The following is a 137,242-nucleotide window of genomic DNA, read 5'->3' on the forward strand; positions in this document are numbered from 1 at the left end:
TGTTGCTACCCATTTCACATCTCAGGTGAAGTTAATCATGATATAGCGAAATCTGTGATATTTGATATTGCAAAATCTATTGCTATTGACCTCACTTTGAGCCCTAAAGAACATATTTCAAATTAAGAGTGACAAAAAAGAGAAAATCTAGGAAAGCCATATACCTGAGTTACAATTCCTCTGTGTTACAATTTCTTAGCTCGTCTCTCTGTCTCTCTCTCTCTCTCTCTCACTCACTCACTCACTCACTCACTCACTCACTCACTCACTCACTCACTCACTCACTCACTCACTCACTCACTCACTCACTCACTCACTCACTCACTCACTCACTCACTCACTCATCACTCACTCACTCATTCATTCACTCACTCACTCACTCACTCACTCACTCACTCATTCATTCACTCACTCACTCACTCACTCAGTTCAAAGTCTGTTCCAAAGAAGCTGGTACAGTACTTTGGACCATACTCTCATTGGTTGCTTGTGTGGAGGTGTGGTCAGGCTCATCAAAACATTGTATGTCTGTGCATATTTTACAGTACGCCTGTAATTCTGCATTCTGTAATAATGAGTGGTTATGTTCAAAAGCCTAGCTGTATGCTAATTTTATGCATATTATCTATCTGTGTTAACTTATACATAGCCTACTCATCTAACCTCTGGTCTCAATAGAGCTGCATAGTATGTTGAATTGAATCCTCATTCAAACTGTCATGTTCCATTGATTAACAGCAGGGGCATCCATCCTCTCCCCTTTGCCCTCTCTCCCCATGCTTCTCTTGTGATGTCACAACAAGGATAGCCTGGCACCAGCTTTGTTCCAGAGCATGTCTCTATTTTCACAAAGATTTCATCAGTGACACTCAATGATTAACAAATATACTGAAATGGACGTGGCAGATACCAATATTATAATTGTAATTTGTCATGAACTGACCTACCACTTTTTATCCTCCTGGACCAGCTGTTCAAGCCTATATGGTACCTGCAGGCCTCCTTACTTCCCCTGCACCACTAATAACAGGATTCCCCTCGTTACACTCAACAAATTGCCCTGGTGGATCGGTGGTCAATTAAACCAGCATCTATTGGTTGTAAGTGAGAAGGGGAGGACACAGTGTGTGTTGTGTTGGAGAGAGGGAGCTTAGGGATGGGTAGAGGCAAAGAATTGTTGTTGCACCCTCAAAGTTCACATCACCTCGTCATCTGCATTAATCTTAGCCTCGTCTCCTATGTTTTTCTCAGCTTCTTCTATGTCTCCTATGTTTTTCTCAGCTTCTTCTATGTCTCCTATGAAAAACATGTACTATGTACGGCTACCCCACTGTCCAAAAGTCCCTCTTTCTAGTTGTAAAGGGCTGACCGGTTGCCAGTTGAAGGCTGGGAAAATGTCAACACCAGATCATTTGAGTGCACATTTCAGGATTTCAAAATTTCTTTCCAACCAGTCATATCATACTGAATACAGAAAGACATTCGGTCTCTGGTTGCATAATCACTTTATTTTTGCAACACTTTTGAAATATATTGTATACTAAGTTTCAGTACCATGTACCTGTCTATTAGCAGAACATTTGGGCAAAATAATTTTTGAGAATATGACAGTTTTACCAAAAGCAGTAATTAGGTGCAATATGTTTGTTTGGAATGTGGTCCTTCAGTTTGGCTAGTAACCTCCTTTTTTTTAAGTTCAGTATTTCCTTGGGAGTCCATTGGGTCTGTAGCGGTTGGGGTCCCCTCCATTACGTCCCCAGCGGTTAGCCTCCTGGTCAGCTGCTGAGTCCTCGTGTCCTCGACCACTGGAACCCTGAACCCTCTCCCGGCCATCACTGAGAGAGGAGAAATATTACATTAGTAACTCGCCAACCACAGTAAACCAATAATGGTATAATTGTCTTTCTGACCAGACACTTTTTTTTTAACAAAGAGTGGCATAAAGAACTAATTAGAGAAAGGAGAAAGTTTTTATGAGATAATTTGATGACCAACTGAACCACATTATAAGCATCTCACAGATATTTGAGAATCACCCACCTGATGACTGTTGCTGCCCACCTGCCCCCTGGTCCTCTCCTGGCAGCATCATAGTTGCCCCGAGCGTGAAAGTACTTGTCTGAGTTTTTCCAGTTGGCGTCCTTCATGTCGTCATATGCACGCCACATGTCTTTAGCACCTGCAGGGTCAGGAGGACACAGATGTCGAGTTTGACACTTTCAAGGAACTTTACAACTTTTCAAACCACTAGCCTCAAGAAATAACAATGACTTTAAAGGAGTCCTCAAATACAGTACATGTTGCTCTTGAATGATTTGTTACTCTTGAATGATTTGTCGCTCTTGATAGATTTGTTGCTATTGGTTTCTGTATCTATTTCTGTCAACAATGAAGAAACAATGATTAAAGTGTATAAACGGACCTTGAACAGCTTCACCAGGGAAGTGGTACCACTGAGCTTGAGCCCCCACAATAAGGGTCAGAACAAGTCCAGCTAGAAGCAGCTTCATACTTGCAGATGCGACAAACTGAAGGAAACATGAGGGTGAGAGAGCATAGGCTACTTTATGAATTGCTAACATATTTACAGATAATTTATTCAACTTAAACTCTGACTGCCTCATATAACAGAGTTATCACTTACCTTCTAGCTCCTTAGTTAGTTAGTCAGTCAGGCAGTTTGAACTCCCTTGTGTTTCGTGTTGGTTTGTGGTCTGCAGCTTGTTCTTATATTCCACTCAGACCAGGGAGGAGTTCTGTTTTTCCAAAAGCTGGAATTCCCTAACTTCGTCCTCCCAAGCTATTACGATCAGAAGTGTATGTCCGGGAACACAAGATGAGAAATTTCCAGGTCATGACAAGATGAATTAGAGGACCTGCTCTGAAGCCTTGGGCAATACGTAGGATACTCCTCAATTGTGTAACTAGGCCTACAGCTTAAAAAAACAAGGCATCAAAATGTGATGTGTCTGCATTAATAAGACTAATGGGGGCAATGCAGTTTGTTTTTCTGCTTTTAATGTCGTAATTGTCATGATGGATGAGGTTCCAAAAGTTTGCCTCTCACCTAATATGAGAGAATGATTCCTTATGATATGATTCATTATAGACTACTATAGTAGGGTAGAATACAGGTATTTAATAGACATAGACATGAAAGGCAATTTGCATGTGTAACGTTCGTCTGGTGGTGTATGAACGGACCAAGGCGCAGCGGGTGATGAATACATAACGATTTATTTCAAAACAGACGAAACACTGACAAAACACTAGAACAAACTACAAAACAATAAACGAAGGCAACAGACCTGAAACAAACAAACTTACATATAGACGAAGGACGCAAGAACAGGAACAGACTACCTAAACGAACGAAACGAAACAGTCCCATGTGGATTACACAGTCACAGGAACAATCACCCACAAACAAACAGTGAGAACAACCTACCTTAATATGACTCTCAATCAGAGGAAACGTCAAACACCTGCCTCTAATTGAGAGCCATACCAGGCAACCCAAAACCAACATAGAAACAGAAAACATAGACTGCCCACCCAAAACTCACGCCCTGACCAATAAACACATACCAAACAACAGAAAACAGGTCAGGAACGTGACAGCATGTCCACAACTTACGGGTTACACAATTACTGCTCCCCCTCACACCTATGCTGCTGTTCATTGATTATTGATTGCCATTACCATTAGTATCTATCTTTTTATCCTACTACTGGTCACTATTACTCTTGTTTACAAATCAAATCAAAATGTATTGGTCGCATACACATATTTAGCAGATGTTTTGCGAGTGTAGCAATATCTAACAATTTACAACAATACACACAGATCTAAAAGTAAAAGAATGGAATTAAGAAATATATAAATATTACAAGCAATGTCAGAGACCGAAGTATATATATATATATATATATATAATTTTCATGTCCACATTTTATGGATTGCACCTTTATCTTACAGGTTACACAATTACTGCTCGCCCTCACACCTAAGCTGCTGTTCATTGATTATTGATTTCCATTACCATTAGTATCTATTTACAGTTGAAGACGGAAGTTTACAACACTTAGGTTGGAGTCATTAAAACTCGTTTTTCAACCACTCCACAAATGTCTTGTTAAAACAAACAATTGTTTTGACAAGTTGGTTAGGACATCATTTTTCCAACAATTGTTTACAGACAGATTATTTCACTTATAATTCACTGTATCACAATTCCAGTGAGTCAGAAGTTTACATACGCTAAGTTGACTGTGCCTTTTAAACAGCTTGGAAAATTCCAGAAAATGATGTCATGGCTTTAGAAGCTTCTGATAGGCTAATTGACATCATTTGAGTCAATTGGAGGTGTACCTGTGGATGTATTTCAAGGCCTACCTTCAAACTCAGCGCCTCTTTGCTTGACATCATGGGAAAATCAAAAGAAATTAGCCAAGACCTCAGAAAACAAATTGTAGACCTCCACAAGTCTGGTACATCCTTGGAGCAATTTCCAAATGCCTGAAGGTACCACGTTCATCTGTACAAACAATAGTACACAAGTATACACACCGTGGGACCACGCAGCCGTCATACCGCTCAGGAAGGAGACGCTTTTCTGTCTCCTAGAGATGAATGTACTTTGTGCGAAAACTGCAAATCAATCCCAGAACAACAGTAAAGGACCTTGTGAAGATGCTGGAGGAAACAGGTACAATAATATCTACATCCACAGTAAAACGAGTCCTATATCGACCTAACCTGAAAGGCCGCTCAGCAAGAAGAAGCCACTGCTCCAAAACCATAAAAAGCCAGACTCCGGTTTGCAACTGCACATGGGGACAAAGATCGTACTTTTTGGAGAAATGTCCTCTGGTCTGATGAAACAAAATAGAACTGTTTGGCCTTAATGACCATCGTTATGTTTGGAGGTAAAAGGGGAAGGTTTGCAAGCCCGAAGAACACCATCCCAAACGTGAAGCACAGGGACACAGGACAACAAAGTCAAGGTATTGGAGTGGCCATCACAAAGCCCTGACCTCATTCCTATAGACATTTTGTGGGCAGAACTGAAAAGCATGCGCGAGCAAGGAGGCCTACAAACCTGGCTCAGTTACACCAGCTCTGTCAGGACGAATGGGCCCAAAATTCAGCCAACTTATTGTGGGAAGCTTGTGGAAGGCTACCCGAAATGTTTGACCCAAGTTAAACAATTTAAAGGCAATGCTACCAAATACTAATTGAGTGTATGTAAACTTCTGACCCACTGGGAATGTGATGAAATAAATAAAAGTGTAAATAAATCATTCTCTCTACTATTATTCTGACATTTCACATTCTTAAAATAAAGTGGTGATCCTAACTGACCTAAGACAGGGAATTTTTACTAGGATTAAATGTCAGGAATTGTGGAAAAACTGAGTTTAAATGTATTTGGCTAAGGTGTATGTAAACTTCCGACTTCAACATTATTCATCCTGCTACTGGTCACTATTACTCTTGTTTACAAATAAAATCTATTTTTATTGGTCGCATACACATATTTAGCAGATGTTATTGCGGGTGTAGCGAAATGCTTGTGTTAATAGCTCCAGCAGTGCAGTAATATCTAACAATTCACAACAATACACACAGATCTAAAAGTAAAGAATGGAATTAAGAAATATATAATGTTACGACACGCAATGAGTCCAAAGTGTAAATATATATATATATATATGTGTGATGGGATGTATAGACATTTTGAACGGTATGTGGATAGAATATTTGTATATCTGTAGAATACAGATGTTCTGAAAGAGCTGCAAAATCTGTATCCTTACAAATCAGATGGGCTAGAAAATCTGGACCCTCTCTTTCTAAAATTATCAGCCGAAAATGTTGCAACCCCTATTACTAGCCTGTTCAACCTCTCTTTCGTATCGTCTGAGATCCCCAAAGATTGGAAAGCTGCCGCGGTCATCCCCCTCTTCAAAGGGGGAGACACTCTAGACCTAAACTGTTATAAACCTATATCCATCCTGCCCTGCCTTTCTAAAATCTTCGAAAGCCAAGTTAACAAACAGATCACCGACCATTTCAAATCCCACCGTACCTTCGCCACTATGCAATCTGGTTTCTGAGCTGGTCATGGGTGCACCTCAGCCACGCTCAACGTCCTAAAACAATATCATAACCGCCATCGATAAAAGACAGTACTGTGCAGCCGTCTTCATCGACCTGGCCAAGGCTTTTGACTCTGTCAATCACCGCATTCTTATCGGCAGATTCAATAGCCTTGGTTTCTCAAATGACTGCCTCGCCTGGTTCACCAACTACTTCTCAGATAGAGTTCAGTGTGTCCAATTGGAGGGCCTGTTGTCCGGACCTCTGGCAGTCTCTATGGGGGTGCCACAGGGTTCAATTCTCGGGCCGACTCTTTTCTCTGTATACATCAATGATGTCGCTCTTGCTGCTGTTGATTCTCTGATCCACCTCTACGCAGACGACACCATTCTGTATACATCTGGCCCTTCTTTGGACACTGTGATAACAAACCTACAAACGAGCTTCAATGCCATACAACGCTCCTTCCGTGGCTTCCAACTGCTTTCAAATGCTAGTAAAACTAAATGCATGCTCTTCAACCGATCGCTGTCCGCACCTGCCCGCCCGACTAGCATCACTAGTCTGGACGGCTCTGACTTAGAATATGTGGACAACTACAAATACCTAGGTGTCGGGTTAGACTGTAAACTCTCCTTCCAGACTCACATTAAGCATCTCCAATCCAAAATTAAATCTAGAATTGGCTTACTATTTCGCAACAAAGCCTCCTTCATTCATGCTGCCAAACATACCCTCGTAAAACTGACTATCCCACCGATCCTTGACTACGCGATGTCATTTACAAAATAGCCTCCAACACTCTACTCAGCAAATTGGATGTAGTCTATCACAGTGCCATCCTTTTTGTCACCAAAGCCCCATATACTACCCACCACTGCGACCTGTATGCTCTCGTTGGCTGGCCCTCGCTACATATTCGTCGCCAAACCCACTGGCTCCAGGTCATCTATAAGACTTTGCTAGGTAAAGCCCTGCCTTAGCACACTGGTCACCATAGCAACACCCACCCGTAGCACACGCTCCAGCAAGTATGTTTCACTGTTCATTCCCAAAGCCAAGACTTATTTTGGCCGCCTTTCCTTCCAGTTTCTGCTGCCAATGACTGTAACGAATTGCAAAAATCACTGAAGCTGGAGACTTATATCTCCCTCTCTAACTTTAAGCATCAGCTGTCAGAGCAGCTTACTGATCACTGTACCTGTACACAGCCAATCTGTAAATAGCACACCCAACTATCTCATCCCCATATTGTTATTTATCTTTTTGCTCTTTTGAACCCCAGTATCTCTACTTGCACATCATCATCTGCACATCTATCACTCCAGTGTTAATGCTAAATTGTAAATATTTTGCCTCTGTGGCCTATTTATTGCCTTACCTCCCTAATCTTCTACATTTGCTCACACTGTACATAGATTTTTATTTTCTGTTATTGACTGTACGTTTGTTTATGTGTAACTCTGTGTTGTTGTTTGTGTTGCACTGCTTTGCTTTATCTTGGCCAGGTCGCAGTTGTAAATGAGAACTTGTTCTCAACTGGCTTACCTGGTTAAATAAAGGTGAAATAAAATAAATAAAATAAAAAATACATGGGATAGAATAGTATATATACAGCAATAGTTTAATTGGATGGCATTGACTAGACTACAGTATATACTGTACATATGGCAAAGATTCAATAACAAAGACCAGGGAGGTTTCCAATGACTCACAAAGAAGGCATTAGAAAACCTAGTGAGCTTTTATGGGGCATACTGCAACAACAACAAAAATGATATGGATAGTTTAAAGTACATACGCCTCTTAGCATCTCGTGAGGCCTACCCGTTTCTGGATATAACCCATGTCTGGCATCTTGAGAATGGCTAACTAACACTGCCTCTTCTAGTCAGCAACAACACAACATCAGAAAAAAAGACTGATTTTAATGCTTTACTGTATCCTATTTAGCTTTAGTCCTCAATTGCAAATCATTGTATTTTGGTGGAAACCACTGTCTCAGGCACTGCTCCAGAATCTCCCATAGGTGTTCAATTGGGTTGAGATCTGGTCACTGAAATAGCCATGGCATATGGTTTACATAATTTTCATGCTCAGCCAACCAGATCAGTGACCACTCCTTCCCTGTGGACGGAGGCATTGTCATCCTGCGGGCCAAAGCCATGATAGCCAAAATAATGACCTGCCCAGCATTTTTATACATGACCCTAAGCATGATGGGACGTTAACTGCTTAATTAACTCAGGAACCCCACCTATGTGGAAGCACCTGCTTTCAAAATACTTTGTATCCCTCCTTTACTCAAGTGTTTCCTTTATTTTGGCAAATACCTGTACTTAAAACAGTACCTCCATGTAGTGTTACCAAATATTTGAATTTTGAAAGGTAACAAAAAAAAGATGTTTTTTTTTTTAAACTAGTTTTAAACTTTTATGGCCAGTGCTATCATGATGATATCATGTTGGTAGCATAATGACATGTCAGTATGGAGACAGCTGTTTTTATATTTGTTTTTATTTCTGTTTGTTTTGTACATCCGTATTAGTTTCTATTTAGATTAAGTTGTATGAAAATATATATATTTCATTTTTATATTATTTAGGTTCAGTTTTAGTGTTAAGAAGATAAAGCATTTGTGGGAGGCTAGAAGAAATATGGGTTGTAGAGTTTTTGTGTGTTTTTTGGGATGTCACAACTGGGGGGCAGTAATATATAAGGTGATGGGTCAGGTCATAGGTTAGCCCTTCTCATGACTCCAATTTTACATTGGTGTCACATATACTCCCTCTCTGGCCTCTAGGTCATCAGGCTGCTGAGTATCCCGCACACCTGTCACCATCGCCTCACGCACCTGCACCTCATGACACTCACCTGGACTCCATCACCTCCTTGATTATCTTCCCTATATCTGTCACTCCCCTTGGTTCTTTCCTCAGGTGTTATTGACGCTGTTTTCATGTTGGTGTGTTGCGTGGTCATTGTTCCTTTTATTTATTAAAACACTCATTCCTTGAACTTGCTTAATTAGTGTTTTAATAAATAAAAGGAACAATGACCACGCAACACACCAACATGAAAGGTTTCTGAAACTGTATTGCACGCAGTGATTATTAACAGTTACACAAAACATTGACCCCGCTGTTATTGTTAGGACACTGGGTATTCAGAGGAGCTAGCCAACAACACAGCTAACACAATCACTTCAAACCGTAGCCTAAAAAAGCCTATTCCTGCTCTTTTCCCACGATGCATCAAACACATTTGGTGTGTCGTCATACTGGTCTCTGGTCAAACTTGCTCGTGTGGAGCCACCTTCAATTTGCGCCTTTTTTCAAGACTGATTTTAATGTCATTGAGAAAACAGCGAAGTGTCAAAGCTATTTCAGAGGAAATTGCGCATCATTAGCTTGTTGTTATGGATGTATCCAAATAAATGTCACTAGAAAACAGCTTAAACAAACGCAAATGCAGCCAGTTTGCTTTTATTCTGGCTGCACTGTTTGATGTGACTGTAAGTTAGCTAGCTAGAAAGCAAGGGATAAGAATGTTGCCAGTCAGTATGGAAATGGAACATTTAGTACGAACGACTAGGTTTGTCCGTAGATACAGAAAAAAACAGAGTCGTGTCACTGGCAACCGAACCGATAGAACGAACGAGCAGCCGGCTTGGGGAGCAACCTTAGATTTATGTTGGGATATATCTCGTGAAGGATAAAATAGTAAGAATAATTTCATCAAAATGACATTTTTATTAAAATATGTTGAATATTGTAATGACCTGACTAGATCATAAAGGAACAATTGTCCAGACAGAGGATTGAGTTTACGAATTGACGGTTTATTAAACCAACTTTACACAGGCTACTGTTTGGCCGTAACCCACGCCAAATAAGTGAAAGATAACCACAAGCCAACCGTGACCTTCTCTTGTGAAGGCCAGACATAAGAGAGAGAACAAAGGCTAAACCTGGTCTTAACTTCCAATGCTCCATCCCCCTGCCCAACCCCCCTCCACTCTACTCCGCCAACCTCCAGGATGCCCGGCATCAGAACATTCCAGGCATTCCCGTGATTGGCAGATAGCAGGTTGATTGGCATGTCGGACCCCGCGAACACTGGGTACTAGTAAGTACAACACAACCACCTACTAGCCTAACACATAACACACAGCTGTCTGTGCGGGTCGCTACAATATGTTGGTAACCCGTTGAATAAAATTGATAATGCCCTCAAAGCTGGTGTTTAGAGGATATATTGGCACAGTTTGCCAGCCCTCGACTTCATCTTGGGCCTATCAACACCCGTTTCGAGAGCATTATCACTTAAATGAATACCTGCTCTTTCCGTGACAGACTGACCAGGTAAAATATATGATCCCTCATTGATGTCACTTGTTAAATCCACTTCAATCAGTGTAGATGAATAAGAGGAAACCGGTTAAACAAGTATTTTTAAGTCTTGAGACAATTGAAACAAGACAAAATATTTAAGTGCCATTGAACAGGGTATGGCAGAAGGTGCCAGCCACATCGTTTTGTGTCAAGAACTACAACTCTGCTGGTGGAAGGACGGCTCACAGTAATGGCTGGAATGCAGTCAATGGGAACAACATGTTTGGTACCATTCCATTTACTCCATTCCAGCCATTATTATGAGCCGTCCACCCCTCAGCAGTCTCCACTGGTGTACATAAACTAGATATCATTAGAATTCCTGTCTACTGATATGTCTGTTGGTGACATCAATATAAAAAAATACATTTTTACAAAATTATCAATAAAGTAATATGTCTATATGTCAAATCTGCAGGATACAAACATTCCATTCCAGCTAAATAATGGATATATAGCATTTTGCCACAAAACCTTTTTAATATACATCTCAAATCTTAATCTATAGCGAGGTTTCCATCCAATTTGCGGCAGATTTTCATGTGAATATTCTCAAATCCGCATGAATAAAATCTGAGCATTTTCCCACCAGATACGTGTTTCCATCAAATAAACTTTTTGCAGATAAAATTCTGTGTATGATAACGTAGTGCACATAAAAAACTTTCTCGGTTAAAAGTTCAATTGGTTTCCATCACATTTTCAACTGATGGTTTTGTTACAAAAAATATTGAGTTAATATAGCGAATGTGCCCACTCTGGTATTGGCACATGCACTCTAGCCAGCAGCTCGTAGATACAGTGCGAATATAGCCTACATCAGGGATGGGCAACTTAAATGATTGTGGGGGCCACAACAAATCAGAATGAGTTTATGGACATGAGAGCGAGATTATTTTTAATTGTCAAATGGCAGCCAAGCACTGGTTGTTAATTTTGTCACCAGAATAAGACCCTCAATATTTTTGGGAGAGGAGCATCAAGCTCATCACTTTGCAATTTAACCATGCTGTGAAGTTCATCATAGTTTATTTCATCTGTAGCCTAATAAACTGTATGCTTTCCAAAGTCGGAGAGGGAGGACCACACATTTCATCTTGTGACTGCAAGATTACTTTATTAAATCAATATTTGCACTTAAAAGCCTTTCCGCCACCATCTCTCGCATAATTCATTTTACAGACAAAAAGATCCAACCTTGTCTATTGTATTTAGTTTATTAAATATTTGGAAAGTTTATGAGAAATCTGGTGTTTCCATCAGGACGGTCGCGACATTTTTTATCCGACATTTACTGAATTTTCTAGTCTAAAATGCCTTCTCAGTTTATTTCATAGTACCAGTAGATGTTGTAATGTTCTACCATCAGATAATATGGATATAATTGATCAGAAAGGGCCTGTCAAAACCAGGAGGGAAGCAGTGGAAGAGTTAGAGTGAGAAGGAGAGTTTACCTGATGCAGTCTGTCACTCCGCCGTCCCCGACTTCCCCATGTCATGGTCTGAATTCTGGTCTTAATCACTGTAATACACATACTGTATCAATTGGCTTACAGGGTACACGGCAGGCATAATCAAATCACATTTTATTTGTCACATGCGCCGCATACAACAGGTAGACCTTACCATGAAATGCTTACTTACAAGCCCTTAACCAACAATGCAGTTTTAAGAAAAATAAGGGCCTTTCTATGACACTGACTGGTATATAGGTCCTGGATGGCAGGAAGCTTGGCCCCAGTGATGTACTGGGCCATACGCACTACCCTCTGTAGCCCCTTGCGATCGGAGGCCGAGCAGTTGCCATACCAGGCGGTGATGCAACCATTCAGGATGCTCTCGATGGTGCAGCTGTAGAACTTTTTGAGGATCTGAGGACCCATGCCAAATCTTTGGGGGAATAGGCATTGTCCTGCCCTCCTCACGACTGTCTTGGTGTGTTCATGGCTTCATGGCTACATGGCTACACTAAATGGCTACAGACGTGAGTGCTATGGGTCAGTAGTCATTTAGGCAGGTTACCTTAGTGTTCTTGGGAACAGGGACTATGGTGGTCTGCTTGAAACATGTAGGTATTACAGACTCGGCCAGGGACAGGTTGAAAATGTCAGTGAAGACACTTGCCAGTAGGTCAGCGCATGCTCGGAGTACACGTCCTGGTAATTCCTCTGGCCCTGCGGCCTTGTGAATGTTGACCTGTTTAAAGATTCGTCACTACAGACACGGGTTCAATCCCGGGCTGTATCAGAACTGGCCGTAATCAGGAGTCCCATAGGGTGGCGCACAATTGGTGCTGTTTCCTCCAACACATTGGTGCGGATGGCTTCCGGGTTAAGCGGGCGGGTGTTAAGAAGCACGGTTTGGTGGGTCATGTTTCGAAGGATGCATGACTTGACCTTCTCCTCCCTATCCCGTTGGGGAGTTGCAGCGATGAGACAAGATACAAATTGTGGAGAAAAAGGTGGTTCAACATTTTTTTTTAAAGTCTTACTCACATCGACTGCGGCGAGCGTGATCACACAGTCGTCTGGAACAGCTTAGCTCAGTGCGGATGTTGCCTGCATTCCATGGCTTCTGGTTGAGGTATGTACGTATGGTCACTGTGGGACAACGTCATTGATGCACTTATAGATGAAGCAGGTGACCGATGTGGTATACTCCTCAATGAAATCGGATGAGTCACGGAACATATACCAGTCTTTGCTAGCAAAATAGTCCTGTAGCTTAGCATCTGCGTCATCTGACTACCTCCATATTGAGTGAGTCACTGGTACTTCCTGCTTTAGTTTTTGTTTGTAAGCAGGAATCAGGAGGATATAATTATGGTCAGATTTGCCAAATGGAGGGCGAGGGAGAGCTTTGTAAACATCTTTGTGTTTGGAGTAAAGGTAGTCTAGAGTTTTTTTCCTCTCTTCTTGCACATGTAACAGGTAAAACAGATTTGAGTTTTTCTGCATTAAAGTCCTCGGCCACTAGGGGCACCGCCTCTGGATGAGCATTTTCTTGTTTGCTTATGGCTTTATAGAGATCGTTGAGTGCGGTCTTAGTGCCAGCATCGGTTTGTGGTGGTAAATAGACAGCTACGAAAAACATAGATGAACACTCTCTTGGTAAATAGTGTTGTCTACAGCTTATCAAGAGATACTCTATCTCAGGCAAGCAAAACCTCGAGACTTCCTTAATATTTGATTTTGCGCACCAGCTGTTATTGACAAATAGACACAGACCTCCACCCCTTGTCTTACCGGAGGCAGCTGTTCTGTCTTGCCGATGCACGGAAAAACCTTACAACTGTATACACACTCATACCTGTATACACACACACGACTGTCCTTACCATCCACAGGTAAGCTGCATTGCTGTACGGAGATGTCCTTACCGTCTCCCGGGTGAGCTGCATTGCTGTATGGGACCTCAACTCCACTGGGCCCCCAGGGGCCCCAACTGCAGCCTGGGACATCAGCTTCCTCTGAGCCTCTACATGTGTCATAACACACACAACATCATCAGTATCATCAGTGTGACATCATCAATCAGGGACAGAGAAGCAGGAATGCACCAGGAGAAGTTGACAAACAAAAATACATTTGAGGAGTCACAGGAACACAAGGAAGAGTCACAAATGTGGTCAAGCAATAAAATAACTATTGTACATTGATACAATAACAATGCTGGCTGTTACTGGTTCTAACTGATCAGATCTCTGTGATCTGTTTGTGTTTGTTTGGCTGACAAGACATTGGTTAGTCATGAAACCCTGACTGGGAACAAGGGAACATACAACCTCCTCTCTCCTTCTTCTACCCATTTCTCACCTATCCGCCCTGCATCCTGTAACTGGATCTTTAGCATCTCCATGGGAGTGGTGATGATGACCTGCACCAAGAGATGGAGAGATGGAGAGACAAAGAGATGGAGACACAGAGATGGAGAGACAGAGAGACAGAGAGATGGAGAGACAGAGATATGGAGAGACAGAGAGAGACAGAGAGATGGAGAGACAGAGAGACAGAGATGGAGAGACAGAGAGATGGAGAGGCAGAGAGATGGAGAGACAAAGAGATGGAGAGACAAAGAGACTGTTGAGCCACAAGATGGTAGTAGAAAGCTGTCTGAGGCTGATACCCAAACTGATCTTACCTGACATGTACCAGCACCACAACCCGCCAGCATCTCCCTCAGCAGGGTGAGCTTCTGACTGAGAGAGAGAACAAATGTCATAATCATTTTGGTTCAATGACTTTGCTAATTTCTCTGGATGGTCTGGTGCTATCTCAAGTGATTTACATACATTAAACAAAATGCATACAACATAAAACTCCCTGTTTCTATCCACAAAGGACATGACCATAAACATGCATTAAACAATAAACATACCATTAGTGATACACATAAAGAAACATACATAAACAAACACATACACACACTCACGGATTCACACAGTCTTAGAAACATGTTAATAATTCACCAGTTCACTAGCGCAGGTCACTCAATAATTTATCAGCCATGTTGTTGGACCCCATGGAAATGTTGAGGGACGCTAAAGATAGCCCAGGTATGTCATGCGGATAATGCTGCAGGGGCCTGTGGGATTGGTCCTATCAACCATGCTGTATGTTTACAAAATATTTATACTTCTAACGTATTACCACTAGATCCCAGCACATAGTGAAGATATTATTAAAATCCTATTTGTGATATGTATATCAAATCCAAACAAGAAGTTAGTTAAAGCTGATATAGTATACACTACATCTTTCAAGTACATCTATTCAAAGAGATCAGAGTGGGCAAGAGGTTGGTGTACCAGTCAGTTACGACTGGTGTATGATTGTATTTGACAGACAGGTGTTTGAAAGAGGCCTCTGAGCACTACTCACCCATCCTTGGACAGGTGCTGTCTAAAGAAGTCATTGGCAGCTAGTTTGATGGCCTTCTCTGGAGTGACCAGAGTCAGGTTCACAGCAGCACCTAATGGTCAAAGAAATATAGAGACACAGAGTCATAAACAAAGAACATGCTCAAACCTGTGTGCACACACACGCACGCATGAACACACACATACACACACACCACACACACGCACGCACACACACACACACACACACGCACGCACGCACGCACAAGCACACACACACACACACACATAATTTTGTTCTACCTCTGTACATGCCAAAGTACCCCTCTGATTGGATGGTCTTGATAAGGCAATCTGACCTGTGTAGTGAACACAAAGGATTACTGTGCAAAGACCTCAGAGAATCAACCAGAGGTAAGCAGATACTACAAGCAAACTGCAAGTTCGTTTTAGATTTTTTTTTTTTTTTTTGACTGGTTAAAAGAGTGTGTTTACCAGCTTTGTGCATACATGCTGGTGTAGAGACGGGAACCATTTTGCTGGTTCTGGAGACGGGTCTTGGCTAGGTCAATAGGAAATACACATGTCACACCAATCAGTCCAGCAATTCCCCCATTGATCAATTTGGCAGGTAAACTGAGAGGGAGAGAAAGAGAGAAGGGTGAGACGGGATCAAAAAGGTGACAATGACCAATCAATAACAAAAGTTAAAAACAAGAATGAGAGAGCGGGAAAATAGTGGAGGAATTAGTTCAAGACTCAAACTAGAACATCAATTAAAACATGTGATAAAATCCTCTCAGATTCTTCTGTTTCAATCAATATCCTTATCCGCACTTACCTGATCTGCTTGTCAGCCATCTGTCTGTATATCTGTAAACGTGATCTGCAAGGAAAACAATGGATTAGTGGACGATAGATGGAGAATACCTCAGTCAACCAACCAATGTTCAACCGTCAGTTTCAGTCAGTCAGTCAAGTAATTGGCCAGCTGTGGAGGAGAACTGGAAAAGAACAGAGTACAAATCCATATCAGAACAGTAGTCAGACACTCAGTTAAAGCTTTGAGAAACATCTGTGCATGGAACGTACTTGGCTTATCCCTGGGCATAGTAGCATTTACCTCAATGTTGTGTTGGCTGGCTACCTGAAATGAAGAGTGTTCATTCATTGAGCCATGCTTTCAGAAGAAGCTGATTGTACAGCCACCCTCCTTCTGGACCAATCACATCAATCCTTCCCCTCCACTCCTCCCTCAACCCTAATTCTATCCCCAACTCTTCTATTTCCTCTACTCCTACTCCTCCCAAATCTCTCCTGATTTGTGTGTGTGTATTGTATTTGAATGGAACAAGAGAAAGCAGAGAAAGAGAGAGGGAGATGGGACATCCAATACTGTGATTAGAAATATGGGTGTATATCTGTTTGAAGTCTAGTCTGTGAAGCTCACAGCACTCCTTCTCTTTTTGCAGGTTTGTAACAATATATCTTTGACCGAATATTTCGCTTTGTTGTCTTTATAAAAGGATCTACTGTGCTGTGCTGTGCTGTGTGTGTGTGTGTGTGTGTGTGTGTGTGTGTGTGTGTGTGTGTGTGTGTGTGTGTGTGTGTGTGTGTGTGTCTGTGTGTGTGTGTGTGTGTGTGTGTGTGTGTGTGTGTGTGTGTGTGTGTGTGTGTGTGTGTGTGTGTGTGGACCTTGGTCGTAGAATAGTACCTAAGAGAAGGCACAGGAGTGGTCTGTCTACTAAATGTCTGCTTTTCATTTATATGTACAGTATGAGCTCATGTATTTTTCACTGCCGGGAATGGATTACATGTGGTAATGGAGACACTTACCACATCTAGTTTGTTAATACATCATGAATAAATATTTCCACGTAACACTATACCCATTCCACCACCTATCTGCCTTGCACATTCAGATTTAAGTGTTATGATTGTTAGGTAAACCTGACTTAACATAATTCACCCCCGTTAACTACACATCATTGCTCACCCGGTGAACCTTCCACATAAATGTATACACAGATCGGGTATTCAATACATGATGCTTATGTTTTCCTTGCTGCATTTCAGGGCTCATCACATAGATGCTGAGTGCAACTGCTGAGGCTACTTATTTCCACTTGGTGAAGCTGAACCCTGTTGCTACCCATTTCACATCTCAGGTGAAGTTAATCATGATATAGCGAAATCTGTGATATTTGATATTGCAAAATCTATTGCTATTGACCTCACTTTGAGCCCTAAAGAACATATTTTCAAATTAAGAGTGACAAAAAAGAGAAAATCTAGGAAAGCCATATACCTGAGTTACAATTCCTCTGTGTTACAATTTCTTAGCTCGTCTCTCTGTCTCTCTCTCTCTCTCTCTCACTCACTCACTCACTCACTCACTCACTCACTCACTCACTCACTCACTCACTCACTCACTCACTCACTCACTCACTCACTCACTCACTCACTCACTCACTCACTCACTCACTCACTCACTCACTCACTCATTCATTCACTCACTCACTCACTCACTCACTCACTCACTCACTCATTCATTCACTCACTCACTCACTCACTCAGTTCAAAGTCTGTTCCAAAGAAGCTGGTACAGTACTTTGGACCATACTCTCATTGGTTGCTTGTGTGGAGGTGTGGTCAGGCTCATCAAAACATTGTATGTCTGTGCATATTTTACAGTACGCCTGTAATTCTGCATTCTGTAATAATGAGTGGTTATGTTCAAAAGCCTAGCTGTATGCTAATTTTATGCATATTATCTATCTGTGTTAACTTATACATAGCCTACTCATCTAACCTCTGGTCTCAATAGAGCTGCATAGTATGTTGAATTGAATCCTCATTCAAACTGTCATGTTCCATTGATTAACAGCAGGGGCATCCATCCTCTCCCCTTTGCCCTCTCTCCCCATGCTTCTCTTGTGATGTCACAACAAGGATAGCCTGGCACCAGCTTTGTTCCAGAGCATGTCTCTATTTTCACAAAGATTTCATCAGTGACACTCAATGATTAACAAATATACTGAAATGGACGTGGCAGATACCAATATTATAATTGTAATTTGTCATGAACTGACCTACCACTTTTTATCCTCCTGGACCAGCTGTTCAAGCCTATATGGTACCTGCAGGCCTCCTTACTTCCCCTGCACCACTAATAACAGGATTCCCCTCGTTACACTCAACAAATTGCCCTGGTGGATCGGTGGTCAATTAAACCAGCATCTATTGGTTGTAAGTGAGAAGGGGAGGACACAGTGTGTGTTGTGTTGGAGAGAGGGAGCTTAGGGATGGGTAGAGGCAAAGAATTGTTGTTGCACCCTCAAAGTTCACATCACCTCGTCATCTGCATTAATCTTAGCCTCGTCTCCTATGTTTTTCTCAGCTTCTTCTATGTCTCCTATGTTTTTCTCAGCTTCTTCTATGTCTCCTATGAAAAACATGTACTATGTACGGCTACCCCACTGTCCAAAAGTCCCTCTTTCTAGTTGTAAAGGGCTGACCGGTTGCCAGTTGAAGGCTGGGAAAATGTCAACACCAGATCATTTGAGTGCACATTTCAGGATTTCAAAATTTCTTTCCAACCAGTCATATCATACTGAATACAGAAAGACATTCGGTCTCTGGTTGCATAATCACTTTATTTTTGCAACACTTTTGAAATATATTGTATACTAAGTTTCAGTACCATGTACCTGTCTATTAGCAGAACATTTGGGCAAAATAATTTGAGAATATGACAGTTTTACCAAAAGCAGTAATTAGGTGCAATATGTTTGTTTGGAATGTGGTCCTTCAGTTTGGCTAGTAACCTCCTTTTTTTTAAGTTCAGTATTTCCTTGGGAGTCCATTGGGTCTGTAGCGGTTGGGGTCCCCTCCATTACGTCCCCAGCGGTTAGCCTCCTGGTCAGCTGCTGAGTCCTCGTGTCCTCGACCACTGGAACCCTGAACCCTCTCCCGGCCATCACTGAGAGAGGAGAAATATTACATTAGTAACTCGCCAACCACAGTAAACCAATAATGGTATAATTGTCTTTCTGACCAGACACTTTTTTTTAACAAAGAGTGGCATAAAGAACTAATTAGAGAAAGGAGAAAGTTTTTATGAGATAATTTGATGACCAACTGAACCACATTATAAGCATCTCACAGATATTTGAGAATCACCCACCTGATGACTGTTGCTGCCCACCTGCCCCCTGGTCCTCTCCTGGCAGCATCATAGTTGCCCCGAGCGTGAAAGTACTTGTCTGAGTTTTTCCAGTTGGCGTCCTTCATGTCGTCATATGCACGCCACATGTCTTTAGCACCTGCAGGGTCAGGAGGACACAGATGTCGAGTTTGACACTTTCAAGGAACTTTACAACTTTTCAAACCACTAGCCTCAAGAAATAACAATGACTTTAAAGGAGTCCTCAAATACAGTACATGTTGCTCTTGAATGATTTGTTACTCTTGAATGATTTGTCGCTCTTGATAGATTTGTTGCTATTGGTTTCTGTATCTATTTCTGTCAACAATGAAGAAACAATGATTAAAGTGTATAAACGGACCTTGAACAGCTTCACCAGGGAAGTGGTACCACTGAGCTTGAGCCCCCACAATAAGGGTCAGAACAAGTCCAGCTAGAAGCAGCTTCATACTTGCAGATGCGACAAACTGAAGGAAACATGAGGGTGAGAGAGCATAGGCTACTTTATGAATTGCTAACATATTTACAGATAATTTATTCAACTTAAACTCTGACTGCCTCATATAACAGAGTTATCACTTACCTTCTAGCTCCTTAGTTAGTTAGTCAGTCAGGCAGTTTGAACTCCCTTGTGTTTCGTGTTGGTTTGTGGTCTGCAGCTTGTTCTTATATTCCACTCAGACCAGGGAGGAGTTCTGTTTTTCCAAAAGCTGGAATTCCCTAACTTCGTCCTCCCAAGCTATTACGATCAGAAGTGTATGTCCGGGAACACAAGATGAGAAATTTCCAGGTCATGACAAGATGAATTAGAGGACCTGCTCTGAAGCCTTGGGCAATACGTAGGATACTCCTCAATTGTGTAACTAGGCCTACAGCTTAAAAAAACAAGGCATCAAAATGTGATGTGTCTGCATTAATAAGACTAATGGGGGCAATGCAGTTTGTTTTTCTGCTTTTAATGTCGTAATTGTCATGATGGATGAGGTTCCAAAAGTTTGCCTCTCACCTAATATGAGAGAATGATTCCTTATGATATGATTCATTATAGACTACTATAGTAGGGTAGAATACAGGTATTTAATAGACATAGACATGAAAGGCAATTTGCATGTGTAACGTTCGTCTGGTGGTGTATGAACGGACCAAGGCGCAGCGGGTGATGAATACATAACGATTTATTTCAAAACAGACGAAACACTGACAAAACACTAGAACAAACTACAAAACAATAAACGAAGGCAACAGACCTGAAACAAACAAACTTACATATAGACGAAGGACGCAAGAACAGGAACAGACTACCTAAACGAACGAAACGAAACAGTCCCATGTGGATTACACAGTCACAGGAACAATCACCCACAAACAAACAGTGAGAACAACCTACCTTAATATGACTCTCAATCAGAGGAAACGTCAAACACCTGCCTCTAATTGAGAGCCATACCAGGCAACCCAAAACCAACATAGAAACAGAAAACATAGACTGCCCACCCAAAACTCACGCCCTGACCAATAAACACATACCAAACAACAGAAAACAGGTCAGGAACGTGACAGCATGTCCACAACTTACGGGTTACACAATTACTGCTCCCCCTCACACCTATGCTGCTGTTCATTGATTATTGATTGCCATTACCATTAGTATCTATCTTTTTATCCTACTACTGGTCACTATTACTCTTGTTTACAAATCAAATCAAAATGTATTGGTCGCATACACATATTTAGCAGATGTTTTGCGAGTGTAGCAATATCTAACAATTTACAACAATACACACAGATCTAAAAGTAAAAGAATGGAATTAAGAAATATATAAATATTACAAGCAATGTCAGAGACCGAAGTATATATATATATATATATATATAATTTTCATGTCCACATTTTATGGATTGCACCTTTATCTTACAGGTTACACAATTACTGCTCGCCCTCACACCTAAGCTGCTGTTCATTGATTATTGATTTCCATTACCATTAGTATCTATTTACAGTTGAAGACGGAAGTTTACAACACTTAGGTTGGAGTCATTAAAACTCGTTTTTCAACCACTCCACAAATGTCTTGTTAAAACAAACAATTGTTTTGACAAGTTGGTTAGGACATCATTTTTCCAACAATTGTTTACAGACAGATTATTTCACTTATAATTCACTGTATCACAATTCCAGTGAGTCAGAAGTTTACATACGCTAAGTTGACTGTGCCTTTTAAACAGCTTGGAAAATTCCAGAAAATGATGTCATGGCTTTAGAAGCTTCTGATAGGCTAATTGACATCATTTGAGTCAATTGGAGGTGTACCTGTGGATGTATTTCAAGGCCTACCTTCAAACTCAGCGCCTCTTTGCTTGACATCATGGGAAAATCAAAAGAAATTAGCCAAGACCTCAGAAAACAAATTGTAGACCTCCACAAGTCTGGTACATCCTTGGGAGCAATTTCCAAATGCCTGAAGGTACCACGTTCATCTGTACAAACAATAGTACACAAGTATACACACCGTGGGACCACGCAGCCGTCATACCGCTCAGGAAGGAGACGCTTTCTGTCTCCTAGAGATGAATGTACTTTGTTGCGAAAACTGCAAATCAATCCCAGAACAACAGTAAAGGACCTTGTGAAGATGCTGGAGGAAACAGGTACAATAATATCTACATCCACAGTAAAACGAGTCCTATATCGACCTAACCTGAAAGGCCGCTCAGCAAGGAAGAAGCCACTGCTCCAAAACCATAAAAAAGCCAGACTCCGGTTTGCAACTGCACATGGGGACAAAGATCGTACTTTTTGGAGAAATGTCCTCTGGTCTGATGAAACAAAAATAGAACTGTTTGGCCTTAATGACCATCGTTATGTTTGGAGGTAAAAGGGGAAGGTTTGCAAGCCCGAAGAACACCATCCCAAACGTGAAGCACAGGGACACAGGACAACAAAGTCAAGGTATTGGAGTGGCCATCACAAAGCCCTGACCTCATTCCTATAGACATTTTGTGGGCAGAACTGAAAAAGCATGCGCGAGCAAGGAGGCCTACAAACCTGGCTCAGTTACACCAGCTCTGTCAGGACGAATGGGCCAAAATTCAGCCAACTTATTGTGGGAAGCTTGTGGAAGGCTACCCGAAATGTTTGACCCAAGTTAAACAATTTAAAGGCAATGCTACCAAATACTAATTGAGTGTATGTAAACTTCTGACCCACTGGGAATGTGATGAAATAAATAAAAGTGTAAATAAATCATTCTCTCTACTATTATTCTGACATTTCACATTCTTAAAATAAAGTGGTGATCCTAACTGACCTAAGACAGGGAATTTTTACTAGGATTAAATGTCAGGAATTGTGGAAAAACTGAGTTTAAATGTATTTGGCTAAGGTGTATGTAAACTTCCGACTTCAACATTATTCATCCTGCTACTGGTCACTATTACTCTTGTTTACAAATAAAATCTATTTTTATTGGTCGCATACACATATTTAGCAGATGTTATTGCGGGTGTAGCGAAATGCTTGTGTTAATAGCTCCAGCAGTGCAGTAATATCTAACAATTCACAACAATACACACAGATCTAAAAGTAAAAGAATGGAATTAAGAAATATATAAATGTTACGACACGCAATGAGTCCAAAGTGTAAATATATATATATATATATGTGTGATGGGATGTATAGACATTTTGAACGGTATGTGGATAGAATATTTTGTATATCTGTAGAATACAGATGTTCTGAAAGAGCTGCAAAATCTGTATCCTTACAAATCAGATGGGCTAGAAAATCTGGACCCTCTCTTTCTAAAATTATCAGCCGAAAATGTTGCAACCCCTATTACTAGCCTGTTCAACCTCTCTTTCGTATCGTCTGAGATCCCCAAAGATTGGAAAGCTGCCGCGGTCATCCCCCTCTTCAAAGGGGGAGACACTCTAGACCTAAACTGTTATAAACCTATATCCATCCTGCCCTGCCTTTCTAAAATCTTCGAAAGCCAAGTTAACAAACAGATCACCGACCATTTCAAATCCCACCGTACCTTCGCCACTATGCAATCTGGTTTCTGAGCTGGTCATGGGTGCACCTCAGCCACGCTCAACGTCCTAAACAATATCATAACCGCCATCGATAAAAGACAGTACTGTGCAGCCGTCTTCATCGACCTGGCCAAGGCTTTTGACTCTGTCAATCACCGCATTCTTATCGGCAGATTCAATAGCCTTGGTTTCTCAAATGACTGCCTCGCCTGGTTCACCAACTACTTCTCAGATAGAGTTCAGTGTGTCCAATTGGAGGGCCTGTTGTCCGGACCTCTGGCAGTCTCTATGGGGGTGCCACAGGGTTCAATTCTCGGGCCGACTCTTTTCTCTGTATACATCAATGATGTCGCTCTTGCTGCTGTTGATTCTCTGATCCACCTCTACGCAGACGACACCATTCTGTATACATCTGGCCCTTCTTTGGACACTGTGATAACAAACCTACAAACGAGCTTCAATGCCATACAACGCTCCTTCCGTGGCTTCCAACTGCTTTCAAATGCTAGTAAAACTAAATGCATGCTCTTCAACCGATCGCTGTCCGCACCTGCCCGCCCGACTAGCATCACTAGTCTGGACGGCTCTGACTTAGAATATGTGGACAACTACAAATACCTAGGTGTCGGGTTAGACTGTAAACTCTCCTTCCAGACTCACATTAAGCATCTCCAATCCAAAATTAAATCTAGAATTGGCTTACTATTTCGCAACAAAGCCTCCTTCATTCATGCTGCCAAACATACCCTCGTAAAACTGACTATCCCACCGATCCTTGACTACGCGATGTCATTTACAAAATAGCCTCCAACACTCTACTCAGCAAATTGGATGTAGTCTATCACAGTGCCATCCTTTTTGTCACCAAAGCCCCATATACTACCCACCACTGCGACCTGTATGCTCTCGTTGGCTGGCCCTCGCTACATATTCGTCGCCAAACCCACTGGCTCCAGGTCATCTATAAGACTTTGCTAGGTAAAGCCCTGCCTTAGCACACTGGTCACCATAGCAACACCCACCCGTAGCACACGCTCCAGCAAGTATGTTTCACTGTTCATTCCCAAAGCCAAGACTTATTTTGGCCGCCTTTCCTTCCAGTTTCTGCTGCCAATGACTGTAACGAATTGCAAAAATCACTGAAGCTGGAGACTTATATCTCCCTCTCTAACTTTAAGCATCAGCTGTCAGAGCAGCTTACTGATCACTGTACCTGTACACAGCCAATCTGTAAATAGCACACCCAACTATCTCATCCCCATATTGTTATTTATCTTTTTGCTCTTTTGAACCCCAGTATCTCTACTTGCACATCATCATCTGCACATCTATCACTCCAGTGTTAATGCTAAATTGTAAATATTTTGCCTCTGTGGCCTATTTATTGCCTTACCTCCCTAATCTTCTACATTTGCTCACACTGTACATAGATTTTTATTTTCTGTTATTGACTGTACGTTTGTTTATGTGTAACTCTGTGTTGTTGTTTGTGTTGCACTGCTTTGCTTTATCTTGGCCAGGTCGCAGTTGTAAATGAGAACTTGTTCTCAACTGGCTTACCTGGTTAAATAAAGGTGAAATAAAATAAATAAAATAAAAAATACATGGGATAGAATAGTATATATACAGCAATAGTTTAATTGGATGGCATTGACTAGACTACAGTATATACTGTACATATGGCAAAGATTCAATAACAAAGACCAGGGAGGTTTTCCAATGACTCACAAAGAAGGCATTAGAAAACCTAGTGAGCTTTTATGGGGCATACTGCAACAACAACAAAAATGATATGGATAGTTTAAAGTACATACGCCTCTTAGCATCTCGTGAGGCCTACCCGTTTCTGGATATAACCCATGTCTGGCATCTTGAGAATGGCTAACTAACACTGCCTCTTCTAGTCAGCAACAACACAACATCAGAAAAAAAGACTGATTTTAATGCTTTACTGTATCCTATTTAGCTTTAGTCCTCAATTGCAAATCATTGTATTTTGGTGGAAACCACTGTCTCAGGCACTGCTCCAGAATCTCCCATAGGTGTTCAATTGGGTTGAGATCTGGTCACTGAAATAGCCATGGCATATGGTTTACATAATTTTCATGCTCAGCCAACCAGATCAGTGACCACTCCTTCCCTGTGGACGGAGGCATTGTCATCCTGCGGGCCAAAGCCATGATAGCCAAAATAATGACCTGCCCAGCATTTTTATACATGACCCTAAGCATGATGGGACGTTAACTGCTTAATTAACTCAGGAACCCCACCTATGTGGAAGCACCTGCTTTCAAAATACTTTGTATCCCTCCTTTACTCAAGTGTTTCCTTTATTTTGGCAAATACCTGTACTTAAAACAGTACCTCCATGTAGTGTTACCAAATATTTGAATTTTGAAAGGTAACAAAAAAAAGATGTTTTTTTTTTTTAAACTAGTTTTAAACTTTTATGGCCAGTGCTATCATGATGATATCATGTTGGTAGCATAATGACATGTCAGTATGGAGACAGCTGTTTTTATATTTGTTTTTATTTCTGTTTGTTTTGTACATCCGTATTAGTTTCTATTTAGATTAAGTTGTATGAAAATATATATATTTCATTTTTATATTATTTAGGTTCAGTTTTAGTGTTAAGAAGATAAAGCATTTGTGGGAGGCTAGAAGAAATATGGGTTGTAGAGTTTTTGTGTGTTTTTTGGGATGTCACAACTGGGGGGCAGTAATATATAAGGTGATGGGTCAGGTCATAGGTTAGCCCTTCTCATGACTCCAATTTTACATTGGTGTCACATATACTCCCTCTCTGGCCTCTAGGTCATCAGGCTGCTGAGTATCCCGCACACCTGTCACCATCGCCTCACGCACCTGCACCTCATGACACTCACCTGGACTCCATCACCTCCTTGATTATCTTCCCTATATCTGTCACTCCCCTTGGTTCTTTCCTCAGGTGTTATTGACGCTGTTTTCATGTTGGTGTGTTGCGTGGTCATTGTTCCTTTTATTTATTAAAACACTCATTCCTTGAACTTGCTTAATTAGTGTTTTAATAAATAAAAGGAACAATGACCACGCAACACACCAACATGAAAGGTTTCTGAAACTGTATTGCACGCAGTGATTATTAACAGTTACACAAAACATTGACCCCGCTGTTATTGTTAGGACACTGGGTATTCAGAGGAGCTAGCCAACAACACAGCTAACACAATCACTTCAAACCGTAGCCTAAAAAAGCCTATTCCTGCTCTTTTCCCACGATGCATCAAACACATTTGGTGTGTCGTCATACTGGTCTCTGGTCAAACTTGCTCGTGTGGAGCCACCTTCAATTTGCGCCTTTTTTCAAGACTGATTTTAATGTCATTGAGAAAACAGCGAAGTGTCAAAGCTATTTCAGAGGAAATTGCGCATCATTAGCTTGTTGTTATGGATGTATCCAAATAAATGTCACTAGAAAACAGCTTAAACAAACGCAAATGCAGCCAGTTTGCTTTTATTCTGGCTGCACTGTTTGATGTGACTGTAAGTTAGCTAGCTAGAAAGCAAGGGATAAGAATGTTGCCAGTCAGTATGGAAATGGAACATTTAGTACGAACGACTAGGTTTGTCCGTAGATACAGAAAAAAACAGAGTCGTGTCACTGGCAACCGAACCGATAGAACGAACGAGCAGCCGGCTTGGGGAGCAACCTTAGATTTATGTTGGGATATATCTCGTGAAGGATAAAATAGTAAGAATAATTTCATCAAAATGACATTTTTATTAAAATATGTTGAATATTGTAATGACCTGACTAGATCATAAAGGAACAATTGTCCAGACAGAGGATTGAGTTTACGAATTGACGGTTTATTAAACCAACTTTACACAGGCTACTGTTTGGCCGTAACCCACGCCAAATAAGTGAAAGATAACCACAAGCCAACCGTGACCTTCTCTTGTGAAGGCCAGACATAAGAGAGAGAACAAAGGCTAAACCTGGTCTTAACTTCCAATGCTCCATCCCCCTGCCCAACCCCCCTCCACTCTACTCCGCCAACCTCCAGGATGCCCGGCATCAGAACATTCCAGGCATTCCCGTGATTGGCAGATAGCAGGTTGATTGGCATGTCGGACCCCGCGAACACTGGGTACTAGTAAGTACAACACAACCACCTACTAGCCTAACACATAACACACAGCTGTCTGTGCGGGTCGCTACAATATGTTGGTAACCCGTTGAATAAAATTGATAATGCCCTCAAAGCTGGTGTTTAGAGGATATATTGGCACAGTTTGCCAGCCCTCGACTTCATCTTGGGCCTATCAACACCCGTTTCGAGAGCATTATCACTTAAATGAATACCTGCTCTTTCCGTGACAGACTGACCAGGTAAAATATATGATCCCTCATTGATGTCACTTGTTAAATCCACTTCAATCAGTGTAGATGAATAAGAGGAAACCGGTTAAACAAGTATTTTTAAGTCTTGAGACAATTGAAACAAGACAAAATATTTAAGTGCCATTGAACAGGGTATGGCAGAAGGTGCCAGCCACATCGTTTTGTGTCAAGAACTACAACTCTGCTGGTGGAAGGACGGCTCACAGTAATGGCTGGAATGCAGTCAATGGGAACAACATGTTTGGTACCATTCCATTTACTCCATTCCAGCCATTATTATGAGCCGTCCACCCCTCAGCAGTCTCCACTGGTGTACATAAACTAGATATCATTAGAATTCCTGTCTACTGATATGTCTGTTGGTGACATCAATATAAAAAAATACATTTTTACAAAATTATCAATAAAGTAATATGTCTATATGTCAAATCTGCAGGATACAAACATTCCATTCCAGCTAAATAATGGATATATAGCATTTTGCCACAAAACCTTTTTAATATACATCTCAAATCTTAATCTATAGCGAGGTTTCCATCCAATTTGCGGCAGATTTTCATGTGAATATTCTCAAATCCGCATGAATAAAATCTGAGCATTTTCCCACCAGATACGTGTTTCCATCAAATAAACTTTTTGCAGATAAAATTCTGTGTATGATAACGTAGTGCACATAAAAAACTTTCTCGGTTAAAAGTTCAATTGGTTTCCATCACATTTTCAACTGATGGTTTTGTTACAAAAAATATTGAGTTAATATAGCGAATGTGCCCACTCTGGTATTGGCACATGCACTCTAGCCAGCAGCTCGTAGATACAGTGCGAATATAGCCTACATCAGGGATGGGCAACTTAAATGATTGTGGGGGCCACAACAAATCAGAATGAGTTTATGGACATGAGAGCGAGATTATTTTTAATTGTCAAATGGCAGCCAAGCACTGGTTGTTAATTTTGTCACCAGAATAAGACCCTCAATATTTTTGGGAGAGGAGCATCAAGCTCATCACTTTGCAATTTAACCATGCTGTGAAGTTCATCATAGTTTATTTCATCTGTAGCCTAATAAACTGTATGCTTTCCAAAGTCGGAGAGGGAGGACCACACATTTCATCTTGTGACTGCAAGATTACTTTATTAAATCAATATTTGCACTTAAAAGCCTTTCCGCCACCATCTCTCGCATAATTCATTTTACAGACAAAAAGATCCAACCTTGTCTATTGTATTTAGTTTATTAAATATTTGGAAAGTTTATGAGAAATCTGGTGTTTCCATCAGGACGGTCGCGACATTTTTTATCCGACATTTACTGAATTTTCTAGTCTAAAATGCCTTCTCAGTTTATTTCATAGTACCAGTAGATGTTGTAATGTTCTACCATCAGATAATATGGATATAATTGATCAGAAAGGGCCTGTCAAAACCAGGAGGGAAGCAGTGGAAGAGTTAGAGTGAGAAGGAGAGTTTACCTGATGCAGTCTGTCACTCCGCCGTCCCCGACTTCCCCATGTCATGGTCTGAATTCTGGTCTTAATCACTGTAATACACATACTGTATCAATTGGCTTACAGGGTACACGGCAGGCATAATCAAATCACATTTTATTTGTCACATGCGCCGCATACAACAGGTAGACCTTACCATGAAATGCTTACTTACAAGCCCTTAACCAACAATGCAGTTTTAAGAAAAATAAGGGCCTTTCTATGACACTGACTGGTATATAGGTCCTGGATGGCAGGAAGCTTGGCCCCAGTGATGTACTGGGCCATACGCACTACCCTCTGTAGCCCCTTGCGATCGGAGGCCGAGCAGTTGCCATACCAGGCGGTGATGCAACCATTCAGGATGCTCTCGATGGTGCAGCTGTAGAACTTTTTGAGGATCTGAGGACCCATGCCAAATCTTTGGGGGAATAGGCATTGTCCTGCCCTCCTCACGACTGTCTTGGTGTGTTCATGGCTTCATGGCTACATGGCTACACTAAATGGCTACAGACGTGAGTGCTATGGGTCAGTAGTCATTTAGGCAGGTTACCTTAGTGTTCTTGGGAACAGGGACTATGGTGGTCTGCTTGAAACATGTAGGTATTACAGACTCGGCCAGGGACAGGTTGAAAATGTCAGTGAAGACACTTGCCAGTAGGTCAGCGCATGCTCGGAGTACACGTCCTGGTAATTCCTCTGGCCCTGCGGCCTTGTGAATGTTGACCTGTTTAAAGATTCGTCACTACAGACACGGGTTCAATCCCGGGCTGTATCAGAACTGGCCGTAATCAGGAGTCCCATAGGGTGGCGCACAATTGGTGCTGTTTCCTCCAACACATTGGTGCGGATGGCTTCCGGGTTAAGCGGGCGGGTGTTAAGAAGCACGGTTTGGTGGGTCATGTTTCGAAGGATGCATGACTTGACCTTCTCCTCCCTATCCCGTTGGGGAGTTGCAGCGATGAGACAAGATACAAATTGTGGAGAAAAAGGTGGTTCAACATTTTTTTTTAAAGTCTTACTCACATCGACTGCGGCGAGCGTGATCACACAGTCGTCTGGAACAGCTTAGCTCAGTGCGGATGTTGCCTGCATTCCATGGCTTCTGGTTGAGGTATGTACGTATGGTCACTGTGGGACAACGTCATTGATGCACTTATAGATGAAGCAGGTGACCGATGTGGTATACTCCTCAATGAAATCGGATGAGTCACGGAACATATACCAGTCTTTGCTAGCAAAATAGTCCTGTAGCTTAGCATCTGCGTCATCTGACTACCTCCATATTGAGTGAGTCACTGGTACTTCCTGCTTTAGTTTTTGTTTGTAAGCAGGAATCAGGAGGATATAATTATGGTCAGATTTGCCAAATGGAGGGCGAGGGAGAGCTTTGTAAACATCTTTGTGTTTGGAGTAAAGGTAGTCTAGAGTTTTTTTCCTCTCTTCTTGCACATGTAACAGGTAAAACAGATTTGAGTTTTTCTGCATTAAAGTCCTCGGCCACTAGGGGCACCGCCTCTGGATGAGCATTTTCTTGTTTGCTTATGGCTTTATAGAGATCGTTGAGTGCGGTCTTAGTGCCAGCATCGGTTTGTGGTGGTAAATAGACAGCTACGAAAAACATAGATGAACACTCTCTTGGTAAATAGTGTTGTCTACAGCTTATCAAGAGATACTCTATCTCAGGCAAGCAAAACCTCGAGACTTCCTTAATATTTGATTTTGCGCACCAGCTGTTATTGACAAATAGACACAGACCTCCACCCCTTGTCTTACCGGAGGCAGCTGTTCTGTCTTGCCGATGCACGGAAAAACCTTACAACTGTATACACACTCATACCTGTATACACACACACGACTGTCCTTACCATCCACAGGTAAGCTGCATTGCTGTACGGAGATGTCCTTACCGTCTCCCGGGTGAGCTGCATTGCTGTATGGGACCTCAACTCCACTGGGCCCCCAGGGGCCCCAACTGCAGCCTGGGACATCAGCTTCCTCTGAGCCTCTACATGTGTCATAACACACACAACATCATCAGTATCATCAGTGTGACATCATCAATCAGGGACAGAGAAGCAGGAATGCACCAGGAGAAGTTGACAAACAAAAATACATTTGAGGAGTCACAGGAACACAAGGAAGAGTCACAAATGTGGTCAAGCAATAAAATAACTATTGTACATTGATACAATAACAATGCTGGCTGTTACTGGTTCTAACTGATCAGATCTCTGTGATCTGTTTGTGTTTGTTTGGCTGACAAGACATTGGTTAGTCATGAAACCCTGACTGGGAACAAGGGAACATACAACCTCCTCTCTCCTTCTTCTACCCATTTCTCACCTATCCGCCCTGCATCCTGTAACTGGATCTTTAGCATCTCCATGGGAGTGGTGATGATGACCTGCACCAAGAGATGGAGAGATGGAGAGACAAAGAGATGGAGACACAGAGATGGAGAGACAGAGAGACAGAGAGATGGAGAGACAGAGATATGGAGAGACAGAGAGAGACAGAGAGATGGAGAGACAGAGAGACAGAGATGGAGAGACAGAGAGATGGAGAGGCAGAGAGATGGAGAGACAAAGAGATGGAGAGACAAAGAGACTGTTGAGCCACAAGATGGTAGTAGAAAGCTGTCTGAGGCTGATACCCAAACTGATCTTACCTGACATGTACCAGCACCACAACCCGCCAGCATCTCCCTCAGCAGGGTGAGCTTCTGACTGAGAGAGAGAACAAATGTCATAATCATTTTGGTTCAATGACTTTGCTAATTTCTCTGGATGGTCTGGTGCTATCTCAAGTGATTTACATACATTAAACAAAATGCATACAACATAAAACTCCCTGTTTCTATCCACAAAGGACATGACCATAAACATGCATTAAACAATAAACATACCATTAGTGATACACATAAAGAAACATACATAAACAAACACATACACACACTCACGGATTCACACAGTCTTAGAAACATGTTAATAATTCACCAGTTCACTAGCGCAGGTCACTCAATAATTTATCAGCCATGTTGTTGGACCCCATGGAAATGTTGAGGGACGCTAAAGATAGCCCAGGTATGTCATGCGGATAATGCTGCAGGGGCCTGTGGGATTGGTCCTATCAACCATGCTGTATGTTTACAAAATATTTATACTTCTAACGTATTACCACTAGATCCCAGCACATAGTGAAGATATTATTAAAATCCTATTTGTGATATGTATATCAAATCCAAACAAGAAGTTAGTTAAAGCTGATATAGTATACACTACATCTTTCAAGTACATCTATTCAAAGAGATCAGAGTGGGCAAGAGGTTGGTGTACCAGTCAGTTACGACTGGTGTATGATTGTATTTGACAGACAGGTGTTTGAAAGAGGCCTCTGAGCACTACTCACCCATCCTTGGACAGGTGCTGTCTAAAGAAGTCATTGGCAGCTAGTTTGATGGCCTTCTCTGGAGTGACCAGAGTCAGGTTCACAGCAGCACCTAATGGTCAAAGAAATATAGAGACACAGAGTCATAAACAAAGAACATGCTCAAACCTGTGTGCACACACACGCACGCATGAACACACACATACACACACACCACACACACGCACGCACACACACACACACACACACGCACGCACGCACAAGCACACACACACACACACACATAATTTTGTTCTACCTCTGTACATGCCAAAGTACCCCTCTGATTGGATGGTCTTGATAAGGCAATCTGACCTGTGTAGTGAACACAAAGGATTACTGTGCAAAGACCTCAGAGAATCAACCAGAGGTAAGCAGATACTACAAGCAAACTGCAAGTTCGTTTTAGATTTTTTTTTTTTTTTTTGACTGGTTAAAAGAGTGTGTTTACCAGCTTTGTGCATACATGCTGGTGTAGAGACGGGAACCATTTTGCTGGTTCTGGAGACGGGTCTTGGCTAGGTCAATAGGAAATACACATGTCACACCAATCAGTCCAGCAATTCCCCCATTGATCAATTTGGCAGGTAAACTGAGAGGGAGAGAAAGAGAGAAGGGTGAGACGGGATCAAAAAGGTGACAATGACCAATCAATAACAAAAGTTAAAAACAAGAATGAGAGAGCGGGAAAATAGTGGAGGAATTAGTTCAAGACTCAAACTAGAACATCAATTAAAACATGTGATAAAATCCTCTCAGATTCTTCTGTTTCAATCAATATCCTTATCCGCACTTACCTGATCTGCTTGTCAGCCATCTGTCTGTATATCTGTAAACGTGATCTGCAAGGAAAACAATGGATTAGTGGACGATAGATGGAGAATACCTCAGTCAACCAACCAATGTTCAACCGTCAGTTTCAGTCAGTCAGTCAAGTAATTGGCCAGCTGTGGAGGAGAACTGGAAAAGAACAGAGTACAAATCCATATCAGAACAGTAGTCAGACACTCAGTTAAAGCTTTGAGAAACATCTGTGCATGGAACGTACTTGGCTTATCCCTGGGCATAGTAGCATTTACCTCAATGTTGTGTTGGCTGGCTACCTGAAATGAAGAGTGTTCATTCATTGAGCCATGCTTTCAGAAGAAGCTGATTGTACAGCCACCCTCCTTCTGGACCAATCACATCAATCCTTCCCCTCCACTCCTCCCTCAACCCTAATTCTATCCCCAACTCTTCTATTTCCTCTACTCCTACTCCTCCCAAATCTCTCCTGATTTGTGTGTGTGTATTGTATTTGAATGGAACAAGAGAAAGCAGAGAAAGAGAGAGGGAGATGGGACATCCAATACTGTGATTAGAAATATGGGTGTATATCTGTTTGAAGTCTAGTCTGTGAAGCTCACAGCACTCCTTCTCTTTTTGCAGGTTTGTAACAATATATCTTTGACCGAATATTTCGCTTTGTTGTCTTTATAAAAGGATCTACTGTGCTGTGCTGTGCTGTGTGTGTGTGTGTGTGTGTGTGTGTGTGTGTGTGTGTGTGTGTGTGTGTGTGTGTGTGTGTGTGTGTGTGTGTGTGTGTGTGTGTGTGTGTGTGTGTGTGTGTGTGTGTGTGTGTGTGTTGTGTGTGTGTGTGTGTGTGTGTGGACCTTGGTCGTAGAATAGTACCTAAGAGAAGGCACAGGAGTGGTCTGTCTACTAAATGTCTGCTTTTCATTTATATGTACAGTATGAGCTCATGTATTTTTCACTGCCGGGAATGGATTACATGTGGTAATGGAGACACTTACCACATCTAGTTTGTTAATACATCATGAATAAATATTTCCACGTAACACTATACCCATTCCACCACCTATCTGCCTTGCACATTCAGATTTAAGTGTTATGATTGTTAGGTAAACCTGACTTAACATAATTCACCCCCGTTAACTACACATCATTGCTCACCCGGTGAACCTTCCACATAAATGTATACACAGATCGGGTATTCAATACATGATGCTTATGTTTTCCTTGCTGCATTTCAGGGCTCATCACATAGATGCTGAGTGCAACTGCTGAGGCTACTTATTTCCACTTGGTGAAGCTGAACCCTGTTGCTACCCATTTCACATCTCAGGTGAAGTTAATCATGATATAGCGAAATCTGTGATATTTGATATTGCAAAATCTATTGCTATTGACCTCACTTTGAGCCCTAAAGAACATATTTTCAAATTAAGAGTGACAAAAAAGAGAAAATCTAGGAAAGCCATATACCTGAGTTACAATTCCTCTGTGTTACAATTTCTTAGCTCGTCTCTCTGTCTCTCTCTCTCTCTCTCTCACTCACTCACTCACTCACTCACTCACTCACTCACTCACTCACTCACTCACTCACTCACTCACTCACTCACTCACTCACTCACTCACTCACTCACTCACTCACTCACTCACTCACTCATTCATTCACTCACTCACTCACTCACTCACTCATTCATTCACTCACTCACTCACTCACTCAGTTCAAAGTCTGTTCCAAAGAAGCTGGTACAGTACTTTGGACCATACTCTCATTGGTTGCTTGTGTGGAGGTGTGGTCAGGCTCATCAAAACATTGTATGTCTGTGCATATTTTACAGTACGCCTGTAATTCTGCATTCTGTAATAATGAGTGGTTATGTTCAAAAGCCTAGCTGTATGCTAATTTTATGCATATTATCTATCTGTGTTAACTTATACATAGCCTACTCATCTAACCTCTGGTCTCAATAGAGCTGCATAGTATGTTGAATTGAATCCTCATTCAAACTGTCATGTTCCATTGATTAACAGCAGGGGCATCCATCCTCTCCCCTTTGCCCTCTCTCCCCATGCTTCTCTTGTGATGTCACAACAAGGATAGCCTGGCACCAGCTTTGTTCCAGAGCATGTCTCTATTTTCACAAAGATTTCATCAGTGACACTCAATGATTAACAAATATACTGAAATGGACGTGGCAGATACCAATATTATAATTGTAATTTGTCATGAACTGACCTACCACTTTTTATCCTCCTGGACCAGCTGTTCAAGCCTATATGGTACCTGCAGGCCTCCTTACTTCCCCTGCACCACTAATAACAGGATTCCCCTCGTTACACTCAACAAATTGCCCTGGTGGATCGGTGGTCAATTAAACCAGCATCTATTGGTTGTAAGTGAGAAGGGGAGGACACAGTGTGTGTTGTGTTGGAGAGAGGGAGCTTAGGGATGGGTAGAGGCAAAGAATTGTTGTTGCACCCTCAAAGTTCACATCACCTCGTCATCTGCATTAATCTTAGCCTCGTCTCCTATGTTTTTCTCAGCTTCTTCTATGTCTCCTATGTTTTTCTCAGCTTCTTCTATGTCTCCTATGAAAAACATGTACTATGTACGGCTACCCCACTGTCCAAAAGTCCCTCTTTCTAGTTGTAAAGGGCTGACCGGTTGCCAGTTGAAGGCTGGGAAAATGTCAACACCAGATCATTTGAGTGCACATTTCAGGATTTCAAAATTTCTTTCCAACCAGTCATATCATACTGAATACAGAAAGACATTCGGTCTCTGGTTGCATAATCACTTTATTTTTGCAACACTTTTGAAATATATTGTATACTAAGTTTCAGTACCATGTACCTGTCTATTAGCAGAACATTTGGGCAAAATAATTTTTGAGAATATGACAGTTTTACCAAAAGCAGTAATTAGGTGCAATATGTTTGTTTGGAATGTGGTCCTTCAGTTTGGCTAGTAACCTCCTTTTTTTTAAGTTCAGTATTTCCTTGGGAGTCCATTGGGTCTGTAGCGGTTGGGGTCCCCTCCATTACGTCCCCAGCGGTTAGCCTCCTGGTCAGCTGCTGAGTCCTCGTGTCCTCGACCACTGGAACCCTGAACCCTCTCCCGGCCATCACTGAGAGAGGAGAAATATTACATTAGTAACTCGCCAACCACAGTAAACCAATAATGGTATAATTGTCTTTCTGACCAGACACTTTTTTTTTAACAAAGAGTGGCATAAAGAACTAATTAGAGAAAGGAGAAAGTTTTTATGAGATAATTTGATGACCAACTGAACCACATTATAAGCATCTCACAGATATTTGAGAATCACCCACCTGATGACTGTTGCTGCCCACCTGCCCCCTGGTCCTCTCCTGGCAGCATCATAGTTGCCCCGAGCGTGAAAGTACTTGTCTGAGTTTTTCCAGTTGGCGTCCTTCATGTCGTCATATGCACGCCACATGTCTTTAGCACCTGCAGGGTCAGGAGGACACAGATGTCGAGTTTGACACTTTCAAGGAACTTTACAACTTTTCAAACCACTAGCCTCAAGAAATAACAATGACTTTAAAGGAGTCCTCAAATACAGTACATGTTGCTCTTGAATGATTTGTTACTCTTGAATGATTTGTCGCTCTTGATAGATTTGTTGCTATTGGTTTCTGTATCTATTTCTGTCAACAATGAAGAAACAATGATTAAAGTGTATAAACGGACCTTGAACAGCTTCACCAGGGAAGTGGTACCACTGAGCTTGAGCCCCCACAATAAGGGTCAGAACAAGTCCAGCTAGAAGCAGCTTCATACTTGCAGATGCGACAAACTGAAGGAAACATGAGGGTGAGAGAGCATAGGCTACTTTATGAATTGCTAACATATTTACAGATAATTTATTCAACTTAAACTCTGACTGCCTCATATAACAGAGTTATCACTTACCTTCTAGCTCCTTAGTTAGTTAGTCAGTCAGGCAGTTTGAACTCCCTTGTGTTTCGTGTTGGTTTGTGGTCTGCAGCTTGTTCTTATATTCCACTCAGACCAGGGAGGAGTTCTGTTTTTCCAAAAGCTGGAATTCCCTAACTTCGTCCTCCCAAGCTATTACGATCAGAAGTGTATGTCCGGGAACACAAGATGAGAAATTTCCAGGTCATGACAAGATGAATTAGAGGACCTGCTCTGAAGCCTTGGGCAATACGTAGGATACTCCTCAATTGTGTAACTAGGCCTACAGCTTAAAAAAACAAGGCATCAAAATGTGATGTGTCTGCATTAATAAGACTAATGGGGGCAATGCAGTTTGTTTTTCTGCTTTTAATGTCGTAATTGTCATGATGGATGAGGTTCCAAAAGTTTGCCTCTCACCTAATATGAGAGAATGATTCCTTATGATATGATTCATTATAGACTACTATAGTAGGGTAGAATACAGGTATTTAATAGACATAGACATGAAAGGCAATTTGCATGTGTAACGTTCGTCTGGTGGTGTATGAACGGACCAAGGCGCAGCGGGTGATGAATACATAACGATTTATTTCAAAACAGACGAAACACTGACAAAACACTAGAACAAACTACAAAACAATAAACGAAGGCAACAGACCTGAAACAAACAAACTTACATATAGACGAAGGACGCAAGAACAGGAACAGACTACCTAAACGAACGAAACGAAACAGTCCCATGTGGATTACACAGTCACAGGAACAATCACCCACAAACAAACAGTGAGAACAACCTACCTTAATATGACTCTCAATCAGAGGAAACGTCAAACACCTGCCTCTAATTGAGAGCCATACCAGGCAACCCAAAACCAACATAGAAACAGAAAACATAGACTGCCCACCCAAAACTCACGCCCTGACCAATAAACACATACCAAACAACAGAAAACAGGTCAGGAACGTGACAGCATGTCCACAACTTACGGGTTACACAATTACTGCTCCCCCTCACACCTATGCTGCTGTTCATTGATTATTGATTGCCATTACCATTAGTATCTATCTTTTTATCCTACTACTGGTCACTATTACTCTTGTTTACAAATCAAATCAAAATGTATTGGTCGCATACACATATTTAGCAGATGTTTTGCGAGTGTAGCAATATCTAACAATTTACAACAATACACACAGATCTAAAAGTAAAAGAATGGAATTAAGAAATATATAAATATTACAAGCAATGTCAGAGACCGAAGTATATATATATATATATATATATAATTTTCATGTCCACATTTTATGGATTGCACCTTTATCTTACAGGTTACACAATTACTGCTCGCCCTCACACCTAAGCTGCTGTTCATTGATTATTGATTTCCATTACCATTAGTATCTATTTACAGTTGAAGACGGAAGTTTACAACACTTAGGTTGGAGTCATTAAAACTCGTTTTTCAACCACTCCACAAATGTCTTGTTAAAACAAACAATTGTTTTGACAAGTTGGTTAGGACATCATTTTTCCAACAATTGTTTACAGACAGATTATTTCACTTATAATTCACTGTATCACAATTCCAGTGAGTCAGAAGTTTACATACGCTAAGTTGACTGTGCCTTTTAAACAGCTTGGAAAATTCCAGAAAATGATGTCATGGCTTTAGAAGCTTCTGATAGGCTAATTGACATCATTTGAGTCAATTGGAGGTGTACCTGTGGATGTATTTCAAGGCCTACCTTCAAACTCAGCGCCTCTTTGCTTGACATCATGGGAAAATCAAAAGAAATTAGCCAAGACCTCAGAAAACAAATTGTAGACCTCCACAAGTCTGGTACATCCTTGGGAGCAATTTCCAAATGCCTGAAGGTACCACGTTCATCTGTACAAACAATAGTACACAAGTATACACACCGTGGGACCACGCAGCCGTCATACCGCTCAGGAAGGAGACGCTTTCTGTCTCCTAGAGATGAATGTACTTTGTTGCGAAAACTGCAAATCAATCCCAGAACAACAGTAAAGGACCTTGTGAAGATGCTGGAGGAAACAGGTACAATAATATCTACATCCACAGTAAAACGAGTCCTATATCGACCTAACCTGAAAGGCCGCTCAGCAAGGAAGAAGCCACTGCTCCAAAACCATAAAAAAGCCAGACTCCGGTTTGCAACTGCACATGGGGACAAAGATCGTACTTTTTGGAGAAATGTCCTCTGGTCTGATGAAACAAAATAGAACTGTTTGGCCTTAATGACCATCGTTATGTTTGGAGGTAAAAGGGGAAGGTTTGCAAGCCCGAAGAACACCATCCCAAACGTGAAGCACAGGGACACAGGACAACAAAGTCAAGGTATTGGAGTGGCCATCACAAAGCCCTGACCTCATTCCTATAGACATTTTGTGGGCAGAACTGAAAAAGCATGCGCGAGCAAGGAGGCCTACAAACCTGGCTCAGTTACACCAGCTCTGTCAGGACGAATGGGCCAAAATTCAGCCAACTTATTGTGGGAAGCTTGTGGAAGGCTACCCGAAATGTTTGACCCAAGTTAAACAATTTAAAGGCAATGCTACCAAATACTAATTGAGTGTATGTAAACTTCTGACCCACTGGGAATGTGATGAAATAAATAAAAGTGTAAATAAATCATTCTCTCTACTATTATTCTGACATTTCACATTCTTAAAATAAAGTGGTGATCCTAACTGACCTAAGACAGGGAATTTTTACTAGGATTAAATGTCAGGAATTGTGGAAAAACTGAGTTTAAATGTATTTGGCTAAGGTGTATGTAAACTTCCGACTTCAACATTATTCATCCTGCTACTGGTCACTATTACTCTTGTTTACAAATAAAATCTATTTTTATTGGTCGCATACACATATTTAGCAGATGTTATTGCGGGTGTAGCGAAATGCTTGTGTTAATAGCTCCAGCAGTGCAGTAATATCTAACAATTCACAACAATACACACAGATCTAAAAGTAAAAGAATGGAATTAAGAAATATATAAATGTTACGACACGCAATGAGTCCAAAGTGTAAATATATATATATATATATGTGTGATGGGATGTATAGACATTTTGAACGGTATGTGGATAGAATATTTTGTATATCTGTAGAATACAGATGTTCTGAAAGAGCTGCAAAATCTGTATCCTTACAAATCAGATGGGCTAGAAAATCTGGACCCTCTCTTTCTAAAATTATCAGCCGAAAATGTTGCAACCCCTATTACTAGCCTGTTCAACCTCTCTTTCGTATCGTCTGAGATCCCCAAAGATTGGAAAGCTGCCGCGGTCATCCCCCTCTTCAAAGGGGGAGACACTCTAGACCTAAACTGTTATAAACCTATATCCATCCTGCCCTGCCTTTCTAAAATCTTCGAAAGCCAAGTTAACAAACAGATCACCGACCATTTCAAATCCCACCGTACCTTCGCCACTATGCAATCTGGTTTCTGAGCTGGTCATGGGTGCACCTCAGCCACGCTCAACGTCCTAAACAATATCATAACCGCCATCGATAAAAGACAGTACTGTGCAGCCGTCTTCATCGACCTGGCCAAGGCTTTTGACTCTGTCAATCACCGCATTCTTATCGGCAGATTCAATAGCCTTGGTTTCTCAAATGACTGCCTCGCCTGGTTCACCAACTACTTCTCAGATAGAGTTCAGTGTGTCCAATTGGAGGGCCTGTTGTCCGGACCTCTGGCAGTCTCTATGGGGGTGCCACAGGGTTCAATTCTCGGGCCGACTCTTTTCTCTGTATACATCAATGATGTCGCTCTTGCTGCTGTTGATTCTCTGATCCACCTCTACGCAGACGACACCATTCTGTATACATCTGGCCCTTCTTTGGACACTGTGATAACAAACCTACAAACGAGCTTCAATGCCATACAACGCTCCTTCCGTGGCTTCCAACTGCTTTCAAATGCTAGTAAAACTAAATGCATGCTCTTCAACCGATCGCTGTCCGCACCTGCCCGCCCGACTAGCATCACTAGTCTGGACGGCTCTGACTTAGAATATGTGGACAACTACAAATACCTAGGTGTCGGGTTAGACTGTAAACTCTCCTTCCAGACTCACATTAAGCATCTCCAATCCAAAATTAAATCTAGAATTGGCTTACTATTTCGCAACAAAGCCTCCTTCATTCATGCTGCCAAACATACCCTCGTAAAACTGACTATCCCACCGATCCTTGACTACGCGATGTCATTTACAAAATAGCCTCCAACACTCTACTCAGCAAATTGGATGTAGTCTATCACAGTGCCATCCTTTTTGTCACCAAAGCCCCATATACTACCCACCACTGCGACCTGTATGCTCTCGTTGGCTGGCCCTCGCTACATATTCGTCGCCAAACCCACTGGCTCCAGGTCATCTATAAGACTTTGCTAGGTAAAGCCCTGCCTTAGCACACTGGTCACCATAGCAACACCCACCCGTAGCACACGCTCCAGCAAGTATGTTTCACTGTTCATTCCCAAAGCCAAGACTTATTTTGGCCGCCTTTCCTTCCAGTTTCTGCTGCCAATGACTGTAACGAATTGCAAAAATCACTGAAGCTGGAGACTTATATCTCCCTCTCTAACTTTAAGCATCAGCTGTCAGAGCAGCTTACTGATCACTGTACCTGTACACAGCCAATCTGTAAATAGCACACCCAACTATCTCATCCCCATATTGTTATTTATCTTTTTGCTCTTTTGAACCCCAGTATCTCTACTTGCACATCATCATCTGCACATCTATCACTCCAGTGTTAATGCTAAATTGTAAATATTTTGCCTCTGTGGCCTATTTATTGCCTTACCTCCCTAATCTTCTACATTTGCTCACACTGTACATAGATTTTTATTTTCTGTTATTGACTGTACGTTTGTTTATGTGTAACTCTGTGTTGTTGTTTGTGTTGCACTGCTTTGCTTTATCTTGGCCAGGTCGCAGTTGTAAATGAGAACTTGTTCTCAACTGGCTTACCTGGTTAAATAAAGGTGAAATAAAATAAATAAAATAAAAAATACATGGGATAGAATAGTATATATACAGCAATAGTTTAATTGGATGGCATTGACTAGACTACAGTATATACTGTACATATGGCAAAGATTCAATAACAAAGACCAGGGAGGTTTTCCAATGACTCACAAAGAAGGCATTAGAAAACCTAGTGAGCTTTTATGGGGCATACTGCAACAACAACAAAAATGATATGGATAGTTTAAAGTACATACGCCTCTTAGCATCTCGTGAGGCCTACCCGTTTCTGGATATAACCCATGTCTGGCATCTTGAGAATGGCTAACTAACACTGCCTCTTCTAGTCAGCAACAACACAACATCAGAAAAAAAGACTGATTTTAATGCTTTACTGTATCCTATTTAGCTTTAGTCCTCAATTGCAAATCATTGTATTTTGGTGGAAACCACTGTCTCAGGCACTGCTCCAGAATCTCCCATAGGTGTTCAATTGGGTTGAGATCTGGTCACTGAAATAGCCATGGCATATGGTTTACATAATTTTCATGCTCAGCCAACCAGATCAGTGACCACTCCTTCCCTGTGGACGGAGGCATTGTCATCCTGCGGGCCAAAGCCATGATAGCCAAAATAATGACCTGCCCAGCATTTTTATACATGACCCTAAGCATGATGGGACGTTAACTGCTTAATTAACTCAGGAACCCCACCTATGTGGAAGCACCTGCTTTCAAAATACTTTGTATCCCTCCTTTACTCAAGTGTTTCCTTTATTTTGGCAAATACCTGTACTTAAAACAGTACCTCCATGTAGTGTTACCAAATATTTGAATTTTGAAAGGTAACAAAAAAAGATGTTTTTTTTTTTTAAACTAGTTTTAAACTTTTATGGCCAGTGCTATCATGATGATATCATGTTGGTAGCATAATGACATGTCAGTATGGAGACAGCTGTTTTTATATTTGTTTTTATTTCTGTTTGTTTTGTACATCCGTATTAGTTTCTATTTAGATTAAGTTGTATGAAAATATATATATTTCATTTTTATATTATTTAGGTTCAGTTTTAGTGTTAAGAAGATAAAGCATTTGTGGGAGGCTAGAAGAAATATGGGTTGTAGAGTTTTTGTGTGTTTTTTGGGATGTCACAACTGGGGGGCAGTAATATATAAGGTGATGGGTCAGGTCATAGGTTAGCCCTTCTCATGACTCCAATTTTACATTGGTGTCACATATACTCCCTCTCTGGCCTCTAGGTCATCAGGCTGCTGAGTATCCCGCACACCTGTCACCATCGCCTCACGCACCTGCACCTCATGACACTCACCTGGACTCCATCACCTCCTTGATTATCTTCCCTATATCTGTCACTCCCCTTGGTTCTTTCCTCAGGTGTTATTGACGCTGTTTTCATGTTGGTGTGTTGCGTGGTCATTGTTCCTTTTATTTATTAAAACACTCATTCCTTGAACTTGCTTAATTAGTGTTTTAATAAATAAAAGGAACAATGACCACGCAACACACCAACATGAAAGGTTTCTGAAACTGTATTGCACGCAGTGATTATTAACAGTTACACAAAACATTGACCCCGCTGTTATTGTTAGGACACTGGGTATTCAGAGGAGCTAGCCAACAACACAGCTAACACAATCACTTCAAACCGTAGCCTAAAAAAGCCTATTCCTGCTCTTTTCCCACGATGCATCAAACACATTTGGTGTGTCGTCATACTGGTCTCTGGTCAAACTTGCTCGTGTGGAGCCACCTTCAATTTGCGCCTTTTTTCAAGACTGATTTTAATGTCATTGAGAAAACAGCGAAGTGTCAAAGCTATTTCAGAGGAAATTGCGCATCATTAGCTTGTTGTTATGGATGTATCCAAATAAATGTCACTAGAAAACAGCTTAAACAAACGCAAATGCAGCCAGTTTGCTTTTATTCTGGCTGCACTGTTTGATGTGACTGTAAGTTAGCTAGCTAGAAAGCAAGGGATAAGAATGTTGCCAGTCAGTATGGAAATGGAACATTTAGTACGAACGACTAGGTTTGTCCGTAGATACAGAAAAAACAGAGTCGTGTCACTGGCAACCGAACCGATAGAACGAACGAGCAGCCGGCTTGGGAGCAACCTTAGATTTATGTTGGGATATATCTCGTGAAGGATAAAATAGTAAGAATAATTTCATCAAAATGACATTTTTATTAAAATATGTTGAATATTGTAATGACCTGACTAGATCATAAAGGAACAATTGTCCAGACAGAGGATTGAGTTTACGAATTGACGGTTTATTAAACCAACTTTACACAGGCTACTGTTTGGCCGTAACCCACGCCAAATAAGTGAAAGATAACCACAAGCCAACCGTGACCTTCTCTTGTGAAGGCCAGACATAAGAGAGAGAACAAAGGCTAAACCTGGTCTTAACTTCCAATGCTCCATCCCCCTGCCCAACCCCCCTCCACTCTACTCCGCCAACCTCCAGGATGCCCGGCATCAGAACATTCCAGGCATTCCCGTGATTGGCAGATAGCAGGTTGATTGGCATGTCGGACCCCGCGAACACTGGGTACTAGTAAGTACAACACAACCACCTACTAGCCTAACACATAACACACAGCTGTCTGTGCGGGTCGCTACAATATGTTGGTAACCCGTTGAATAAATTGATAATGCCCTCAAAGCTGGTGTTTAGAGGATATATTGGCACAGTTTGCCAGCCCTCGACTTCATCTTGGGCCTATCAACACCCGTTTCGAGAGCATTATCACTTAAATGAATACCTGCTCTTTCCGTGACAGACTGACCAGGTAAAATATATGATCCCTCATTGATGTCACTTGTTAAATCCACTTCAATCAGTGTAGATGAATAAGAGGAAACCGGTTAAACAAGTATTTTTAAGTCTTGAGACAATTGAAACAAGACAAAATATTTAAGTGCCATTGAACAGGGTATGGCAGAAGGTGCCAGCCACATCGTTTTGTGTCAAGAACTACAACTCTGCTGGTGGAAGGACGGCTCACAGTAATGGCTGGAATGCAGTCAATGGGAACAACATGTTTGGTACCATTCCATTTACTCCATTCCAGCCATTATTATGAGCCGTCCACCCCTCAGCAGTCTCCACTGGTGTACATAAACTAGATATCATTAGAATTCCTGTCTACTGATATGTCTGTTGGTGACATCAATATAAAAAAATACATTTTTACAAAATTATCAATAAAGTAATATGTCTATATGTCAAATCTGCAGGATACAAACATTCCATTCCAGCTAAATAATGGATATATAGCATTTTGCCACAAAACCTTTTTAATATACATCTCAAATCTTAATCTATAGCGAGGTTTCCATCCAATTTGCGGCAGATTTTCATGTGAATATTCTCAAATCCGCATGAATAAAATCTGAGCATTTTCCCACCAGATACGTGTTTCCATCAAATAACTTTTTGCAGATAAAATTCTGTGTATGATAACGTAGTGCACATAAAAAACTTTCTCGGTTAAAAGTTCAATTGGTTTCCATCACATTTTCAACTGATGGTTTTGTTACAAAAAATATTGAGTTAATATAGCGAATGTGCCCACTCTGGTATTGGCACATGCACTCTAGCCAGCAGCTCGTAGATACAGTGCGAATATAGCCTACATCAGGGATGGGCAACTTAAATGATTGTGGGGGCCACAACAAATCAGAATGAGTTTATGGACATGAGAGCGAGATTATTTTTAATTGTCAAATGGCAGCCAAGCACTGGTTGTTAATTTTGTCACCAGAATAAGACCCTCAATATTTTTGGGAGAGGAGCATCAAGCTCATCACTTTGCAATTTAACCATGCTGTGAAGTTCATCATAGTTTATTTCATCTGTAGCCTAATAAACTGTATGCTTTCCAAAGTCGGAGAGGGAGGACCACACATTTCATCTTGTGACTGCAAGATTACTTTATTAAATCAATATTTGCACTTAAAGCCTTTCCGCCACCATCTCTCGCATAATTCATTTTACAGACAAAAAGATCCAACCTTGTCTATTGTATTTAGTTTATTAAATATTTGGAAAGTTTATGAGAAATCTGGTGTTTCCATCAGGACGGTCGCGACATTTTTTATCCGACATTTACTGAATTTTCTAGTCTAAAATGCCTTCTCAGTTTATTTCATAGTACCAGTAGATGTTGTAATGTTCTACCATCAGATAATATGGATATAATTGATCAGAAAGGGCCTGTCAAAACCAGGAGGGAAGCAGTGGAAGAGTTAGAGTGAGAAGGAGAGTTTACCTGATGCAGTCTGTCACTCCGCCGTCCCCGACTTCCCCATGTCATGGTCTGAATTCTGGTCTTAATCACTGTAATACACATACTGTATCAATTGGCTTACAGGGTACACGGCAGGCATAATCAAATCACATTTTATTTGTCACATGCGCCGCATACAACAGGTAGACCTTACCATGAAATGCTTACTTACAAGCCCTTAACCAACAATGCAGTTTTAAGAAAAATAAGGGCCTTTCTATGACACTGACTGGTATATAGGTCCTGGATGGCAGGAAGCTTGGCCCCAGTGATGTACTGGGCCATACGCACTACCCTCTGTAGCCCCTTGCGATCGGAGGCCGAGCAGTTGCCATACCAGGCGGTGATGCAACCATTCAGGATGCTCTCGATGGTGCAGCTGTAGAACTTTTTGAGGATCTGAGGACCCATGCCAAATCTTTGGGGGAATAGGCATTGTCCTGCCCTCCTCACGACTGTCTTGGTGTGTTCATGGCTTCATGGCTACATGGCTACACTAAATGGCTACAGACGTGAGTGCTATGGGTCAGTAGTCATTTAGGCAGGTTACCTTAGTGTTCTTGGGAACAGGGACTATGGTGGTCTGCTTGAAACATGTAGGTATTACAGACTCGGCCAGGGACAGGTTGAAAATGTCAGTGAAGACACTTGCCAGTAGGTCAGCGCATGCTCGGAGTACACGTCCTGGTAATTCCTCTGGCCCTGCGGCCTTGTGAATGTTGACCTGTTTAAAGATTCGTCACTACAGACACGGGTTCAATCCCGGGCTGTATCAGAACTGGCCGTAATCAGGAGTCCCATAGGGTGGCGCACAATTGGTGCTGTTTCCTCCAACACATTGGTGCGGATGGCTTCCGGGTTAAGCGGGCGGGTGTTAAGAAGCACGGTTTGGTGGGTCATGTTTCGAAGGATGCATGACTTGACCTTCTCCTCCCTATCCCGTTGGGGAGTTGCAGCGATGAGACAAGATACAAATTGTGGAGAAAAAGGTGGTTCAACATTTTTTTTTAAAGTCTTACTCACATCGACTGCGGCGAGCGTGATCACACAGTCGTCTGGAACAGCTTAGCTCAGTGCGGATGTTGCCTGCATTCCATGGCTTCTGGTTGAGGTATGTACGTATGGTCACTGTGGGACAACGTCATTGATGCACTTATAGATGAAGCAGGTGACCGATGTGGTATACTCCTCAATGAAATCGGATGAGTCACGGAACATATACCAGTCTTTGCTAGCAAAATAGTCCTGTAGCTTAGCATCTGCGTCATCTGACTACCTCCATATTGAGTGAGTCACTGGTACTTCCTGCTTTAGTTTTTGTTTGTAAGCAGGAATCAGGAGGATATAATTATGGTCAGATTTGCCAAATGGAGGGCGAGGGAGAGCTTTGTAAACATCTTTGTGTTTGGAGTAAAGGTAGTCTAGAGTTTTTTTTCCTCTCTTCTTGCACATGTAACAGGTAAAACAGATTTGAGTTTTTCTGCATTAAAGTCCTCGGCCACTAGGGGCACCGCCTCTGGATGAGCATTTTCTTGTTTGCTTATGGCTTTATAGAGATCGTTGAGTGCGGTCTTAGTGCCAGCATCGGTTTGTGGTGGTAAATAGACAGCTATGAAAAGTATAGATAAACTCTCTAGGTAAATAGTGTGGTCTACAGCTTATCATGAGATACTCGATGTCAGGCGAGCAAAACCTCAAGACGTCCTTAATATTTGATTTCTCACACCAGCTGTTATTGACAAATAGACACAGACCACTCTCTTACTGGAGACAGCTGTTCTGTCTTGCCGATGCACGGAAAAACCTTACAACTGTATACACACTCATACCTGTATACACACACACGACTGTCCTTACCATCCACAGGTAAGCTGCATTGCTGTACGGAGATGTCCTTACCGTCTCCCGGGTGAGCTGCATTGCTGTATGGGACCTCAACTCCACTGGGCCCCCAGGGGCCCCAACTGCAGCCTGGGACATCAGCTTCCTCTGAGCCTCTACATGTGTCATAACACACACAACATCATCAGTATCATCAGTGTGACATCATCAATCAGGGACAGAGAAGCAGGAATGCACCAGGAGAAGTTGACAAACAAAAATACATTTGAGGAGTCACAGGAACACAAGGAAGAGTCACAAATGTGGTCAAGCAATAAAATAACTATTGTACATTGATACAATAACAATGCTGGCTGTTACTGGTTCTAACTGATCAGATCTCTGTGATCTGTTTGTGTTTGTTTGGCTGACAAGACATTGGTTAGTCATGAAACCCTGACTGGGAACAAGGGAACATACAACCTCCTCTCTCCTTCTTCTACCCATTTCTCACCTATCCGCCCTGCATCCTGTAACTGGATCTTTAGCATCTCCATGGGAGTGGTGATGATGACCTGCACCAAGAGATGGAGAGATGGAGAGACAAAGAGATGGAGACACAGAGATGGAGAGACAGAGAGACAGAGAGATGGAGAGACAGAGATATGGAGAGACAGAGAGAGACAGAGAGATGGAGAGACAGAGAGACAGAGATGGAGAGACAGAGAGATGGAGAGGCAGAGAGATGGAGAGACAAAGAGATGGAGAGACAAAGAGACTGTTGAGCCACAAGATGGTAGTAGAAAGCTGTCTGAGGCTGATACCCAAACTGATCTTACCTGACATGTACCAGCACCACAACCCGCCAGCATCTCCCTCAGCAGGGTGAGCTTCTGACTGAGAGAGAGAACAAATGTCATAATCATTTTGGTTCAATGACTTTGCTAATTTCTCTGGATGGTCTGGTGCTATCTCAAGTGATTTACATACATTAAACAAAATGCATACAACATAAAACTCCCTGTTTCTATCCACAAAGGACATGACCATAAACATGCATTAAACAATAAACATACCATTAGTGATACACATAAAGAAACATACATAAACAAACACATACACACACTCACGGATTCACACAGTCTTAGAAACATGTTAATAATTCACCAGTTCACTAGCGCAGGTCACTCAATAATTTATCAGCCATGTTGTTGGACCCCATGGAAATGTTGAGGGACGCTAAAGATAGCCCAGGTATGTCATGCGGATAATGCTGCAGGGGCCTGTGGGATTGGTCCTATCAACCATGCTGTATGTTTACAAAATATTTATACTTCTAACGTATTACCACTAGATCCCAGCACATAGTGAAGATATTATTAAAATCCTATTTGTGATATGTATATCAAATCCAAACAAGAAGTTAGTTAAAGCTGATATAGTATACACTACATCTTTCAAGTACATCTATTCAAAGAGATCAGAGTGGGCAAGAGGTTGGTGTACCAGTCAGTTACGACTGGTGTATGATTGTATTTGACAGACAGGTGTTTGAAAGAGGCCTCTGAGCACTACTCACCCATCCTTGGACAGGTGCTGTCTAAAGAAGTCATTGGCAGCTAGTTTGATGGCCTTCTCTGGAGTGACCAGAGTCAGGTTCACAGCAGCACCTAATGGTCAAAGAAATATAGAGACACAGAGTCATAAACAAAGAACATGCTCAAACCTGTGTGCACACACACGCACGCATGAACACACACATACACACACACCACACACACGCACGCACACACACACACACACACACGCACGCACGCACGCACAAGCACACACACACACACACACATAATTTTGTTCTACCTCTGTACATGCCAAAGTACCCCTCTGATTGGATGGTCTTGATAAGGCAATCTGACCTGTGTAGTGAACACAAAGGATTACTGTGCAAAGACCTCAGAGAATCAACCAGAGGTAAGCAGATACTACAAGCAAACTGCAAGTTCGTTTTAGATTTTTTTTTTTTTTTTTTGACTGGTTAAAAGAGTGTGTTTACCAGCTTTGTGCATACATGCTGGTGTAGAGACGGGAACCATTTTGCTGGTTCTGGAGACGGGTCTTGGCTAGGTCAATAGGAAATACACATGTCACACCAATCAGTCCAGCAATTCCCCCATTGATCAATTTGGCAGGTAAACTGAGAGGGAGAGAAAGAGAGAAGGGTGAGACGGGATCAAAAAGGTGACAATGACCAATCAATAACAAAAGTTAAAAACAAGAATGAGAGAGCGGGAAAATAGTGGAGGAATTAGTTCAAGACTCAAACTAGAACATCAATTAAAACATGTGATAAAATCCTCTCAGATTCTTCTGTTTCAATCAATATCCTTATCCGCACTTACCTGATCTGCTTGTCAGCCATCTGTCTGTATATCTGTAAACGTGATCTGCAAGGAAAACAATGGATTAGTGGACGATAGATGGAGAATACCTCAGTCAACCAACCAATGTTCAACCGTCAGTTTCAGTCAGTCAGTCAAGTAATTGGCCAGCTGTGGAGGAGAACTGGAAAAGAACAGAGTACAAATCCATATCAGAACAGTAGTCAGACACTCAGTTAAAGCTTTGAGAAACATCTGTGCATGGAACGTACTTGGCTTATCCCTGGGCATAGTAGCATTTACCTCAATGTTGTGTTGGCTGGCTACCTGAAATGAAGAGTGTTCATTCATTGAGCCATGCTTTCAGAAGAAGCTGATTGTACAGCCACCCTCCTTCTGGACCAATCACATCAATCCTTCCCCTCCACTCCTCCCTCAACCCTAATTCTATCCCCAACTCTTCTATTTCCTCTACTCCTACTCCTCCCAAATCTCTCCTGATTTGTGTGTGTGTATTGTATTTGAATGGAACAAGAGAAAGCAGAGAAAGAGAGAGGGAGATGGGACATCCAATACTGTGATTAGAAATATGGGTGTATATCTGTTTGAAGTCTAGTCTGTGAAGCTCACAGCACTCCTTCTCTTTTTGCAGGTTTGTAACAATATATCTTTGACCGAATATTTCGCTTTGTTGTCTTTATAAAAGGATCTACTGTGCTGTGCTGTGCTGTGTGTGTGTGTGTGTGTGTGTGTGTGTGTGTGTGTGTGTGTGTGTGTGTGTGTGTGTGTGTGTGTGTGTGTGTGTGTGTGTGTGTGTGTGTGTGTGTGTGTGTGTGTGTGTGTGTGTGTGTGTGTGTGTGTGTGTGTGTGTGTGTGGACCTTGGTCGTAGAATAGTACCTAAGAGAAGGCACAGGAGTGGTCTGTCTACTAAATGTCTGCTTTTCATTTATATGTACAGTATGAGCTCATGTATTTTTCACTGCCGGGAATGGATTACATGTGGTAATGGAGACACTTACCACATCTAGTTTGTTAATACATCATGAATAAATATTTCCACGTAACACTATACCCATTCCACCACCTATCTGCCTTGCACATTCAGATTTAAGTGTTATGATTGTTAGGTAAACCTGACTTAACATAATTCACCCCCGTTAACTACACATCATTGCTCACCCGGTGAACCTTCCACATAAATGTATACACAGATCGGGTATTCAATACATGATGCTTATGTTTTCCTTGCTGCATTTCAGGGCTCATCACATAGATGCTGAGTGCAACTGCTGAGGCTACTTATTTCCACTTGGTGAAGCTGAACCCTGTTGCTACCCATTTCACATCTCAGGTGAAGTTAATCATGATATAGCGAAATCTGTGATATTTGATATTGCAAAATCTATTGCTATTGACCTCACTTTGAGCCCTAAAGAACATATTTTCAAATTAAGAGTGACAAAAAAGAGAAAATCTAGGAAAGCCATATACCTGAGTTACAATTCCTCTGTGTTACAATTTCTTAGCTCGTCTCTCTGTCTCTCTCTCTCTCTCTCTCACTCACTCACTCACTCACTCACTCACTCACTCACTCACTCACTCACTCACTCACTCACTCACTCACTCACTCACTCACTCACTCACTCACTCACTCACTCACTCACTCACTCACTCACTCACTCACTCATTCATTCACTCACTCACTCACTCACTCACTCACTCACTCACTCATTCATTCACTCACTCACTCACTCACTCAGTTCAAAGTCTGTTCCAAAGAAGCTGGTACAGTACTTTGGACCATACTCTCATTGGTTGCTTGTGTGGAGGTGTGGTCAGGCTCATCAAAACATTGTATGTCTGTGCATATTTTACAGTACGCCTGTAATTCTGCATTCTGTAATAATGAGTGGTTATGTTCAAAAGCCTAGCTGTATGCTAATTTTATGCATATTATCTATCTGTGTTAACTTATACATAGCCTACTCATCTAACCTCTGGTCTCAATAGAGCTGCATAGTATGTTGAATTGAATCCTCATTCAAACTGTCATGTTCCATTGATTAACAGCAGGGGCATCCATCCTCTCCCCTTTGCCCTCTCTCCCCATGCTTCTCTTGTGATGTCACAACAAGGATAGCCTGGCACCAGCTTTGTTCCAGAGCATGTCTCTATTTTCACAAAGATTTCATCAGTGACACTCAATGATTAACAAATATACTGAAATGGACGTGGCAGATACCAATATTATAATTGTAATTTGTCATGAACTGACCTACCACTTTTTATCCTCCTGGACCAGCTGTTCAAGCCTATATGGTACCTGCAGGCCTCCTTACTTCCCCTGCACCACTAATAACAGGATTCCCCTCGTTACACTCAACAAATTGCCCTGGTGGATCGGTGGTCAATTAAACCAGCATCTATTGGTTGTAAGTGAGAAGGGGAGGACACAGTGTGTGTTGTGTTGGAGAGAGGGAGCTTAGGGATGGGTAGAGGCAAAGAATTGTTGTTGCACCCTCAAAGTTCACATCACCTCGTCATCTGCATTAATCTTAGCCTCGTCTCCTATGTTTTTCTCAGCTTCTTCTATGTCTCCTATGTTTTTCTCAGCTTCTTCTATGTCTCCTATGAAAAACATGTACTATGTACGGCTACCCCACTGTCCAAAAGTCCCTCTTTCTAGTTGTAAAGGGCTGACCGGTTGCCAGTTGAAGGCTGGGAAAATGTCAACACCAGATCATTTGAGTGCACATTTCAGGATTTCAAAATTTCTTTCCAACCAGTCATATCATACTGAATACAGAAAGACATTCGGTCTCTGGTTGCATAATCACTTTATTTTTGCAACACTTTTGAAATATATTGTATACTAAGTTTCAGTACCATGTACCTGTCTATTAGCAGAACATTTGGGCAAAATAATTTTTGAGAATATGACAGTTTTACCAAAAGCAGTAATTAGGTGCAATATGTTTGTTTGGAATGTGGTCCTTCAGTTTGGCTAGTAACCTCCTTTTTTTTAAGTTCAGTATTTCCTTGGGAGTCCATTGGGTCTGTAGCGGTTGGGGTCCCCTCCATTACGTCCCCAGCGGTTAGCCTCCTGGTCAGCTGCTGAGTCCTCGTGTCCTCGACCACTGGAACCCTGAACCCTCTCCCGGCCATCACTGAGAGAGGAGAAATATTACATTAGTAACTCGCCAACCACAGTAAACCAATAATGGTATAATTGTCTTTCTGACCAGACACTTTTTTTTTAACAAAGAGTGGCATAAAGAACTAATTAGAGAAAGGAGAAAGTTTTTATGAGATAATTTGATGACCAACTGAACCACATTATAAGCATCTCACAGATATTTGAGAATCACCCACCTGATGACTGTTGCTGCCCACCTGCCCCCTGGTCCTCTCCTGGCAGCATCATAGTTGCCCCGAGCGTGAAAGTACTTGTCTGAGTTTTTCCAGTTGGCGTCCTTCATGTCGTCATATGCACGCCACATGTCTTTAGCACCTGCAGGGTCAGGAGGACACAGATGTCGAGTTTGACACTTTCAAGGAACTTTACAACTTTTCAAACCACTAGCCTCAAGAAATAACAATGACTTTAAAGGAGTCCTCAAATACAGTACATGTTGCTCTTGAATGATTTGTTACTCTTGAATGATTTGTCGCTCTTGATAGATTTGTTGCTATTGGTTTCTGTATCTATTTCTGTCAACAATGAAGAAAACAATGATTAAAGTGTATAAACGGACCTTGAACAGCTTCACCAGGGAAGTGGTACCACTGAGCTTGAGCCCCCACAATAAGGGTCAGAACAAGTCCAGCTAGAAGCAGCTTCATACTTGCAGATGCGACAAACTGAAGGAAACATGAGGGTGAGAGAGCATAGGCTACTTTATGAATTGCTAACATATTTACAGATAATTTATTCAACTTAAACTCTGACTGCCTCATATAACAGAGTTATCACTTACCTTCTAGCTCCTTAGTTAGTTAGTCAGTCAGGCAGTTTGAACTCCCTTGTGTTTCGTGTTGGTTTGTGGTCTGCAGCTTGTTCTTATATTCCACTCAGACCAGGGAGGAGTTCTGTTTTTCCAAAAGCTGGAATTCCCTAACTTCGTCCTCCCAAGCTATTACGATCAGAAGTGTATGTCCGGGAACACAAGATGAGAAATTTCCAGGTCATGACAAGATGAATTAGAGGACCTGCTCTGAAGCCTTGGGCAATACGTAGGATACTCCTCAATTGTGTAACTAGGCCTACAGCTTAAAAAAACAAGGCATCAAAATGTGATGTGTCTGCATTAATAAGACTAATGGGGGCAATGCAGTTTGTTTTTCTGCTTTTAATGTCGTAATTGTCATGATGGATGAGGTTCCAAAAGTTTGCCTCTCACCTAATATGAGAGAATGATTCCTTATGATATGATTCATTATAGACTACTATAGTAGGGTAGAATACAGGTATTTAATAGACATAGACATGAAAGGCAATTTGCATGTGTAACGTTCGTCTGGTGGTGTATGAACGGACCAAGGCGCAGCGGGTGATGAATACATAACGATTTATTTCAAAACAGACGAAACACTGACAAAACACTAGAACAAACTACAAAACAATAAACGAAGGCAACAGACCTGAAACAAACAAACTTACATATAGACGAAGGACGCAAGAACAGGAACAGACTACCTAAACGAACGAAACGAAACAGTCCCATGTGGATTACACAGTCACAGGAACAATCACCCACAAACAAACAGTGAGAACAACCTACCTTAATATGACTCTCAATCAGAGGAAACGTCAAACACCTGCCTCTAATTGAGAGCCATACCAGGCAACCCAAAACCAACATAGAAACAGAAAACATAGACTGCCCACCCAAAACTCACGCCCTGACCAATAAACACATACCAAACAACAGAAAACAGGTCAGGAACGTGACAGCATGTCCACAACTTACGGGTTACACAATTACTGCTCCCCCTCACACCTATGCTGCTGTTCATTGATTATTGATTGCCATTACCATTAGTATCTATCTTTTTATCCTACTACTGGTCACTATTACTCTTGTTTACAAATCAAATCAAAATGTATTGGTCGCATACACATATTTAGCAGATGTTTTGCGAGTGTAGCAATATCTAACAATTTACAACAATACACACAGATCTAAAAGTAAAAGAATGGAATTAAGAAATATATAAATATTACAAGCAATGTCAGAGACCGAAGTATATATATATATATATATATATAATTTTCATGTCCACATTTTATGGATTGCACCTTTATCTTACAGGTTACACAATTACTGCTCGCCCTCACACCTAAGCTGCTGTTCATTGATTATTGATTTCCATTACCATTAGTATCTATTTACAGTTGAAGACGGAAGTTTTACAACACTTAGGTTGGAGTCATTAAAACTCGTTTTTCAACCACTCCACAAATGTCTTGTTAAAACAAACAATTGTTTTGACAAGTTGGTTAGGACATCATTTTTCCAACAATTGTTTACAGACAGATTATTTCACTTATAATTCACTGTATCACAATTCCAGTGAGTCAGAAGTTTACATACGCTAAGTTGACTGTGCCTTTTAAACAGCTTGGAAAATTCCAGAAAATGATGTCATGGCTTTAGAAGCTTCTGATAGGCTAATTGACATCATTTGAGTCAATTGGAGGTGTACCTGTGGATGTATTTCAAGGCCTACCTTCAAACTCAGCGCCTCTTTGCTTGACATCATGGGAAAATCAAAAGAAATTAGCCAAGACCTCAGAAAACAAATTGTAGACCTCCACAAGTCTGGTACATCCTTGGGAGCAATTTCCAAATGCCTGAAGGTACCACGTTCATCTGTACAAACAATAGTACACAAGTATACACACCGTGGGACCACGCAGCCGTCATACCGCTCAGGAAGGAGACGCTTTCTGTCTCCTAGAGATGAATGTACTTTGTTGCGAAAACTGCAAATCAATCCCAGAACAACAGTAAAGGACCTTGTGAAGATGCTGGAGGAAACAGGTACAATAATATCTACATCCACAGTAAAACGAGTCCTATATCGACCTAACCTGAAAGGCCGCTCAGCAAGGAAGAAGCCACTGCTCCAAAACCATAAAAAAGCCAGACTCCGGTTTGCAACTGCACATGGGGACAAAGATCGTACTTTTTGGAGAAATGTCCTCTGGTCTGATGAAACAAAAATAGAACTGTTTGGCCTTAATGACCATCGTTATGTTTGGAGGTAAAAGGGGAAGGTTTGCAAGCCCGAAGAACACCATCCCAAACGTGAAGCACAGGGACACAGGACAACAAAGTCAAGGTATTGGAGTGGCCATCACAAAGCCCTGACCTCATTCCTATAGACATTTTGTGGGCAGAACTGAAAAAGCATGCGCGAGCAAGGAGGCCTACAAACCTGGCTCAGTTACACCAGCTCTGTCAGGACGAATGGGCCAAAATTCAGCCAACTTATTGTGGGAAGCTTGTGGAAGGCTACCCGAAATGTTTGACCCAAGTTAAACAATTTAAAGGCAATGCTACCAAATACTAATTGAGTGTATGTAAACTTCTGACCCACTGGGAATGTGATGAAATAAATAAAAGTGTAAATAAATCATTCTCTCTACTATTATTCTGACATTTCACATTCTTAAAATAAAGTGGTGATCCTAACTGACCTAAGACAGGGAATTTTTACTAGGATTAAATGTCAGGAATTGTGGAAAAACTGAGTTTAAATGTATTTGGCTAAGGTGTATGTAAACTTCCGACTTCAACATTATTCATCCTGCTACTGGTCACTATTACTCTTGTTTACAAATAAAATCTATTTTATTGGTCGCATACACATATTTAGCAGATGTTATTGCGGGTGTAGCGAAATGCTTGTGTTAATAGCTCCAGCAGTGCAGTAATATCTAACAATTCACAACAATACACACAGATCTAAAAGTAAAAGAATGGAATTAAGAAATATATAAATGTTACGACACGCAATGAGTCCAAAGTGTAAATATATATATATATATATGTGTGATGGGATGTATAGACATTTTGAACGGTATGTGGATAGAATATTTTGTATATCTGTAGAATACAGATGTTCTGAAAGAGCTGCAAAATCTGTATCCTTACAAATCAGATGGGCTAGAAAATCTGGACCCTCTCTTTCTAAAATTATCAGCCGAAAATGTTGCAACCCCTATTACTAGCCTGTTCAACCTCTCTTTCGTATCGTCTGAGATCCCCAAAGATTGGAAAGCTGCCGCGGTCATCCCCCTCTTCAAAGGGGAGACACTCTAGACCTAAACTGTTATAAACCTATATCCATCCTGCCCTGCCTTTCTAAAATCTTCGAAAGCCAAGTTAACAAACAGATCACCGACCATTTCAAATCCCACCGTACCTTCGCCACTATGCAATCTGGTTTCTGAGCTGGTCATGGGTGCACCTCAGCCACGCTCAACGTCCTAAACAATATCATAACCGCCATCGATAAAAGACAGTACTGTGCAGCCGTCTTCATCGACCTGGCCAAGGCTTTTGACTCTGTCAATCACCGCATTCTTATCGGCAGATTCAATAGCCTTGGTTTCTCAAATGACTGCCTCGCCTGGTTCACCAACTACTTCTCAGATAGAGTTCAGTGTGTCCAATTGGAGGGCCTGTTGTCCGGACCTCTGGCAGTCTCTATGGGGGTGCCACAGGGTTCAATTCTCGGGCCGACTCTTTTCTCTGTATACATCAATGATGTCGCTCTTGCTGCTGTTGATTCTCTGATCCACCTCTACGCAGGACGACACCATTCTGTATACATCTGGCCCTTCTTTGGACACTGTGATAACAAACCTACAAACGAGCTTCAATGCCATACAACGCTCCTTCCGTGGCTTCCAACTGCTTTCAAATGCTAGTAAAACTAAATGCATGCTCTTCAACCGATCGCTGTCCGCACCTGCCCGCCCGACTAGCATCACTAGTCTGGACGGCTCTGACTTAGAATATGTGGACAACTACAAATACCTAGGTGTCGGGTTAGACTGTAAACTCTCCTTCCAGACTCACATTAAGCATCTCCAATCCAAAATTAAATCTAGAATTGGCTTACTATTTCGCAACAAAGCCTCCTTCATTCATGCTGCCAAACATACCCTCGTAAAACTGACTATCCCACCGATCCTTGACTACGCGATGTCATTTACAAAATAGCCTCCAACACTCTACTCAGCAAATTGGATGTAGTCTATCACAGTGCCATCCTTTTTGTCACCAAAGCCCCATATACTACCCACCACTGCGACCTGTATGCTCTCGTTGGCTGGCCCTCGCTACATATTCGTCGCCAAACCCACTGGCTCCAGGTCATCTATAAGACTTTGCTAGGTAAAGCCCTGCCTTAGCACACTGGTCACCATAGCAACACCCACCCGTAGCACACGCTCCAGCAAGTATGTTTCACTGTTCATTCCCAAAGCCAAGACTTATTTTGGCCGCCTTTCCTTCCAGTTTCTGCTGCCAATGACTGTAACGAATTGCAAAAATCACTGAAGCTGGAGACTTATATCTCCCTCTCTAACTTAAGCATCAGCTGTCAGAGCAGCTTACTGATCACTGTACCTGTACACAGCCAATCTGTAAATAGCACACCCAACTATCTCATCCCCATATTGTTATTTATCTTTTTGCTCTTTTGAACCCCAGTATCTCTACTTGCACATCATCATCTGCACATCTATCACTCCAGTGTTAATGCTAAATTGTAAATATTTTGCCTCTGTGGCCTATTTATTGCCTTACCTCCCTAATCTTCTACATTTGCTCACACTGTACATAGATTTTTATTTTCTGTTATTGACTGTACGTTTGTTTATGTGTAACTCTGTGTTGTTGTTTGTGTTGCACTGCTTTGCTTTATCTTGGCCAGGTCGCAGTTGTAAATGAGAACTTGTTCTCAACTGGCTTACCTGGTTAAATAAAGGTGAAATAAAATAAATAAAATAAAAAATACATGGGATAGAATAGTATATATACAGCAATAGTTTAATTGGATGGCATTGACTAGACTACAGTATATACTGTACATATGGCAAAGATTCAATAACAAAGACCAGGGAGGTTTTCCAATGACTCACAAAGAAGGCATTAGAAAACCTAGTGAGCTTTTATGGGGCATACTGCAACAACAACAAAATGATATGGATAGTTTAAAGTACATACGCCTCTTAGCATCTCGTGAGGCCTACCCGTTTCTGGATATAACCCATGTCTGGCATCTTGAGAATGGCTAACTAACACTGCCTCTTCTAGTCAGCAACAACACAACATCAGAAAAAAAGACTGATTTTAATGCTTTACTGTATCCTATTTAGCTTTAGTCCTCAATTGCAAATCATTGTATTTGGTGGAAACCACTGTCTCAGGCACTGCTCCAGAATCTCCCATAGGTGTTCAATTGGGTTGAGATCTGGTCACTGAAATAGCCATGGCATATGGTTTACATAATTTTCATGCTCAGCCAACCAGATCAGTGACCACTCCTTCCCTGTGGACGGAGGCATTGTCATCCTGCGGGCCAAAGCCATGATAGCCAAAATAATGACCTGCCCAGCATTTTTATACATGACCCTAAGCATGATGGGACGTTAACTGCTTAATTAACTCAGGAACCCCACCTATGTGGAAGCACCTGCTTTCAAAATACTTTGTATCCCTCCTTTACTCAAGTGTTTCCTTTATTTTGGCAAATACCTGTACTTAAAACAGTACCTCCATGTAGTGTTACCAAATATTTGAATTTTGAAAGGTAACAAAAAAAAGATGTTTTTTTTTTTTTAAACTAGTTTTAAACTTTTATGGCCAGTGCTATCATGATGATATCATGTTGGTAGCATAATGACATGTCAGTATGGAGACAGCTGTTTTTATATTTGTTTTTATTTCTGTTTGTTTTGTACATCCGTATTAGTTTCTATTTAGATTAAGTTGTATGAAAATATATATATTTCATTTTTATATTATTTAGGTTCAGTTTTAGTGTTAAGAAGATAAAGCATTTGTGGGAGGCTAGAAGAAATATGGGTTGTAGAGTTTTTGTGTGTTTTTTTGGGATGTCACAACTGGGGGGCAGTAATATATAAGGTGATGGGTCAGGTCATAGGTTAGCCCTTCTCATGACTCCAATTTTACATTGGTGTCACATATACTCCCTCTCTGGCCTCTAGGTCATCAGGCTGCTGAGTATCCCGCACACCTGTCACCATCGCCTCACGCACCTGCACCTCATGACACTCACCTGGACTCCATCACCTCCTTGATTATCTTCCCTATATCTGTCACTCCCCTTGGTTCTTTCCTCAGGTGTTATTGACGCTGTTTTCATGTTGGTGTGTTGCGTGGTCATTGTTCCTTTTATTTATTAAAACACTCATTCCTTGAACTTGCTTAATTAGTGTTTTAATAAATAAAAGGAAACAATGACCACGCAACACACCAACATGAAAGGTTTCTGAAACTGTATTGCACGCAGTGATTATTAACAGTTACACAAAACATTGACCCCGCTGTTATTGTTAGGACACTGGGTATTCAGAGGAGCTAGCCAACAACACAGCTAACACAATCACTTCAAACCGTAGCCTAAAAAAGCCTATTCCTGCTCTTTTCCCACGATGCATCAAACACATTTGGTGTGTCGTCATACTGGTCTCTGGTCAAACTTGCTCGTGTGGAGCCACCTTCAATTTGCGCCTTTTTTCAAGACTGATTTTAATGTCATTGAGAAAACAGCGAAGTGTCAAAGCTATTTCCGAGGAAATTGCGCATCATTAGCTTGTTGTTATGGATGTATCCAAATAAATGTCACTAGAAACAGCTTAAACAAACGCAAATGCAGCCAGTTTGCTTTTATTCTGGCTGCACTGTTTGATGTGACTGTAAGTTAGCTAGCTAGAAAGCAAGGGATAAGAATGTTGCCAGTCAGTATGGAAATGGAACATTTAGTACGAACGACTAGGTTTGTCCGTAGATACAGAAAAAAACAGAGTCGTGTCACTGGCAACCGAACCGATAGAACGAACGAGCAGCCGGCTTGGGGAGCAACCTTAGATTTATGTTGGGATATATCTCGTGAAGGATAAAATAGTAAGAATAATTTCATCAAAATGACATTTTTATTAAAATATGTTGAATATGTAATGACCTGACTAGATCATAAAGGAACAATTGTCCAGACAGAGGATTGAGTTTACGAATTGACGGTTTATTAAACCAACTTTACACAGGCTACTGTTTGGCCGTAACCCACGCCAAATAAGTGAAAGATAACCACAAGCCAACCGTGACCTTCTCTTGTGAAGGCCAGACATAAGAGAGAGAACAAAGGCTAAACCTGGTCTTAACTTCCAATGCTCCATCCCCCTGCCCAACCCCCCTCCACTCTACTCCGCCAACCTCCAGGATGCCCGGCATCAGAACATTCCAGGCATTCCCGTGATTGGCAGATAGCAGGTTGATTGGCATGTCGGACCCCGCGAACACTGGGTACTAGTAAGTACAACACAACCACCTACTAGCCTAACACATAACACACAGCTGTCTGTGCGGGTCGCTACAATATGTTGGTAACCCGTTGAATAAAATTGATAATGCCCTCAAAGCTGGTGTTTAGAGGATATATTGGCACAGTTTGCAGCCCTCGACTTCATCTTGGGCCTATCAACACCCGTTTCGAGAGCATTATCACTTAAATGAATACCTGCTCTTTCCGTGACAGACTGACCAGGTAAATATATGATCCCTCATTGATGTCACTTGTTAAATCCACTTCAATCAGTGTAGATGAATAAGAGGAAACCGGTTAAACAAGTATTTTTAAGTCTTGAGACAATTGAAACAAGACAAAATATTTAAGTGCCATTGAACAGGGTATGGCAGAAGGTGCCAGCCACATCGTTTTGTGTCAAGAACTACAACTCTGCTGGTGGAAGGACGGCTCACAGTAATGGCTGGAATGCAGTCAATGGGAACAACATGTTTGGTACCATTCCATTTACTCCATTCAGCCATTATTATGAGCCGTCCACCCCTCAGCAGTCTCCACTGGTGTACATAAACTAGATATCATTAGAATTCCTGTCTACTGATATGTCTGTTGGTGACATCAATATAAAAAAATACATTTTTTACAAAATTATCAATAAAGTAATATGTCTATATGTCAAATCTGCAGGATACAAACATTCCATTCCAGCTAAATAATGGATATATAGCATTTTGCCACAAAACCTTTTTAATATAACATCTCAAATCTTAATCTATAGCGAGGTTTCCATCCAATTTGCGGCAGATTTTCATGTGAATATTCTCAAATCCGCATGAATAAAATCTGAGCATTTTCCCACCAGATACGTGTTTCCATCAAATAAACTTTTTGCAGATAAAATTCTGTGTATGATAACGTAGTGCACATAAAAAACTTTCTCGGTTAAAAGTTCAATTGGTTTCCATCACATTTTCAACTGATGGTTTTGTTACAAAAATATTGAGTTAATATAGCGAATGTGCCCACTCTGGTATTGGCACATGCACTCTAGCCAGCAGCTCGTAGATACAGTGCGAATATAGCCTACATCAGGGATGGGCAACTTAAATGATTGTGGGGGCCACAACAAATCAGAATGAGTTTATGGACATGAGAGCGAGATTATTTTTAATTGTCAAATGGCAGCCAAGCACTGGTTGTTAATTTTGTCACCAGAATAAGACCCTCAATATTTTTGGGAGAGGAGCATCAAGCTCATCACTTTGCAATTTAACCATGCTGTGAAGTTCATCATAGTTTATTTCATCTGTAGCCTAATAAACTGTATGCTTTCCAAAGTCGGAGAGGGAGGACCACACATTTCATCTTGTGACTGCAAGATTACTTTATTAAATCAATATTTGCACTTAAAAGCCTTTCCGCCACCATCTCTCGCATAATTCATTTTACAGACAAAAAGATCCAACCTTGTCTATTGTATTTAGTTTATTAAATATTTGGAAAGTTTATGAGAAATCTGGTGTTTCCATCAGGACGGTCGCGACATTTTTTATCCGACATTTACTGAATTTTCTAGTCTAAAATGCCTTCTCAGTTTATTCATAGTACCAGTAGATGTTGTAATGTTCTACCATCAGATAATATGGATATAATTGATCAGAAAGGGCCTGTCAAAACCAGGAGGGAAGCAGTGGAAGAGTTAGAGTGAGAAGGAGAGTTTACCTGATGCAGTCTGTCACTCCGCCGTCCCCGACTTCCCCATGTCATGGTCTGAATTCTGGTCTTAATCACTGTAATACACATACTGTATCAATTGGCTTACAGGGTACACGGCAGGCATAATCAAATCACATTTTATTTGTCACATGCGCCGCATACAACAGGTAGACCTTACCATGAAATGCTTACTTACAAGCCCTTAACCAACAATGCAGTTTTAAGAAAAATAAGGGCCTTTCTATGACACTGACTGGTATATAGGTCCTGGATGGCAGGAAGCTTGGCCCCAGTGATGTACTGGGCCATACGCACTACCCTCTGTAGCCCCTTGCGATCGGAGGCCGAGCAGTTGCCATACCAGGCGGTGATGCAACCATTCAGGATGCTCTCGATGGTGCAGCTGTAGAACTTTTTGAGGATCTGAGGACCCATGCCAAATCTTTGGGGGAATAGGCATTGTCCCTGCCCCTCCTCACGACTGTCTTGGTGTGTTCATGGCTTCATGGCTACATGGCTACACTAAATGGCTACAGACGTGAGTGCTATGGGTCAGTAGTCATTTAGGCAGGTTACCTTAGTGTTCTTGGGAACAGGGACTATGGTGGTCTGCTTGAAACATGTAGGTATTACAGACTCGGCCAGGGACAGGTTGAAAATGTCAGTGAAGACACTTGCCAGTAGGTCAGCGCATGCTCGGAGTACACGTCCTGGTAATTCCTCTGGCCCTGCGGCCTTGTGAATGTTGACCTGTTTAAAGATTCGTCACTACAGACACGGGTTCAATCCCGGGCTGTATCAGAAACTGGCCGTAATCAGGAGTCCCATAGGGTGGCGCACAATTGGTGCTGTTTCCTCCAACACATTGGTGCGGATGGCTTCCGGGTTAAGCGGGCGGGTGTTAAGAAGCACGGTTTGGTGGGTCATGTTTCGAAGGATGCATGACTTGACCTTCTCCTCCCTATCCCGTTGGGGAGTTGCAGCGATGAGACAAGATACAAATTGTGGAGAAAAAGGTGGTTCAACATTTTTTTTTAAAGTCTTACTCACATCGACTGCGGCGAGCGTGATCACACAGTCGTCTGGAACAGCTTAGCTCAGTGCGGATGTTGCCTGCATTCCATGGCTTCTGGTTGAGGTATGTACGTATGGTCACTGTGGGACAACGTCATTGATGCACTTATAGATGAAGCAGGTGACCGATGTGGTATACTCCTCAATGAAATCGGATGAGTCACGGAACATATACCAGTCTTTGCTAGCAAAATAGTCCTGTAGCTTAGCATCTGCGTCATCTGACTACCTCCATATTGAGTGAGTCACTGGTACTTCCTGCTTTAGTTTTTGTTTGTAAGCAGGAATCAGGAGGATATAATTATGGTCAGATTTGCCAAATGGAGGGCGAGGGAGAGCTTTGTAAACATCTTTGTGTTTGGAGTAAAGGTAGTCTAGAGTTTTTTTCCTCTCTTCTTGCACATGTAACAGGTAAAACAGATTTGAGTTTTTCTGCATTAAAGTCCTCGGCCACTAGGGGCACCGCCTCTGGATGAGCATTTTCTTGTTTGCTTATGGCTTTATAGAGATCGTTGAGTGCGGTCTTAGTGCCAGCATCGGTTTGTGGTGGTAAATAGACAGCTACGAAAAACATAGATGAACACTCTCTTGGTAAATAGTGTTGTCTACAGCTTATCAAGAGATACTCTATCTCAGGCAAGCAAAACCTCGAGACTTCCTTAATATTTGATTTTGCGCACCAGCTGTTATGACAAATAGACACAGACCTCCACCCCTTGTCTTACCGGAGGCAGCTGTTCTGTCTTGCCGATGCACGGAAAAACCTTACAACTGTATACACACTCATACCTGTATACACACACACGACTGTCCTTACCATCCACAGGTAAGCTGCATTGCTGTACGGAGATGTCCTTACCGTCTCCCGGGTGAGCTGCATTGCTGTATGGGACCTCAACTCCACTGGGCCCCCAGGGGCCCCAACTGCAGCCTGGGACATCAGCTTCCTCTGAGCCTCTACATGTGTCATAACACACACAACATCATCAGTATCATCAGTGTGACATCATCAATCAGGGACAGAGAAGCAGGAATGCACCAGGAGAAGTTGACAAACAAAAATACATTTGAGGAGTCACAGGAACACAAGGAAGAGTCACAAATGTGGTCAAGCAATAAAATAACTATTGTACATTGATACAATAACAATGCTGGCTGTTACTGGTTCTAACTGATCAGATCTCTGTGATCTGTTTGTGTTTGTTTGGCTGACAAGACATTGGTTAGTCATGAAACCCTGACTGGGAACAAGGGAACATACAACCTCCTCTCTCCTTCTTCTACCCATTTCTCACCTATCCGCCCTGCATCCTGTAACTGGATCTTTAGCATCTCCATGGGAGTGGTGATGATGACCTGCACCAAGAGATGGAGAGATGGAGAGACAAAGAGATGGAGACACAGAGATGGAGAGACAGAGAGACAGAGAGATGGAGAGACAGAGATATGGAGAGACAGAGAGAGACAGAGAGATGGAGAGACAGAGAGACAGAGATGGAGAGACAGAGAGATGGAGAGGCAGAGAGATGGAGAGACAAAGAGATGGAGAGACAAAGAGACTGTTGAGCCACAAGATGGTAGTAGAAAGCTGTCTGAGGCTGATACCCAAACTGATCTTACCTGACATGTACCAGCACCACAACCCGCCAGCATCTCCCTCAGCAGGGTGAGCTTCTGACTGAGAGAGAGAACAAATGTCATAATCATTTTGGTTCAATGACTTTGCTAATTTCTCTGGATGGTCTGGTGCTATCTCAAGTGATTTACATACATTAAACAAAATGCATACAACATAAAACTCCCTGTTTCTATCCACAAAGGACATGACCATAAACATGCATTAAACAATAAACATACCATTAGTGATACACATAAAGAAACATACATAAACAAACACATACACACACTCACGGATTCACACAGTCTTAGAAACATGTTAATAATTCACCAGTTCACTAGCGCAGGTCACTCAATAATTTATCAGCCATGTTGTTGGACCCCATGGAAATGTTGAGGGACGCTAAAGATAGCCCAGGTATGTCATGCGGATAATGCTGCAGGGGCCTGTGGGATTGGTCCTATCAACCATGCTGTATGTTTACAAAATATTTATACTTCTAACGTATTACCACTAGATCCCAGCACATAGTGAAGATATTATTAAAATCCTATTTGTGATATGTATATCAAATCCAAACAAGAAGTTAGTTAAAGCTGATATAGTATACACTACATCTTTCAAGTACATCTATTCAAAGAGATCAGAGTGGGCAAGAGGTTGGTGTACCAGTCAGTTACGACTGGTGTATGATTGTATTTGACAGACAGGTGTTTGAAAGAGGCCTCTGAGCACTACTCACCCATCCTTGGACAGGTGCTGTCTAAAGAAGTCATTGGCAGCTAGTTTGATGGCCTTCTCTGGAGTGACCAGAGTCAGGTTCACAGCAGCACCTAATGGTCAAAGAAATATAGAGACACAGAGTCATAAACAAAGAACATGCTCAAACCTGTGTGCACACACACGCACGCATGAACACACACATACACACACACCACACACACGCACGCACACACACACACACACACACGCACGCACGCACAAGCACACACACACACACACACATAATTTTGTTCTACCTCTGTACATGCCAAAGTACCCCTCTGATTGGATGGTCTTGATAAGGCAATCTGACCTGTGTAGTGAACACAAAGGATTACTGTGCAAAGACCTCAGAGAATCAACCAGAGGTAAGCAGATACTACAAGCAAACTGCAAGTTCGTTTTAGATTTTTTTTTTTTTTTTTGACTGGTTAAAAGAGTGTGTTTACCAGCTTTGTGCATACATGCTGGTGTAGAGACGGGAACCATTTTGCTGGTTCTGGAGACGGGTCTTGGCTAGGTCAATAGGAAATACACATGTCACACCAATCAGTCCAGCAATTCCCCCATTGATCAATTTGGCAGGTAAACTGAGAGGGAGAGAAAGAGAGAAGGGTGAGACGGGATCAAAAAGGTGACAATGACCAATCAATAACAAAAGTTAAAAACAAGAATGAGAGAGCGGGAAAATAGTGGAGGAATTAGTTCAAGACTCAAACTAGAACATCAATTAAAACATGTGATAAAATCCTCTCAGATTCTTCTGTTTCAATCAATATCCTTATCCGCACTTACCTGATCTGCTTGTCAGCCATCTGTCTGTATATCTGTAAACGTGATCTGCAAGGAAAACAATGGATTAGTGGACGATAGATGGAGAATACCTCAGTCAACCAACCAATGTTCAACCGTCAGTTTCAGTCAGTCAGTCAAGTAATTGGCCAGCTGTGGAGGAGAACTGGAAAAGAACAGAGTACAAATCCATATCAGAACAGTAGTCAGACACTCAGTTAAAGCTTTGAGAAACATCTGTGCATGGAACGTACTTGGCTTATCCCTGGGCATAGTAGCATTTACCTCAATGTTGTGTTGGCTGGCTACCTGAAATGAAGAGTGTTCATTCATTGAGCCATGCTTTCAGAAGAAGCTGATTGTACAGCCACCCTCCTTCTGGACCAATCACATCAATCCTTCCCCTCCACTCCTCCCTCAACCCTAATTCTATCCCCAACTCTTCTATTTCCTCTACTCCTACTCCTCCCAAATCTCTCCTGATTTGTGTGTGTGTATTGTATTTGAATGGAACAAGAGAAAGCAGAGAAAGAGAGAGGGAGATGGGACATCCAATACTGTGATTAGAAATATGGGTGTATATCTGTTTGAAGTCTAGTCTGTGAAGCTCACAGCACTCCTTCTCTTTTTGCAGGTTTGTAACAATATATCTTTGACCGAATATTTCGCTTTGTTGTCTTTATAAAAGGATCTACTGTGCTGTGCTGTGCTGTGTGTGTGTGTGTGTGTGTGTGTGTGTGTGTGTGTGTGTGTGTGTGTGTGTGTGTGTGTGTGTGTGTGTGTGTGTCTGTGTGTGTGTGTGTGTGTGTGTGTGTGTGTGTGTGTGTGTGTGTGTGTGTGTGTGTGTGGACCTTGGTCGTAGAATAGTACCTAAGAGAAGGCACAGGAGTGGTCTGTCTACTAAATGTCTGCTTTTCATTTATATGTACAGTATGAGCTCATGTATTTTTCACTGCCGGGAATGGATTACATGTGGTAATGGAGACACTTACCACATCTAGTTTGTTAATACATCATGAATAAATATTTCCACGTAACACTATACCCATTCCACCACCTATCTGCCTTGCACATTCAGATTTAAGTGTTATGATTGTTAGGTAAACCTGACTTAACATAATTCACCCCCGTTAACTACACATCATTGCTCACCCGGTGAACCTTCCACATAAATGTATACACAGATCGGGTATTCAATACATGATGCTTATGTTTTCCTTGCTGCATTTCAGGGCTCATCACATAGATGCTGAGTGCAACTGCTGAGGCTACTTATTTCCACTTGGTGAAGCTGAACCCTGTTGCTACCCATTTCACATCTCAGGTGAAGTTAATCATGATATAGCGAAATCTGTGATATTTGATATTGCAAAATCTATTGCTATTGACCTCACTTTGAGCCCTAAAGAACATATTTTCAAATTAAGAGTGACAAAAAAGAGAAAATCTAGGAAAGCCATATACCTGAGTTACAATTCCTCTGTGTTACAATTTCTTAGCTCGTCTCTCTGTCTCTCTCTCTCTCTCTCTCACTCACTCACTCACTCACTCACTCACTCACTCACTCACTCACTCACTCACTCACTCACTCACTCACTCACTCACTCACTCACTCACTCACTCATTCATTCACTCACTCACTCACTCATTCATTCACTCACTCACTCACTCACTCAGTTCAAAGTCTGTTCCAAAGAAGCTGGTACAGTACTTTGGACCATACTCTCATTGGTTGCTTGTGTGGAGGTGTGGTCAGGCTCATCAAAACATTGTATGTCTGTGCATATTTTACAGTACGCCTGTAATTCTGCATTCTGTAATAATGAGTGGTTATGTTCAAAAGCCTAGCTGTATGCTAATTTTATGCATATTATCTATCTGTGTTAACTTATACATAGCCTACTCATCTAACCTCTGGTCTCAATAGAGCTGCATAGTATGTTGAATTGAATCCTCATTCAAACTGTCATGTTCCATTGATTAACAGCAGGGGCATCCATCCTCTCCCCTTTGCCCTCTCTCCCCATGCTTCTCTTGTGATGTCACAACAAGGATAGCCTGGCACCAGCTTTGTTCCAGAGCATGTCTCTATTTTCACAAAGATTTCATCAGTGACACTCAATGATTAACAAATATACTGAAATGGACGTGGCAGATACCAATATTATAATTGTAATTTGTCATGAACTGACCTACCACTTTTTATCCTCCTGGACCAGCTGTTCAAGCCTATATGGTACCTGCAGGCCTCCTTACTTCCCCTGCACCACTAATAACAGGATTCCCCTCGTTACACTCAACAAATTGCCCTGGTGGATCGGTGGTCAATTAAACCAGCATCTATTGGTTGTAAGTGAGAAGGGGAGGACACAGTGTGTGTTGTGTTGGAGAGAGGGAGCTTAGGGATGGGTAGAGGCAAAGAATTGTTGTTGCACCCTCAAAGTTCACATCACCTCGTCATCTGCATTAATCTTAGCCTCGTCTCCTATGTTTTTCTCAGCTTCTTCTATGTCTCCTATGTTTTTCTCAGCTTCTTCTATGTCTCCTATGAAAAACATGTACTATGTACGGCTACCCCACTGTCCAAAAGTCCCTCTTTCTAGTTGTAAAGGGCTGACCGGTTGCCAGTTGAAGGCTGGGAAAATGTCAACACCAGATCATTTGAGTGCACATTTCAGGATTTCAAAATTTCTTTCCAACCAGTCATATCATACTGAATACAGAAAGACATTCGGTCTCTGGTTGCATAATCACTTTATTTTTGCAACACTTTTGAAATATATTGTATACTAAGTTTCAGTACCATGTACCTGTCTATTAGCAGAACATTTGGGCAAAATAATTTTTGAGAATATGACAGTTTTACCAAAAGCAGTAATTAGGTGCAATATGTTTGTTTGGAATGTGGTCCTTCAGTTTGGCTAGTAACCTCCTTTTTTTTAAGTTCAGTATTTCCTTGGGAGTCCATTGGGTCTGTAGCGGTTGGGGTCCCCTCCATTACGTCCCCAGCGGTTAGCCTCCTGGTCAGCTGCTGAGTCCTCGTGTCCTCGACCACTGGAACCCTGAACCCTCTCCCGGCCATCACTGAGAGAGGAGAAATATTACATTAGTAACTCGCCAACCACAGTAAACCAATAATGGTATAATTGTCTTTCTGACCAGACACTTTTTTTTTAACAAAGAGTGGCATAAAGAACTAATTAGAGAAAGGAGAAAGTTTTTATGAGATAATTTGATGACCAACTGAACCACATTATAAGCATCTCACAGATATTTGAGAATCACCCACCTGATGACTGTTGCTGCCCACCTGCCCCCTGGTCCTCTCCTGGCAGCATCATAGTTGCCCCGAGCGTGAAAGTACTTGTCTGAGTTTTTCCAGTTGGCGTCCTTCATGTCGTCATATGCACGCCACATGTCTTTAGCACCTGCAGGGTCAGGAGGACACAGATGTCGAGTTTGACACTTTCAAGGAACTTTACAACTTTTCAAACCACTAGCCTCAAGAAATAACAATGACTTTAAAGGAGTCCTCAAATACAGTACATGTTGCTCTTGAATGATTTGTTACTCTTGAATGATTTGTCGCTCTTGATAGATTTGTTGCTATTGGTTTCTGTATCTATTTCTGTCAACAATGAAGAAACAATGATTAAAGTGTATAAACGGACCTTGAACAGCTTCACCAGGGAAGTGGTACCACTGAGCTTGAGCCCCCACAATAAGGGTCAGAACAAGTCCAGCTAGAAGCAGCTTCATACTTGCAGATGCGACAAACTGAAGGAAACATGAGGGTGAGAGAGCATAGGCTACTTTATGAATTGCTAACATATTTACAGATAATTTATTCAACTTAAACTCTGACTGCCTCATATAACAGAGTTATCACTTACCTTCTAGCTCCTTAGTTAGTTAGTCAGTCAGGCAGTTTGAACTCCCTTGTGTTTCGTGTTGGTTTGTGGTCTGCAGCTTGTTCTTATATTCCACTCAGACCAGGGAGGAGTTCTGTTTTTCCAAAAGCTGGAATTCCCTAACTTCGTCCTCCCAAGCTATTACGATCAGAAGTGTATGTCCGGGAACACAAGATGAGAAATTTCCAGGTCATGACAAGATGAATTAGAGGACCTGCTCTGAAGCCTTGGGCAATACATAGGATACTCCTCAATTGTGTAACTAGGCCTACAGCTTAAAAAAACAAGGCATCAAAATGTGATGTGTCTGCATTAATAAGACTAATGGGGGCAATGCAGTTTGTTTTTCTGCTTTTAATGTCGTAATTGTCATGATGGATGAGGTTCCAAAAGTTTGCCTCTCACCTAATATGAGAGAATGATTCCTTATGATATGATTCATTATAGACTACTATAGTAGGGTAGAATACAGGTATTTAATAGACATAGACATGAAAGGCAATTTGCATGTGTAACGTTCGTCTGGTGGTGTATGAACGGACCAAGGCGCAGCGGGTGATGAATACATAACGATTTATTTCAAAACAGACGAAACACTGACAAAACACTAGAACAAACTACAAAACAATAAACGAAGGCAACAGACCTGAAACAAACAAACTTACATATAGACGAAGGACGCAAGAACAGGAACAGACTACCTAAACGAACGAAACGAAACAGTCCCATGTGGATTACACAGTCACAGGAACAATCACCCACAAACAAACAGTGAGAACAACCTACCTTAATATGACTCTCAATCAGAGGAAACGTCAAACACCTGCCTCTAATTGAGAGCCATACCAGGCAACCCAAAACCAACATAGAAACAGAAAACATAGACTGCCCACCCAAAACTCACGCCCTGACCAATAAACACATACCAAACAACAGAAAACAGGTCAGGAACGTGACAGCATGTCCACAACTTACGGGTTACACAATTACTGCTCCCCCTCACACCTATGCTGCTGTTCATTGATTATTGATTGCCATTACCATTAGTATCTATCTTTTTATCCTACTACTGGTCACTATTACTCTTGTTTACAAATCAAATCAAAATGTATTGGTCGCATACACATATTTAGCAGATGTTTTGCGAGTGTAGCAATATCTAACAATTTACAACAATACACACAGATCTAAAAGTAAAAGAATGGAATTAAGAAATATATAAATATTACAAGCAATGTCAGAGACCGAAGTATATATATATATATATATATATAATTTTCATGTCCACATTTTATGGATTGCACCTTTATCTTACAGGTTACACAATTACTGCTCGCCCTCACACCTAAGCTGCTGTTCATTGATTATTGATTTCCATTACCATTAGTATCTATTTACAGTTGAAGACGGAAGTTTACAACACTTAGGTTGGAGTCATTAAAACTCGTTTTTCAACCACTCCACAAATGTCTTGTTAAAACAAACAATTGTTTTGACAAGTTGGTTAGGACATCATTTTTCCAACAATTGTTTACAGACAGATTATTTCACTTATAATTCACTGTATCACAATTCCAGTGAGTCAGAAGTTTACATACGCTAAGTTGACTGTGCCTTTTAAACAGCTTGGAAAATTCCAGAAAATGATGTCATGGCTTTAGAAGCTTCTGATAGGCTAATTGACATCATTTGAGTCAATTGGAGGTGTACCTGTGGATGTATTTCAAGGCCTACCTTCAAACTCAGCGCCTCTTTGCTTGACATCATGGGAAAATCAAAAGAAATTAGCCAAGACCTCAGAAAACAAATTGTAGACCTCCACAAGTCTGGTACATCCTTGGGAGCAATTTCCAAATGCCTGAAGGTACCACGTTCATCTGTACAAACAATAGTACACAAGTATACACACCGTGGGACCACGCAGCCGTCATACCGCTCAGGAAGGAGACGCTTTCTGTCTCCTAGAGATGAATGTACTTTGTTGCGAAAACTGCAAATCAATCCCAGAACAACAGTAAAGGACCTTGTGAAGATGCTGGAGGAAACAGGTACAATAATATCTACATCCACAGTAAAACGAGTCCTATATCGACCTAACCTGAAAGGCCGCTCAGCAAGGAAGAAGCCACTGCTCCAAAACCATAAAAAAGCCAGACTCCGGTTTGCAACTGCACATGGGGACAAAGATCGTACTTTTTGGAGAAATGTCCTCTGGTCTGATGAAACAAAAATAGAACTGTTTGGCCTTAATGACCATCGTTATGTTTGGAGGTAAAAGGGGAAGGTTTGCAAGCCCGAAGAACACCATCCCAAACGTGAAGCACAGGGACACAGGACAACAAAGTCAAGGTATTGGAGTGGCCATCACAAAGCCCTGACCTCATTCCTATAGACATTTTGTGGGCAGAACTGAAAAAGCATGCGCGAGCAAGGAGGCCTACAAACCTGGCTCAGTTACACCAGCTCTGTCAGGACGAATGGGCCAAAATTCAGCCAACTTATTGTGGGAAGCTTGTGGAAGGCTACCCGAAATGTTTGACCCAAGTTAAACAATTTAAAGGCAATGCTACCAAATACTAATTGAGTGTATGTAAACTTCTGACCCACTGGGAATGTGATGAAATAAATAAAAGTGTAAATAAATCATTCTCTCTACTATTATTCTGACATTTCACATTCTTAAAATAAAGTGGTGATCCTAACTGACCTAAGACAGGGAATTTTTACTAGGATTAAATGTCAGGAATTGTGGAAAAACTGAGTTTAAATGTATTTGGCTAAGGTGTATGTAAACTTCCGACTTCAACATTATTCATCCTGCTACTGGTCACTATTACTCTTGTTTACAAATAAAATCTATTTTTATTGGTCGCATACACATATTTAGCAGATGTTATTGCGGGTGTAGCGAAATGCTTGTGTTAATAGCTCCAGCAGTGCAGTAATATCTAACAATTCACAACAATACACACAGATCTAAAAGTAAAAGAATGGAATTAAGAAATATATAAATGTTACGACACGCAATGAGTCCAAAGTGTAAATATATATATATATATATGTGTGATGGGATGTATAGACATTTTGAACGGTATGTGGATAGAATATTTTGTATATCTGTAGAATACAGATGTTCTGAAAGAGCTGCAAAATCTGTATCCTTACAAATCAGATGGGCTAGAAAATCTGGACCCTCTCTTTCTAAAATTATCAGCCGAAAATGTTGCAACCCCTATTACTAGCCTGTTCAACCTCTCTTTCGTATCGTCTGAGATCCCCAAAGATTGGAAAGCTGCCGCGGTCATCCCCCTCTTCAAAGGGGGAGACACTCTAGACCTAAACTGTTATAAACCTATATCCATCCTGCCCTGCCTTTCTAAAATCTTCGAAAGCCAAGTTAACAAACAGATCACCGACCATTTCAAATCCCACCGTACCTTCGCCACTATGCAATCTGGTTTCTGAGCTGGTCATGGGTGCACCTCAGCCACGCTCAACGTCCTAAACAATATCATAACCGCCATCGATAAAAGACAGTACTGTGCAGCCGTCTTCATCGACCTGGCCAAGGCTTTTGACTCTGTCAATCACCGCATTCTTATCGGCAGATTCAATAGCCTTGGTTTCTCAAATGACTGCCTCGCCTGGTTCACCAACTACTTCTCAGATAGAGTTCAGTGTGTCCAATTGGAGGGCCTGTTGTCCGGACCTCTGGCAGTCTCTATGGGGGTGCCACAGGGTTCAATTCTCGGGCCGACTCTTTTCTCTGTATACATCAATGATGTCGCTCTTGCTGCTGTTGATTCTCTGATCCACCTCTACGCAGACGACACCATTCTGTATACATCTGGCCCTTCTTTGGACACTGTGATAACAAACCTACAAACGAGCTTCAATGCCATACAACGCTCCTTCCGTGGCTTCCAACTGCTTTCAAATGCTAGTAAAACTAAATGCATGCTCTTCAACCGATCGCTGTCCGCACCTGCCCGCCCGACTAGCATCACTAGTCTGGACGGCTCTGACTTAGAATATGTGGACAACTACAAATACCTAGGTGTCGGGTTAGACTGTAAACTCTCCTTCCAGACTCACATTAAGCATCTCCAATCCAAAATTAAATCTAGAATTGGCTTACTATTTCGCAACAAAGCCTCCTTCATTCATGCTGCCAAACATACCCTCGTAAAACTGACTATCCCACCGATCCTTGACTACGCGATGTCATTTACAAAATAGCCTCCAACACTCTACTCAGCAAATTGGATGTAGTCTATCACAGTGCCATCCTTTTTGTCACCAAAGCCCCATATACTACCCACCACTGCGACCTGTATGCTCTCGTTGGCTGGCCCTCGCTACATATTCGTCGCCAAACCCACTGGCTCCAGGTCATCTATAAGACTTTGCTAGGTAAAGCCCTGCCTTAGCACACTGGTCACCATAGCAACACCCACCCGTAGCACACGCTCCAGCAAGTATGTTTCACTGTTCATTCCCAAAGCCAAGACTTATTTTGGCCGCCTTTCCTTCCAGTTTCTGCTGCCAATGACTGTAACGAATTGCAAAAATCACTGAAGCTGGAGACTTATATCTCCCTCTCTAACTTTAAGCATCAGCTGTCAGAGCAGCTTACTGATCACTGTACCTGTACACAGCCAATCTGTAAATAGCACACCCAACTATCTCATCCCCATATTGTTATTTATCTTTTTGCTCTTTTGAACCCCAGTATCTCTACTTGCACATCATCATCTGCACATCTATCACTCCAGTGTTAATGCTAAATTGTAAATATTTTGCCTCTGTGGCCTATTTATTGCCTTACCTCCCTAATCTTCTACATTTGCTCACACTGTACATAGATTTTTATTTTCTGTTATTGACTGTACGTTTGTTTATGTGTAACTCTGTGTTGTTGTTTGTGTTGCACTGCTTTGCTTTATCTTGGCCAGGTCGCAGTTGTAAATGAGAACTTGTTCTCAACTGGCTTACCTGGTTAAATAAAGGTGAAATAAAATAAATAAAATAAAAAATACATGGGATAGAATAGTATATATACAGCAATAGTTTAATTGGATGGCATTGACTAGACTACAGTATATACTGTACATATGGCAAAGATTCAATAACAAAGACCAGGGAGGTTTTCCAATGACTCACAAAGAAGGCATTAGAAAACCTAGTGAGCTTTTATGGGGCATACTGCAACAACAACAAAAATGATATGGATAGTTTAAAGTACATACGCCTCTTAGCATCTCGTGAGGCCTACCCGTTTCTGGATATAACCCATGTCTGGCATCTTGAGAATGGCTAACTAACACTGCCTCTTCTAGTCAGCAACAACACAACATCAGAAAAAAAGACTGATTTTAATGCTTTACTGTATCCTATTTAGCTTTAGTCCTCAATTGCAAATCATTGTATTTTGGTGGAAACCACTGTCTCAGGCACTGCTCCAGAATCTCCCATAGGTGTTCAATTGGGTTGAGATCTGGTCACTGAAATAGCCATGGCATATGGTTTACATAATTTTCATGCTCAGCCAACCAGATCAGTGACCACTCCTTCCCTGTGGACGGAGGCATTGTCATCCTGCGGGCCAAAGCCATGATAGCCAAAATAATGACCTGCCCAGCATTTTTATACATGACCCTAAGCATGATGGGACGTTAACTGCTTAATTAACTCAGGAACCCCACCTATGTGGAAGCACCTGCTTTCAAAATACTTTGTATCCCTCCTTTACTCAAGTGTTTCCTTTATTTTGGCAAATACCTGTACTTAAAACAGTACCTCCATGTAGTGTTACCAAATATTTGAATTTTGAAAGGTAACAAAAAAAAGATGTTTTTTTTTTTTAAACTAGTTTTAAACTTTTATGGCCAGTGCTATCATGATGATATCATGTTGGTAGCATAATGACATGTCAGTATGGAGACAGCTGTTTTTATATTTGTTTTTATTTCTGTTTGTTTTGTACATCCGTATTAGTTTCTATTTAGATTAAGTTGTATGAAAATATATATATTTCATTTTTATATTATTTAGGTTCAGTTTTAGTGTTAAGAAGATAAAGCATTTGTGGGAGGCTAGAAGAAATATGGGTTGTAGAGTTTTTGTGTGTTTTTTGGGATGTCACAACTGGGGGGCAGTAATATATAAGGTGATGGGTCAGGTCATAGGTTAGCCCTTCTCATGACTCCAATTTTACATTGGTGTCACATATACTCCCTCTCTGGCCTCTAGGTCATCAGGCTGCTGAGTATCCCGCACATCTGTCACCATCGCCTCACGCACCTGCACCTCATGACACTCACCTGGACTCCATCACCTCCTTGATTATCTTCCCTATATCTGTCACTCCCCTTGGTTCTTTCCTCAGGTGTTATTGACGCTGTTTTCATGTTGGTGTGTTGCGTGGTCATTGTTCCTTTTATTTATTAAAACACTCATTCCTTGAACTTGCTTAATGACTCTCAGCCCACTCGTTACAATTGGAGTCATTCCATGTCCCTTTTTATTAGCTGAAGTTATTTGGTCAAGTGTGAAACCCTCTATCTAGAAATAATTGATCCCTGATTGGAACATGGTTTTGGAAACCTTGAACACTCAACTTATCCATAAATAACTTTACAAATACAAAAGATACACTTACTGTTTTACAACAGATCTCCACTGAGGTTTTCTGTGTAACAGCTTCCAGTCAATGTTTTTTGTTGTTCCCTCCTGAGTTTCCATTAGTTCAGGAAGTGCAATGCAAAACACCTCAGTGGGAATCTTTGTATTTGTAAAATAACTTGAGTGATATGAAAATAGAATTTCTGAGGTTTCCAAAACTATATTGCACGCAGTGATTATTAACAGTTACACAAAACATTGACCCCGCTGTTATTGTTCAAATGAGAACCCATGGCTGGATGGCCTTGGGTTCTCAAGAGCTAAAGTTAGGTTAGGTTTAAATTATGAAGTCAATCTCAATCTGACTTGGAATTAAAAGGAATAGTGTCCAGACTGGTGTAAAAAATATGGTGGAAGTAAACTCTTTCACCCATGTTTACACCAATCCAATGCTTTTCAAATTTAGTAGTACAAGTAAGCTATCTAGGCATTTTTTCCCCCTGTTAGCTAGTGACAGTGATACTTAATCGACATTTTTTTATCTCCTGGATGCATTTACCTGCCAGATTCAGCAGCTTGAAAACCACATGAGACATTTGCCCAAAGTTTAGGAAAAAAATACTAAAACCGAACATAATTCATATGGACATATTACCAATAATGTTTTGTTGGTAGTGAAAGCCAGCTGAGATGCCAGTTCTCCGTTCCTGACTAATAGAAACAGTTCTGACTGGAAATGAAACTTCGGAATTTCCTCAGCATCACATCCTGTTTTTGACAGTGTTACTATGGTCCTGTCCAAAACAAACCGTAGCCCCAAATAGACAGTTGACATGATGAAATATAGACAGAGATGGGTGTGTTTTCCCCCATCTAATCAGGGCATGGTAATTAAATGTATTTGTTTGAAATCTATCATTAGATTGTTTCATTTCAGAGAGACTATCATATGTTGTTGCAAAATGCCATATATCCACCTCACTCACAGAGAAAACAGTAGCACTGCAAGGTTTTACAGTCAAATGTATATATATAAGAACTGTACAAATTACATATTGGTGATCATAGATATAGAACCCTAGATAGGATGATGTCATAGACCCACTACACTAAGTGCAGGGTTGGGGAGTAACAGATTACATGTAATCTATTACACCTGTTTCGAGGGCATTATCACTTAAATGAATACCTGCTCTTTCCGTGACAGACTGACCAGGTAAAATATATGACCCCTCATTGATGTCACTTGTTAAATCCACTTCAATCAGTGTAGATGAATGAGAAAACCGGTTAAACAAGTATTTTTAAGCCTTGAGACAATTGAAACAAGACAAAAGATTTAAGTGCCATTGAACAGGGTATGGCAGAAGGTGCCAGGCACACCGTTTTGTGTCAAGAACTACAACGCTACTGGGTTTTTCAAGCTTAACACTTTCCCGTGTGTATCAAGAATGCTCCACCACCCAAAGGACATCCAACCAACTTGAAACAACTGAGGGAAGCATTGGTGTCAACATGGGCCGGTATCCCTGTGGAACACTTTCAACACCTTGTAGAGTCCATGCCCCGACGAATTGAGGCTGTTCTGAGGGCAAGGGTGGGTGTTCTTAATGTTTTGTACACTCAGTGGAGGCTGCTGGGGGGGGGGGGGGGGGGGTGCTCACAGTAATGGCTGGAATGGAGTCAATGGAAACCACATTTGGTACCATTCCATTTACTCCATTCCAGCCATCCGCCCCTCAGCAGTCTCCACTAGCCTACAAACTAGATATCATTAGAATTCCGGTCTACTGATATGTCTGTGGCATCAATATAAAAAATACATATTTACAAAATGATCAATAAAATATATCTGTATGTCAAATCTGCAGGACACAAACATTCCATTCCAGCTAAATAATGGATATATAGCATTTTGCCACAAAACCTTTTAATATACATCTCAAATCTTAATCCATAGTGAGGTTTCCATCAAATTTGCACCTGATTTACCTCAAGTCAAATCCGCATGAATAAAATGAACATTTTCCCACCAGATAAGCGTTTCAATCAAATTAACTTTTTGCAGATAAGTCTGTTTGTGATGACATAACGCACATTAAAAAAATTCAGTTAAATTAGTTTCCATCACATTTTCAACTGATGGTTTTGTTACAAAAAATATTGAGTAAATATAGCGAATGTGCCCACTCTGGTATTGGCACATGCACTCTAGCCAACAGCTCGTAGATACAGTGCGAATATAGCCTACATCAGGGATGGGCAACTTAAATGATTGTGGGGGCCACAAATCCAATTGAGTTCATGGACAGTGAGAGATCATTTTTAATTGTCAAATGGCAGCCAAGCACTGGGTGTTAATTTTGTCACCAGAATAAGACCCTCACTATTTTTGGGGAAGGAGCATCAAGCTCATCACTTTGCAATTTCACCATGCTGTAAAGTTCATCATAGTTTGTCATTTGTAGCCTAAACTGTATGCTTTCCAAAGTCGGAGGGGGAGGACCACACGTCATCTTGTGACTGCAAGATTACTTCGATATGGTTATTAAATCAATACGGTCACTTAAGCCTTTCCGCCACCACCTCTCGGGGGGGCAGAGTAGCCTAGTGGTTAGAGCGTTGGACTAGTAACTTAAAGGTTGCGAGATTGAATCCCCGAGCTGACAAGGTAAAAATCTGTTGTTCTGCCCCCTGAACAAGGCAGTTAACCCACTGTTCCTAGGCCATCATTGAAAATAATTTGTTCTTAACCAACCTAAAAATGTAAAAAAAAACAAAAAAAAAAACATTTTACAGACAAATAGAGCCCACCTTGTCTATTGTGTTTAGTTTATTCAATATTTGGAAAGTTTACGACAAATCTGGTGTTCCCATCAGGACGGTCGTGAAATGTTTTATCCGACATGTATTTCACATGCATCGAAAGGTTGGCTGGAAACCTGAGAACAGTAACATTTTACTGAAAGGTATCCATAAGCATGAAAAAAAATTGGTGTATAAAGCACTTCGGAATGAAACCCTTCAATATACAAAACTCAATATTAGTAAGGTGTTCCTAATGTTTGGTAAACTCAGTGTATATATACACACAGTATATATCAAATATTTTCATATCTACTCAGGTGATGAGGTTTCTTAACAAGAGCATTGAATCACTGGAGCTCTGCACATGCATTATTGCAGTGTGATCAACTGAGTTTAGTAGTTTTAATATTTCATCTTATATCAGTGTGCTATTTTATAGTCAGTCTCAATTCTCTAGCTACTGTAGTTTCCACTATATCTTCCAACTTCTTGAATTGTCTTTATTCCATCCATTTTGTATCAGATTAGTTTTGATCATTAACCATGTCTGAATGAGACCATTTAGACTAATCTTTAAATACACGCGCACACCTCTGCAGAAATATGACAAAGAGGCACATCAGAATCCAGAGGGTTTCATTTATTTTGTTTGATGACAACTGCAGTCAAAACAAGCAGGCTAGACAGGCAATTGGAAGAGGAAAAGGGCTACTGGCTTATAGGAACGGGAGGGAATAGCATAGCGCAAACTAAGGATTCAAGGATAAACTTGATTGATGCCAGTCCTATAGATATATCAAGCAAGACAGAAATACAGCTATAGGATATAGCAAGAAAATGGAGGGTCTATGCGCTCTCTTTCCCCAAAGTGTGTTTGTCAAACAGGTATTCGGCCATGCCGTTCTGGGGGGCACCCATGCGGCGGAGGTTGGTCACCCAGTCACCCAGCTCCTTTATGGACTTCACCTGCTCGTCCAGGTAGTGTGTCTCAATGAAGTCACACATCTGAGAGTGAAAGAGCGAAAAGGACAAACAGGTAAGCAAAACTCAGTGGAGTGATGCCTCAAACAGAACAGGGATGAATAATCTCTAGTGTTCTTCTAGACCCTAGAGGAAAAGGGTTTTTACAACCCCAGAGTAGAAAACCCTTCATGTGACCCACTGGACTTGGCACTGATAAAAGTGTACACTGCAAAGACCTGAAGTCCATCAGGTTTTTCATGTTTGGCACCCTGTTTATGATATCATGAATTACATGTGAAATATGGGTGGATTAGATTCTGATTTTAAATCTTCAGACATTCTTAAAAACATCTTGCAGTTAAAATAACATGGTGTTTTGCCTGTGTATAGTTCATGACTCCATATACTCACGTGTGGGTCGTTGTGTTCAGAGCAGACCTTGTGCAGGTCCAGCAGGGACTGGTTCACACTCTTCTCCAGCTGCAGGGCACTCTCAAGGGCCTCCACACCGCTACCCCACTCATCCTTCTCTGGTTTCTGGAACAAGCCATACATGCGCTGTTAGGAAGAGCAGCAGTAGTGCTTCTACACAAGCCACTATTCCCCCCCACTGGCTTATGTCAGACAAACTGGAGTACACATTGGCTACCTAGCTGCTTAATAACCAATTAGTCAAGTTTAAATATCACCTGTTTTCTGAACCCCTCATTGCTTTATTCTGTCTGTAAGCAAAGTCAGTCTTTCTCTAGGATTCAGTATGGCTGCTGTTTAACATTCTCTCCATGCCCATTGCAACAGTACATTTATCCCTGACAGTTTCATTGACACTCGCAGCGGTTTAAATGTCTGTGAAAGATAAGTGGTCCACACCCTTAATCTCCTCCCTCTGTCGGCCCTCCCTAGATGGGAACTATCATATCCCCACACTAAACTCCCACTGAAAGCATGCATTTGCACACAGGCGAAACATGGACATGCACTTCGCACACACCTTGATGTCCTGCAGGAAGATTCTCCCTCCCCTCTGGTTCTGAACTTTCATCAGCTTCTCAGCGTGCTCACGTTCTTCGTGGGACTGGTTCTTGAAAAACTTGGCAAAGTTGTGCAGGGCCTGGTCATCACGATCAAAGTAATACGCCTGAGACAGGAGAAGGTAAAGAAAGACTGAGTTCAAAGATACCTGGCTGGTTCCAGTTCTATCATAAAAAGCTAATCACAAGACCTTAACTTCGTTTGCCGAATCACTTTGATATTGGGCTTTTGATTCTTGACATTAGTGGCTATCAGTAGAATCAATGTGCAGCTACAATGATCACTGCTATCAGTAAGCAGATAAAATGAGCTCCACAAGTGTTGGGACAGTGACATTTTATTGTCGTTTTGGATCTGTATCCAGCACTTGAAATGATACAATGACTATGAGGTTCAATTACAGACAGCTTTAATTGGAGGGTATTTTGATCCATATCGGGTCAACCGTTTAGAAAGTACAGCACTTTTATACATTGTCCAACCATTTTAGGAGACCAAAAGTACTGGGACAAATTTACTTCAGTGTATTAAAGTTAGAATATTTGGTCCCATATTCCTAACACGCAATGACTACATCAAGCTTGTGACTCCAAATTCATTGGATACATTTGCATCCAATAGAAATGGTAAATAATGCATCGTCTTTTTGGAGTCACTAAATAAGAACAGAATGTTACTAAACACATCTACATTAATATGGATGCTACCATGATTACAGACAGTGCTGAATGAATTGTGAATAATAAGTGAGAAAGTTGAGGCATAAACATGCTAGCCTCCTGTTAACAGCTATTACCGCAAAAAAAAACACTTAACTATTTTGATTCGATAATTAAATTAGTGGGTCTTATGGTTGTGGAAGGCTTATATTTGGCCTAGATATCATTTCATGAGCCCTGAATTCTTTAGATTATTGCTGACTGTTTGAAATGCAGTGAATTGTACAACAAAACTGATTCAGAGTGTCACTAAATAAAATAGTGCATCACACAAGGTTGAAAACAATGACAATTTAGGCCATACCGCCCCACCCTAGTATTAAATGGGATGCAAGAGGCCAGTGTGTTGAAAACACACCCATCTGCACTGTCATGGGGTGTTACCTTTTCTTACACCTCATGACTCAGTGTTCCTGTAATTTAATCAGTCATACTAGTATCCTTGACTACACTTGCCAAACCCTTCTTCCTCTCCATTCCCCTTCCAGTCTTACCATGGACAGATAGACATAGGAAGCGTACAGCTCCAGGTTGATCTGCCGGTTGATGGCAGCCTCACAGTCCTGATGGAAGTTCTGTCTAATTGGAGAAGGCATGTTTCTGAAATGGAAATACATTAACTGTCAAAAAGAAAGGAGGGCACACTTTGGTTCAATGAATTCAGGCACTTTTAAAACAGCATGGAGCCCTGATGCCAAAGTGAAGATTATCCAACTCTTCGTCTAACATTACAGAAAGTTGGTGCTATCCAGTCATTCCATAGATAAGCGGTTTGTTTGGTTATGAGAGATGCATCACTGTAGCCCTTCAGTTGGCTAGTAGAGCACAAGTATTTGGACTTTAATGAAGCATGCATATCTCCACACACGCAGTGTCAGCATGCAAGTAACAGCAAAACATGACCCAAAATACCACAGTGACGCATTTAAACACGATGGGCAGGTCGTTGTCATTGCAAATCCGGCTGCCACCAAATAGTAAAACAGATATATTCTTCTATTTAGCTAGCTACTCGGACCTTATCTATACACATCACACCCAGAGAGGTAGCAAGAGGGTCGACACCGCCCAAAATATGTACACGCAGATTAAGCAGACTGTCTGCTTTAAGGGCGACTGCTCTTCCTGATATAGCCTTGTTTTAGATATGGTTCATTAAGAAATGCTAGCGGCTATGACTGAACTCAAACAATAATTGGTTTTGGGGTGTGGTTTGATATAGGTGGGAAGAGTTGGCAAAATAATTAGGCTAATTCGCTTTGCCAACTGGTGTGACACCAAAGCAAATGTGGTTGGCTTTCAGATAAGCCTCTGGTGCTACTTCGGGACCGTCAATAAATTAGTGTAAGTGGGGACAATATTTTCATTTTACACACCTTTTAGTTCTCATGAAATGCTTTCAATATGTGTAAACATTTCTACAATTTAGTTAGAGGTTAATTCATTGAAATGTGGAAACAGTCCCATATTCAGTACACTAATTCACCGAAAACTCAGTTTGACCCAACTGACAAATTCTTATTTACACTGTTGTCAATTTTGACAGTAGAATAAATGTTTGACATGTATGACCTATGTGGCATCAATTTATTTGAAATTGTGCAGCAGTCTAAGGAACTGCATGAGGCTTCACAACAAGTCCCTGGTTCGAATCCAGGCTGTATCACATCTGCCCGTGATCGGGAGTCCTCTAGGGTGGTGAACAATTGGCCCAGCGTCGTCCGAGTTTGGCCTTAACTGACTTAACCAATAAAATAAGGGTAAAAAACTGAATTGCTATTTTGATAAGTGAAGTTTATTTGATCGAACATAATGTTTAAGTTTTTACGAGGGAATTCCTCTATTCTACAATAGATTGGCTAGATATGCCGCCTTGAGGAATGTACTTCCATTGTTAATCGACTATCTTGTCAATAAAATAGATCGTCGCACTTCACCGACCAAGGCCATCAGTGTTGCCAATTTATATTTAGCGAGTTCTGACTCCTCCCCAAACGAGTGTTTAGTTGATAGCGTTTAACGACTTTCCCCACTTAATTCTGCCGCAAACGAGAAACTGTCAGTGCAACAGAAGTCACAGCAACGTCGCGCATACAGGCAGAGAAGAACAAAGGGCGCAGTGCGTAAGAGAGCGGACGAAAACGCTACGTCTGGGACCACAGCAAGTTAAATTGGTGCTGTGACGTCGACGTAACGGCAAATCAAGGAACCGATCACTGAAAAAAACGTAGTTGCCAAAACTGGACGCCAGACGCCATTATTTGGCAAAACAATGACATATGAAGTAAACCACCACAATTATAACATTGACGATTGTTAGCTAGCTACTAGTACCTAGCGTTATTGTAACAACGCTGAGTTATTTTACAATGCTAACGTTACAACGCATTTGACATCGTCGCAAGCTTGTTAACGTTAACTAGCTTGTTACATAACGTAGCTAGTTAGCCACCCTCTGTAGTACGGCCTTGGGCGGTAGTGGCTAGCTAGTTACGTTACATCATCCAACTAATTATGTCAACCAGCTAGTTTAGTAACTTATTTATTCTTAACTAGATATGTTATTTGTCTTACCTTGTGTTTTTTCTGTTCCGATGAGGTGGTGTGAGTGATTCGAATTGTTCGTTTCAACGATGTTATGGATAGCTTGATCTAATTTGGTTTTCAAAAGGGATGAATTCAATCAAAAAGAAATTGCTTCAAAAGAGTAGAAGGTTGCCGTTCAAGCACTGTTGAAGCAGGTAACCTTTACTCTCGTCTGCAAACTGATATGCGTGAGTGGTGAGGGTTGCGCAGTGGTTAAATAGGGAAGGACGTCGTCAAAAGCAGTAACGCTTCGAACACACCGACTGCGTCATTGCATCACTGCTGCATAACATTTTGCGCAGCTAGGCAACTATACTGATGCAGGTACCTTTTGCAAATGGTCGCATGCGGTTGGACACATGGAGAGAATCATTTTCGCAGTATCCTCAAAACCGTGTCTTTTTGACACAACTGCTGACAGCTACAGGGACATAAACACAAAAAATGCTGCTTGGAGACAAGTGTCCACGATAGTAGGATTGCCAGGTCAGTTTAGTAGTGAGCTTGTGCTAGATGTGGCTAGTTAGCGTTAGCTAGCTAACCTAGCCAATGAGGTGTGTGTGAAAGAAATAGTCATACCACCTTCCTCAAGGTTGGTCTCATTGTTGAAAGAGCCTACTCTGCCTATCTTGACTATTTATTATTGCATTTCGCTCCAAAACTGCATTTGAGGGAAATTATATTATAGGCTCTCACAATTAATTTGAGGATGTCATCGAATAAATAATACTTGGCAAATAAATAAAAAATGTAAAGAAATTATGCAATCAAACTGTTTTTATGTAATCCCAAATTTTTACTGAATGTGTGCAAAAAAAATCTACATTCATATTTTGCTACTTTCTGTCAAGTCCCCTCATACAATTTGATGCATATGTTCGATTTATCGAACGTATGCACCACAGAACGCACTGCAACTGCCTCTGCAACGCAATGCTGCAAGGCAAATGCAGCGTTCCATTGGAAATGAATGTACTTCTGGTGTATCGAAACGCAATGACGCAGTCGGTGTGTTCGAAGCGTAAGGGGAGGAGACGCAAGGAGGAACTGTCAAAAGCTCATCATTTTTAAATGTATATAAAATATTACTCTATTTGGTCAAACTATATGGTAAAGCAAGACACTTGTTTGAAATCCTTTTTTACTCAGTGAGACATAGCAAACAGATGGAAATGGTATCACATGAGTAGAGCCTAGATCAGGGTTCCTCGGGGGCAAATGGTGGTTTTATTTGTTCCCCCAGGTTCTGTTGAGTTTTCATTGTTGTACATAAAAACACCAGGAAAACAGCTCCAAGTGATTTTTATTTGAGGAATCTGGGTGGCAGGTAGCCTAGCAGTTAAGAGTGCTGGGCCATTAACCACTGGGTCAGTAACTGAAAGGTTGCTGGTTTGAATCCCTGAGCCAACTAGGTGAAAAATCTGTCTGTGCCTTTGAGCAAGGCACTTAACTCTAATTACTCCTGTAAGTCGCTCTGGATAAGATTGTCTGCTGAATTACTAAAATGTCAAATGTATTTTCACGCATAATAGAGAGATCATGTTCAAGCAAGGTTTGAAATTATTTCGTATTAGTCAAATATTATATCTGTTTGGGCTTCTTGCAGTCAATTTGCAGTCTATGTTCCGGCCCCCGCTCAAGAAGAAATCATCCCGCGGCTAAATCTAGTTGATGATCCCTGGTCTAGAGTTTTTCCAGACCACCAGTCATAACCTAAAAAAAATACTAGGCTAAGGCTCCCAAGGATGGACCCAGAGTTTTTCCCTGGTCAGGTCACACTTTAAAAACTACTGGCCTTACACAACAGGATTAATCAAATAAGGAACTTAATACACTAAACAGTCACGTAGACCACATTTTCTTAGCAGAGACGCTGACAATTCATGATATTGCGTAACGGGTATTTTTGAAGGGGGAATTGAATTTCCCAGAAGTGACAACAGCAGAACTGATGTCATAGTCTGATCGACACAAAAGATCTCAGAATCCCAAGCACAATGGGTGCCACACATTAAAATCACATTGAAATAAGTTCTGAGAGTCTAACTGTGGCCATATGAATGAGATACCATCAGTGAAATGACTTACTTATGGTGTAGTCCTACTTAGTTGATTGGCATTATCATGGTGGAAAAATAGGGCAAATTCAGATAAGTATACAAAACCATTATGAATTCTTTGATTACAGTTGTGGCTATAAGTTTCAGGCTAGGCTTGATTTTAAATAATGGGAAGAACCATCGCCATGTGACTAAATACTGACACTACATGACACTGAACAGCTGTAGCAGATACAGTACTATCATCACCACAGTTCTGTCTGGTATGCTACACACAGTTAATAACCACTGTGTGTACCAGACAGTCAGCCATCCAGAGCAGAGCACTGCCGGGTCATTGTCATTCAGTGTATCATATAATCACAACAGAAAATGCTGTAACATAATGCCATAGACACTGGTTGAAAATCCAACCCATGAATAAAACTCGTTTCCTTTGCCACTAGGTCTCACAATCTCTCATTTGCACCTTCCAAGTAATCTCATTCATCAGACACTTCCTCCCAATGCTAGGAAACATAATGTGCTATATATTAGTCTGGGGACAAGGTATTAATTAGTAATAATTAAGATATGCCTTTCATCTCCACTTGTTTTTATATACAGGATTGATGATGAATTAAGGCATGGATACAATTAATTATTTGAAGATTTAGAAGAACTGGCTATCTGCTGCGTCACCCACATCTGATTACATTGTTACAAAGAAGTGCAGCATATTTTACTGCAGCATATGGATGACAGTTGATGGCTCAGCAGCATTCTCCCCATACACTGAGTGTTCAAAACATTAGGAACACCTTCCTAATATTGAGTTGCACCCTCTTTTGCACTCTACAAGGTGTCAAAAACATTCCACAGGGATATTGGCCCATGTTGACTCCAATGATTCCCACAGTTGTGTCAAGTTGGCTGGATGTCCTTTGGGTGGTGGACCATTCTTGATACACACGAGAAACTGTTGTGTGGAAAAACCCAGCAGCGTTGCAGTTCTTGACACTCAAACCGGCGTGCCTGGCATCTACTACCATACCCTGTTCAAAGGCACTTAAATCTTTTGTCTGGCCCATTCACCCTCTGAATGGCACACATACACATTCCATGTCTCAATACTTAACAATCCTTTAATCTGTCTCCTTCCCTTCATCTACACTGATTGAAGCGGATTTAACCAGTTAAATGTAACAAAATGTAATCCCCAAGTAATTGTTTATCATGAGGGCCATAAACAATAACTAGTAATGCTACATACGCCAAGAAAGCTTAACATCTCAACTTTCTGGTAAAAATAATTGTAAATTGCTGAGGTGTAGTCACTTGAGGACAAAAGCTCAAGTAAACAGTACAAATATGATAAAAATATAAAATATTTAATGTATTTCCTATTAAAAAAAAACTGTAAGAATAAGGCTTGACTTATATGCTTTGTGTAATGAACACAATGGGAGACAGAGCTGGTTTGAAGCGGAGGGCGCAGCGGGTGTTTATTGTAAGGGACCACAGGAGGAGGCAGGTAGCTGGGTCCAGGGGCAGGCAGAAGGTCATACACAGGGGGCCCAACAGGGCAACAGTACAGGCAAGGAAAAGGCTAGCAATGTTGTCCGGGAGATCAGGCAATAGGTTGATTACAGGAAATCCAATAGGCTAAGGTACAGGCAGGGTATAGGCATCGTTAGTGAGGTAGGCAAAAACTATCATACACAGGGAGGCGTACATTACGGGATCACCAGAACTCTGAATAGAAGCATGTCACAAAACAAACATTAACTCAGTGATGGGGTGCAAAGAACTAAACTAAATAGTGTGTGATAATGACATACAGGTGTGTGAACAGGTGATCAGAATTCAGGTGATTGGGATCTGGAGAGTGAGCTGCGTTCAGGGGATCTATGTGTTTGAGTGTGTGAGCTGCAGAGTGGGCTGGAAAGTGAGCTGCGTTCAGGGGATCTACGTGTTTGAGAGTGACTTGGAAGCAGACGTTACACTTTGCATAATCACATAAAACACCTAATTATAAGATTTCACCTTCTTTATAACTGTTACAAATCCCTTTGGCCCGACAATCTAGGGGGGGGATGGTAATGGGACCCGTAACACAACTCACGCAAATTATAACAGTACGCAAATTATAACAGTGACAAAGTAACGGTGAGAACGAAATAACAGACAACTTAATTACCGTCAAACACTCAGGGTTTATTTCTAAACACACGGTAAAGGGGGGCAGAAAGGGGCTGAGCTGGACCCAAGGAAAGAAATAATAAGTATTCAAAAATACCCCTAAGTTAGACTAGCGTACTTCACCAACAGCTAACTAACCAAAAATACAGTGGGTGGACCGCCCAGTTCTAACTAGTGTATTTAACAAAGTTTACCTACGGGTAGTGTATGCCCATGGGCGAACTGTCTGGTTACCCCCTTTTCCCACCATCAAACAAACACTCAAACACCATAACCAAAAACAATACTCACAGGTGGGGACAGTGACATGTAGATGCAAAACCACACAATGGATCTACAGACATATGGCATTTACAGAGAGATTGTGCTCTAGAGAACACAACTGACAGGGTTTTTAAACCAAGGGAAAGGGACTGTGATTGGGTAGGAGAAAAGGAGCAGGTGTCTTCCGATTAGCGACTGATTGATGACTGATTGGGGAATGATGATTGTCACCTGTGAGTAGGGGAGAAGGAGAACAAAAATACACACAGGATACACACAGAATACTTGTATCCGTAACAATAACTGTATAATAGAGATTTGTATTGTGAGTGTTAGAGAAAATGTGCATATTTTCTAAAGGTCTCTCTTGATCAAAACGTCTGGTCCCATTTAGCTTGGCTTCCTGAACTCATTAAATCTTGTCCATTAATGACAAACAGAAAGTGTTTTTTGTTTAAAACAACTTCCTTGACAACAGCTCTGGTCTGCTCAGCAAAGGCAAGAAGTATAAATGCAGTATGGCCACTGCAAACACTGGATGGACCATGTAAAGCCTTGTAAGATGCAGACATGTGCTTTGCCAGTGGCTGAGGTAGGGTTCAGCCAGGAGTTGCTGGACTGTCAGAAGAGTTTCAAGTGGTTTCAGATTTCAAATCCTATGTCATACAGGCTCAATAAATAGCCCTGGTTCCCACGGACACTGTAGGATATCACTCAATGCAAGCCATTTCGATCTATGGTGTCCACAGATCGATTATTTTGCTAAAATGTCGGTCGGAACCGGTACCAGAACCAGGGACTTTACATTTAAAGGTGACATCAATAAGGCATCATAGCTTTCACCTGGTCAGTCTATGTCATGGAAAAAGCAGGTGTTGTTTTGTACACTCCGTGTATATTTGCGGGTTAAAGGCTCTGCATGGTCAATCTGCCATCTGAAGTGGCCGTACAGCATTTACTGCGATGCAGCCGCCGCAGACGTCAGGACTTTCATTCTTCTTGCGCTTAGCGGAGCAGAGCTATTGTGAAGGAAGTTGTCAAGGAAGTGAGTTTGTGTTTATACTGGACCTCCCGCCCCCACCTACGGTCAACCAATTATGTCAATGCGGAGCTATACGGAACCCTCCGCATTGTTACAAAATTTGAGAGGCGCACGACAATGTGGTATGGATTTTTATTTGGCCTCTGCATGCCTCCGGCGGCTCCGCAATTGCGTCACACCCTCCTTACAAAGCCTATGACCACATTCTTGGATCAAGCATAAGGGGTCGGTGGCGGGCCTCAGGTTTTCACTTTATCACACACAGTCGGGGGCGGGTGGGTTATTAGCAATTGCGGGTGGGTGAACCAACAGCTGAGACGTGCACCACTAACGCACACATTCTTTTCAATGAGGCCACAATGTCATGTGGTGGCACTCCCAACTTCACCAGTGGTATTGAAGCACACACTCATGACCATGTGTCAACACACACATATTTTTGTACACTCAGTGTATATTGATGTCATGGGCTAACAGTAAATGAGGGCATTGTAACATAGGTTATAAAATGTAATTGGGTGTAAAGTCCACCTTCTGTTTCATTCCTTCCTGTGTCCTAGATAGAAACATTGCATTGTTCGGACTCAGCAAATTGTGTTTACTGGGGCTAGTGCAAGCACAAACAACTTCAATGATTATTTGGCACAGCCAATTTACCACCTGCCCAACAACCAGTAGCTGCTGACAAAGTACATCAATGCTGACAGCTGCATATGATATGATACTCTGTTCAGCTCTCTGACTACTCACTGGGCACACACTGGTTGAATAAACGTTGTTTCCCATGTCATTTCGATGAAATTATGTTGAAGCAATGTTGAATAGAAATTGAATTGACGTCTGTGCCCAGTGGGTGACTGATGTTGTGAGAATCTCTCAAGATATTTAAAGAACATTGCCTTTAGGATACCAGGGCCTGTCGCAGTAGAGAAAAGTATTATTGATGTTTGGAATGTTAGGCATAAGCGTATAAAGTGTATATAATTATTTTAAATCTAGTTCTGTCCATGATGCCGAAGTATGTACTGATATGTGTGTGACTGGTGGAAGCTGCTGGGTGTGGATGTGGTGTAGGGGAATGAAGGTGGAAATCATTAAGTTAACTTTAGAGGGAGGAAACTCCACATGATTCAAGGTTGCTGCTTTCACGTCCGTTAACTCTGATCACGGTGGCTGAGGTGAAAGCCTCAGCAGAGCCAAGGACCTTAGGTGAAACTCCCATCTGATTCTGGTTAATTTTATATGAGCAGAAGCATAACAACAACTGATTCACAGGGACCGTGTTCATTTTATGGGCAGGTCCAAAGCCCAGCACAATACCTCAGCAAACCCTTCATGGGTGGTAGACTGTAACACATGACACTATACCTCAGCTAACCCTTCATGGGTGGTAGACTGTAACACATTACACTATCTCAGCTAGCCCTTTTTAAAAAGCGGCAATAGTACTATTTGTCCATTTTGAGACGCTGTAGCCAGTATACACTTCCTCAAAATAGTCAGAATTAATCTAAGATAACATAAGACATATGTCATTAATTTTGCCATTTTTTGCAGAGGAGAATGTTTGGTGCAGTATTTCTCAAGTGAAAAAAATTGCATGAGAAGGAGTCGTCTCCCTTTGAATGACAACAGGCACTTCATTGTAGAATCCCTACTGTTGACCAATCACAGACGAGTCGGCTACCGACTTCGGTTTGCCTCGAGAAAAAATGTTGTGTGCCTGAACAACCGAAAAAACCCTTGCCAAAGTCCAAAACGAACCAAAATGTCGTCATAATATATGCACAAACTGTTTTGGCTGGGAAGCATGCAGACGCCTTTAGTCAGTGTGGAGGAGGTGCCAATGTTGTATTTTACCTAATGAAACCCATAGCGGGTGGTAGCTGTAACAAAAGTCCTTCAAATTTAAAAGCCCAGTGCAGTCAAAAACGTGATTTTCTGTGTTTTATATATTTCCACACTATGAGGTTGGAATAATACTGTGAAATTGTAGAAAATTATGATAATGCCCTTTTAGTGTAAGAGTTGTTTGAAATACACCTGAAATTTCTGCCTGTTTTGGTGGGATGGAGTTTTGCCTTGCCTGTTGACAAATTAGTTAATAAACCAATAAGAAAGCGTTCCAAACCTCTCTGCCAATAACAGCTAGTTTTCTGTTTTCCCCTCCCCACTCAGACCACCCCCAGACAGTCCTAGCAAAATTATTGCTTGAGGAATTGCTCTTAATTCTTATGGCTGCAGTCCCGTTAATGGGATCGATATGACAACAGCCAGTGGAAGTGCAGGGCGCCAAATTCAAAAAACAGAAATCTCATAATTAAAATTCCTCAGACATTCATGTGTCTTATATCATTTTAAAGGTAATCTTGTTGTTAATCCCACCAAAGTGTCCGATTTCAAATAGGCTTTTCAGCGAAAGCACTACAAACGATTATGTTAGGTCACCACAAAACCACAATAATCACAGCCATTTTTCCAGCTAAAGATAGCTTCACAAAAACCAGTATAGAGATAAAATTAATCACTAACCTTCGATTATTTTCATCAGATGACACTCATAGGACTTCATGTTACACAATACATGCATGTTTTGTTTGATTAAATTCATATTTATATTTATATAAAAAAATCTGAGTTTACATTGAGGCGACTAGATTCACTAGATTCACTAACATCAAGACTTTGCATAGCCACATCGTTTCAACAGAAATACTCATCATAAATATAGATGATAATACAAGTTATACACATGTAATTATAGATATACCTCTCCTTAATGCAACCGCTGTGTCAGATTTCAAAAAAACTTTACGGAAAAAGAAACCCACGCTATAATCTGAGACAGCGCTCAAAAGTAAAACACCACAGCCGCAAAGATGGCGTCAACATAAACAAGAAAATATATGATAAATATTCCCTTACCTTTGATATATGATCTACATCAGAAAGCACACCAGGAATCCCAGGTCCACAATAAATGTTTGTTTTGTTCGAAAAAATCCGTTATTTATGTCCAAATACCTTCTTTTGTTAGCGCGTCTGGTTTACATATCCAAACGCTAATTCTGGTCAGCGTTATATCGGACAAAAACTTCAAAAAGTTATATTACCGGTCGAAGAAACATTTCAAACTAAGTACACAATCAATCATTAGGATGTTTTTAACATATGGCTTCAATAAAGTTCCAACCGGAGTATTCCTTCTTGTCTTCGTGAGCAATGGAACGTAAGTGACTTCCACGAGGAAAAAGCATGATCAGAAAATGGCTGCTTGATGGACACCTGACTGATTCTGCTATCATTCTCTCCCACAACATCATAGAAGTCTCATTATAATTTCTATTGATGGTTGACATCTAGTGCAACCCCTAGGCAGGGCAACATCATTAATAGCTCAAGGGGATTTCTTTAGGGACTCTGGTGAATACATACAAGCTCAGATTTCTGACTTCCTGTTTGGATTTAACTCAGGAGTTTGCCTGCCAATATGAGTTCTGTTAATCTCACAGACATAATTCAAACAGTTTTAGAAACTTTAGAGTGTTTTCTATCCAATACTAATAATAATATGCAAATATTAGCAACTATAACTGAGGAGCAGGCCGTTTGATATGGGCACCTTTCATCCAAGCTACTCAATACTGCCCCTTCAGCCATAATACGTTTTTAAGATATGTTTCTTTTGGACCATTTCAATTGAAAACAATCACAGTAAGGTACTTAATTGTTAGCCAGAAATTATTTGATATTGAGATAACGGCTGCATTGGACCTTTAAGAGATTGCATCTTACCTCAGGAAACCCATTGAGGGTGGTAACTGTAAAAGTCTATACCCAGGATACCCATTAAGGGTGGTAACTATAGGAACATGGTAGCATTATTTACATCAGGGGAATTTAGCAGTGTCAGCAGCCTATTTGCAACACATCTCGTTTTTGTATTTAGATTTTTGTATGCTTCACTTGCATTCAGTAGTCATGGTTATGAAGGCATAAATGTATGAAAGCGGGTATACTTATATTAAATGGACAAAAGGAACACCTATGTGAGAATACTATTCATTCACACAGGCCTCCTAATTGTCCCTAGAATTTCTAAGCAAACAGCTGGAGGCAGGGCTTTCTCCTATAGATCTCAATTTTTATGGAATGGTCTGTCTACCCATGTGAGATACGCAGACTCGGTCTCAACCTTTAAGTCTTTATTGAAGACTCATCTCTTCAGTAGGTCCTATGATTGAGTGTAGTCTGGCCCAGGAGTGTGAAGGTGAACGGAAAGGCACAGGAGCAACAAACCGCCCTTGCTGTCTCTGCCTGGCCAGTTCCCCTCTCTCCACTGGGATTCTCTGCCTCTAACCCTATTACAGGGGCTGAGTCACTGGCTTACTGGTGCTCTTCCATGCCGTCCCTAGGAGGGGTGCGTCACTTGAGTGGGTTGAGTCACTGACGTGGTCTTCCTGTCTGGGTTGTGCCGTGGTAGAGATCTTTGTGGGCTATACTCGGCCTTGTCTCAGGATGGTAAGTTGATGGTTGAAGATATCCCTTATGTGTCGGGGCACTAGGGTCAGTCTGTTATATCTGGAGTATTTATCCTGTCTTATCCGATGTCCTGTGTGAATTTAAGTATGCTCTCTCTAATTCTCTCGGAGGACCTGAGCCCTAGGACCATGCCTCAGGACTACCTGGCATGATGACTCCTTGTTGTCCCCAGTCCACCTGGCCGTGCTGCTGCTCCAGTTTCAACTGTTCTGCCTGCGGCAATGGAACCCTGACCTGTTCACTGTGATTACTATTATTTGACCATGCTGGTCATTTATGAACATTTGAACATCTTGGCCATGTTCTGTTATAATCTCCACCCGGCACAGCCAGAAGAGGACTGGCCACCCCTCCTAGCCTGGTTCCTCTCTAGGTTTCTTCCTAGGTTTAAGCCTTTCTAGGGAGTTTTTCCTAGCCACCGTGCTTCTACACCTGCATTGCTTGCTGTTTGGGGTTTTAGGCTGGGTTTCTGTACAGCACTTTGATATATCAGCTGATGTAAGAAGGGCTATATAAATACATTTGATTTGATTGACTACAGCTCAGCGTTCAACACCATAGTGCCCTCAAAGCTCATCACTAAGCTAAGGACCCTGGGACTAAACACCTCCCTCTGCAACTGGATCCTGGAATTCCTGACGGGCCACCCCCAGGTGGTAAGGGTAGGTAACAACACATCTGCCACGCTGATCCTCAACACGGTGGCACCTCAGGGGTGCATACTTAGTCCCCTCCTGTACTCCCTGTTCACTCATGACCGCACAGCCAGGCACGACTCCAACACCATCATTAAGTTTGCTGATGACACAATGGTAGGCTTGATCACCAACAACGAGACAGCCTATAGGGAGGTCAGAGACCTGACCGTGTGGTGCAAGTGTAACAGTATAACTTTAAACCGTCCCCTCGCCCCGACACGGGCACGAACCAGGGACCCTCTGCACACATCAACAACTGACACCCACGAAGCGTCGTTACCCATCGCTCCACAAAAGCCGCGGCCCTTGCAGAGCAAGGGGCACACTACATCTAGGTTTCAGAGCAAGTGACGTAACTGATTGAAACGCTACTAGCGCGTACCCGCTAACTAGCTAGCCATTTCACATCCGTTACACTAGGACAACAACCTCTCCCTCAACGTGATCAAGACAAAGGAGATGATTGTGGACTACAGGAAAAAGAGGACCGAGCACGCCCCCATTCTCATCGACGGGGCTGCAGTGGAGCAGGTTGAGAGCTTCAAGTTCCTTGGGGTCCACATCACCAACAAACTAACATGGTCCAAGCACACCAAGACAGTAGTGAAGAGGGCACGACAAAACCTATTCCCAGGAGACTGAAAAGATTTGGCATGGGTCCTCAGATCTTCAAAAGGTTTTGCAGCTGCACCAGAGAGCATCCAGACGGGTTGCATCAGTGCCTGGTATGGCAACTGCTCGGGCCTCTGACCGCAAGGCACTACAGTGGGTAGTGCATACGGCACAGTACATCACCGGGGCCAAGCTTCCTGACATCCAGGATCTCTATACCAGGCGGTGTCAGAGGAAGGCCCTAAAAATTGTCAGACTCCAGCCACCCTAGTCATAGACTGCTCTCTGTGCTACCGCATGGGAAGCAGTACTGGAGTGCCAAGTCTAGGTCCAAGAGGCTTCTTAACAGCTTCCACCCTCAAGCCAATAGACTCCTGAACACCTAATCAAATGGCTACCCAGACTATTTGCATCCCCCCCCCCCCTTCTACACTGCTGCTACTCTCTGTTAGTATCTATACATAGTCACTTTAATAACACTACCTATATGTACAGTCATGGCCAAAAGTTTTGAGAATGACACAAATATTAATTTCCACAAAATTTGCTGCTTCATTGTCTTTAGGTATTTTTGTCAGATGTTACTATGGAATACTGAAGTATAATTACAAGCATTTCATAAGTGTCAAAGGCTTTTGACAATAACATGAAGTTGATGCAAAGAGTCAATATTTGCAGTGTTGACACTTTTTCAAGACCTCTGCAATCTGCCCTGGCATGCTGTCAATTAACTTCTGGGCCACATCCTGACGGATGGCAGCCCATTCTTGCGTAATCAATGCTTGTAGTTTGTCAGAATTTGTGGGTTTTTGTTTGTTCACCCGCCTCTTGAGGATTGACCACAAGTTATCAATGGGATTAGTCTGGGGAGTTTCCTGGCCATGGACCCAAAATATCGATGTTTTGTTCCCCGAGCCCCTTAGTTATTACTTTTGCCTTATAGCGAGGTGCTCCATTATGCTGGAAAAGGCATTGTTCGTCACCAAACTGATCCTGGATGGTTGGGAGAAGTTGCTCTCTGAGGATGTGTTGGTACCATTCTTTATTCATGGCTGTGTTCTTAGGCAAAATTGTGAGTGAGCCCACTCCCTTGGCTGAGAAGCAACCCCACACAAGAATGGTCTCAGGATGCTTTACTGTTGGCATGACACAGGACTGATGGTAGCACTCACCTCGTCTTCTCCGGACAAGCATTTTTCCGGATGCCACAAACAATCGGAAAGGGGATTCATCAGAGAAAATGACTTTACCCCAGTCCTCAGCAGTCCAATCCCTGTACCTTTTGCAGAATATCAGTCTGTCCCTGATGTTTTTCCTAGAGAGAAGTGGCTTCTTTGCTGCCCTTCTTGACACCAGGCCATCCTCCAAAAGTCTTCGCCTCACTGTGCGTGCAGAAGCACTCAGACCTGCCTGCTGCCATTCCTGAGCAAGCTCTGTACTGGTGGTGCCCCGATCCCGCAGCTGAATCAACTTTAGGAGACGGTCCTGGCGCTTGCTGGACTTTCTTGGGCGCCCTGAAGCCTTCTTCACAACAATTGAACCGCTCTCCTTGAAGTTCTTGATCCGATAAATGGTTGATTTAGGTGCAATCTTACTGGCAGCAATATCCTTGCCTGTGAAGACCTTTTTGTGCAAAGCAATGATGACAGCACGTGTTTCCTTGCAGGTAACCATGTTTGACAGTGGAAGAACAATGATTCCAAGCACCACCCTCCTTTTGAAGCTTTCAATCTGTTAATCAAACTCAATTCGCATGACAGAGTGATCTCCAGCCTTGTCCTCGTCAACACTCACACCTGTGTTAACGAGAGAATCACTGACATGTCAGCTGGTCCTTTTGTGGTGTTTTTGAGGGGGGGATTTAGTTCATTTGCATGGCAGAGGGACTTTGCAATTAATCTGATCACTCTTCATAACATTATGGAGTATATGCAAATTGCCATCATACAAACTGAGGCAGCAGACCTTGTGAAAATTAATGTCATTCTCAACCTTTGGCCACGACTGTACCCATTACCTCGACACCGGTACCCACTGTATATAGCCCGGCTATTGTTATTTACTGCTGCTCTTTAATTTGTTATTCTCTTTTTTTCCCTTAACTGCATTGTTGGTTAAGGGCTTGTAAGTAAGCATTTCACTGTAAGGTCTACACATGTTGTATTCGGCACATGTGACAAATAAAATGGGATTTGAAATGTGTGTACATAGTTCTGTCCTTGTCTATTACTGTTATGTATTAGCCAGTCATTTTATGTGGACCTTAGGAAGAGTAGCTGCAGACTCATGAGCTCAACATTTCTTATAGTACCCATTCAAGACGTGTCTAGTGAGACTGGGGTTGTTTCTGGACGGTGCCAGTAGCAGAAGGGTAAATGGCGCTATCTGCTGTTTTATCCATGAATTTAACCTTTTTCCTACCACACTAGTAACTCCCGAAAACATTGCCGTAGCAGTCAAATTAGTCAACAATCAATACCACCGTCACACACCTTGACTATAATTCCCAAAATAGAAGTAGATTTAAAGAAATGTACAGTAGCAAGCAAATGACTACTTGCACCTTCACCCCTACATGGCTGCACTGCAGCACCAAGTCCAAACATTGACTAAAGGTTGCTAACATTGCTCCTTATAGTCCAAGGACCTCACATGTTGTTTAAAGGCGATATGGCTCTGGAAGCCTAAACAGCCAAATACTTCACCTAAACCAATTCTCAATTGTTGTACAATTCTAAACATAATCCCTACTTTCTTATCCAAAAATAATTTCACAAATGCAAAATACACTTGCTGTACAGTTAAGTTGCAACCAATAGTATTTTTCCATTGACAACCCGTTTGTAGCATCGATTTACACACGTTAGGAGACGCAGATGGCCAATTAGCACAGGTAGTAAGTAGACTAACTTCAATTTCTGTTTTCCGTAAACACACGCTGTAACACGGAGATACTGCATGTTCGTGTGGGAACACTAATACTATACTGTACACAGTAATAGCTATTTAGATCACATAAGAAAACATGCAATCATCCATGTAGTTATTATACTTCTAGCATAACATTTATTTTCAATGACACAGACCATCTTGGATTATTGCCTGAGCACAACAGTGGGTCTCTCATTTAATCCTTTATTACATTTATCTAATTTGAAAGGTCCTTTTGCTTCCAAAACACTACCGCAAGTGATGCGTGTTAATGATCAAACTGAGCATCCATGGCTCTTACCAAAATCCCCCAGTACAGAAGACGCCCTCGTCCAATGACTTGTGTAATGTAATGGAACAGTCATCAAGGGCTATGCAGCACCCAACTGCTTCAGTGGCTGTGTCCAGATGGAAACAAAAAAAGTTTTCATTAAGCAAAATACCCAAAGAAGAAAATACACGGAATATTTAGCCTTTTCCTTTTTTACAAAGTTTATTTCAGATTTTGAACAAGTTTAGTCGAACAGGCCGAATCCCATGTCGTCATCAGATCCCTCTTCAGACTCCTCCTTCTCTTCCTTCTTCTCCTCAGCTGTAAAGAGATAAGTAATCAATTAACCATACAAATTGTCTGAAAACACAGCCAGCTCTAGTGAAAGTAATATAATAAACAGTTAACCAAAATAAACTACCCTTTATGTACTAGTAATGCGCTTATCAGCCATTTATCAATCCGAAACTGACCTGCTGTTTTTAAAATGGCCCCATTCTACCAGCCTTGATGTAATAAAAAGAATGACCCCCACCAATTTAAAAAATCCATGCATTTAGCAATGAAACTGTTTTAATGCTGTTTGCATTGAGACTGTTCTGGTCTGTACTATAACATTTCCCATGTATTTAGTAAAGGCAAATAAGCTTTAGCTTGCCTGACCAAGTGCCACATCGATATTGAGCTGACCCGCACATCAATATCTATAAATTTAACACCTCATAAGATGGCATTGCGCCCAGGTTGGCATGAAAAATGATGGACATCCAAAAGGTCAACTTGACAAGGATCTAGAACACTCATGTGGGCTCTGATGTATGCTCACCTGCAGTGGGGGCAGCTGCTCCAGCAGCAGCGGCTCCACCTGAGCTGGCCACTGCCACAGCACCACCTGCTGGCATACTGGCCAGTTTACCATAGCCTGTGAGAGAAATTACAGTTAACTGATTTAATTACAACTATATTGTTCTTAGTCCAGACTGACTATTTCAGGTTCTAATTTTAAGTAGATGTGTTCTCTTCAGTGACTTTTCATTAAGCATTGACAGTTCTGCAACTCACCTTGGGCAATCACCTCTTCCACATTTTTGCCACCAAGTTCAGTGACAACCTGAAGGGGAAGAGAAAAAGGGGTCAGAAATTAGTGGCCCAGAGATTGCAAGCATGTTGTTTTCTGATATAGCTCCACTTTCAGAACACACAAATCGTGCATTTCCTTTACTCAATACTGAGATAAGGTAAAACATGTGATATTAAACATACTTTCTCCATGCGTGTCTTGTCAGCCTCAATGCCAACACTTTCCAGGATCTTCTTTATGTCAGCAGCCTGTGGGCTGGCATTACCACCAAGGGCAGAGAGTAGGTATGCAGCAACGTAACGCATTCTGCAATACAGATCATGATGCAGTTACAACAAAAAACAAGGCATTAAAAAAAAAATACCAATACAGTTATATTACTTTAGACAAATAAAAGTACACATGCGTCTCAAAGGGAACTTCGCAGTATAACCCTATAACATAGAAACAATGAAGACTTTTCCATGTCATACCCACAGAGCATCAAGTAGCTAGGCCTACAAACACCTATTATACATTTGTTTCAAGAGTGATATTTAGACACCTTCTCCATAATCTAAGTGAGAAAAAAATAGGTTGGTTGAGCATCTTTACCAAAGACTAGGACTCACTGCCTTACTCAAAACATCTGATTGATTAGCTAACTAGGTAACGTTAGCTAGATAACTGAGGTTAGCAAATTAGCTAGCTAGTCGAGCTTGCTAGCGCACTGTCCACAAAGTTCCAGTTGGTGAGTTTGTCACTGATAACTGTTATTTCTTCAATCATAATATGAAGATGTGGCATTGAAAAACTCCCTCGCAAATAATGTTACCAATCAGCTAGCTACAGTTTTGGGCCTTGTTTCTTTGAGGCAACAGTGAGAGCGAGTACACATGGTGACATGTCATGGCTGTTAGGTAGCAAGCGAACTGGCTAGCATGCTCCTCTCCAATACATTATTTGCTGTCCAATTTTAGGGTAAGACAAATATTTGAAGGGGATGCCTACGTTATGGTGCCGTGTTAGACTTATTTTCACAGGGTGTATATGTACTAAATTTCCTTTAGAAGACACTCACTTGACACGGAGAAAGCAGATGCGTGTTCACGACGAGATTTGCACAGGCGGAAAGGAAGTTCCAAAGCAGGGGGGAAACGGAAAAACGCTTGATGGGCGGGGAAATCGAATGAATTTTGATTGGAGGAGAAAATTCACAACAGGGTGCACTTGATTTGCAAGGCGAAGTGAGGAGATGGTCCGGAGGCCGGGCGGCGGCAACACAATGAAAAATGTCAGATTTTTTTTTTTTTAGGGAAACTGGAATCACTACATGGTGATAATGATACGCCCCATGTAAGTGATTGGGCCACTGTTCAGTCCAGCAAAGTGCCATTGACTCTCAGTGGTCAATAACTGGACGGACGGAGCTGGGACTGTGCTGTGACCTTAGAACAGACACCTAATTTGGACTACATTAGTACCAACATAGTGCCATACTCTATGAAATGGTACATAACCCTTACTATAGTACCATTCTTGCCTCTGGCAATATGACATAATATTGCATCTTCAAAAGTTATCAAACAAAAAATGTGGGTCTCCTAAACAAAAAGGATGTTAAAACTACATGTGTTAAAGGAATTACACAATACAATTTATGGTAGTATTATTTAAGTTGAGAATAAAAATAAGCAAATTAAAACATTTTTCATGGTATAATTTATTTTGTGCAGTTTTTGTAACACAATAAACAATACAAATGGACAGAATAAACTGAGAGCAGCACATTTTGTAAGTAGACCTAACAGTCCAGAACAAGCAAACATTCAATATGATATCAAATAGTTCTCATAAATGTTGCAAGTTTGGTCTTGGTACTCAAAACAAGAATATAACACGGTCAGAAAAGGAATACAAATAATTTCAGGATTTTTTTCTCTCATGAAAATCCCTTGTAAAAAATTAAAATATCAAAAGAAAACACTTAGAAAAATATTCTATTGACCCTTCCAAAATATAAGAGGGTAGAAACCTGAGGGGTGTTTCACAAAGCTCTAGGAATTGGCAAGGTAACTGTCCTGAACATTCTGTTGAAACCATTCATGTCAGTCACAAGGACAACATTTCAGTAATCATACTAAGGGGCAAGCTGACATGTAACCAACTTGCTATGGGGTGCCAAATCTGTTAAGCCTTTGCTTAATTTACACATCTTTTTAAAAGAATGAATAGAACATAGAATAATTTGTTTATGAAGTGAAGAAAACTTTAGAGTGAAGGAAATACAAAATGTTTCATGATTTAGAAGAATACATTTTATTCAATTCAGCAAAAAAAACATTAAATCTAATTTTATCAATATAACTGGAATTGCACAGTACATTCACGAGTGACCATCATAAGATAAAATACAAACTATGCTATTCAGGTGAAAATTAACATAATATCTGGAATTGAAATCAAATTAAGTTCACATCTTAAAGGGATAGTTCACCCAAATGGGACATGTACCTAATTTTATAGCTCAACAAGTAGTTATTCGAACCTGTAAGTCAGCAACCAAAAATATGGCTTTGTTAACTCAACCACAGCTTAGCAACAGCATAGCAACGTTATTGGTCTTTATTATGAACTGTATTAATGAAGGTGGGTTTCACATACCAGTAGATTACATGCATGTTTTAATGCATGCCATTCAATAATGAGTTTACTCACGTTGAAAGATAGCAGGTAGCACCCTATTTCAAACAACCATGCTGGTGGTAGTGCAATACTGTCTTTTTCTCGTTTATACTTTCTGGAAACATCAGTTGATGTTGGACAACAATGGCATGTTTTTGTCGTTGCTGCGACAAGTTGGCCGACCTACTGTAAACCCACCTTGAATGAGTTGGCCACACCGTTGAAGTGTGAATAAAGCAAAGTAACTCAAAGAAATTAAAAACTAAAATTACTATGGGAAAGCAGCATTCTTGGGGAATCTCAAAAATCCACTGACCCTGTTCGTGAAATACCCCTCTGGTTTCAAAAGGTTCTGACTTATTGCTCTTTTGAAATATTTAAAATGTCAGGTTTGCCTCAGGTCTCAAAATTGTATACTGTCCCCCCTTACAGTCATAAGGGGAAAAGGTTATCTGAATTTTAAAAGAGAGCACAGCATCTTAGAAAGCCTTCTCCCAGCCCACTGAAAACCTACGCATTTGAATAATCTAAATGATTCATGGGAAGCAAAAGCTAGAAGTTGCTGAATATTTTATGAGACAGGAAAATCTTTTTTTAAAGTTTGTAAGACAGTGAAAACATCAGCACGAGGTTAAAAATAAATTCAGAGAATGTATTATTTAATTCCTTAACAATTTAGATTAGAATACTAAACACAGATCTACCAAAACGATCACACCTGTTATTTTCAGGAGGAAAAAAACGAAACAGAGACAATGGTAAAACATAACAGTCTCCATTTAGCCTTCATATACTGGTAAACACAAAATGTCTATATCAATTTACACACAACACACAATTCCTTCAATAATATTTATTCTATACCGCTTATATCCCAAATGTATTCTATTACTACCAGTTTCTTCTCGCTCTCAAAAATAGCAGGTGTGACGTTTGCGTTCCTGCAAATGCTTGGTAAACATGGCATTGAAGTGTTGAATCATCTGAGCTTAGTTTTGTAATTTGAATGACAGTACAAGTTCAAATACATTTGTATTGCCCTGAGGCACTTTATAAAGGCTGTACTAAAATAAAAAAATACCACCTCTTCAATCAATGAACCTCTGTGGTGGGTCTCACAGGTCCTCAAACGGCATCCAATATGTCAGTCCAAAATGTAATGCATATGTAAAGCGTGAATGACCAACTACTTGTAGAAATATGATAAATCTAGTGTTTGCCTTGAGTCGTGGTGTGGAGGACAGTGTCAGAAGTTGAAGGGGTAGGTTGTAGAAAAGGTAGAAATATAATATATGTGGATACAAACTAAACGTAGTGTGCTAAATTTTAGATGAAGGTTAAAATTGTGACTGGGACAAATGGCTGGAAGAGGGTAAAAGATAAGGGAATTGTGTGCCAGTGATGAAAAAACACTATTGGGGATAGCTGTTCTGTTGCCGGCGCTTTGCAGACCTCATCTTCTCAAAGCGGGATTCCATTTCCTCAAGGACTTTAGGAGTGTACCTGACCACCAGCTTCACAGTGCCCTGGGCAGCTTTGAGAAGCTCCACAGCTTTCTCATGGTGCTCCCCCTCCACACTCTGGAAAGAAAGAGATAAAAGGAGGATTAATTAAAATAACAAACAAAATTAGGTGACTGAATATGATAAATGTATATTGATAGTGGCCGTGTCCGAAATCTGGTTTGCCTGCTATTTACTTACACTGCATACTGTGTACTAATCATACTACTTAGAACGTTGGGTTTAGTAAAAACAAATGCAGTAAGCAAAATATAACAGCATACTAGGCTCATCCTACATCATCTAATGCGCAATTGCGTTGATTCCCTACATTCATTCATTTCGGTACAGCTCGTCTCCTCAGCTGTTTATCAACTGTTGTCAGACACACGTGGGCCTCGAAATACGATTCTCTTCCTCAAGCGTGCAGCAAATTCTACTAGATAAAAATCCAAAATGAGTAGGACATCCTGGAATTTTTAAAGCATACTCAATTTTCAAAATTTCACATACCACTACAACAACAAAAAAATCCGCCTTCCCAAAATGCCTACTATTTAGAACGCAAGTACGGGTATTCGGACACAGCCAGAGACTGCATAAACAACACGTACCACCCCATTGACAGAAAGAAGCTGGTCGCCTCTCTTGAGGCCCCCGTGGCGGTCGGCGATTCCCCCAGGAATGATGCGTGAGATGTAAATAGGAGAGTTCTGTTCCTTCCCTCCCATTATATTGAAGCCAAGTCCTTCCTCCGTCTTAGGTAGCTCCACCACCCGAGGGTGTGAGTGCCCCTCACTGGCCGCAAACGCTGCAACAGTGGCCTACAAGGCAAGAGAGAAAAAAGTTGTTAACCCAGAGTTGCCTACAGAGTTGTTGTTTAATATTGGTTGTTGTTGTTGTGACATACCTTGGCTGTGGCATTGGCCCTGACTTCAGGGCTACTATTAATGTCCACTGTCTCATACACATGTTCATACACCTAAGGAGTTGTTTAGAAAAGGCAGAAAGAAGGTTAGTCAAATGCAAACTGCTAAGCTAAATGACTTCCTTCAAAAAGTCTGGCATGTTAAAAATGGTAATCCTGGTAGTTCTTGCTGTCCAGGGTTCCAAGCTATTAATTAATCCTCAAACTGGATAGCTCATTTTATAATCACAACACTACATTGAAAATAATGCTTTATGATACACTGAAGGAATGACAAATCTTACATCAGAAGTCAACTAACTAGTCCATAGGCAGCAATCGAACATTTCATGTTTTATAGGCCTGTCTGTGTCAGCCCCATCTCACACAAGTACACAAATCAGAGCCTGGAGGTCCAGAGTACTGCTGGCTATTTTTTTCCACTCACCTGGTGCCCCAGGTCTGAATCAATCACACTGATTGGAGGGTGAGAATGAAAATCAGCAGTACTTCTGGCCTTCAGGTCCAGATTTGGCCAAATGAGTTGAATTTTGAAGGGTGTGATGGGCATTTAATGGCATAGTCTCAGCTCACCTCTCGCACAGCATTACAGAACTCGCTCTGCAAGACCCTTTGCAGTGCCTGCAGTTTCTGGGGTGGCACTTCCCCCGTCCTCTGGAGCTTGTCAAGCAATTCAATGGCTCGAGAAATGTCTGTGGGGAGAAAACATGGAGACCACCCACCGTCAGAGATCTTACCAATAATTTACATTGATTTAAAGACTTTGGTTTGGGAAATAATTGCTTGAGGCAGAGGATCTAACACTCCAGCACAAGAGTAATGGAGTCTGTTGGTTTTGATTTTGTAGATTGATGCAGTAAATCTGTCCATGCACAGGGTATTACAATACAGGCATAGCTGATCATTACCAAATCTTCATCACACTGCTTGTAAACACATGGTAGAATTCAACATAGTAACAGTCTGGGCTTTAGGGCGCAACATTTTCAAATTAACCTAGCAAGCTACTGAGCTACATACTAGACGCTGAACTTTTGTTTGGGTGCAACTGCTAACATTACTAGGAAGCTACAAACTACCAGTGGTGGAAAAAGTACCCATTTGTCATACTTGAGTAAAAGTAAAGATACCTTAATAGAAAACGACAAGTAAAAGTCACCCAGTAAAATAGTACTTGAGTAAAAGTCTAAAAGTATCTGGTTTTAACTATACTTAAGTATAAAAAGTAAATTGAATTGCTAAAATATACGTATCAAAAGTAAAAGTATTAATCATTTAAAATGACTTACATTATGCAAACCAGATGACACAATTTTTGTATTTATGGATAGCCAGGGGCACACTACAACACTCACACATTAACTTACAAACAAAGCATTTGTGTTTAGTGAGTCCGCCAGATTAGAGGCAGTAGGGATGACCAGGGTATGTTCTCTTGATAAACGTGTGAATTTGACCTTTTCCTGTCAAAATGCAACCAGTACTTTTGGGTGTCAGGGAAAATGTATGGGGTAAAAAGTACATTATTTTCTTTAGAAATGTAGTGAAGTAAAAAAAAATGTGGCAAAAATATGAATAGTAAAGTACAGATAGCCCCAAAAACGACTTAAAATACTTTTAAGTAATACTTTAAAGTATTTGTACTTAGTACCACTGCAAACTACCTACTACCAGCCTTGAGGATGGCTATCTTGTTAGCTAAATTAGCTAACCTTAGCTGGCTACAACATTAGCAACTCAGCCCATCTGTCTTTCTGAAAACTAAAGCGGATTATATTGGAATAATCTATTTTTCTTTCGACTTTTGAGAGATGATTGTACATGGGCTAGTTATTTCTAAATTAAATGACTTGCGCTAACGCTAGTTAGCTAACTAAATTAAATGCAAGATTAGCTACCGTTAACTAGCTAGCCATCTGTTAAGCTTGTGTGTGTATTTTCATAATTTTAACTATTATTATTGATCAAGCAATCTGTCTAATTTGACGTTTTACCTCTTTCCAGTCGAACAGGTTCCCCCAAAGACGCCATAATAGCCTAAATCCGGCACTGTTCGGGAGAAATTATCAGGCTAGCAAAATATCCACTCGGCGATAAACAGATTTGAGTTGTATTGACGGGGATTGTTGTTGCGTCAAAGACACGCAATCCGCGCAATATACGGTCGATGTGCCAAATCCAAGATGGGGGGAAAAACTGAGAAGTCATATATCACTGAAGTTTTGTTTGATATTTTAGAAAATGTGGTGTCCTAAATGTATAACCTGCAATATTTACAGCTTTTTAATGGTTATTTAAATTATAGATATTAATGTATAGTTATTAAAATGTTTTATCTGATCATTATTCATAACCCAAATTGAATTATTTGTAAATGTCTTCGTAAACCTACAATGTTGCTTCAATATGTTTAAAACCGTAATTTTGATCTCTGTCAGTGCTTGTATAATGTATGCATTTCTATTGACTAATTTCCACTTCTCACAGCAATAGGGCATTTGTTTTCTGAAAGCTGAAACACTACATAGGCCTATTACTCATTACTATCTATTAAACTGTGTTACCTTATCATAACGGCAAAACTGAGGACATAGACTGTTGACCCAATGTTTATGTTTTTGTTGTGATAGGAAACTTGTAAACACATTATGTAGGCCTATACTTTTGTAGGATACCTCAAATGATGTTTAGAAAAGTGATTTTTCTCTCATAAAATGCAATTTCATGAGTACTATAGATATATACAAGAATTGAAGTGCTATTTGTGTGTGAAAATCTTACGGAATATACCTTGAATGCACTTTTATTGTTATATTTTATTATCACAATTAGGCATATTTTGGTATCCTTTGTGAGAGAATGTTGACCATCCATTTCTAGGCATGGGACACCTACCTGTGTCGATGGGATAGGGTTGAGATGGCCCATCCAAGGAATTCACCAGTCAAGGATCCTGTCTTCAGGGTTGAAAACTTTGAATGTACTCATCATTAAGCTCTCAGAGGCCATCAAGGATCAGCTTGTAGCCTAGGCTATACGACGTAGACTTATGGGCCTTCTATATGTTCTGATTCTTTGTGTTGTTGATTGAGTATATATTGAGGCTTTTATAACCAAGCCAATGCTGATGAAAATAAAATCTATCTGGTCTGTCTGTCTGTCTGTCTGTCTGTCTGTCTGTCTGTCTGTCTGTCTGTCTGTCTGTCTGTCTGTCTGTCTGTCTGTCTGTCTGTCTGTCTGTCTGTCTGCTATAGGAGGATGGGCTCATTGAAATGGCTGTAATGGTGTAAATGGAACATAGTCAAACATGCGGTTTCCATATGTTTTGATACCATTCCATTTATTCCATTCCAGCCATTACAATGAGCCTGTCCTCCTCTAGCTCTTCCCACCAGCCTCATCTGGTCTGCATGCATGCAGGCAGACAGGCAGGTACGTAGGTAGGTAGGATGGTAGGTATGCATGTAGGAAGGTAGGTATTTATGTATCTGTCTGCTGATCTGTCTGGCCATCCATCCGTCCATGTTTTCCTCTAATGTTTATGCAGTGTAACTAGAAATGTAGGGTTCAAACTTTATTGACATTGGTTTTGTTTTTCAGTTGCCTATAGTCATTTTTATTTCTTCAAATATTTCAATTTAATATTGCAAACAACTTCACAACATACAAAATGAATTATATTAATCCAGAAACATATGTCAATGAATAAATTTTATATATATATATATTCTTATATTTTGTCCTCTGGTGGGGATAAAAAAATAAACAGCAAAGCTTTGACAACAGCACCTTGACATAGTATGTAATTCCAACATTACCTTGAGAAGTTTAGAACAGTAAACAGATAAAGTACTGAGGAGGAAACCCTTACTGTTGAGTATGTAAACGGAATGTTTTGGTCGGTATCATATCCTTTTTTCTTAGGTGGACAAATTCTCAATTCACAATTGAAGCAGCATGCAAGTTTTTTTTTATGGAACTCGTCCTCACCCTCTCCCTCATCCTCATCACTCTTTTCCTTCTTTCTCACATTCTTGGCAACGTAAACAAACCACAATGTCTTGAGGAATGTGATATAGTAATTTAAACTGGGCGCAAATGACTGATCAGATCTTTTTTTAATTGTTTACAAGGTCATGAATATGTTCAATAAATAGACTGTAGTATCACTTTTACTGTATAAACGTCATCTTTTTTTACATGCAGTCCATAAAATTTTCATTTGACGGAATAATTTACCCTGTTATGTATATATACAAATAGATATTTTCTCTTTACTCTCTTTTTTAAACTCTCAATAAAATCTATACATTATATACACTATCTTCCTCTTTTAATGGTCAATGTGCATACACATGATGTGTCTATCCTTATAAACCGCCAGCCAATCTTCTTTTTGCTATCCATGGTGAGCGCTCGCACGTAGGACTGGGTTGTCCTGCATTGGGAGTTATAATGCCTCTTGTCTATTCCACGGCAGCCCTCCTTTGTGTACCCCATAGGGTTACATTTGGTCTCATAAAAGTATTGCTTCAGTTGGCCATTGGGGACAGGGACCTTTTCCAGGACGGTAACGGTCTGCCCAGACATGTCTATTGCTGTCTTTTTGTCCACAGCTGTCACCCACTGGCTAATACTATCACACACACTCAGCTCTCCACGCCGCGACGGGTCAGAATGCCGCCGTACCCTCATGGACATGTTAGCGGCGTCCAGGTAGTTTTTGTATTCCTCCAGGAGAAAAAGCAGCGGTGGCTCTAAAGGCACTTGGTTGCTGATCATCACCCGCGATGCATACAGGTCGACATCCTTGGTCTCCGTGGTGACCACAGAGGAAGGACCCCCTCCTCCCTGGCCCTTGTCAGCCCCAGGCCCCAGCTGAGATGCTTCTCCTTCCACCTCCAAGAGCTCCTCAATCACCTGCTCAAACGTGTCTGTGAGCGAGGGCAGTCCCCCATGCTGGCCCGGCCCACCCCCGCTCTGTGGAGTCCCGTGGTCCTGGCCGACCGTCACTGCAGCACCCAAGTAGCCTTCCGTTCGGTGGCCCCTTATACCCGGGGCGTCTCTCATGGGAGCAGCTCTCATGCAACTGAAGTATGAAATAACCATAGTAAGGAACAGGATGGTCATCACTCTTCTAACCTGGTGGAACTAGAGAGAGAGAGAAAGAGAGAGCAGAGAGAAGGATGAGAGGGGAGAGAGAATGAAATGAAGTGCAATTCATATGTATATAATCTTATGTAGCTATATTATGTATTATATAATATATCAACAGTTTTCTTCAATTGAGTTATCAGAGTTGTGTGCTTATACAATATACTGTTTATAATACACTCATTATTACAGTATTCCATAATATCTCAAGGTTGGATCACAATCTAATTGTGTTCCTTTCAGTTATTACTAAGCACCATTAGATGATGCACGCCTACCATCTCCCCCCATTACTACCAAAGTATCACATTTCTCCTCCAGCCGCAAAGAAAGCCAACAGTCTGACACCACCATGAGTGCCCACTACTACTTGGCCAACTTGCAAATAACAGTATAAGTAATTACCATACATTCTTGTGAATTCCATTTTTTCTGTTTCCTCATACAACGTTACAATATTTCCCACAAAGGCCCCAGAAGCAACATTAAGGGCTGCTGACACCAGCGTTTTCAACTGAGGCCAAGTTTTTTCAGACTGGGAGTGGATGTGGCTAGGCATCATGCTTTAAGTGTCAAAGCATTAGATTGCTAATTATCTCCTAATGGTCCATCCTATTATGAAGTGCAACCCAATATATCATTATTTTCTCTTCTTCAACAACAACAAACAACAACAGTTTTTTAAACAATTATGTTAAACTAATAATGAAACTACAGTATGTCTTCATCATAATCATCATCATCACTATTATCATCATCATTATCTTTCTTATATTTGATGTTGTTATCCAAGGTTGGCATGTACTGTATCATAAACGCTATGTGGCCTGAATACTTTTTTTCAGTGTAGCTATAGAACAGGCAAGTTATATCATGTTTCCAATCCAATGCCATGTATTGTAGCCTAACACGTTTCATGTGTTATCCTGACTTCACACCACATTTCCCACAGGGTTAATAGAGACTTATTGATCGATTGATTGGTTGAATACATGAGTGTTTCTGACTAGGTTCAGATAAGTGACTGTTCATTTTGTGTGATTTTGCAAAAGGCAACCAATCTTTGATGTAATATTACCATTAATATGCTAAACTTGATAGGGTCAAATTGGGAGCAGGATTTATTAAGGGACATAGAGATGTATAAATAAAGGAATGCTGAGAGTGAGCAGTAGCGCTAGCAGAGACTGAGAGAGAGTCAGTAAAGTACTGGTTAGAAAAGTGAAGAGAGGTAATGTGCTTGCATCCTGACACACTCACGTACCCCTTCTATCAGATGCATACTCTGTACAGCTGCTCACATAAATTTGGTAAACAGACATTGCAAGGGAAAGAATGCCACAAGGGCCCAACAGAGCCAAAATATATCAATATACACACACACCCTCATCCTCATCCTTCACCCCTAGCTCACAATAGCATCTCTTACCTTTATGCCCTATGAGTCACAGCAATTCAACATATCCACGGACATCCCAGACCCAGAGTCAAACATATGAAAACAACCACATTATAAGAAACCTAGCTCTTGCTCTCCAGAGGGGTGCATTTAAAAATAGCCACGGCAGGGCTTTGACTGCACTCTGCATGCCGCCCTCCTTGTATCCCGACCTGATGCAGGAATACGTTCCAAGCAGATCCGCTCCCCCACCAGACATTGTGGCGGACGGAAGGACCTTAGCAGAAGGGAGGGGCAGATCCCACCTAAAAAGCATTTGTTTCATTCTTAATTGGCGTCTGGGGCCACGGCTGCGATTAGCCAACGCCACGGTGACTGCCATAGAGATATTGCATCTATAAATAGGCGTGCTGGGAGTCTCACAGTCTCGATTGAGAATATCACATCCTTCTCCTTAATGAGCCGCTGAGTCCCCAAGCTCAGTGATGTGTTTCTCCAGAGTGTGAGTGTGTGTTAGAGGGAAGGGAGGGGATGGAGGAGGAGAGGAAAGGAGGGCTTGGTTTGTACGTGTTTGCAGGGGGATGGGGATCTTTCCTCCTACCGACAAGACAACCTTGGAGACAAAACATAGCCAAGCAAACATAGATGAGCAGGAAATCATTCCAACATTTTCTCAATATTGAAATTTGAAAATAATTATTCATAAGAGGTAATCCTTTATCATCCTATAAAGTGTTCCTGTGACCTGTCAAATCCCGTCATTAGGCTGCCCCAATGATCAAGGGAAAACAAATCCATGGACTGAAATCCCATCACACTGCTTATTGATACATGATTGGGGGTCCATCTTCATGTAGAAGATGCTGCAGCAGAGGTAGTAGTCCTTCTTCCCTGATGGATCACTGGGGCTAAGTTGCAGTAACAGGGGGTGGGGAGTCAGTGCAGGCGTCATTTCGCGGCATAACAACCACAGATGACGTCTCTCCCAGGTCTCCATAGGGGACAGGATGGAGGGGAGGTGTTTTGGGGGCAGTGCCACTCATCAGTGTGCAATTGCCTGCCAGTCCTCTGGGCCTCCTCACACCGGGAACAACAAATAATTTTATTTCTAACTCGGCTATTTCCTGTTTCCATCAGGAAAATCAATATGGCTTATGCTCTCAATCAACATCCTGTTAAAATGCAATCTAGCCGATGAATCACTTTATTGCTGTGGGACTGGCTCAGAATAACAGTACTCTCTGAGACCTATCTAATTCAAACCAAAGTAAAAGTGATTCTCACCATGGCTGGTATGTTCTCATTTACTATATCAGATTTGAGAATATCTTCAGCTCTGAATTGGATTTTACGGTCCAATTTCTTTTTATCTCCAGGTAATCAGTACACTGATATTTATTTATCATGTACTGGATATGTACAGTATGGTGTGGAAGAGAACAATCAAACTTCCACACTCTATCCAGCCATAACATATTCCGTAAAATCAAGATTTGCATCAATAAAATCAGTCCTTTACAGTTGCATTTGGTGCATTCAGAACGTTCATAGATAAAAGTTGACGGATTTCCACGTAGTGGCAAGGCTTTACGATGACACATTCAGATGAGCACCTGTTCAATTGTTGTGAGAGAGGCCGGCACGGCTATACGGTTGGGTTTAGAGATAGCTTGGTGCCTTGCAGTGTTTGCTCTTCGTGCCAGGTGGGGATTATAATGAAAAATCTCCCTTTGACAGATGCTGGAGTGGATTCACAAACACAATGGTGTTTCAACCATGTACAAAACTCAGCACATATGACTTCACATTTCACTTACACTTAACTTACAGTCATGTATGTGGGCAAAATGTCTGTGGCAATACATACTAACTTTCTTTTTCAAAGACACATTTTCTCAACATTTTTGTCTTAACACTCCTCTCTTTTCCAGTGAAAAGTTAACAAATGTTTTCACTTTGAAAACACATTGTCAAGTAAGTCACTACGAGGAGGAAAATACCCTTTCTCCACATGATCCAAGATCCCTGTACATCAGCTTGTGCTATGGCTACACCAATCAACATGTTTTCCTATCCAGTCCATTAAAATATGACCTTTGTATGTGCTCCAAATAAACCTACCTAAAAGATAGTGCTTCATTTATATGAACTATATATTTTGGAAACATACTAGAGGACTCAGTCACAATATACAAATGTAACGCCATTATCCTTTTCCCCAGTAATAGCTAACAGATGCAACCAAGAAACCACGTGGAAGCCTGTTTTGAAGAGATCTGCTCCCCATCTGACACTCGCAAATAGCATCTTCAAATGGATAAGTATCATTTACTGTAGCTTTTCCTCCAGGCAAACTCTGATATAAAATAAATGTAATGACCACTTAAAACAAGACATGTTAAGACTGTTGGAATATGTTCCAGTAGATCATGAATTGCATATTTTCCATTGACAGACACTGTGGGCGTTGTCCTCCACCACTTCCTCTGGAAAGAACCAGTGAGTGTCATTAATGTGCCAGTTTACAAAAGACAGGTCCAATAGCCTATATATAACAATATCATAATATTCAAAGGTTACCCACTTCATACTTAAGCCGCCTCCTGATAAACGTAGTACTCTAATAAGTGCAACATTTCCTGTATGTCTATCCGCAAGTTGCACTTACAACTAATTAGTGGTGCAACATGTTAACCTGTCAACGTGACCGCAAACCAGGTAACACAGGTAAAATGATAACTGCTTCAAAACTACAGCCTAACAATATTTTTTATGTGTAAATTGGCTGTTAAAATGACAAGTTTCCAATTGCTAGCCTGTAATACTAGTGTAGGCCATTTTAATTAATAAATAAACATAAGGTCTGCATTACATGTCAATTAATCTATTGACACTGTCAGACAGTGTCCCCACATAGGTCGACAATCCCAGTACTCTGTACTCTCTTTTAGATTTTTACAACCCTTAAATAGCCCTTATAAACCCTTAGGATAATTACATTTAGCAATGTGATGAAAGGCATGTCTTGAAGATAATGACTTTCATCGACAGTGCTCAAGTTAGCTTATTAGTCTACTGCCCATATTTATATCTGAATAAATCAGTTGTATCTTAAAACGATGTTTATTGCAAGTTGATTGCAAGTGGTCTATACGAACAATAATAAGATAAAGGCTCAACAGCAGCACATTAGACCTAGACCAAGTCCTACTTTAAAACGGGTGTCAAGCAGTTTCCATATATTTGCGCTAGATGGCGTATTAGACCACGAGATGTTCTTAAAACCCTAATCCTCTCTCGCTCGCTCGCTCTCTCTCACGAACACACGCACACACACACACACTCACACATACACTCACACACACACTTTAAGGCGATAACAAAGTCAAATAGGAAAACATGAACACTTGTAGACTGAAAAAGCAAAAGGTTACTAAACAAAAAGAAAATCGTGTTCACGGAATGTCATTAATGCATATGTAGTTAGTTTTCCAAGTCTGTGCCAAATTGGAGGCTACTTTCAGAGCTATTTGATGCAACGTCTCGAGACAAACTAGCCTACACTAAAATACAGCAATAATCTCAGACAGAATGCAATAAAAAAAATCTCTACACCAAACATTAACAAGGTTTACTTGGTAAACAGCAGTATCGCGGCGGCGCTGGGTTGTTCTCGCGCTAGAGCGCATAAAACGTAATATTTGTGGTATTATCCGCGCGCTCCTTGATAATTGCGCGACTGCTCCATGTAGGGATCCGTTTTATAATCTGTATATCCATCCTCGCCTTGTGAGGTTATCCGGTTTAAGCGAGAGCTAGACCAACCTTGCAGGGTATAGCTGTTTCCTATAAAGTCTTAATGAGTGCATCAAACTTTTTTAAATAATTTGCTTACAAACCTTTCTGGTTTTTCAGAAAAGAAAGTCCATTTACAGATAGTTAAAAAAATTGTTATCTGAATTACGATGCTATATTATTTAACATTACATTTAGATGCATTGTATTCATGGATTATGGGTTAAAATGAATAGGCTACAATAGGCATACAGCCTATGTGGGTAGGAAATGTAGTCTACTCGCCTATTTCTTACAGTGGCAATAGCCAACATGGCTAAATGTACAACTCTTCGCATTAATTAATCAGCTAAACACATCAGAAAACGAAATGATTACCTCCACTGACCCCTTTCGTGGTCCCTATTAGAAATTCAATCAGCATAATAACGCCGTTTTTTTTATTAATGAACAAGAGGATAGAGTTACACGTATCCTCTCTCAAACTGCGACCGAGTCGGTGCGCCTGCATGATCCCCAACTTGATTACAATACTTTTAAACATCTCCCCACTCACAAAAAGAGCGAGCATCGACACAGCAGAGCGAAAATGATCAAACAAGTTTTAAGAAAAACATACCTTTTACTGCCCAGTCGTAAAGGAGACCATTCAACAGGACAGTGTCATCTGGGATGTTTTGGACAACCCCCTGTGTAATTACTTAAGCTATATTTTCCCTGTACTGTCCGACAGCTTCGGGATATCTCTTCAGCTTTGCAGCAAATAGATTAAATTATTGATGGTGGAAATTGCATGGTTGAGGTAATGGACTCCCATGGCTGCGCGGCTCCTTTGGAGATCGCTTAAAACCGAAGGGGTTGCATGCTATAAACTGCGCCGCGACGGCACTACGCGATGAGAGACCTCTTGAGCTTGAAATGACGCCTGTATCCCTTGCAACTACAGTAACTTACTACATAATGACGTTGCAACATGTGACTCGCCACTGGCTGACTGGTTGCTTGCCACCAAACACGGTTACCAGAGTACTAAAGCAGGCCTAGCTCTCATACATGTTTTTTATACGCCTTTGGTCAACAGATGGGAGTGGGATAAAGAAGGGATTGGCCATGGATCTTTCTTCCGTGTTTCACTGACATCAGATGTGATATTTTTGTAGCTGTACTGTACATAAAAAACCAATAACGCATTTGATTCTGTGCCATGTGGCTACATTGCGTGTAATGATAAGATGTGATTAGATCTGATAAGATGTCCAAGGCTTATAGCATATATATATATATATATATATATATATATATTATGACTACTACTTAGAACCTGGTCTTAAAAAATCCCAAATAAATCATGAAAATAAGAACCAATATCCTACCCAAAAAGAGATTCTTATTCCATGCATTTTACCAGAAATATGGCATTTCTTTAGAGAGCACTGTTACTTCAATTGTGGAATTGGACAGAAACACACATTCACTGCTACATAATTATGTAATTAACGTGTTATAACTAAGTGTATATTCTGTATGGGATTGATTAAGTCTACAGAAGACTTACGTCTAGCAGTGGATACATTGAAATGTTCCTGTATAGACCAGGAGATGTGTTATAAATGCAAAAGGTAAGCCTGCCTAGCTAGACCTCGTTTTCCTAAGCCTTTGAAATGGTTCATCGTCAGATCCCATAGGTAGGCTATGCCATGTATGTTATACCAACAAAAACTATGGGTTACAAGTAGATATAACCATCTCAGGGAATGTCCAAATTTAAGACAAAGAAGCATTCGAGTAGGCTAGCTCTTGAAATTGTTGTAACTTAAATTGAAGAAGCCGCAGATTCAAAAAAAAAAATAGCCTTTTACCAGACGCTTTTATCCAAAGTGACATGCAATCATGCGTGCACCTATAATTTATATGTGGTAATCCCTCGTTGTGACATTATACCAGCGCACAAATATTCAGCAACATGGACAGCGCCGCGATCAGCGCGAGAAAAACAACAACACCATTGACAGTGTTGTGGTCAGCGCGCCCACGAACTAAACATTCAGCACCACGGACAGCGCCTCTATTAACGCGCCGCATACTAAACATTTAGAACCGCAGACAGCACCACGATTTGCGCGAGGTGAATGCCTGATTGAGAACCAGAGCTACTGAACAGCGCCGCTTCCAGGCAGCCTATATAATGAGAAGATTCCATGTCCTAGTTGTTGGGATCTATGCAGGCGGAAAGCCTACTGGTAGACACTTTTTGCCATGATACCAATTGTCTCCATTCCCTTTTCCCCTAACATAAAATTGTAAACTTCTCATAACACATAGCTTAATCATATGAAAGCAAAAGTATTATCATTAAATACAAGGCTTCACAATATTAAAGGTATATACTCAAGAAAATGTACACGTTATTCTGAAGATCCCACCAGTGTTCAATAAAGCTTGAATCAATAAACTTGGAAAAGGAAAGAAAATGTCTCACTTAAATTAATAAATATTTTGACTTTAGCATCCAGTGGGTGTTTAGAGAAGTCAAGTGATGAAGAGAAAAGGTTCTGGGCTCAACCTCAGTCAAATGAAGGAAACAGCTCATTATCCTTGTGGCTTGGACCTCCTCCAATTACAGATTTATTGTGATGTGTTTGCTATATGGCCATCGTGATTCTTCTCTGTACAAGTTAATGAGGTGGAGGGTTATTACTTGGCATATAGCAGTATGGGATTGAATGCTCACACCTGCTTTGTGATTCACTCCACCTCCAACACACGCGGGGACATGCCAAGAGGAATATAGCCCTCCCTGAAGGATCACAGTAGGCGAGGGCAAACTCTGGATGACAAAGAGTTGCATCAGCAATCGCTGAGCGACATGACTCCAACAAAAAAGAAGCTTGCACAGGGGCTGTTCCAACAAGGTAATTCATAAATAAATCACTTGGCATCTCATGAGAAGAACAACAACATGGTCTCTCTCATATCTGCAAATACAGCACAATGCAAGGTGGCGTTCTAAGTAGTGGAAAATTCAGGAGACTTGTTACCTAAGAGAGTTTGTTTGAGGAGATTATTTAGCATTTTGTGTAGAACTTCAAAATTAAGTTTAGCGTGTCTGAAATAAAGTGCATCGCAACTGAATTTAAAATGCATAGTTGGGTCACGCTTGAGCAAAGTCAGAAAGAGCTAGCCAATACCGAGTACCATGCTGTGCTATGCTATACTATACTATACTATACTATACTATACGTGTCAGTGCTAACTATCAGCCCTTGCACCTACAGTACAGTATGTGTCTGATGAAGTTTACATTGGGTGCCTAATCAGAACTTACTGCCCCTAAACTGAAACTCAGACACACTCACTCATGCTAACATAAGACCATTATGTTATGTTGAGCAGTGAACTAAACTGGCTTTCAGCATGCCACTTTCAGAATAAAAGTTAATTTCAGACAATCACCAATCGTTTTTCAGAAAATAGACATAATTCTTGAAGTTAACTGTGGGACATCTCCCACTAGGGTTATTTATCTTTGTCAAAAAGTGTCATTGCTATGCAAAAAGAGTTCTCAAGAGTGATGGGCGCTTTACCATGAATGGTGTGGCAAACCAACATTTCCTTGTTTCACGTCTTTCATAACATTACAATCCTTGGACAGAAGCGGCATACTCATGCTTTATTTTACCCATTGAACAATTTTCTACTCAGAAAAGGGCAGCATGATGAATTTGATTTTTTATATAAACACATAAAGTTAGGCTACTTGAAGGGTACTATGAGGTGGTTTGAGCATGCCATTTAGAGCATGGTGATGGAGCCCTGTTCACTCCCATAGGTTCTCTTAGGGGTTGGTGGCAGTAACCAGAAATCTGAAGCATGGAATGAACTAAACCTTTAAAAACTAAAACAGACATAAACTTTTAAACAGATGGTTCTGAAGTCCATAAACAAACCATTTAGAAATATTGAATAACATTTTGGAGTTAAAGTGTGGTTCACACAACATGATAGTCTTCTCTTATCGAACACAAGAAGCACACACTGTGGCACCCTATACCTGCTCTTCACTGACCAGATGCCCAAAACAACACTGATGACACTACACACAGGCATACATCTTTTCACATCTTCTCTTGCCAACTGTGACATAATTCTGACAAGTCAGCGATGTCAAGATCCACACTGTGACATGAACATTCAATTAAGACACCTTCAGAAGATACCTCTTGGAAGTAATCAGACGATAGAATAACAAGGCTCTGTGGCAGCATCAAAATGGGCATCATAAGCATATCTGCTGAGAATTAGCTACTCTATATCAAAATTCACACTTCAGGGTACAATTAACCCTTTCTCTGCTTCCCATGAAACATAATGAATATCCGGCTATAGTGTTATTAAGAACCAGTGGAAAGTTTGAACTCTAGTCTGTCTATGTATATACTGCCCCAAACCCTGTGGGAACACCTGGATGAGAAAATGCATAAGGCATAACAAGCTCAGTTCAGGGGAATTTGCAAGAAGTCTCATATATCTGTTCGTCTCTCTCACTCTCTCACACTCACACACACACACACACACACACACACACACACACACACACACACACACACACACACACACACACACACACACACACACACACACACACACACACACACACACACACACACACACAACATGAACAAAAAAAACACACTCTTTGTTTCATCAAATTGACTGCAGCATCAACTCACACAAATAAAATGTACATATAAGTCTGGGGGATCTAAGCGAAGCTCTTATTTGAGCACTACACCTAAGTATTTCAATAGGTAAGGTAAATGAGTCGCTCACCCCTGTCCATAACACAGGCATCCAACTTGATGTCAATATCAAAAGAGTGTGGAAAGCCAACCAGTGGTAGAGCTCAGCACCCCATTCCATATTCAAACACTCATGGCAGGTATCCTGAGTCCAACTCTACCACAAGGCATCTCAAAGTTACGCTGAACAAAGATATTAATTAGGCTACTGTACAGACACATATGCGCAATGTGCATGCACAACAAATGCTTTTACAATTACATACATTTTTCTGAGCACATTCAGTACAATGCACTTCACTTTAATCAATTACATGTAAGAACGGAATTGAGTTGATTGTAAATATGACAATTCCCTTATGCCTCTTTTCTGTTTTCTGAACAGACACAATTCATCGGACCTCATTGTTCCACACACACACACACACACACACACACACACACACACACACACACACACACACACACACACACACACACACACACACACACACACACACACACACACACACACGCACATAGACACACACAAACACACCCACGCACACACACACACGCACCGAATTGTCCTGCAGTGGCGTCATGCCAGCAGCCAGTCAGACTCTTGTCTCGTTGGTTACAATTACTGGACAAGCAGCACAGCAAGGTATTGGTTTTGGAAACAACAACCTCGACATATTGTGTTGGATCAGCTTTTGTAATCGTGTATTCCCATGATTTAAACTAACCAAGATGTGTCTCGGCATCGTTGAATAGATAAATAGCTGGATTCAAACGTTTCAACCAGCCATAACTCATTATGATGACATGATAACTAGATGGATGGAGGTGCTGATGATGAAAATCATGACGAGGCAGCCGCTGATTATAATCCGATTATTATAATATTATTATCATTAGCCTATTCATATTATGATAATCATTATCCTTTTGTTGGTTTTGTTTTTTACTGTTACGGAAATGTCAAACTATCCCCTATTCAATTACGCACGAAAAGGATGGAAAACTGATTTTTTTTTGTAAAAACTTGTGTTGAGACTCAGAGTTCCAACTGGAGTGTTATCAACTGTTAGCCTACTTCAGATCCTACCATGTAAAATAATAAAATACTTCCGAGAGCTATAGGCTATAGCTATACATGTTCATAGACCTCACCATTTAAAGTTCATGAAAGGTTGACTCGGAAAACTAAACACCTTTATAGTAACGCAAACATAAATATCTCTCATCGCCCCTGTGAGTCATCTATAAAGAATGAAACACGCATATTCTGTCAAATATGATGCCACAATAGCATTTAATGTTATTTGGAATGAAACCTACCATCCTCAGATTTGTTACTGACGCCCACCCCAACTCTGCAGCGCTAGAGTGCGGAGAGGGGGGCCGGTTGAGGGAGATTCTCAGTAAGATAACACAACCCCATTTATGGACTGATCCGATGACGTACATTGCAGAAAGTTCTAAAAAAAACCTTCATACATACAAAGTGTGTCGTGCCACCCCACAGACCCCCCTACCCCGCCTCCGCTCTCCCCTCCCTCCGCACGCCTACACATAAACCCACGTCTCCTCTCGCTATGACTTTCCTGAAGAAAATATGTTATTCCTGAGAAAATGATTAAAAGAAAAACCTGACCAAATTAAGAAATATAACAGATAACCTAAAAATATAACAAATAACAATATACATGTTGCTTTGTATGCAGCCAATTTGTCATATTGTCGCTGGTCTATTCATTCATAAACCCACTGCAACAAATAAAACGAAAACGTTTTAGGCGATCGATTCGTTAAGCATAGCCCTAGTAATTATCATCTTATTATAAGGCCTATTATATAAAACATTTTATTAATAATATGAACATGATTCCTCTTGTTCTTATTATTACAGCTGATATATGTTACAACACACAGCGTCATCCTAACTAACGGGTCTCCTGCTTTCCTATAGGCAATAGCCTAATAAGTATACTCATTTCGTTAAATGATTAAGTAAATTATTTAATTAAATAATGAGTCACGCATGGACTATGTTTTAAAGAACCTTATTTGGTTCTCTAAAGCAAGCTAGAATTGAACTTAAACATTTAAAAACACAATGAAGCTGTAATAATTCAGACGTAGCCTATAAATGAGGATAATGCATCAATAATGCATTGAAATGTAACCCCACTGGAAGCTTCTTGATTAAAACAGGGCTGCGAGCGCTTGTGGGCGTTGATATCTTAGGGTTTTTCTTGCAGCTGTTTGCCATTCAATAGCATCGTCCTGAAATCAGAATCTTTGAACTGAAGCCGTACAAAGAGATAGATTGAATACAGACAATATCCACAGTTTCTTCGCTGGCACGCAAGACGAATTTCTAAAGTCCGTTGGCTGTTAAGTCAGCAAAAACATTGTCGCGGACTAATCAATTTGAAGATCAACGCAATCTTGCATGCCTGGTTTTCTACTGTCTTAAAAACCCACTGCTTTTGGGCAATTTCTTATCAAGCCATCTTATCTCGCACCACCTTTAGCCAGCCATAGCCTAACATCTGTCAATAGGCAGTTTGACCACGCCTATCTTTCTTGTAATTTCATATCTCTGATTGCATCTTTGAAATTCCTCTGATTTCTATGAGGTGATTTCTCGGTAATGTTTTTGTTCTTCATATTTCATTAAATCATTGTGTAATTTGTGGTTTTGCTATTTATTGTAAACGTGGAAGTTGCCTCCGACAGGTCGAATGTGGGCTACACAGACTTGTGCGCGGACAAAGAGGGGTAGCAGGTGATGCTAGTGCTAGAGTGAAAGCGCAGTATGAATGAAACCGAGGAGCGGCTGTAGTAAAAACACAAGTGATTTGATCGCGATGACGGAGGATGGTAAGATGTTAAACAGATAAGAGTAGGCTATTTTTTGCCGCTTAGGGCTGAGAGAGGAATACAATAGTTTGATATGCGAGACAAACAAAAATACATATAGATAGATAGATAGATATGCCCTAATATGAAGCGAGTCAGTGAGAAGGAGGTAGCCTGGGTTGAGGCTAATATTTTATTTAGGATATGCACCATTATTCTGCTTAGTGCCGGGTAGAATGATTCATGAATTGCGCATTCAAAAGTTCCATTTCGATTAGGAGACGGGATCCCGTAGCCTAGATTGTGTTGCAGTAAATGTAAAAAAATATATTTGAGTGATTCTAAAGGTTTTGTTTACGAGTTGCATTAAGCTTCCCTTCATGCATAGCCTTGGTAAGTCGCTCTGAACAAGAGCGTTTGCTAAATGTCTACAGCATAAACCTAAACGAGTGCTTTGCGTGTTTAATTTAAGGCTCCGTCATGCACTCATAGTACTGAGAAATATTGTAATCTGTATAAAAATATACATCCTTCAAACGAAACTTTCATGAGGTGAAATAGCACCTTGCATAAATCCATAAACGCTGACTGTTATCAATCAAATCAAATCAAAATAGTAAATTGGAAAATAATTAGCTGGATATAATTTCACGCAAATCAATGCACAATACCATGACGGTGCATTTGATAGGATCCAAGTTCAATTTGAAACCACAAAACAATATAGGCGATAATGACAAGGATGGCGGATGAATAACAATGAATCACAATGGAGGGAACTCTTACCTTTTCAAGAGCTGACAACCACTATCAGTGGTTAGATCTCCAAGACCAAGACTTGCATTTCCCAAAGTTAACGCTGTATACCAAGACTGGAGCTTGAAAAGAACGCACGCCCTATACAGCGGCTCTAAGATTTCAACTTTCACATGCTCTAAGTGGCGAGACAAATCTCAAAGCGCAAGCCCTTCATTGACACGCGCTTTTCTCCTGTTTTCCGTTATAGATCACAGGGCTCCCTCAGCATACGCTTACCAAAAGTTGAAAAAAATTCCCCAGCTTTGGTAAGGGAACAGCAAAAGAGAGTTGATGTCCACTTGGTGTTTTAGTCCATGCAACGACTCCGGTGCCTCTGTCCAACGTGCTGAAAGCATAACACAGCGAGGGTAACTAAGGGGGCAAAAAAAATCTATAGTTTTGTTAAGTGCCATTTGATACTGCTTTACTCTACTGCTTCCCAACGCCTTGTCACGTGAACGTTTTTCTCCCCAAGCCCGTCCTGTTAATATTTGATCACATGTTGGCCGGACCTTAAGAAAAACAGCCCCTATACCAAAAGCCCCTAGTCACCACAAAGGCTCAATCAAATAGCGTCTCCAAATAGCTGTACACCTAACAATGCTGATCCTACTGCGTTATTGCCGCACTCTTCAAGTCATGTATAGGGCAGAACGACAGGTACACACATGTTGCTTTCATTGGCACCACACTTGAAAAAAGGATATTCAATACATACCATAAAACCCTGGTTAGCAATATACACAACCTTAAAGTCCTGAAAGACAATACAGCACACTCGCACATTTCGCGCACAGATGATACAATATATCCCAATACATAATTTACCTGCATTTCTTGAGCTTAGAAATGACTTCCAATCTTTTTACAGAAGCTTTGCCAATATCATCCTTCTTAACAAACACATGGGTTTCTGTTGAGAGTTTCTTAAGTAGCCCACAGAGTCCATCCCATCATCCAGCTAGCCTATATTAATTCCCGGATTAAATCGCAAGCATTGCTATTTCTTGGATACCATTCCTGTTTCGATTGTATTTCCATGTTACTTACCATTTTCCTCAACGCTGTCCTGGAGATAGAAGTGTCTTAATATCCACTCACTCCAACAGATGCTGGTAGGTAATGTGTCTTGTTTGAAGTCATCATATGAGAACTTCTGCTGTGCTCAGTAGATCGCCCACCACTTCGGTGACTTATCAATCTAATAACCCTTTGCAATCTCCGCGTGCTTAAACTCTGTAACACCTTGGTGGCTCTACAGTCAGGACAAACAACAACCAGCCGCGATTTTCACAAAAGCCTGTATAGATAGAAAGACAGATATACGCAATACCCTCTCCCGGACAACGCCATTAGAGGTCTTACGTGATTGAAATAAGCGAAGGCAGTCAAGTTTATGAGGGACCCCAAATGACCACTCAATTAATACAATCTCAGTTCTTTAAATTAGGCTATGTTTGCACAATAATATTGAGCCCCCCTAACAGTTGTACAATATAAGACATATGCACGAAGTAGCCTAGGTTATATCTTTCGCTGCCTATCTATTGTTACCACTCAGGCAATATTACGCAAAGCCGGCACAACTTTGAACATTTCGATTTTTTACAATCAGAGGTGGGATGATACCCGATAAGACAAACAATTCTCAATCGTTTATCGTCCCTCTCGCTATTAAGATGATGTTCTTTGAGAACTTGTTGCTGCTAAAAAATAAAACTAGCGTTGAGGACGAAACAGAGCCAGACTCATATACTTACATTTGCAATATACTGTTATTTGCTTCGTTTTCAAATGCCTAGAAAAATCAGAAGTGAATCCACGTCTTCAAGTAGTCTAGGCTATGCCCTAAACTTCTAGATATGTTTAGGTATTTTGCTGTAGCCCACAACTCAATGGTTTAAATCCTAAATGTTTCAGTTTACAATCATTAATTCCAAGTTCAAACGCGATATCTGTTTTCAGTAAAATTCCATCAGTTGCACCGCGAACACTCAGCGATCTAATTGTTATGCAGTGACGAAGCGCTATGCTTGGGGTATTCGTCACACCTGTGACACTCGTATATGCGCTACAAATGTACTGGTAAGTAACATGAGTAATAGGAGATATTTGCCCAACTTTGAACCAGGATTCGAACTATCTAGGGAGTTGTAAAATAAGTGAAACAGAATGGTATTAATAATTCGTCGCTCATGGCAAATACTGTTGGAATGGTAGCCTATGGCTACATTAGATCTCTAGCACATGAACACACACAACAAATAGGCTACGTGGACTGTCGGACTAATTAGACAACTAGGTTTAACAATGTAACACACTACTCAATCAGATGGCTGTACCTGAAAACACGATACCACTGACACTTGCATGCATGGTAACCCTCCCCTAAGTCTAATTCTGTACATACTGTATGTCTATTTTAACTTCCAGTCCAAGGGACCACTTCTAGGGTAAAGAGAGATAGCATTCCCCAGGTACACATCCATAAACTCCATCAACCTGTGTGTGTGTGTGTGTGTTTGTGTGTGTGTGTGTGTGTGTGTGTGTGTTACTGTGTGTGTGTTTTTGGGGTGGGTTATGGAAGTCAAGAGGGCTATGCAAGACTATGAAGTCCCTGAAATCAACTCGATACCTTCAAAAACATCACTTGTGCACAATCAGATGCCACTTATTCTTTTTACAGAAAATGTTTTTTTTTACATAGCTCATCACATATCAACTAAAAGTGGATGTAGTTTCCATACCTGTTCTACAGCAAGGCTATTCCCTAAGACTGTTTTTGTTTGGCAAAAATAACAGCACCCAAAAATAAGTCTCCCTCCATGGCAATGGATACTACATTTTCATTTTTAATTCTCACTTACTTTAGACGCCGATCAACTCCGTGCTAAATTAAGGCAAACTGTGGATGAACCACACATTATTAGATCACTAAGTTTGATTAGTAGTAGCCCTCCCACAAGCACATAGCATAGCTCTCTAGAAGGTGGTACACTAGAATGTACTTCACCCGTCACCTCTCCGTCTTCTACCGTCATCCTACTCTCAGTCCTCCATAGTCCTCCTCATAACATGGCAACTTGACTTACATCTACTTGTTATGTTGTTAACGCTTCTTCTGCTCCCACAGCTTTCACACACTCTGCCACTGACTCATGCTCGCCCCTTTTCCACTATCCATGCCCTCCCCCGCACTCTGCACCACAATATCTTATGGCTGACTCCGAGGTCACCAATTGATCACTTGATTCCTGGACTGCATGTTAGTTGGCGTGGCATTCTCCCTTATGCCATGTGCCCTCCCCAACAATATCAGTCACCTCCTGTCTACAAAACATGCACATGACTTTAAGTGTTGTAGATGAACTGGTTTGTTAGGAATAATCTCTTATGTTTCCAAGCTGTGATTGGACAGATCCAAGACGGATCAACACCAAGACCATTCCAGGAAGTGATTCCTACAATGGGGCCATGTACCAAGAACTTCATATTTAAAGCAAAACAGGTCAGTGAACAGCAGGGACCGTACATTTAGCAATCTTGAAACAAAAGTCCCAAAGCAATTAAAACAGATCAGGCAATGTTTCATTACAGCATATTCACTATGCACACAAGAGGGAACTCAGTTTCAGTCAGCACAAAAACTCAGTATGAGCAAAAAACATTGTAACAAACATATGATAACTTGTTACTCCAAGTCAACACATTGATATGATACATTTCCAGTTCCTGAATCCTCAACGAACAGAAACTAGACCTACTCCTGTGATAACTACTCACAGGTCCCACCATTATGCATTCTTCACAGGGTCAGGGACGGACTGGGACCTGAAATCGGCCCAGGGATTTCTAACACACCGGCCCATTTTTTTCCTGCGAGGCTCATTATTAGCCAAGTAATGATAATTCTGTACAAAACCCCCTATTTAGACCTGCCCACTGCTAAAGCTGGACCAGACCATATGGCATTTGCCCTAACTGCCCTATGGCCAGTCTGTTTCTGCAGGGGGTGAGCAACTCTTCACCTGCAGCATCATCAACTTACCTGTAGGTTCTCTATCCAGGATTCTCTCGTCTCATACAATAGTCACTAAGGCTTTAGTTTTTTGTTCATTTTATAGCAACAGTACATAGTTTTGAGTTGCGATATCATTTTTACCCCGATTTGATCATCAAAATCAAACCAATAGATCCACTGTCTTTAGTAGAATTCAATCATGTTTTAAAAATTGTTTGTGGGTTTGTAAGATCATTTCCTCAATAGATTCCTCATGCATTATTACTTATGCATGTAGTGCAGTCCTTAGAGATGTGTGATTACATTGGGTTTCTCTCAGTATGCTCCAACAGGTGAAATAGTGTTAGTATTGCAGGGCTAGTTTGGAAAATGCTAGGCCAAAATACAATCATTAGCTTGTTAACCTGTAGCTATTTATTTAGAATGTGTGTTTCTTTATAGTTTAACATGTGTTTTAGGTCATCCGGCTTTCTTGTTTACGTCTGTTAATTACATTTGGGCATAGCCTGGTCTCTGAAATCATTACTAAATGTAAAGTGCCCGCCTACATTTTATTTGTCCATCAGCATTTTCCTTCGTTGCCTGTAACGACAACTATTATGGGTGGATGGGTCCTAAGAGGACTGCGTATCATTACTCTGTCTCAATCTTTGTTCCATAAATATTGATAATGAGTGCCTCACGTCACGAGTTACTAGTACCTGCGCTAAAAATAGCGTACACACTGATGGCGGGATATCTCTAACCCTCAGATCCCAGTCCATCTCTTCAACTTCTCTCCCCATGTCTCTGTTTACAGGATGTTAGGCTCTACAGATGAGCGCAGACTGAGCACATGGATCGCACAATTACTAGCATGACAGTGAAACTGTTTCACTCCCTTTTTATTTACCATTAAGAATCCAATATGCAGAAAGAGTAAGTATTTTCCTGCCGAAAAAGAAGGTCCCGAGAGAATTGTTTTAAATGATGCTTTTGTAACTCAGACACCCCTCTCGTATTTCGACTGCCCTTTAGGAAGAGAACACTAGCAAAACCTATTTATCTTCTCATCACGGTGTGCTGAACTCTTTGTAGTTATTCTCTGTCATGCTGCACTGCAACATCAGAATCAATATAGGTTTATCAGATTACATGTCCCCTCCCCAGTCTACCTGCTAGTGTCATACCCAAGTCATATTCTGTTGGTCCAACTTGTAACATAAAGTGACTGGCCTTCATGGCCAAAACCCTAAGGTAACCACAATGATATGGGGTAAAATAAAATCTATCTAGATGAGGAACAGGAATGGTCGGCATAGTCATTAATGACTGTCAGTCATTTCCTTCATAACAATGTATGTTTTTACTCTGTCTTAACTCTCTTCCTTGTTGTTGTCAAATCCCACCGGGCATAGACGTCAGTTCCACTAACATTAATTCAATGTGGAATCAACAATAAATGTCACCATGACGTTGGATTTAGGTAAAAAGTTGGGTGAAAAAAAGTACTTTTTGAAAATCAAATCAGTTTTCAACATTGATTCAAAATCATCACATTTTTGTTGTTGTTGTTGAAATGACGTGTAAAGAACGTTGATTCAACCAGTTTTTGCCCAGTGGGGTGATGTGTGTTTGTTCATGGCTCTGCAAGGGCCTGTTGCATGCTGGCAGCTCTGAGCTTGTCATAAATCATACTCTGTCAGGTTTGCCTGAGCTCATCACTAAATAGCAGCATTTCAGAACCAACCATGTACATTTCAAAAGAAAGTAAATATGCTTGTTGCTATTACTTTGGGGCTTTTGCAAGTCTGTAGAGCTGCTTGCCCTCTCCCTGAGCTGAGGGTAAGAATGAGCACACCCATTTCACTAGGGTAAGAGTTGCTCCTCTTAATGAACAACATATACAGACAGATACAGTGATGGTATTGCTCAGTCCAAAAGCAGTAGTTCATTGGCCCATGTATGTGTACAAAGAGGTACATTTGAATAAGTACATTTGCATACTGTTCCTTAGCCAGGCCAAAGGCATTGCAGGCTTCCGTGGAGTGCTGACCTGATCATTTGCATTTATGACTAGCCTGACAACCCCCGCAGTCCATTACACCAATTGAAAAAAATAACTACCTGAAGTGCAATAGATTGACCCTCAATTCTTACAATATAATGATATTAGTCCAGTAGTCAGAGACACTGTCTTCCTTACTCATGGAAGTTTCTGCTGGGGGCCAAGTTCAAAGCTAACTACTCCCATTACAAATAAGTGAGAGAAATAATGGTCATACCATCCCCTTTTCAGCACCCAACTTTCACACCCCTAAAAGCTATCTGTTACGCCATCTTAAGCCCTCACTCTATTCACTGGAGTAGGACTCATAAGTATACTTTTGTCAATGCTATGGGAAAAGCAGTTTAGGGGTCATGATCGGTTGGGCTCTATTCATGATATTGTTCACAGAAGGCAGCTGAGATGAGAGAAAAACTTTTATTCAAGCATACAGTCAGAACAAAGCTGTCAGTCAACACAGAAAGTCAACACACAATTACAGTGTTGGGGCCTTGTGTAAATCTCAAACATCTCTGGCTCCATGCAGATACTTAGCATTGTTATATTATCAACTTACACCTAAGAAAATGACCAGACCCATGCAGCTGCTGTGTTTAAATCCATTGGACTTACAAAACAAATATTTTTTAACCTGTCAACATGTTTTCTTTGTTTCACCGGCGTGAGCAATTTGCTACTGATGTTGAATATAATTGAGGAAGAATATTTGTCTCAAAACTTGAAATCCTTTTAAATCCAGCAGGTGCAAAGATGAATACCACTATAGGATAGCTAATGAAGCATCAACACAGGGCTAATGTGTTTGTGATGTGATGCTTCTGTAGCATTACTCAACGATTCCTAACATGTCCCTCACTTCAACCGACTATCCACCCCCAACAATAAAGTCATACAAAATTCCTCATTACACTTGAGAAACAGACGGTAGGCACAAAGGTTCAAAGTTAAGGTCTTAAAGTGAATAAAGGCTCTCCAGTGAATGGCGAGGAATTGTTAAGGATGATACGAAGGAGTGGGATTTCTCCTGCATTTGTCCACGAGGGATATCACAGCCAAAGTTTCTCTATACATCAAAGGGCCGCGGCAAATAAAAGCACACTTGTCAGGGGCGAACAAACTGCTTCCTTTGTGCATTCTACCAGCCAAATTCAGGGACACAAAGCCTTTGGATGTAATACACTGCAAAGAAGACTTACCATTCAGATGACATGCTTTGCTCTGGCAGTTTGCTGTGTGCTTTTGTCTGCCCTGACCAGGACAGATATATAATATCACTGCATCAGAATCCTTTCAGTCCCTTATACGACCTGTTAAAGACTCCAATTACACAACTTATTTTTACAACAAAGTAAACTTGATGCAGCCAGATAAGACAGGGACTGTTAACACTTGCACCCCTAAGGCCTGAGGCCTAAAATGAGTGTCAGGTTCTTACTGGTTTTAGCAAAGAGGTACTCTCAGATCTGATCGGATTGGACAAATACACATTGTTGTGGCAGCTGGCAGGGAAGCTAAGTCCTCTTTTTTGTTGTCCTATTCTGAAAACCTATGTTCGATGCATGCTCAGCCACATTAAACTGACCTGCAGCGCCACACCAATTTACTAATTCACAAGGTTTTACAGATAAACTCGCTATTTTATCTATTCCATACACAACATACTTATCATAGGCCGTCATTGTAAATGACTTGCCTAGTTAAATAAAGGTTACATTTAAAAATGTAATTATTAAATTATTTCCAGCATGTACTTCTTGGTCGATTTAGTATTATTATGCTATAGCACACCATAATTAACCGTGATATAACATACAGGTAATTTTACATTATTTACTATTTTAAAGAATGACATACTGTAGAACTGTAACATGTAATATGCTGTGTAGAGCATGTGTTTTGCCATGTGGTAATGCCATTGTCGCCACCTAAGTATGAGCTATGTCACTCAAAGTATGACACAAGCTTATGAATAATTTACAAAGCTGTTATGTCATGTTTGTGAAATGACTCATTATTTATGCAGGCTTTATGATTTGCACTTCTATAAACATGACTGATATGTTTGTTGTGCACTAGAACATGAGGGGAGTTTCCAGGGGATTTTACTTGGGAGGGCATTTTTGACAATAACCATGGCCCCATGGTTGCTGTTCACAGCAAAGCTTTACACCATTATTCTTTCTCAGGGGCGCATGTGCTTCGAATGAAAGGATTTTTAATGTGCTTTAAAAAAAGTCTTTACGCAAATGGTATGAGTCATCGTTAAGGTCATTTGCCTATCGCTGTAAATGAGTGTGGGTGTCTCACTAACTTGCAGATATAAGCTGGATATTGTTTTTATTATTTGAGAGCTATATTTGTCCAAACAAGAAGGGAAAATGAAACTTAGAAGAATATTTTCACCCCCCTCCTCCCTCTGCAGTAACACCTTGTAAATTAAGTTAAATGTCAACCATTACAAATGTCTGCTTCTCCTGATGAAGACATGAGCTACCCAGATGTCTACGTAACAAAGTAACTCCAACTGACATCTTCTCCCTTCACAATTCTAAGTATTCTACAATTCTAAGTATTCTACAATTCTAAGTACACATAAAAAGCCTTGCCAATGCAAGGACAAAAAGTAATGGATAAAAGATTCTTCTCTTGTTGTTTTGTCAAACATAAGGACCTTTTCACACCAATAATACTAGTGCAGGCATGATTTAATAAGGCTGCCATGGCAACACAATAGGTAACTCTACCTTCATCACCCAACATCTACAAGACTTAAAGAGATAGTTCACTCAAATTTGTAATTGCATGAAGCATTTTCTTACCCTAGAAATTGTCTTTAGGAGGGATGAGACCATAAGTTTCAATAACGAAAGTCCAAGATGGCTAACATTAGCTTCATTACTAAAATCGTACAGATAGGCTACCTCAATCCAACTTCTATAATGACAAATTATCACTCCTTAGATTTGTGTCTCTACTAATGGGAATGTCAGGAACAGTTGCTTTTTTCTATGTGTGATAGGTCTCAATAAACAGGAAAGTATAAAAGGAAGTATAACACTAAGGGCATAATTGGAGCATAGAAGAACATGCTGTGTATGTCATGGAATGATTGATAGGACTGTAAGCGTTGTTCTCGGATCAGCTTTATCTACTCCAATCATGACCTTAACACGAAGAGTTAATACACAGTGTTGGCACTGCGCCATGTCTTTGAGAGAAACCTTTGGCCTGTGCTGGCCAACATCAAGGTTAACCTGTTTTGATAGACTATGTTCATGCACAACAGCAGTTCATCTTTACAAATGTGCATGCTTTACGAATAAATGTTGATTAAATATAAATACATATTGCTCTGTTACAATACAATTTACTTATATCAGCCTATTTGGTTCCTTTTGGATATCTAGGTTCTTGGTAACACGTCATATTAAGTTACACTTATTCTTGTGTAGTAAAGCAGTAATTAATAGCAACAACATTGTATTACCATGTTGTTACATGTTCATTTAGTAAATGCTGTGTAATTGGATAGAGAAGGTCAGGTGTTTTTGTTTTTACACTATTTGAATAAGGAAAGGTTGAAGGTTGGGGTTGAGAAACCGGGCTCTGAACAGTAACCAGTTCGTAATCTCTGCGTCAAACACCCCTTGAGGTAGAAACCATACAATATACTGTGTTTGTGGCCCATCTACCATCGTTACAGCTTCAAATTCTGTTTTCCTTTCACAAAGAGCCTTTTTACCAGGTGAATTAGTTTATTTTCCAATAAAAATGGCTGAATATAGACATCAGCTACATAGCCTTCAGTCTATTTTGTCTAGCATGTCGTCTTGAAGACCCCTTACTCAAAACCTAATCGCTTATCAATCTGAAAATCATACTCAGAAGGCACGATTCAGATGGAGAACAACACAGTGGCAAAGCCGGGGTAAAGCTGTAGTGCTGAAATGCAAGGCTACATGCACAATACAACACATTCCCCTGAGGGTGAGTCATCACAAGCTCTATACATTTTGGGTGTGTTTTGGCTGAGTTCTTGAGTAGAGGTAGCAGGGCTGAGCACACAGCTGAGCCATCACAGCTATATAGTGATTTTATATCACTTTATTTCATAACAGCAGACATTACCTGGTAAAGAGATTATTTGTAACCCCCCCTACCACCTATGCACACTCCACTATCGCCATCACACAGTGCTAATCAGTACGTTGATGAAGGAATTCCATTATTCAATCGCTGTTTATTAAACATACCAATTCTCAAAAGTGTATGCTCTC

The 137,242-nt window shown here is 41.0% G+C and overlaps 13 protein-coding genes and 2 long non-coding RNA genes across 29 annotated transcripts; 2 read left to right on the forward strand and 13 right to left on the reverse strand.

Annotated features, from left to right (window-relative positions):
* Positions 1-1,486: 1,486 nt before the first annotated feature.
* Positions 1,487-2,758, reverse strand: LOC120036142 (serum amyloid A-5 protein-like). The gene is made up of 4 exons (XM_038982617.1): positions 2,645-2,758; positions 2,423-2,528; positions 2,041-2,179; positions 1,487-1,835 (listed from the first exon to the last, which is right to left on the reverse strand). Exons 2-4 carry the CDS (start codon positions 2,508-2,510, stop codon positions 1,697-1,699), a joined length of 366 nt encoding a protein of 121 aa, XP_038838545.1. The 5' UTR covers positions 2,511-2,528; positions 2,645-2,758; the 3' UTR covers positions 1,487-1,696.
* On the reverse strand, positions 2,692-16,545 carry LOC120036136 (mitochondrial glutamate carrier 1-like). Of its 4 annotated transcripts, none has more exons than XR_005474426.1 (10): positions 16,448-16,545; positions 16,197-16,241; positions 15,851-15,991; positions 15,659-15,714; positions 15,378-15,468; positions 14,638-14,695; positions 14,313-14,373; positions 13,877-13,974; positions 11,952-12,019; positions 2,692-2,800 (listed from the first exon to the last, which is right to left on the reverse strand). XR_005474426.1 is itself a non-coding variant. In XM_038982609.1 (9 exons), the coding sequence occupies exons 2-9, from the start codon at positions 16,214-16,216 to the stop codon at positions 12,017-12,019; spliced, it is 528 nt and encodes a 175-aa protein (XP_038838537.1). In that variant the 5' UTR covers positions 16,217-16,241; positions 16,448-16,545; the 3' UTR covers positions 11,567-12,016. The 4 variants fall into 4 exon arrangements, 1 of the variants encoding a protein (XP_038838537.1); XR_005474427.1 differs by having other exon boundaries at positions 16,479-16,544; XR_005474428.1 differs by having other exon boundaries at positions 15,866-15,991; positions 16,448-16,542.
* Positions 16,546-16,670: 125 nt separating this feature from the next.
* LOC120036145 lies at positions 16,671-49,401 on the forward strand. Of its 3 annotated transcripts, XR_005474432.1 has the most exons (4): positions 16,671-16,827; positions 17,432-17,523; positions 34,938-35,029; positions 48,823-49,401. It is a non-coding gene; the product is annotated as an uncharacterized LOC120036145 (long non-coding RNA). The 3 variants fall into 3 exon arrangements; XR_005474433.1 differs by lacking the exons at positions 34,938-35,029; positions 48,823-49,401 and adding an exon at positions 31,353-31,931; XR_005474434.1 differs by lacking the exons at positions 16,671-16,827; positions 17,432-17,523 and adding an exon at positions 34,176-34,332.
* LOC120036143 (serum amyloid A-5 protein-like) lies at positions 18,991-20,259 on the reverse strand. The gene is made up of 4 exons (XM_038982618.1): positions 20,146-20,259; positions 19,924-20,029; positions 19,542-19,680; positions 18,991-19,337 (listed from the first exon to the last, which is right to left on the reverse strand). Exons 2-4 carry the CDS (start codon positions 20,009-20,011, stop codon positions 19,199-19,201), a joined length of 366 nt encoding a protein of 121 aa, XP_038838546.1. The 5' UTR covers positions 20,012-20,029; positions 20,146-20,259; the 3' UTR covers positions 18,991-19,198.
* Positions 29,076-34,050, reverse strand: LOC120036139 (mitochondrial glutamate carrier 1-like). Of its 3 annotated transcripts, none has more exons than XM_038982611.1 (9): positions 33,953-34,050; positions 33,702-33,746; positions 33,356-33,496; positions 33,164-33,219; positions 32,887-32,977; positions 32,147-32,204; positions 31,822-31,882; positions 31,386-31,483; positions 29,076-29,528 (listed from the first exon to the last, which is right to left on the reverse strand). In XM_038982611.1, exons 2-9 carry the CDS (start codon positions 33,719-33,721, stop codon positions 29,526-29,528), a joined length of 528 nt encoding a protein of 175 aa, XP_038838539.1. In that variant the 5' UTR covers positions 33,722-33,746; positions 33,953-34,050; the 3' UTR covers positions 29,076-29,525. The 3 variants fall into 3 exon arrangements, with proteins under 3 accessions (XP_038838539.1, XP_038838540.1, XP_038838541.1); XM_038982612.1 differs by having other exon boundaries at positions 29,455-29,528; positions 33,984-34,002; XM_038982613.1 differs by having other exon boundaries at positions 29,469-29,528; positions 33,371-33,496; positions 33,953-34,008.
* On the reverse strand, positions 36,473-37,744 carry LOC120036140 (serum amyloid A-5 protein-like). The gene is made up of 4 exons (XM_038982615.1): positions 37,631-37,744; positions 37,409-37,514; positions 37,027-37,165; positions 36,473-36,821 (listed from the first exon to the last, which is right to left on the reverse strand). Exons 2-4 carry the CDS (start codon positions 37,494-37,496, stop codon positions 36,683-36,685), a joined length of 366 nt encoding a protein of 121 aa, XP_038838543.1. The 5' UTR covers positions 37,497-37,514; positions 37,631-37,744; the 3' UTR covers positions 36,473-36,682.
* Positions 37,678-51,525, reverse strand: LOC120036137 (mitochondrial glutamate carrier 1-like). Of its 4 annotated transcripts, none has more exons than XR_005474429.1 (10): positions 51,428-51,525; positions 51,177-51,221; positions 50,831-50,971; positions 50,638-50,693; positions 50,357-50,447; positions 49,617-49,674; positions 49,292-49,352; positions 48,856-48,953; positions 46,939-47,006; positions 37,678-37,786 (listed from the first exon to the last, which is right to left on the reverse strand). XR_005474429.1 is itself a non-coding variant. In XM_038982610.1 (9 exons), the coding sequence occupies exons 2-9, from the start codon at positions 51,194-51,196 to the stop codon at positions 47,004-47,006; spliced, it is 528 nt and encodes a 175-aa protein (XP_038838538.1). In that variant the 5' UTR covers positions 51,197-51,221; positions 51,428-51,525; the 3' UTR covers positions 46,699-47,003. The 4 variants fall into 4 exon arrangements, 1 of the variants encoding a protein (XP_038838538.1); XR_005474430.1 differs by having other exon boundaries at positions 51,459-51,524; XR_005474431.1 differs by having other exon boundaries at positions 50,846-50,971; positions 51,428-51,522.
* Positions 51,526-51,650: 125 nt separating this feature from the next.
* Positions 51,651-79,036, forward strand: LOC120036146. 2 transcript variants are annotated; one of them, XR_005474436.1, is made up of 4 exons: positions 51,651-51,807; positions 52,416-52,507; positions 69,916-70,007; positions 78,847-79,036. It is a non-coding gene; the product is annotated as an uncharacterized LOC120036146 (long non-coding RNA). The 2 variants fall into 2 exon arrangements; XR_005474435.1 differs by lacking the exons at positions 69,916-70,007; positions 78,847-79,036 and adding an exon at positions 66,338-66,916.
* On the reverse strand, positions 53,975-55,247 carry LOC120036141 (serum amyloid A-5 protein-like). Its single transcript, XM_038982616.1, has 4 exons — positions 55,134-55,247; positions 54,912-55,017; positions 54,529-54,667; positions 53,975-54,323 (listed from the first exon to the last, which is right to left on the reverse strand). The coding sequence occupies exons 2-4, from the start codon at positions 54,997-54,999 to the stop codon at positions 54,185-54,187; spliced, it is 366 nt and encodes a 121-aa protein (XP_038838544.1). The 5' UTR covers positions 55,000-55,017; positions 55,134-55,247; the 3' UTR covers positions 53,975-54,184.
* On the reverse strand, positions 55,181-69,035 carry LOC120036135 (mitochondrial glutamate carrier 1-like). Of its 4 annotated transcripts, none has more exons than XR_005474423.1 (10): positions 68,938-69,035; positions 68,687-68,731; positions 68,341-68,481; positions 68,149-68,204; positions 67,872-67,962; positions 67,132-67,189; positions 66,807-66,867; positions 66,371-66,468; positions 64,444-64,511; positions 55,181-55,289 (listed from the first exon to the last, which is right to left on the reverse strand). XR_005474423.1 is itself a non-coding variant. In XM_038982608.1 (9 exons), exons 2-9 carry the CDS (start codon positions 68,704-68,706, stop codon positions 64,509-64,511), a joined length of 528 nt encoding a protein of 175 aa, XP_038838536.1. In that variant the 5' UTR covers positions 68,707-68,731; positions 68,938-69,035; the 3' UTR covers positions 64,392-64,508. The 4 variants fall into 4 exon arrangements, 1 of the variants encoding a protein (XP_038838536.1); XR_005474424.1 differs by having other exon boundaries at positions 68,969-69,034; XR_005474425.1 differs by having other exon boundaries at positions 68,356-68,481; positions 68,938-69,032.
* On the reverse strand, positions 71,419-72,743 carry LOC120036144 (serum amyloid A-5 protein-like). Its single transcript, XM_038982619.1, has 4 exons — positions 72,577-72,743; positions 72,355-72,460; positions 71,973-72,111; positions 71,419-71,767 (listed from the first exon to the last, which is right to left on the reverse strand). Exons 2-4 carry the CDS (start codon positions 72,440-72,442, stop codon positions 71,629-71,631), a joined length of 366 nt encoding a protein of 121 aa, XP_038838547.1. The 5' UTR covers positions 72,443-72,460; positions 72,577-72,743; the 3' UTR covers positions 71,419-71,628.
* Positions 79,037-82,645: 3,609 nt separating the features above from the next.
* LOC120036150 (ferritin, heavy subunit) lies at positions 82,646-87,532 on the reverse strand. The gene is made up of 5 exons (XM_038982621.1): positions 87,315-87,532; positions 85,235-85,340; positions 83,981-84,127; positions 83,401-83,526; positions 82,646-83,031 (listed from the first exon to the last, which is right to left on the reverse strand). The coding sequence occupies exons 2-5, from the start codon at positions 85,334-85,336 to the stop codon at positions 82,873-82,875; spliced, it is 534 nt and encodes a 177-aa protein (XP_038838549.1). The 5' UTR covers positions 85,337-85,340; positions 87,315-87,532; the 3' UTR covers positions 82,646-82,872.
* Positions 87,533-102,130: 14,598 nt separating this feature from the next.
* On the reverse strand, positions 102,131-104,185 carry LOC120036149 (60S acidic ribosomal protein P2-like). Its single transcript, XM_038982620.1, has 5 exons — positions 104,069-104,185; positions 103,191-103,314; positions 102,990-103,038; positions 102,754-102,849; positions 102,131-102,248 (listed from the first exon to the last, which is right to left on the reverse strand). Exons 2-5 carry the CDS (start codon positions 103,311-103,313, stop codon positions 102,172-102,174), a joined length of 345 nt encoding a protein of 114 aa, XP_038838548.1. The 5' UTR covers position 103,314; positions 104,069-104,185; the 3' UTR covers positions 102,131-102,171.
* A 505-nt stretch (positions 104,186-104,690) lies between these two features.
* LOC120036151 (protein lin-7 homolog C) lies at positions 104,691-110,230 on the reverse strand. The gene is made up of 5 exons (XM_038982623.1): positions 110,097-110,230; positions 108,676-108,794; positions 108,085-108,156; positions 107,789-107,998; positions 104,691-107,252 (listed from the first exon to the last, which is right to left on the reverse strand). Exons 1-5 carry the CDS (start codon positions 110,131-110,133, stop codon positions 107,085-107,087), a joined length of 606 nt encoding a protein of 201 aa, XP_038838551.1. The 5' UTR covers positions 110,134-110,230; the 3' UTR covers positions 104,691-107,084.
* A 2,080-nt stretch (positions 110,231-112,310) lies between these two features.
* On the reverse strand, positions 112,311-113,247 carry LOC120036154 (brain-derived neurotrophic factor-like). Its single transcript, XM_038982626.1, has one exon. The coding sequence runs from the start codon at positions 113,230-113,232 to the stop codon at positions 112,423-112,425; it is 810 nt and encodes a 269-aa protein (XP_038838554.1). The 5' UTR covers positions 113,233-113,247; the 3' UTR covers positions 112,311-112,422.
* Between the last annotated feature and the right edge of the window lie 23,995 nt (positions 113,248-137,242).

This window comes from Salvelinus namaycush, unplaced genomic scaffold (genome assembly GCF_016432855.1).
Source record: "Salvelinus namaycush isolate Seneca unplaced genomic scaffold, SaNama_1.0 Scaffold122, whole genome shotgun sequence".
Classification (NCBI taxonomy): Eukaryota; Metazoa; Chordata; class Actinopteri; order Salmoniformes; family Salmonidae; genus Salvelinus; species Salvelinus namaycush.

Excerpts from the sequence above, each read along its gene's own strand:
- LOC120036150 (XM_038982621.1), bottom strand. The coding sequence starts at position 85,336 with ATGCCTTCTCCAATTAGACAGAACTTCCATCAGGACTGTGAGGCTGCC. Across the intron at positions 84,128-85,234 it reads CCTATGTCTATCTGTCCATG|GCGTATTACTTTGATCGTGA; the intron begins GTAAGACTGGAA and ends CTCCTGTCTCAG. Across the intron at positions 83,527-83,980 it reads TCTTCCTGCAGGACATCAAG|AAACCAGAGAAGGATGAGTG; the intron begins GTGTGTGCGAAG and ends GGCTTGTTCCAG.
- LOC120036144 (XM_038982619.1), bottom strand. The coding sequence starts at position 72,442 with ATGAAGCTGCTTCTAGCTGGACTTGTTCTGACCCTTATTGTGGGGGCT. Across the intron at positions 72,112-72,354 it reads CCCTGGTGAAGCTGTTCAAG|GTGCTAAAGACATGTGGCGT; the intron begins GTCCGTTTATAC and ends CTGACCCTGCAG. Across the intron at positions 71,768-71,972 it reads TGGGCAGCAACAGTCATCAG|TGATGGCCGGGAGAGGGTTC; the intron begins GTGGGTGATTCT and ends CTCCTCTCTCAG.
- LOC120036151 (XM_038982623.1), bottom strand. The coding sequence starts at position 110,133 with ATGGCGTCTTTGGGGGAACCTGTTCGACTGGAAAGAG. Across the intron at positions 108,157-108,675 it reads TCTGTAATGCTGTGCGAGAG|GTGTATGAACATGTGTATGA; the intron begins GTGAGCTGAGAC and ends ACAACTCCTTAG. Across the intron at positions 107,253-107,788 it reads TTCTTTCTGTCAATGGGGTG|AGTGTGGAGGGGGAGCACCA; the intron begins GTACGTGTTGTT and ends CTTTCTTTCCAG.
- LOC120036143 (XM_038982618.1), bottom strand. The coding sequence starts at position 20,011 with ATGAAGCTGCTTCTAGCTGGACTTGTTCTGACCCTTATTGTGGGGGCT. Across the intron at positions 19,681-19,923 it reads CCCTGGTGAAGCTGTTCAAG|GTGCTAAAGACATGTGGCGT; the intron begins GTCCGTTTATAC and ends CTGACCCTGCAG. Across the intron at positions 19,338-19,541 it reads TGGGCAGCAACAGTCATCAG|TGATGGCCGGGAGAGGGTTC; the intron begins GTGGGTGATTCT and ends CTCCTCTCTCAG.
- LOC120036137 (XM_038982610.1), bottom strand. The coding sequence starts at position 51,196 with ATGGCTGACAAGCAGATCAG. Across the intron at positions 50,972-51,176 it reads ATGGCTGACAAGCAGATCAG|TTTACCTGCCAAATTGATCA; the intron begins GTAAGTGCGGAT and ends TCTCCCTCTCAG. Across the intron at positions 49,675-50,356 it reads CAGCACCTGTCCAAGGATGG|TCAGAAGCTCACCCTGCTGA; the intron begins GTGAGTAGTGCT and ends TCTCTCTCTCAG.
- LOC120036154 (XM_038982626.1), bottom strand. The coding sequence starts at position 113,232 with ATGACCATCCTGTTCCTTACTATGGTTATTTCATACTTCAGTTGCATG.
- LOC120036139 (XM_038982611.1), bottom strand. The coding sequence starts at position 33,721 with ATGGCTGACAAGCAGATCAG. Across the intron at positions 33,497-33,701 it reads ATGGCTGACAAGCAGATCAG|TTTACCTGCCAAATTGATCA; the intron begins GTAAGTGCGGAT and ends TCTCCCTCTCAG. Across the intron at positions 32,205-32,886 it reads CAGCACCTGTCCAAGGATGG|TCAGAAGCTCACCCTGCTGA; the intron begins GTGAGTAGTGCT and ends TCTCTCTCTCAG.
- LOC120036140 (XM_038982615.1), bottom strand. The coding sequence starts at position 37,496 with ATGAAGCTGCTTCTAGCTGGACTTGTTCTGACCCTTATTGTGGGGGCT. Across the intron at positions 37,166-37,408 it reads CCCTGGTGAAGCTGTTCAAG|GTGCTAAAGACATGTGGCGT; the intron begins GTCCGTTTATAC and ends CTGACCCTGCAG. Across the intron at positions 36,822-37,026 it reads TGGGCAGCAACAGTCATCAG|TGATGGCCGGGAGAGGGTTC; the intron begins GTGGGTGATTCT and ends CTCCTCTCTCAG.
- LOC120036135 (XM_038982608.1), bottom strand. The coding sequence starts at position 68,706 with ATGGCTGACAAGCAGATCAG. Across the intron at positions 68,205-68,340 it reads AGCATGTATGCACAAAGCTG|GTCAGATTGCCTTATCAAGA; the intron begins GTAAACACACTC and ends TTCACTACACAG. Across the intron at positions 66,868-67,131 it reads GTGGTGCTGGTACATGTCAG|GTCATCATCACCACTCCCAT; the intron begins GTAAGATCAGTT and ends CTCTTGGTGCAG.
- LOC120036141 (XM_038982616.1), bottom strand. The coding sequence starts at position 54,999 with ATGAAGCTGCTTCTAGCTGGACTTGTTCTGACCCTTATTGTGGGGGCT. Across the intron at positions 54,668-54,911 it reads CCCTGGTGAAGCTGTTCAAG|GTGCTAAAGACATGTGGCGT; the intron begins GTCCGTTTATAC and ends CTGACCCTGCAG. Across the intron at positions 54,324-54,528 it reads TGGGCAGCAACAGTCATCAG|TGATGGCCGGGAGAGGGTTC; the intron begins GTGGGTGATTCT and ends CTCCTCTCTCAG.
- LOC120036142 (XM_038982617.1), bottom strand. The coding sequence starts at position 2,510 with ATGAAGCTGCTTCTAGCTGGACTTGTTCTGACCCTTATTGTGGGGGCT. Across the intron at positions 2,180-2,422 it reads CCCTGGTGAAGCTGTTCAAG|GTGCTAAAGACATGTGGCGT; the intron begins GTCCGTTTATAC and ends CTGACCCTGCAG. Across the intron at positions 1,836-2,040 it reads TGGGCAGCAACAGTCATCAG|TGATGGCCGGGAGAGGGTTC; the intron begins GTGGGTGATTCT and ends CTCCTCTCTCAG.
- LOC120036136 (XM_038982609.1), bottom strand. The coding sequence starts at position 16,216 with ATGGCTGACAAGCAGATCAG. Across the intron at positions 15,715-15,850 it reads AGCATGTATGCACAAAGCTG|GTCAGATTGCCTTATCAAGA; the intron begins GTAAACACACTC and ends TTCACTACACAG. Across the intron at positions 15,469-15,658 it reads GTACTTTGGCATGTACAGAG|GTGCTGCTGTGAACCTGACT; the intron begins GTAGAACAAAAT and ends TTTGACCATTAG.
- LOC120036149 (XM_038982620.1), bottom strand. The coding sequence starts at position 103,313 with ATGCGTTACGTTGCTGCATACCTACTCTCTGCCCTTGGTGGTAATGCC. Across the intron at positions 102,850-102,989 it reads GGAAGAGGTGATTGCCCAAG|GCTATGGTAAACTGGCCAGT; the intron begins GTGAGTTGCAGA and ends TTTCTCTCACAG. Across the intron at positions 102,249-102,753 it reads AGCAGCTGCCCCCACTGCAG|CTGAGGAGAAGAAGGAAGAG; the intron begins GTGAGCATACAT and ends ATCTCTTTACAG.